We start from the raw sequence: 136,420 nt of genomic DNA on the forward strand, positions 1-136,420 counted from the left end.
CTAAACTGAGGTTGAACAAAGGTATGAACCAGGGGCCTGTAGCATAAAGCCGGTTTAGTTGGTTAGCCAGGTAAGTTTAGAATTAGTTTGTGCAAATCCTGGGTCTTTTGGGTACCTTGAAAATAGCTTATACCATCGAGGCATGTTCACATTGGCTTGGCTTTGTCAGCTCGAAACTCATTCTGTAACCCTGAGATTGAACAGTTTTCATGGTACAGGCCCAATCAGGGGCGTCAGTTTGTGTTGAAAAGTGGTGGGGACAAAAGATAAGATAAAAAAACATTATAGCAGGCAGGGGAAAAAATGTAATAACGGCGCATCAAAAATGGGCATAGCGTAGGCCGGTCAACAACACAAAAATACTCTGCATAAAACCCTCAACAATGTCGACTGCACATATGTAACAGTACCTGCAACACCAGCTCAACCGATCAGTGACAAAGCACCATACTGTAGAAAACAGCAGCACGTTGAGTCAATGATTAAAATGAAATTCGTTACATATGTAAAAGAAAACACACCATAAGCATACAACGCTACATGTGACCCTGGACCACACAACAAGTCGTACACGGCAAAAAATGATTTTCAAGAAAAAAATGTCTTAATTTTTTTTTTTTTTTTTGGTAAAAATATCTACAAATTCTTAAATTAAGTTGCTTTTTCTTGATGAGAAAAATGACCTAAGAAAATAAGTCTAGTTTTTAGACCAAATGTCAGTGATTTTGTGCATAAAACAAGCAAAAAAAATCTGCCAATGGGGTAAGCAAAACAATCTTGAAAATTTTTCTTAAACAAGAAATTCAAGAAAAATTCAAAAAAATTTACTTACCCCATTGGCATATTTTCTTGCTTGTTTTATGCACAAAATCACTTAAATTTGATATTTTTGGTCTAAAAACTAAATTTTTGCTAATCAAAAAAAAGCATCTTAATTTAAGAATTTTTAGATATTTTTACTGAAAACGAGACAAAAATACTAAGAATTTTTTCTTGAAAATCTGACTTTCTTACTTAGTATTTTTGTCTTGTTTTCAGTAGAAATATCAAGAAATTCTTAAATCAAGATGCTTTTTCTTGATGAGCAAAATCAAGTCTAGTTTTTAGACAAAACATATACAATTGAAGTGAATTTGTGCTTAAAACAAGCAAAAATATCTGCCAATGGGTCAGATTTTTTTGCTTGTTTTAATCACAAATTCACTAATTTTTTGACTAATAACTAGACTTATTTACTAAAGTCATTTGAAAATACATCTTGATTTAAGAATTTTTTGATATTTCTACTGAAAACAAGACAAAACTACTAAGTAAGAAAGTAATTTTTGCAGTGTAAGTCGCACAGGTATTGCTCGATTTTTCAGAACATTTTAACCAAATGCTTTCAAAAAGTGGTGGGGACAAAATCAGCCATTTCAAAAAGTGGTGGGGACATGTCCCCAGTGTCCCCAGTGTAAATGACACCTATGGGCCCAATGTCTATATATACTCCTTAAACAAATATACTAGTCAACATTTGAAGTGGATAAAAACATAAATCAAACTTGTCCTAAGAAAAGAACAGGTATTGGGCGTTGGTTTAAGAAAACCAATAAGGAAATGGTTTGATCCACTTTAAATGTTGACTAGTTTACAATATGCAATTCCATAAAAATATGGGCTATGCAAATTCTGAAAATCGTGTATTTAGCCTACAAATGCTGATAATTTGTAAAAAACAGTTTGCCTTTAGACTGTAAGGGTCCCGAAGAACAACATGAAAAAATAATTGGCTACACAGACTTTTTGCTTTGTCTTTTTCTCTTGAGATTTTCTTGAGAGGCCTTGGAATCTTCTGGGGATCCCAGTTTGAAAATCTCTGCCTTAAAGGGATAGTTCACCCAAAAATTAAAATTCTTTCATCATTAACCGACTCTCATGTTGTTACAAACCTGCATAAATTTCTTTGTTCTGATAAACACGAAGGAAGATATTTTGAATAATGTTTGTAACCAAACCGTTCATGGACTCCATTCACTTCCATAGTAGGAAAAAAGAATACTATGGAAGTGAATGGGATCCACGAATGGTTCGATTACAAACATTTCTCAAAATATCTTCTTTTGTGTTCATTAGAACAAAGAAAATTATAAGGGTTTGTAACCACACGAGACTGAGTAAACGATGACAACATTTTCATTTTTGGGTGAACTATGCCTTTAAGCATGTGCGTTAGGATTTGCCTTTCCATACCCAAGTCTTTTTATGGTTATTAGATGTTTTCTGGTCACATACACAACCATACAGAGTACGACATGCTTTGACTTCTCCAAAGTTTACGATAAGAAATTATAGGCTAGACTATGAAAAAACATAAATAGAAAGAAAAATAGAAAGAAATCTTACAATTTAAAATTAGCAAAAACATTCATATTAAAATAACTATACACTGTAAAAAATACTTTGCTGCCTTAAAATTTTTGTTGAATCAACTCAGATTTAAAAGTCATTTCAACTAACTATTATTTATCTTGACTAGAGGTGAGATGTTATAACTACAGGTAAGTTGTTATAACTTATAAAATTAAGTTTTTCTCAACTATATTTTGTAAGTTGTGACAACTCATCTCTGTTGACATGACTTGTAAATCTGAGTTGATTTAACAAAAATTTTTAAGGCAGCAAAGTATTTTTTACAGTGTAGGTTCTCAACCATTTACACCACAATAAATCCAATAAAGTTAGAAATATGCATCAGAAAATTAACAACTTAATACTTCTAAGTTTTTTCTCTGTTTATACTTGAATAAGTTTTTATCTTACGTTAGACCAGTGGTTCTCAAACTGGGGGCTGTGGCCCTTGGGGGGCCCTGAGATGGTGCCATTTAATTAATTAATTTATCATAAATTCTGTGCAATTAAATGTCAGAAAAATAAGGCTATAAACCAACAGCACTACATTGAATAATGGAATAAGTTTTGTTTAACTCAAATTTTAAGTTTTGGAATTATTTATGTCATACATTTTCTTTGGGGGGCCTCAAAGGGATTCAGTGTATACAAAAAAGTTTGAGAACCACTGCGTTAGACAATCTGTATGTTAACATTGCATATCTTTTAGAGATGTATACAACACAAGCAGCATTTAAACAGTGGCAGTGAGCAAATATTACCAATTGTGAATTTATTAATAATAATAATAATAAACATGGGACTATTCTTTCCTTTATAAAACTCACAACCTGCAACGCTATTGATGCCACAAGGTGGCAGTGTTTCTGCATTAGATGGAGAACGCCAAAACTATTACCAAAATATATTTTATTCTGGACTTCGATTTGACTCAAATCACAATAGTCAAATCAACATTGCAGTTAAGTAATTTCTGCTAGAGAGTGACCAAAAACAAGAGAACAAAAAGTGACCCAAGAGTAAGTTAAAGTTTACCCAAGTGAGACAATCACTGAACGAGTACTTACATGGTCCCAGATGGGTTTGATATGCCCATGTACGTGCTGTTGCTTAGAGCTCAAAAGTTAAAAAAAAAGTACAAAAAGGGTCGTGGAGGATGTGCTAGGCATTTGAACCAAAAGATGCAAATGCTTGCACACACTGCTAAATGTATATCTTTAAGTCATCCCGTTATAAAATACCATTTCACTGTCTGCTTTATTGTTACTTTGAGGAAAAGTTACATTTGAGAGGGGTTATCCGTGGGGAGAGATTTTCAGGAAAACTGGTGAACATTTAAAGTTATTTTAATGATTTATCAGTCCAAAAGATACAAGTGTTTTAAGTGCTCATTGTATTCGATGGAAATACGTCTTAAATGGTAACACGAGTGTGCTGGGTAAAATTTTATTTTTATATACTTTGACCGTCTAATGGTATTTTATAAAGACGCGTAAAAGCCGAACACCAGCGTGTCAACACACCCTAAAAAAACAGGCTTGAGATAAATCCAAAACATTAACTGATTTTACTTTAAAATCCATCCTTTTATAACAGTAGCATGTAAAATAAAAATAAAAACAAATCAGTTCAAATGTTTCTCCATGTCAGTCTCTTGGTACATCCATACCTTCACCTTTACTGAGCAATCATTTTCAAAAAGACAAAACGTAACACAAAAGAGAGAAAAAATACACAAGCAAAAGCAGCACCACCATGACCTGACATTGGACTATCAAACCGGTTGTCCGTTTCCATGCCATGATGAAAACTGAACGGGGTCCCACGATTCTCGGTCACTCTTATATGCTGCATTAGTTTCTTACCTCACATGAAGCCATAAAGACCAATGCTGTTACAGTCACACATATACCAATTCACTGCAGTACTTAATGATCATTTAGAGCTCAGACCTCTATGGAAAAGCAAAACATGACAGATGAAGCGTTAAAGAAAGAACATTAAACCAGTAGAAAGCTGTAGCGTGTTCTACGAGGCCTTGTTAAATTAAACGAGCCGAGTAAAAACGTTCCATGTCAAGCGTGAGGATGGTAGCAGGATACCCACCCTAACCCACCTAAAAGGAATTAAAAAACCCTACTATAACTAGTAATCGTTCTGTAACTGCGACAGTAAATGTGCCGTTACGTTTTTAGGGTGGGCCTATCACCGTTTCGAATGCACAGGCTTCACCTACGGAGCCCGTAGACACTTAAATACCCAATGAATGAGTTTCACCCATTCATGCACTGAAAGTTCAGTTTTGTCTTACCGTAAAGTTGCATAGGTTGTACAAATAACAGGGCATTCGTTTTTTTTTTTTTTTTTAGAAAATATATCTAAGTAATTTAATAGGCTTTCTGTACTTTGTTATTACTCTGTATTTAAAAAAAAGAGATAATCAAATTATCTATGAAAATTTGGCAAAAAACAAAATCCTTGAGCGTTTTTTTTTTCTTTTTTCTTTTAAAGAACAATTCCAAAAGTCTCAGAGCCACTAAACAAACATACAGTGCCAATACTCTGAATTGTCAATATCATTACTCGCCATATTGAACAGCTCTTCTCTCTAGCTCATGCAAATGACACCTAACGAAATATAAAAACCATCCATGGAGCGCTAAACGTGTACAATATGCACACGGCAGTAGCGTGGACCTCAGCCCTCGGGGTCTGGAATGATGCTGTGTGTGTGTGTGTATGGGGTGCGTGTGCAAAGGCGGTTTATTTTTCGTGTTAGGTGCGTCTGTATATAACAGTCCATTGATCACACTGATTTGGTGTGTGTTGTAAGCGTCATGGGTCCACTTTGAGAGGCTGTGTGTTTATGGTGGGGCTGAGAGACTGTTGGTCCAAGCTGTGGTCTGGGATCTCGCACGCGGACTACAGCAGTGGTTGATGGGCCAGGGACAGTCGGTAAATTTTGCTATGCACACATTCGTAGTCGGTCCATGGCTTCCCAAACCGGCAGCATCATCATTTCCTTAGGTCTAATACACAAACCTGAGATGGGTAGAGCAGAAATAAGGTGGTTAGAAATAGGATCATTAAAGCGAAGTCCTCTACTGTAATTTGTTTGAGGAAATATTGCTGTGTATACTCACCGAGCCATCTGATGCACTTGCACCCACTTTGTCCCCGGTGGAGTTCCAGCATACTTCAAAAATGCCCCCCGTCCCTCTGTAGCTGTTGACTAAAGCACCACTCTGCAGAGTAAAATTAAGGCTCATGTTAAAAACATCAACACTGATGGATTATCTCCCTGAACATTACTGCATACGGATTGCTATTTAATTCCTACATAGGATTAAACTTCATTACATTTGTTTTGTGCTTTAACATTTAATAATTTAGCAGATGCTTTTATCTTACAAATGAGGGAACATTAAACACTAAACATTCTTATGCATTTATTAAAATTGCATTTGGCTATTTTAGTATGATTGATTTACAGTGCATAATATTAAAATACAATTTGAGATTAGTGTCATTTGAAAATGACCATCATGAGGGATGTTGTTTGGATTAATTGGAGCATGTAGTACCTGCGTGTTCCAGATATGGACACACTTGTCAAAAGAACCGCTTGCCAGGTGACGTCCGTCCGGGCTGAAGGCCACGCTGTAGACGGGCTCCTGGTGTTTGGTTAGCGTGTGGATGCAGGCACCACGCTCTGCGTCCCACAGACGCACCGTCGAATCAAACGATGCACTTCAGGCAACAAATGGCATGTAAGTTAAACCATTTATTAATATAGGTATATGTAATGATGATTAACTGATAGTGAATTGTTCTGTACCTGGCCAGCATGAGGTTGGCATTGGGATTGTTGGTTCCAGGTCCAGTAGGGCTCCATTTAATGGTGTAGATCTCCTTATTGTGGGCTTGGAGGTCATGAACACAAGTGTCCTGTTTCATGCTCCAAAGCTAAACAATCAATAGAAAACAGCAGTGTTTCATTTATCATCTCCAAGTTGACAAATTAAAGGGGACAGAGAATGAAAAACCATTTTTACCTTGTCTTTGTTGAATAATGGTAGTCTACCCACATTCACGAACATACAAAAAGTGCTAGACATGCTAAACATCTCAGTCTCATAGAAATTCCTCTTTTAGAAATGTTAGACAGAAAACGGCCCAATCTGAAAAACTGATGCTTATGACATCACAGGCATCTCACTGCCCCTCCACTTTAAAATAATTGGCTACATTTTTTGAGTGGCAGCAAAGTCAGCCAATCAGTAATGAGATTGCAAGTTAAGCCAGTAGGGGGAGCCAAATAGGTGCAAAACCACTTGTTTAAAATCCCCCACCCTAATAGAGCTATCTGAGAGAGGTTTTTAGGAAGCTTCTAAGGCATTACAGACCCAAACAAAAAAAAAGTGTCTACATGTCACATCACAGAACAAGGATAAATACCCCGTTCAACCATTCTATGTCACCTTTAAACACATTAGAACTGAAATAAATAGAGTATGTAGTGTTTTTGTTTGTTTTAGCTCACCTTTAGCGTCATGTCATCAGAGCAAGACGCTAGAAGATTTCCCGTTGGATCCCATTTGATTGCATTGACTTCATTCTGAGGATAACATGTTCAAACCTTAAGTAATCATAGCCTACTTGAAATACATAACACTAGCAACTATGTTACTTAAAGGGATAGTTCACAAAAACTAAAAATTGTGTCATTTAGTCATTGATCTCTTTGCTCTGATGAACACGAAGGAAGATATTTTGAGGAATGTTTGTAACCAAACCAATCAGAAACACCATTGAATACAATAGTATTCTTTTTAGGGTTGCACCGATATATGCCGAATACACTAATAATACGTGTCCAATACTATTCTGAATCGCACAGCCGATATTATTCACAGCTATTTCATATACTACGGCTTTTGATCAGTAAGTCCTTATCGATCCCAAATCACTGTTAGTTTGAGTCGTTTATAACATGCATTTGAAAAGGCAACACTCGTCAAACATAATCATTATACATATTCTTTAATATCATGAAAATACCTGAAAAGATTTGAAGAACAGCAATATAAATATATCTTGGAGCTATATATATGGAGCTGTGTGTCATAGAGGCTGTTCACTTGGCATTAACATGCGTTTTCGTCGATCGGATCACAAGTGGACGACGTTAATGCCAGGTGTAAACGGTGTTAAAAACGTTTTGAGCTCGTCCACTTTTGACCACTTTCAATCACATCCAGAGGTAGTCGAAACCACTTTCGATCGGATCGCTTTGGAGTTGCGGAACGCACATGTGGTTGAATGTAATCGAACAGCCACACGCGACCGCCTTCTCTCCACCCATTTATCTAATCTGAGGTATTAAACACAAGTTTTACGTCTTTTTTTGACTTCTGGCGTGAACATACGGTGAACAGCGCTATTTTTAGCCTTTCATTGTTAAACTAAAGCGTCTGATCTCCGTAGTTTCGTTTTGAAAGCGTGTGAAAGTTGCGCGATCCTATTTCATCAATTGCGCCGAAAATTCAGAGAAAGCTCTTACATACACACGTACAAAACAAACAAGCTAAACAAGCAGTGGACTCCGACATAATATTAGTTTGCATCCATATAAACTCATAATTACTCCCGCTCGGGTTTGAATGACAGCAGAGAGACTCGCCAACCGTCTCACAGACCACCCCCTCACAGTATTCAGGACAGAAGCGGTCAAAAGTGGAGAAAAGAGATGGATTTAAATACCAGGTGTAAACGTAATGTGTCTCTCTCGTCCACTTGTGATCTGATCGATTAAAACACATCTTAATACCAAGTGTAAACAGCCCCATAGCTGCCTGTGTATGGTTCTTCATCTACAGCGCATATTCTGCACAAGAGCACCCTCTGGCTTTTGGATGTAGTGGCATTTCACCGTAATTCGTTGAGAAGCATAGCAAGCATCATCAGCCGATATATCGGTGAACCCCTAATTCTTTTATCCTACTATGAAAGTCAATGGGGCTTCTGATTGGTTTGGTTACAAACATTCCTCAAAATTTCTTCCTTCGTGTTCATGACAACAAAGCAGTTTATACAGGTTTGTAACAACGTAAGTGGAAGAAAATTATGACAGAATTTTCATTTTTGGATGAACTATCCCTTTAAGTGATTTCGAATGTGCCTTACTGTGTGGCCCTGGAATGTCTTGACTGGTCGGTCTTGGCCCAGTTTACACACGTGAATGCACATGTCTGTGCTGCAGGAGGCAAATGTGTTGTTGCTTTGCCAGTCCACATCCAAAGCTGGTGCTGCAGGTGTAAAATAGAAAGGCATTACTAATAATCATTCATTATTGATCTTCTGAAACATGTAAACATATTACAAAGCTTTCTTCTTTATTCTTCACGCCATTCCAGCATCTACGGTTTCATCGGGCGCACATGCAGTAACACGATAAGCGTCTGGTCCAAACTTCGGGTTTCTGTTTGTTTAATGGTCTGACTAGTTGCTGAAACTGAACTCTTAAATACCTCGTCAAAAATAACATTTGTTTTGGGTTCCTATGTAATCTACATGTTGTTTAATTTGCTTGTTATAAATAAACTACTTTAAAAGGACTTCTTCGCAGGGTTTACCGGAAGTTACGTGATGACCACGAAAGCTGCGTGTTTATGTTGTTACTGCTGAAACCGTCTATATTCATGGCAAAAACTGGTTGATCCACACAAGTTAATGCATACACAGGTTTGCAAGCAATTTGGTATCTCCAATTCAACTTGCATGTTTTTTGGCCTATGGGTGTACCCGGAGTAAACCCACGCTTACACAGAGAAAACATGCAAACTCCACACATAAAGTACTAACAAATAAGCCACCCAGAAAATATAGGCTGATAACCATGTATACATATTCTGAATACTAGAGCATGCAAACCTGTTTTTAATAATTTATATATGATCAACTGGAAAAGCAAGAACTATTTTGGGAAACCATGATCGAGTCATTCATGAATACAATGCTTAAGAGGATCTGTTACCTGAATGGAATGGAAATTGCTGTTTGGCTTCTCCTGTGTGTGCGTCCCAAATGATGGTGGTCTGAAAGATTCACATTTTCATTAGCACAAGCCTTAACTTTGACCCTATTATCTTACTAAAATAGAACGGGATAATGGCAAGCTGTTTAAACTTTTGAATCATGCAATCATTTTAAACTTTACCTTATCAACCCCAGCACTGAGAATAAAGTTTCCTTTCTTGTTCCACTTTAAAGCAAATATAGGACCCTTGTGCTGCCCCAGTGTACTGGCAAGATTACCTGTCAGTAACAGAGCATTGATTAGATGAACAGAGTATTTTGTAGTATTTGTACCGATGGTAAAGAATTAAAAAAGCTCACCATCTTTAGTCCATATTCGGGCAAAGCCATCATAGGACCCTGTGGCTAGAAGTGTACCTTCACTCTATCCAAAACAAAAGAGAGAGAGAGAACTCTGTCTGAATCAATTTCTGAAAATGTAAGCAAATGCATGCTTTAACATCACTGGGGTCCTGATCTGAGATATTACGTGATTTGACACCAATTAATATATCAAATCCTGCCCTGCATTTTTTTATTTTTTTTATTTTATGGATGCAAAATAAGTTGCAAAACACTTGCATTTTTTTTTTTATTTTATGGATGCAAAATAAGTTGCAAAACACTTGCATTTTTAAGGAATAGTATTGTTTTATAAAATAACGTATCATTACTTCAAAAGACATATTAACCCACCAGAGTCATATGGATCATGGATAGATGCTTCAAAAACGTGGTCACTATTCAATGCATTACAAACTAGAAAAACCCAGACACCCAGGATGGTATGAGGTGAGTAAATTATCTCCTAATTTTTATTTTTGAACTATTTCTTTCATTTTCAGTGATAACCACAGAACTCACATTCCAGTCCAGTGAGGTGACATCTTTGTTACTGGGCACATCCTGCCCCCCCTCCCTGATACAGTGACGCAGAACCAGTTGAGTGGATCCTCCAGCGCTGCTCTCGCTCAAGTTCCAGATCCGTGCAGTCGAATCTCCAGAACTAAGAGCAACAACATCACACACATATAGATAGATCCTTTCAAAGACTATAGGGCGGTTTTCCAGACAGGGCTTTTTAGTCCCAGATTAAAATGCATGTTTGAGATGCCTTTATTTAAAAACATCTTGTACTGGAATATCTTAACTCTTTCCCCACCAGCGTTTTTTTTTATAAAAGTTGCCAGCCAGCGCCAGCATTTTTCATGATTTTCACAAAAGTTTAATGCTTTCCAAAAAGTGTTCTTCTTCAAATATATAAACATACAATATATCAAATGAAAGAACAGACCCTCTGCTTTCAAACACACTAAAAAACCTATTTCATCCTACATTCATTAGTTCTCTTTTTTCTTTTTTATTATTTTTTGGGCCATTTTGCCTTTTATTGATAGACAGTAGATTTTAGAGATGACAGGAAAGTAGAGGGTGGAGAGAGGGGTATGGGATCGGCAAAGGACCTCGAGCCAGGATTCGAACTCGGGTCGCCGGAAGTGCGTTTGCACCATATGTCGGAGCGCTGCCCACTACACCATCGGCTCCGACCATTAGTTCTCTTTTATCACCTCTCAAATATGGTTAGGTTTCTTTAAAAAACACAAAATTTTAAGCAAAAAGCTGAAATAATTCAATTTTTGAGAGGGACTACTGTTAAAGATCAGATGCAGAGCGATCTTTAAAACATACACTGAGTTCTTTCTCTTTCATGTGAGGCATTACTTCCGGGTTGTATAAGTTGCGGAAGTGCACCACCTGGTGGATAATAGCAGTATTGTGGAAAGTCGGAAATTCTCGTTATTGGCAGGGAAGTGTTTTCTCTTAATTGACTAGATAACTTGTCAATTGCAGGGAAAGATTTAAAGGAAAACACCACCGTTTTCAATATTTTACAATTTTATTGCCTCAGCTTAGACAAATTAATACATCCCTATCTTTTTTCAATGCATGCACTTAATCTTTGTACAGTGCGTCGTGAATGTGTTAGCATTTAGCCTAGTTTCATTCATTCCTTAGGATCCAAACAGGGATGAATTTGCGCCAGAGGTCGAAGTGTTGCAAACTCAGTGTTCTTCCACCATACAATATAGTTCTCAGTTTTTATCCGCTTAAAAAAACGCCACGTTTTATTTTGTGCGACCATACTTACTCGTGTATCTACTCATGTCTTTAAATAGAGAAAACATTGAAGTGTTTGGTGGCTTCTAAATTCATCTCTGTTTGGATCCTAAGGAATGAATGGGGCTAGGCTATATGCTTACACATTCACAACATGCTGTACAAAGATTAAGTGCACGCATTGAAAAAAGATAGGGATGTATTAATTGCTCTAAGTTGAGGTAAGAACATAGTAAAATACTGAAAAACGGTGGTGTTTCCTTTAACATATGTGCACTTGTTTTGCCTTAAGTTGTAGTATTGTTTTTTTGTAACTGTTATAAGGTTTGTTTGTAAAACCTACTTAAATGTCATAATATAACAAAGGCCTAGTGCTGAATTAATCTAAACCTTGTCCGGGAAACCGCCCCCTAAATGCATAACTTTATTGCAAAATATTTAGAATATGTTCACAGATTCATTGAAAAAAGAAGAGGTATATGGAGAAGCTTTGGCTTGATACTAACCCAGAGGCCAGCAGGTCACTGACAGGGTTCCAAGCACAGATAAAGACCTCAGATTCATGGCCCCGTAGCACCATGGCTTTACTGGCTGGGATCTCCACCACCCTGTCCACCTCCATCATGTCTGAATGGTGGTCTGTAAAAGCAAGATACCAAACCTTACTCGTCATACTTCTACTTGACTGATCTCTACGTCACAGATTTAGCATTATACAGAATAAATAATCTGTTAGACTAAACTGGACTTTACAAGATCTCATCAGTTTCCACACAGTTAAATACAGAAAGTGAGCTCACTGGACAGCGTGTGTGCGCCGTTCTCCTCTCCATTAGCCGTGTTCTCTCCGTTCTTGGCAGCTGAAGCCAATGATGCACTGGAGGCGGCGGCAGCTTGCTGCTGAGCCAGCTTATCTTTATACACCTGCTGCCGCGTCTGCACCACATCTGGCATCACAGCATCAATCAAGGACAGAGACTCGATCGGCCGCCCGTCAAACAGGGTACCGTCCTATAGACCACAATTTATTAAAGGTTTAAGATGCGACATTACTGATCTTACACATACCTCTGAGACTTGTATTGCCCACTGACCTCATTGATGCTGACTTCTGCCTCCACATACTGCAGGCCCTTCTGGATGATGGAGATGAGGGCTGCAGGGGGCACCAGAGCTCCGTTGATGTTGGACTGGCTTATGTGGCTCTCTATGCCAAAGGTGAATGCTGAATGGGAAAATCCTGCAGAGGAAAGGAAGGCGTTTGTTTAACTTATGAAGAAAAATATTTTTTCCATTGCATTCTGGGATTGCCTGGTTGGAAACCTTAGAATTCTCAAGGCATTATCTACATAAAGACAGTTGATACATACCCGACTCCTGCAGGTATCTGTACACCAGGAAATTGACCTCATCACTGCTTATGCTCATTTTGGATCCTGGTTGAACCAAGGGGTCAGGGCGAGAGTGGAGCCTGAGAAACAAAGGCACAAATGTGGTTCTTGTTTGTCACAAAGGCCATTCACAGGGTTACAAGACATCCCTGGACAATTTGTAACCTTGGCCATAAATAACACCACGCCAGCAGGATCTAGTTAAAAAAGCGATTTAATGCAGTGCTATTCGTGTTACCATGGAGACAGATATTCAATAAACCCACTCTCAGTATCTATAAACTTTTTAACCACTTACGAGATTAAACATGACCTTGTCAGCTAAACTTTCTCATGGAAGCTCTTTTAAGCCCTGCAGTATTTTTCCACCCATTTGCCCACCACTGGAAAGAATTACAATTCTCTGGAAGACGCCACACAGTAGGCACTGGCATTTTGATAGGAAGAGTTACACGTGTGAAAACAAGATGAAATACTCCAGGCACACTTGCATGGCTGCTCATTTGAACTTTAAGACCGCTTCACAACCTAATAAGCCTTCACATTAAACAGTAACCCATCAAATGACAAGCATCCCTGTTGTTTACAACACGCCAACAGCTCTGAATGTGAATGAGGCAAACATCAAATAAACATCGGCTAGCACTTAATAAAAATAGCAGTTTTAAAGCATTAGTGGAGTGTTAGTATGCATAGCATTAGTGGGACTATATATATTTTAAATAATCTGAGTGAGAACCATGTTAAAGGGACAGTTCACCCAAAAATTTAAATTCTGTTATCATTTTCTCACTCTCATGCTGTTACAAACTTGTCTTTTTTGTTTGTTTGTTCTGATTAACACAAAGGAAGATATTTTGAGGAATAATCATGAGCCCCATTCACTTCTACATGAGCCCCATAAATTATGCAAGTTTGTAACAACATGAGATATAAAAATTCTGAATTGGATGGAATCTATAGCAAACTTGACCTCTTTTAGTTTTGTTTCATTTTGTAAACGTGTGAAAGTTGCGCAAGCTTATTTCATCAATTGCTTCAGAATATCTAAGAAAGCTCCGACATATGAACTAGGGGTTTAAAAGTTCTCGGTAAAGAATCGAATCGTCCTATTATCCTCCTACGGTTCGGCACGCCTGTGCACCATGTTATTTCGACCACACATTTCTAATATAGTTTGGTGACAAAACAATGCATAAAACTGCTAATGTATGGTTCTGAATAAGCTCTGCGTATGTTTACGTGACGTGAGAGTACCTGTCTAATCAACTCGTAGTATGCAAATCTTTTGCCAACCTCACAGTTTCTCCTCACGTGTTATTGCGTGTGTGTTTCGGACCGTTTAAATGGCAAGCGACAGAGAAAAGCTGCTAACAGAGGCACTGCCAGCTTCATATAAGTCTACAGCAGCACCGATGCTCAAGAAAACGTGGACAAAACTGTAAAATTCACGAGTGTCATGTGCTTAAGGCAATATATCTAATACGACGAGTCGCTTATTGCGCCGTTATCACCAGGATGTTGTTGATAGCACACAATCGCAGGTGAGACAGAAACAGGACACATTGCCTTCTGTGTTTAAATGTTAACAAACTGATCTTCTTGTGAAAAAACTTGAAGATAGTGGCATCAATTTAAACCTTTCATTTCTCCAGCTCATAAACCAACCCCTCCAAGTAATCAGGACAGAAGCGGTCGAAAGTGGACAAAAGAGACGGATTAACACACCAGATGTGAACTTGAATGCGTCTCTCTTATCCACTTGTAATCCGATTGACCAAAATGCATCTTAATACCAGATGTAAACAGAGCCCAAGTTGAAATTTCATGTCTTACTCAAGCCACAGGATTAAATACATTAATTGATTTTTTTATCAGAATACACAGATTTGCTTAGATGACAGTCAGTGGATAAAGTGGAACTGTTTCTCTGCATAGTTCTACTTAAAGGGGTCAACTGCTTATGCTAGGTCCTGACTACATGAATCTAAAGCCTTTTCACACAGGGATTATGGAAAATATATGGAAAATGCTAAATGCATTTGATTTTTGGTTTATTCACACTGCCAATGATTTTTCGGAATCTGTGTGTGCATTTACCTACATATCGAAAAGATCCCATAAAGACACGGAATGTATTTAAAGTCCTGCATTTGAAAGTTTTTTCCATAATGTCTAAAGTTTGCTAATTATCCTTGATTTCTCTCTCGGAGAAACCATGCACATGCATTTTTGTTTATGACAAGATCATAAGGAGCACGTGATGTGCTGTTCTGTCATGCTGGGGAATGACTTAGCTTTAACATGGAAAGTGATGAGCTCCCTCCCTGATCTTTGCTTCAGTCCAGTTTGCCGAAATTTCTCGACATAAATGTTGATCTGCGTTTAAATCCCTGTGTCAAAGAGCTGAACCATAAGTTTTGATTGAAATGAGACGCACGTCCTGACTACGGCACACCCGTTACGGCATTGTTTCTGCGTTTTGTTCACACTGAGTGCTTTCCGTAAATGTTACGCCATATCACTAGGTCATTTTTATGGGAGCAATCCCAGAACATTCACGGGACGTGTTTGTGTTCACACAAAAGCCCCTCTGCCAATTTTACGGAAATTTTCTGGGATCAAAGTGCTGTGTGTTTAAAATAAAGGAATAGATGTACGTGTTAAAGCCATAGAGTAGTAAATAGTAAGTCACTTACCATGAGATCAAGTGTTGACTAGATGCTCACACTCTTGCCATCCATGTGGAACACTGTTAAATCAGCCTATAAGCAAACACATTTTATGTATTAGTGGTAGTCATTTTATAGAGACATCACAAAGCGCTTTAACATTAGCATATGTGACATCATCAAAATCTCCTATAAAAACAATAAGCTTTAAACAAATGGCAAATCAACTTAAAACATTTTGGAGAAATGTGCAAGAGAAGATGTGCAAGAGCAAATCTGAATATTCACTATTGAAATTTCCACAACATTCCAGGTTTTTATTAATTTCCTTAACTTTTCGAAGCTTAAAATTCACAGTCTTAATTTATGGACTTTCCAGGAATTCAGTTTCCATGTGAAACCTGACATGCGGAGTATATCTAACCACACAAAATAGTGTTTGCTCCTGATGTGAGTTCTTATTTTCTCAAACATGGAACACATAATCAATCAGCAATCCCTTATAAAACCAAAAACTTTAAAAAAATAGCCTGCTTTGACAGTCACAAGTCATGAACACTTTAAGATGTGTATTTTATTTGCGCTCCAACAGGTGATTTGTGATATTTAGAGAAACAGAAGAGTCCACTTTGTATATCTGAACTAATGATTGTGGTTCACATCTCATTGACTAACCACCAATATGAGGTTTTTCAACATATCTGATTGGAGCAAAAAAATCAATTTTAAGTTACATTAATAGGTTTGAAATCCTATTGAAACCGCATTTCTGGAAATTCGTTTTTAGATCTGAACACTCTGAACGGATTTGTCATATCTTATTACTTATTTACTCACACCACAAAAAAAGCGTAAGCATGTCAGACGTTGTTGTGTTATTGTCGATATGCAAGTGGAAAGGGCAGAAATGGAAAACGCGTATGCCAGTACTCTATGTTCTCTCTGCTGCTTCATTTAGGCCAATTCACACTGGTCCAACAACTACCAACTCCAACAGACACCCACATTCTAAAGCCTCATTTACTTTGATCCAACAACTGCCAACAGGGGTTTCACACTGACCCAACAGACTCGTCTGTTGGATCAGTGTGAATTGGCTTTTGGACTCAGTAGTCCAGAACACCAAAACTGGTGTTTTCTTTCCCATACAGCTAGTGACAGCTACAGGAATTATGTTATATACACACAGTGTCAGTCCAAATCTGTCACTGTCCGTACTGTGCATCACAATGGTTCAAATGCATTTTGTGTTACTGGGTAGGCTATTCAACGTGTAACATGATCATGAACACAAATGTGTTTACATTTTACATGGTGCGAGAATGGAAAAAGATATACCAAATCCGATCAGTATGTTCTAAAACGGATTTCCAGAAATGCGATTTGAGTAGGAATGCACATATAAATGTAGCTTGAAATACATTAGTAAAAAGTAAATTTCATGTCATTTTTTGCCGTTCACACTTGCTAAATATATGATCAGATTCCAATTGGAAACGCAGTCGATTTGGACTAACAGTGTTAACACAGCCTTATAGGAAATGTAGGACAGTCAATATAGTACCACGTCATAGAGAGAAGTCATAGGGAGGGGAGGTTAATGTTTATGACCCCTAGTTATATTAGTCAATTTAATAATTTTCCTGTTATAGCGCAACCATGTGGCTTTATTTGTCTTCAGACTGGGACGAATTTAGTTAAAGTATTCATTCCCGTCGCAACATTGGATTTGTTGTGATGATGATGATTATTATTAATAATCAATGTAACAAATGTGGCGTTTTTGTTATAAAAAAATTGAAGTTTCTTACCAAAAATAACAGGATTTTAGCTTAATGCTTGAACCTCTAATAATAACAGATTGTAAGTTATAAATCCTTCAAAAAGAGTTTTAAAGTTGAACATTTCTAAACCCTTGTTATAGCGTAATACACATTAGTATCGAAACTGTGTGTTGACTGATCACAATTCACGAAAGCACGAAGTTTCTGATTATTTGCCTGCATACGACAAGCGTTCACGTGGGTACAGCTTTAAAATATAATTTAACGCAATATATTATTTTGTAGAAAAAAAATAAAACAACAACAACATCATTATGTATTTATTTAATAGTAACATGTATCGCGCTAACTCTCTACCGGAAACTCAATTACATTCCATTTGGCTATTACCACACGGCTAATAAACATCGCGCATTACATTCGCAAAAAAACTGACTCGATAAAAGACACAAAATAACGATTCTAGTTTCAGCGCGTGCCTGCTTACATAGCAACCCAGCTAACTAGCCCGTTTAATAAAAGCTAGCTGTTGTCAAGGTCCACCGCGCGTGCACAACTCGAGGAAGCGTAGCGCCCATCCCCCACCGCTATCGCGCGGCCACGCGTACTGCAGCTTTACTATGCAAAAAAGCGCTTAAGAAATTATTTAACTGTACAAAATTAATATAAAAACACACATGGATGTTATAATGGCCAGCTCGAGCATAGCCGTGTCACAGGATGCGCAGGGGGGTGAATGAGAGTCTCGTCTTACTCGGGCCGCCGTAGCACCGCTGCCTCCACTGATCAGCCAGCTAGCTTCTGGAGCTAATGCACTGAACAAATGTGCCACAGCGCCGATGTAAGTCCGACAGAGGTGCGTTGCTCGGTTTTTCCAATCCACAATTATCCCCCTATCTTTAAGCAATGTAAATTTTCCTGTTATCTGCACAAAATATGGAGAAATATAAGAAACATTTAGCAGCTTATGGACAGCCAAGCGCTTCAGAGGAAGCCGACGGCCCCAGACTAGCACTAGGGCGGAGACTTTCCATGCGAAAGTGAGGCATCACAGACTGGATTATCAAAGGACTTCCTACTTTTGAGAAACACATAATTTATTATATTTAAAACGTGGTATGAAATAAAGTTTGATTTTGAGGCGCTGATACGAGAAAGCAATTTTGAAACCGAAAGTGTCGCGTTTTTGTATTTATTGTGTTTTTATTGGTTTTGAATAGTAAATAGAAACATATAAGATACTTAAACGTTTTTTCTACTTTCCCAAGACAAATTATTTTCTAAATTAAATTAAACGATAACAACGTAAATCAAAACATAAGTTACAACTTACAACTGCCCAGAGGTAATTTTTGCGTGGCTGGGCACTGCCTGCAATTCCGCCACACCCACAATCTCCTCTGCTCAGTCATTCAATAACAGACTGACATCATTGGTCTGCGTATTACAATCTGCTATTTTCAAGCTACCGTAAGTGTTTTAAAAGCATCGCAGGTGTTTTGTTTACACGTTTAAGTGCTTAAACATTCAGTAGATGTAAAGCTGTTTCCTTGGTTAACATGTCATCGTTTAAATTTTGTAATCGGCCTCTATAAATGTTTAATGGGATGACTAAAAACTTTTCTCTCCAGAAGAAGATGATGACACAACCATGCAACATCATGAAGATATGAGTGTGCAGTAGAACCCCAGATCTTAAATATAAACCACGAAGCTCATGCTGAGCACATGCTGTCCAATGAATGATTGCCTGACAAATAAATATCATAACCAATCTATCATTGTATCTGCAGTTGTGGTTTATTTGTTATTTATTTCAGTTTCAGTGACTATTGCCAGTTTATTCGGCCTTAAATAAGGACTACATTTTGGACAAGAAAGAAACTGAAAACGTATACATCAAATAAAATTTGAATGCATAGCTAAATTGTAATCAATTGACATTCACGTGAACTGGTTAACAAGAGGCAGTCAATGATAAATAGCATATACAACATCTAACCTTTAGTTTGGAGTGTAAAAGTACTCAGCACCAGGTTGCAACTAGATTAGATTATATGTGACATTTGCCCTATTTGGGTATTATTGTGACATTGGAAAGAAAGAGAGACATCTTAAATGTTAAGCTGTAAGTGGATTAGTGGTTTTTATGGAGAGATAATAGTGTGTACTGTGTGGAGTATTTTTTTCTGAATGAACATTAGACCATGTGCTCTAATCTTATTTACAGTATATCTTTCTCTCTGTAACATGAGAACCGGTCAGTCTATAAGCAATAGCGCATGCTAATTGGCGACTGATACATTTTATGTTTACAATGTCAATGTACTGTATGTGCAATTATTATTAATGGTGACATTTTACAATTTTTTTTAGATGTCAAATAAATCTTTGGTGTCCCCAGAGTACATTGAAGTGTAGCTCAAAATACCCCATAGATAATTTATCATAGCATGTTAAAGTTGCCACTTTGTAGGTGTGAGCAAAAATGTGCCGTTTTTGGGTGTGTCCTTTAAAATGCAAATGAGCTGATCTCTGCACTACATGGCAGTGTTGTGGTTGGATAGTGAAGATTAAGGGGCAGTATTATCCCCTTCGAACATCACAAGGGGACCCACATTTCAATTACCTATTTTTTCATGTGCTTATAGAGAATGGTTTACCAAAACTAAGTTACTGGGTTGATCTTTTTCACATTTTCTAGGTTGATAGAAGCACTGGGGATCCAATTATAGCACTTAAACACGCAAAAGGTCAGATTTTTATGATACGTCCCCTTTAACTAAAAAATAGGTAATATTCCTGTATTTCTTTGTAGTCGGATGAGAATGTGCAAATAGTTCTGTTTTCTTGATGATTGTCTCTCAATACGTGCATGTATAATAAAACGCAAAATATACCATTAGCAATTGTGTCAGAGGTACTTACACAAGTTCATTTCCACGCTTCTATACCAGTCATTGCCTTGTCTTTCAGATTGGATACAAACAGACCAATAAAACTGCTTCCTGTATCCTTGGCAACAGCATGGCACTGGCTCTAAATGAGGCAATCAAATTAATGCTGGAACATAGAGCGGGCTAAGAGAGAGAGAGAGACAGAGAGAGAGAGAGAGAGAGAGAGAGAGAGTAAAAACTAGAACACTGTGAGCCAGTCAGGATTTTTCATACAACCCCACTTTTACCTTGTTATGAAATCCTACAGCAAAACATTACACATCATTAACTGTGTTACTTGGTTTTGGATCACAGTTCTAGTTAAATCTGTTATTAAAAAACAATGTATATTAGAGTTTCAACAGAGCTCACTCATTGGCCCTTATATCAAAAGTACATATTGTCTTTTTTATTATAAAGACTTGACCAGAATTGTGTACTGTTATTCATAATTAGTAAGGCCTTCACAGTTCTGTCGGAATTGTTATGGCCCATTAAGAGATTGCAGAAGAATTTAAAAAATATATATTTCTGGCAGACATGTAACTTTAAAATGATTTATTTTCACAACAAAATATAATGAAACAAAAACAATATTAAAATCCAAAACATATGACTCTATCGTCTGGCATATTAAAGTCCAAGCATGGCTTGGTCAGGCCCATTCTTTTCTTATGCTTCATCCCATTAACCCCAGATTCAATGCACCACCAAGCCGTGAAACCGCACGACTCATCTAAATGTGACTTCGGCTTTGACCATGAAAGGTCATCTGTCTTAGCAGTGAAGTCTGGCTTCACAATACCAGATGGATGGTTTCCAGAAAGGTGTGTTCCTAAGATTACACGGTTGTGAAACTTTGCATGCACGCACCATTAACCTGAAATATGATTTCAGTAATGAACAGAACAAGATGACAAACATACACCGCAGTACATTTATAACTCAGCATGCCAGAAATATACAGTAGGCCTCATTTGGATAACATACCCAGCATGTCTCTAGATGTAAAATGTAAATCTGTAACTAGGAGGCCATTAGTTGTATGACAAGAACAAAAACAAATGGCCTTAAACAATGTATGTAAATGACCCACCCTTACGAAAAGTAACCATGGTTTTACTTAAGTTAAAACCAAAAAAACATAGTAACTGTTGTGAAACCATGGTAACCACCAAATTACCATGGTTTTGTTAATCATTTTAAAAACTATAATTAAACCATGGTTAGTGTAGTAAAACCAGGGTTTTGCTGATAGTAATCAATAAACCACAAAACCATGGTTACTACACTTTTAACACAATAAAACTTTTTTAAATGTTTAATTTTGTAAGGGCAGCATGTGAAAAACCAGATTTTCCACATAAAATTATCCTATATGTAAAGAATTTTATATATTAAATATTATAAAGTAAAATGAGATTTTAAAGTATGAGATTTTAGCCTGAATTTTAGACAGGTTAAATCCTAAAAATAAATCTATTGCTGTCCCTGATGAGTTGAAAAATGAGTTACAATCACAGATATGAACTCCAACAGAGACACCCAGTGGTTACAACTGGCACGTAACCATTAAACCTTCATAAAATGGACTCTCATATCTTTAAATCATGTTGTTTCTGTGTCATTAGCCAATGAATACCATTGTTGCGTGAACCAATTCCTGTCCCATTCACAAAAGATATATAAAGTAAAAATAGGTGCATAATGTGTTGATACTGTATAAGTGCTCACCACTGGTTTGCATAAAACCAATTCACTTGTCCACATTATACAATGTATGGCATGTTAAGTTGAGACAGGTCTGTAAAGACCTTCCGAACCTTCTGAGCACTTAACCATGCTGCTATAATAACAAGGCAAAAATACCACCTCCAACATTCTTGGAAAAGGAATGCGGATTTCTCGGAGGGTTGAATGGACACGCAAGAAAGCTGAAACAATTGCCAGCAACAGGTGTAAATGTTCACCATTATGGATATGCTCAACACACAACACTAGTCTAAAATTTAAGATTAAAACGTTTGATGTAATAATGTAATCTAGAAAATAATGTGGATGTAGCACTTTTCCTTCTTTAAAGAAGAAGTCAGCCTCGGCACAGTATGGAGATGAAGTTGAAGATGGTATCATTTTGAGAAATTGTCTCTTTGTGGAAAAAAGAAAAAGATGTAAGTCTATTCTATCAGCGATGATGTGTGCGAAGTGTTAAATGGATTTCAAAGATTGTCAGAATTTAAAGCAGACTTTCAAACGTTCCAATTATCATTTCTGTGTGCTTTCAGATGGACAAACGGCAATGAGATAACAGACCGGCTTCTTGCACTTACAGCAGTTCTGACTTCTCTTCATCAGTTTGCCCTTGTAGAAGAATAATATATCTGTCATCTCTCAGATATGTGGGATTTTTAGTCAGCAAAGTCTCTCAGGCTTAAACCGAGCCAAATCCGACACAGATGATCCAATTGATTCTTTCATCTTTACCATCAATGTAATGCTTTTTTTTTGATGCATTATATTGCACATGTGAGAAACTGTAGCCACAACAAGCACAGTCAACATTCAATGACAGCGGTTTGAAGAAAAATGGAACATGGTTATTTCTGTTCCGCTTCACCTTTGTATCGGAAAGGGGCAAGGTCAGGGTTTCAGGCCGGCTAGGAGAGACTCATTCCGCACATCATTTGGCAGGAAATTGCTGCCCTCTGCAGTTTCACACGTTGGCATGTGGCCCACAAAGGCACATATCCGCCAGCAGCATTATTGGATATTTTAAAAACCCTTACAAGTCTCAGGAGAAGCAGGAGAAGGCTGCTGGTTATTGACCCAACATGCTTTCTTGAAATTTCATTGCTCTACTTTTGACTTTGTCAATACAGGTATGTAGAGACCTTAGTCTTGAAATGGATATTAGTGGAAGGTAAATATTATCGACCTGCATGCATGCTGCATGGGCACTATATCTTAAATTCATGTCTGAAAGGGTACTGAAAGAACAGAACAGCACATTTCGTAAAGGGGAAATGTTTTAGTAATACATATTTGCACATATGTGTCTTCTTTGATAAACAATCTGTAGCTCTACAAGAGCTACAGGTGAGACAGAAAATTTAATGAAAACCTCTAATCCATCAACCTAAATGAAAAACCGGTTTTATTTGAGAATAAAGGGCTTTGAATGTATTGATTTGGAAATCCATTTATCAAATAAATATGATGATTTGGACAGTTTCAATCAAGCAGAAACCTTTATCGATTGGATATGATAAAAATCCCTATTATTTCTCAACAGGAACTTAAAAATATTAGTACAATCTTCATAATTTTGTTTTCAATCTTCTCATTACTTAAGAATCACTTGACCTTATAGGAGTTTTAGCATTTTGCCCATGTCGACTCATTATCAAAATGTTTCTGTATAATCATCTGGGCTACTTTCCAAATTTAAGGTCATTGAATCGATAACATATTTACGCAAAATACTTTGTCTTTCCTGTTGTTCTTAATTTTAGCTGGTTATGCTATGTTTAGGGTGCATACGGCGCATGTCATTCTTTCTATGCCCCTGTGAATACTGTGTTGGCTTATAGTAATATAATTGGGAAGACTATAGAGCATTCTAATCTAATGTATTCTTCTGCACACATGGTTATGGTGCTGTTTACAAAATTGGTGAAGGTTTCTCAGCAGGAATGTTTTTATTAGTCTTTTATTAAATTGCCAACCACTTAAAATGTATTAATTTTGTGTTTGCTCTGTTGAAATGAGGGAAATGATATAGCGGATGCTCATTCTCTGAGTAATTAAATTTTACTCGAAGCAAAAATGGTGAAGGATCAGACAATATTTACATAAAAGATTTTCCAAGTAAGCCTGTTCAAACAACCCAAATACATCAAACTACGCATACACCGCACAGACTACCAATACATTTCTCAGTTACTGGATAGATCTCATGGTTGATTTATGAATTATCAGTCTAAGCGCAGTGAAAATATTAATTTAGTCTTTACATAGTAAAACCACTGTGTTATAAAATCAATGCCGGGCTTCTGCACCAGTAGTTTAAAACCAGTTAGACTATCATGTCAGTTAATGGAAGTTTTATGAGCTCGAATCTGTTGCAGGTTTTGTAAATTTGCACTCCATTAGGTAAATGCAGTGATAGCAGTGACAGGGCAATGCAATGTGATCATATTAAATCAGCCAACCTTTCTCTGTTTTTAGGTCTTGCTTATATATGTTGTTTCTGTAATACATAAAAATTGAAAATTAAAGAGTTGTCCTCTGTCTTCCAGATCTTTTTTGGCATCAGGAAAGATGTTCCTCATAAAAGGGACCAAAACAGTTCCACAAGAAAACAGGTGTATATTTTTAGCACATGACCTATCTGTCTCTGCAGTGCGATGTCTTTGTAAACATTTAGGTGATTCTTGTTGCTTTATTGTGTGCGGCTTATTGCCATTATCACACTGTTACAAATACACCATTAAAAATGAGATGCTTTCCTGCTCTTTTGTCTGCAATAAAATAAGAATCAATTCATTCAATCAAATAAAATTAATAATACTTAATATTATTAATATTAATAGCTAAATTTTAAATCATAATATTAAATCAAAATAGTATATTTGAGTCGTATTTATTGTTTAGTGCTAGTTCTTGTCCTGTATACCCGATATTTTTGTTTAAATTGAAATTAATTTCTATTTGCAAATTGCAGTTTGTCTTTTTGAGTTGGATTAACTCCATTAATTTCCATCCAATATGAATGTGTACCCCTAACTCATAAAAAACTGCTTTACACAATAAAAATATATTGAGTTGGTCCAACTCAATTTAAAGTAAATGGCAATACTCAATTAGTTGCCTCAACTCAATTTAGTGTAGTCTGAATAACTCAATTTAGCGTAGTTTGAATAACTCAATGTATGTAGTCTAAAGAACTCAATTCTGTTAATTTATTAGCATAAGCACATGTTAGCATGCGAGTAATAATAACATATGATACTTTGGACACTTGACCATTCGTCAATATGTGGCGCGGAGGGTATACCTTTCGCGGCATTTTTTGACGAACTGGGGACTTCAATACTATTACGTCCGTTGCATTCTCTTCTCCTATTTTCTTACCAATTTCGCGTCGGTTTAGGGTTAGATTTACATAATGACATCCCTACCCAAACCTAACAACTGTTTAATTTCGCGTACACTGTTTAATTTCGCGTACACTGTTTAATTTTGCGTAATCTAACCCTAAACCGACGCGAAATTGGTAAGAAAATAGGAGAAGAGATTGCAACGGACGTAATAGTATTGAAGTCCCCAGTTCGTCAAAAAATGACGCGAAAGGTATACCCTCCGCGTCACATATTGACGAATGGTCAAGTGTCGTCAAATGTTGACGAAATGGGGTGAGACTGTGTTACATTAACACACTCAGTGCTCATTGAGAGAAATATGTCACATCCACAACCTAACCACAAGCGCCACTCTTCTGCACAATGGTAACCAAACAATTTGAAAAAATATAACACAAACACTTCTAAATCAATAAGATAAACGGACATTAAACACTATATAGTCTTTCTCTTTACCTAAAAATGCATAAAATAACACTTAATTAAAAAAATTACTCTCCAAAAGCAGTTGCATGCAAAGCATGCTGGGAAATTCTTTTTCCAGAACCCAAACTCAAACTAATTGTGTTAACACAATTAATAAGAAATCAATAAATTATAGTACATATTTATTTTGTGTTATACTAATTAAATATATATACTTATTGCTCTTAATGAGGTATTTTACATTTATTGAACACAATTTTAATGTGTCATTTCTAAGAAGGGCTTGAATAATTTTTTTAAGTGTATTAAGAAGTTTATTGACAAATTCTAACTCAATTTTTAATGAATTGATGATATTGCTTGTAATCTGTTGCCACAATTATATTGAGTAGATAGGGCATAATATTTTTTATTGTATATTGCTAGTTCTTGTCTACTATACACAATATTTTTGTTTAAGTTTTAATATTTTTGTATTTGCAAATTGTAGCTTGTCTTGTTGAATGGGTTAGTATTAAGTAGTTTATTGAATAAATCTTAACTCAATTTTTATTTGTTGAATTTACTTATTGATATTTCTTGTAATCTATCACCACAATTTTATTGAGTAGATATGGCATCTTATTTTTTACAGTGCTGCAGTGTCTCACACCTGGATCTATTGAAATGTAAAATCATGAGGGTGAAGTTGTATAATGCGTGTTTTTTGACCACATATCCCAGGATCATTTCGAAGAGGTTCTGGGGATATGAGCTTAAGGACAAGAAACGGAGAGAAACGGCATTGAAAGCAGGGGAGGACAGGGCCATTCTTTTGGGACTGGGGATGGTGCTCAGCTCTGTCATGATGTATTTTGTGATCGGCATCACAATGGTGCATGCTTACACAGACAGGTAGCGTTATGTCTTTGTTATTAACCGGTTGTAACAATCTATTGGTGGGATATATCTTATAGACAGTTTAACCAGTTGAAATGATTTATGTATTTGATTTGCAGTAAACTCTCAGAAAGGTAAGGTACCAAAGTTTCCACTGCGGTGGTATCTTTTCAAAAAGTACACTTTTGTACCTAAAACGTGCATATTGGTAGCTCAAAGGTACATATCTGTACCAAAAAGGTCCCATCCCAGTAACAACTTTTGTACCTTTTTTCTAAGATTGTATATGCTATATTTAATTTTCTGTATTTCTGTTGTAATATTCAGTGCATGGACAGAGGAGACCACCTGCACTGTGCTGAACTCATCTTTAACAAAATATGTCAACTGTTCATATGGCTGTGGTTCAGACTGTTGGCGGATCTCCAAGTACCCCTGTCTACAGGTCTATGTCAGCCTGAACACAACCGGCCGCGTAGGACTGCTCTCTCTCAGTGAGGAGACGCTAGAGATTAGTTCTGAGGTGAAGCTCTTCTTGAGAAGCATTCAAGTCCATACATTTTGTGAAATACCTGGGCCTTTGGAGGAATGTGTTTTGGAGAGGGTTAAAGTTTCCACTGTTTAAAATACATTTAATTTGGTCTTCTTAAGTGTTTCTATGTGCCGAAATGCCAGAAGGACCACACCGCCCTGCGTGCCCTGATCACGAACATATCCGAGCATCTGAAGATGCACCAGCAGGTAACATGCTATTATGCCTCCGGCGAGCATCAGGCCAGCATCCTTCTGAACAGCATTTATAGAAGCAGTTCAGTTTTCCACGCTCTCTTCTGGCCGTCTTGCATGTTATCTGGAGGAACCCTCATCATCCTAATGGTTAAATTTACTCAATACCTTTCCATACTGTGTGAGCAGATTTGCAAAGTTGCAAGGTGAACAGTGAATGACAGATTAAATATTGAATTTAATATCTCTGAAGAGCCGCTTAATTCAAGATTGAATTAGTGCTGTTTAGGCAAATCCATAATGAAAGCTTTATGCTCCAGAAAAGTGGTTAAAGGACAAGTTCGGTATTTTAGACTTAAAGCCCTGTTTTCAGATTGTTTATGGTGAAATAGAATGGTTTTGACTGAAATTTCGACATTTGCGGCTGCCCTGAGATTTTTCGCGTGTTTGTGTTTCACCTCACACCTCTACAATGGGTTTAACGGTGCACTGGAACAATCCTTCCTAAAATGCATTAAACTTTCGTTTACAAAGACGTGAAACTCACCGAGTGGTCAGGGGTGTTCACTGTTTACTGATATGCTCACACAAAAATCGCTGCAAAAGATGCTTTCCAACAGCTGTTTTAGCATTCGTTGTTAACTTGTGGACCTATTTTCCCAAACGGCTCACACCCATACATTCTTCCGCTTAGAGCTTGAATAATAGACACTCCAGCCCAGGTGGTGGCGCTAATCCGCCGTTGCCAATTGCAAGAATAGAAACAAAGTTCCCGGCGCGGAGTAATACCGTACCTCACAGGACATCTAATACAAGTCAATGGAGTTGGTAAAAACTACGATAAAACCTGTTGGAATGCGTCTTTTGCAGCGATTTTTGTGTGAGCATACCAGTGAACACCCCTGACCACTCGGTGAGTTTCACGTCTTTGTAAACGAAAGTTTAATGCATTTTAGGAAGGATTGTTCCAGTGCACCATTAAACCCATTGTAGAGATGTGAGGTGAACGCTTAGGTTACTCACGTAACCCCGGTTCCCTGAAATAACGGGAACGAAGCATTGCGTCAGTTTGCTGACGCTATGGGGGGAAACTCCTGTTTACTCCGTGATTGAAGCCTATTGGTTAACGTCTGTAGAAAATACAGACCAATGACGTTTGAGCCCGCGCGGGGGCGTGGCACACGTCCCTATATAAGCCGGTGAAATACGTCAAGAGCTCATTATTATTCGACTGAAGCGCGCAGCCGAATAACACTCGCTGCGTAGACGTTTGTAGCACGGCCAGCGACGCAATGCTTCGTTCCCGTTATTTCAGGGAACCGGGGTTACGTGAGTAACCTAAGCGTTCCCTTTCAATACGGTTCACTTCGCATTGCGTCAGTTTGCTGACGCTATGGGGGAACGTAATCCCATCCCGCCGTGCATACACAACGGACTGAGGTGCCCTTACCGGAGAGACACTGCATGTGGCCCTAACCCAGTATATACATAGCTCTAGCGAGCGCAAGTGTAAGCACCATATATGAGACAGTAATACGCATACAGTGAAGTTTCTAAACGCACCATGATGCATATACAATAGAGCACGAGACGGCGGGTTCCCTGAGCGCGCCGCGGGCTGTGCATGATTTATTAATAGGTAGCCATGACGGTGAGCTAGCAACGCACCGTGAAGGCATACAGAAACGCAATCGCGTGAATCATTAAGCCGATAAGACCTGTGCTTGTAAGGCAGGGACATCCAGGCTATAAAATCTGACAAACGTAGACGGCGAGGACCAGCCGGCCGCGTTACAAATGTCAACGATAGAAATCCCCGTAGACCAAGCCCAAGATGAAGCCATACCCCTCGTGGAGTGAGCTTTTAAACCAACTGGACAATGTTCATTCAGGGAGGCGTAAGCCAAAGCAATGGCTTCGACGATCCATTTAGATAGCCTCTGTTTAGTGAGCGGCATACCTAAGGAATGTTGTGCGAAGCTTACGAACAGCTGATCTGACTTGCGGTATGAGGCAGAACGGTCCGTGTATATTCTTAACGCTCTGACGGGGCAGAGCGTGTTCGGGGTTTGTTCGCCGTCCGCCGTTGGAAGGGCGAGAAGTGAAACCACCTGAACTCTAAATGGCGTGGTCAGAACTTTAGGAATGTATCCCGCTCTCGGTCTAAGGACCACTTTGCTATCGTTAGGACCGAATTCCAGACACGACGGGTCAATTGAAAACGCGTGTAAATCGCCCACTCGTTTAACCGATGCCAACGCCAGGAGGAGAGCGGTTTTAAACGAGAGAGCGCGCAGGTCAGCCTGCTCGAGGGGCTCGAAAGGGGGACCGCGCAGCGCTTTCAGGACCGTGGACAGATCCCAAGACGGGACCGTGTTAGGTCGCGGTGGGTGTAGTCTGCGAGCGCCTCTGAGGAATTTAATGATTAGATCATGTTTTCCCACGGTGCGACCGGCGATAAGGGCGTGATTCGCCGTTATCGCCGCCACATACACTTTAAGCGTCGAGGGCGCGCGACCGCTGTCCAGCATTTCCTGCAGAAAGGAGAGAATATGCTCCACTTCACAGGTGTTTGGGTTTAAGTCTTTCGTCGTGCACCAATCAGAAAAAATAGACCACTTTTGAGCGTAAAGGCGCCTGGTAGATGGGGCCCTAGCTTCAGTTAGAGTATTTAACACTCGTCCTGAAAGGCGTGAAGGTTGCCGTTCAGAGACCAAACGTGTAGATTCCATAGCTCCGGCTGTGGATGCCATATCGTCCCTCTCGCCTGAGATAGGAGGTCTTTCCTCAGCGGTACTGGCCATGGTGCTGATGTTTTCAGCTGCCATAGGTCGGGGAGCCACGGTTGATTGTGCCAAAACGGAGCGACCAGAATTATCGCGCATTTCGTCTCTCTTATCCTCTGAAGGACCTGTGGTAACAGGGCCACCGGAGGAAAAGCATACAGAAGACACGCCGGCCATGCTTGCGACAGGGCATCGTGATGTCTCGAGAAGAAGATCGGGCAATGCGCGTTCTCGTCTGATGCAAACAGATCGATCTCCGCCCGGCCGAAGACGGTCCATATTCTCTCGACCGTCTGAGGATGCAGTCTCCATTCTCCCGGCGGCGGACCGTTGCGCGAGAGAATGTCTGCACCCGTATTGGCTACACCCGGTACGTGAGTCGCTTTTAACGAACGTACGTTCGCGTGAGCCCATAATAAAAGCCGTTTCGCCAGCCTGGATAGGGAGCGAGATCTCAGCCCTCCTTGGTGGTTTATGAACGAAACCACCGTCATACTGTCCGACCGCACTAGAACGTGTTGATGTTGGAGTTTCGGTCGAAAGTGTCGTAGCGCTAAGATAACCGCCCACATCTCGAGGTGGTTGATATGTAGCTGAGACAACTGGTTGTTCCACGCACCGAAGGCGAGCTCGCCGTCGCAGTGAGCGCCCCAACCCGTCGCAGACGCATCCGTAGTCACCACTTTCCTCCTGCTCACGGAGCCGAGCTCCGTGCCCGAGAGGAAAAGGTGAGGGGATGTCCATATCGAAAGCGCTTTCACGCAGCTGTACGTGATTTTGATTAATAAGCGGCCCGACAACCAAGCACGGGGCGGAACTTTCGCTTTCAACCAAAACTGGAGCGGCCTCATGAACAGCATTCCCAACGGTATTAGTGGGGATGCTGCTGCCATCAGACCCAGCATTTTCTGGAATCGTTTGAGAGGGAGATGTGAACCCGCTTTGAACGATGCCGCCTCGCGTCTGACCGTGAGCGCGCGTTCCTGTGTAAGCCATGCCCGCATCTTTAATGAGTCGAGCGTCGTGCCTAAGAACGTGATTCGCTGCGTGGGGGTGAGCAAACTCTTCTGGAGGTTGATTTTGAACCCCAAATTCTCCAAATGCTGGAGTACAACGGTCTTGTGCGCAGTAATTTCCCTCTCTGACTGTGCCAGAATAAGCCAATCGTCGAGGTAATTCAATATGCGGATGCCGCTCTGTCTGAGAGGGGCGAGAGCCGCATCCGCACATTTGGTAAATGTGCGTGGTGCCAGAGATAATCCGAAGGGCAGAACTTTGTACTGGTATGCTGTCCCGTCGAACGCGAATCTTAGGAACGGCCTGTGACGTGGCGCTATCGGAATGTGAAAGTAAGCGTCTTTCAGATCCACTGATATGAACCAATCGCCCGGTCGAATTAACGCCATGATTCGTCTGGCTGTGAGCATTTTGAACGGCCGTTTGGCAAGGGCGCGATTCAAAACGCGTAGATCCAATATCGGTCTGAGGCCGCCGTCTTTCTTTGGAACGAGAAAATAACGACTGTAAAAGCCTGATTCGCTTTGATCCGCCGGGACCGTCTCTATCGCGTCTTTTAGTAATAAAGAACGCACCTCTTCCCTGAGGATCTGTATACGATCGTCTGGGACAGTGGTGTAGAGAACGCCGCGAAACCGGGGTGGTCTCCGTGCGAATTGAAGTGAATAACCGTGTTGGATTACGTTTAGAATCCAGCCCGGCATACCGGGGGTGGATTGCCAAACGTGAAATTTGACGGCGAGCGTCGATATGCTTATGGACGTTAAGCCGTGTGTGTGTGTTTGTGTGTACAGAGGAGGAAATTTGCTCTTTTTGTGAAAAAGGTAAAAATTTGTGTTTCGCTGTTACAGCGAGGGTGTGTCCAGCGCCCGAGGGGACTGAAACACGCAGAACTTTCGAGGGCGGGCCGGCCGAAGCGGGACCAGAGCCTCTTTTCCTCCTCAGACTCTCTTCAGGGAGGCGGTGCCGGCGTCGGGTCCAGCGTAATCCTAGGACGGGGACCGCGGCGTCGAGGCGGGCCAGCCGGTCGTGCAGGACGCTGGCGCTTGACCTCCGGTTCAGCTCTCGGCTGGGGCTGAGCTGGTGCTGGCTTAGGGCGTTGAGTTGGCGGCGGTTTTGGGCGGCCGGTCTCAGACGCTGAGGCAGATCGTTTCGGTAGAAAATGCCGCATAGCCTGCGACGATTTCTGTGCCTCAGTGAAGCGCTGGGTGAACCCCTCCACAGCGGAGCCGAAGAGCCCCGACGGTGACACGGGCGAGTCAAGAAGGGCAACCCGGTCCGTGTCCTTGATTTCCGTCAAGTTCAGCCACAGATGTCTCTCCAGAACAACCAGGCTGGCCATGGCTCTTCCTACAGCCTGAGTGGCGACTTTAGTGGCGCGAAGGGCCAGATCAGTCGCGCTGCGCAGGTTTTGAAAGGTCGACGGGTCCGGACCTGACTCGTCCATGTCGCGGAGGAGTTTTGCCTGGTATACCTGCAGTACCGCCATCGTATGGAGAGCGGATGCAGCGTGTCCGTCGGCGGCGTAGGATTTCGACGCCAGGGTCGATGTAAGGCGACAGGGCTTCGACGGATGGTTCAACTTAGCCCTCCATCCGCCGGCTGAAGACGGGCAGAGATGGGCGGCGACAGTTTCCTCGAGCGGCGGCATCTTAGAGTAGCCGTGTTCGTCGGCGCCGTCCACTACGGAGAGGACGTGGGAGACGGCGCTCTGAGCTCGGGTGGAGTGGGGAGCACGCCAGGATTTGGTGAGCTCCTGGTGAACCTCCGGGAAAAACGGCGCCTGCCGTTGGCGGGATGATTGACGACGCCCGGGCTGCAGAAACCACTCGTCCAACCGGCTGAGTTGAGGCTCTGACGGCGGCGACCACTTGATATTGAGCTCCGCCGTAGCTTGCGTCAAGATGCGGATGAGCTCAGAGTCGTGAGGACGCGACTCGGTAGGTTCATCGGCGGCGGCTGCGTGGGCGTCGTCATCCGAAGCCGCCCAATCCTCCAACTCCTCAGAGGATGACATCATCTCCAAGTTGTCACCGGACCCAAAGGAAACCATGCCGCTAGCACTCGGCAGGGGGCGTAAGTCCTCACGGGCGAAGGTGACAGGATGACGGCGGGGAGACAGAGCACGCGGGGGGTGAGCCGGCGTGGACTCGGTCTCAGGGTGTCTTCCAGCTTCACGGCTCCGCTGCTGTTTAGGCGGGAGAGCACGGGAAGCCTTCCGTTTAAAGATCTCGAGGCGGGAGCGCAGCACCGCGATAGGAAGGAGCTCGCAGTGGGCGCAGCCCGCCTCAGTGAGTACGGCCTCGGCGTGGGCAGGACCCAGACAGATGACGCACTCTTTGTGGAAATCCTCCACGGGCAAAGGGGCTCGGCAGGAGCCGCAATGCCGAAGCGACATTATCTCAACGCGCTTCTGCTCTTTTAGATACTCTTGTAGGCTCACCGGAAAGCGGCAGGGGAACACGCTGGTGTGTTGTAGTCCGCTGCAGTGCTTGGATCGACGGCGAGTAAGGGCTTCTTCTTCGGAGCAGCGAGAAGGTTCGCGCTGAAGGAGAAAAGTAATGAGCTCTTGACGTATTTCACCGGCTTATATAGGGACGTGTGCCACGCCCCCGCGCGGGCTCAAACGTCATTGGTCTGTATTTTCTACAGACGTTAACCAATAGGCTTCAATCACGGAGTAAACAGGAGTTTCCCCCCATAGCGTCAGCAAACTGACGCAATGCGAAGTGAACCGTATTGAAAGGGAAACACAAACACGCGAAAAATCTCAGGGCAGCCGCAAATGTCGAAATTTCAGTCAAAACCATTCTATTTCACCATAAACAATCTGAAAACAGGGCTTTATGTCTAAAATACCGAGCTTGTCTTTTAAACATTGCCTGAACAGTGCAAAAGGTTATGGTTCAAACCCTGGGAACACACATACTGATAAAATGTATACCATGTAGGTCCTTTTGGATAAAAGCGGCTGACAAATGCACACAAATGTAATTTTTTAAAATAAATATTTAGATGTTTCTAGACAATTAAACTTAAAGTTATATAGCTTATATGGTTTCTAATGTTCTAAATTAATGTATGCCCAGTATTTCTATACTGTATTACATTATTATATCCAATTATGAGGATAATTTGAATATATGTACACACTATTTTATTAAACAAAATGTTATATACAGAATTTTCTGAAATTCAACATGACGTGGCTTTACTTTTAAAATGGTTTTACTTCAGTAATAATGCAAAGCTTTCAGGTGAAACAATCAATGACAAAAAAAAAACATGAAGCAGACCTGATTTTATCTTTTAGGAAAAGATTGGATGGTGGAAACAGGGGTTTTGTGAATAGAGTCAGACTTCAAGTTTGCAGTGTATTGTGTAAAACCTTTTCCTTCTTGAAACTTTTAAAGAGGTCAAGTTTAAACTTAAAGTTGTTTTCTATTTTGACAAAACTTTGTTACATTACCTGCATTAAATTACTGTGTTAAAAACTGGCGAGAGTTTTCAAAAAGCTGCATTGCCTAAAACAATTTTAAAGCAACCTAAATAGGCCAACTGGCTATTGTGGAAATAATGGAAACATTATTCACTGGCCTGCGTTTTCACATTCTGATGAAAGATTACAAATTCAAACTTATTTATTGGAACAAAATCCAACGATGAATCATGCAGAATAAAACCAGTAATGTGTTTTAAGAGAATAAATAGGGCATGTTTTGATTTTGACTTTAAAGCTTGCTGAACTTAACCCAGTATCTGCTTTAAATTGCCTATAGCCTTGTGAATAATAAACAATTGCACATGAACATATAAAAACAATGGCAGCAGTTACAACATAAGGCAACAATGTTAACTCTGGCACTGGATAAGGTTATTGCTATTAAGCAATATAAGCAAAGGCACATTATTATAGTGTGTTTAGGAAACTGTATCATTCTGCTCGCCGGTGCCTCCCGGCTTGCACCGTAAGAGTCTGTAGATTCCTCCGTCTGTGCGTTTGTTCTGTTTACCCAGTACCTCATCTCTAGCGATCTCAGTACAGAGGTAAGCCAGATGCTGGTTGACCTTCACCAGTCCCACCAAGAGAATACCACCAAAAAGAATGAGGCTGGGCCACAGCAGGTAATACAAGGCCATTTGCACTGAGTATTTGCTCCTCAAGAGGGCGACATCTGGGTATTTAGAATTGAGATAGCAGTTCATGTTTTCCCCCTGAGTACTCAACAAAGCACTTTTGATGTTACTGGCCTCATCCTTCACTTCTGTCTTGTTTCGTTGGCATTTTGGACTGTAGAAACACTGATGAAAGATAACAGCAAGCATGTTTATCTATATGTTTATCTGAATTGCATATGCATTATCCTTCTTTATCCAGATTTATAAAGTTAAAGTTCACAAATAAGAAAAGAAAGTCACACATGTTGGAAATAATATGTGGGAGAGTCGAGGGTAAATTATTTTTCAGGATGTTTACAAATGTACACTGTAGTGTATATAAGCAACAAACATATTTTAACTCAAAACAATGACTAGTAATGATAGTGGTACCTTTGGGTTGAATCTCACAGCCTCTTCATCATAGTGAAGTTGAACTGTTTTTTCAAGGGACGTGACGTTGACAAAAACACGCAGACATTTATAGCTAACAATGCCACGGCAGTCCATTGTTTCATCTAGAATATCAGCCTTGATCAATGTGCAGTTGGAGTCTGTCCAGTTACTGTTGAGAAAAGTAATAAGACAAAAAGCAGTAATATCCACCACTGAATATTTTTGAAAATCCATTTTAATCCCAAATTAAATATACTGTAGGGCATGACCAGTTCTATTCAAATTATAACTCTAATTATATGAAATGTAAATAGATTTAAAAATCTATAACTTCTGTAATAAAAAAAAAATGCTGTATTTATAATCTGTATTTAATTTGGCTAAAAAGCCTACAGACTACCTGTCTAGACATGGTTTCACCATTGCGATTCCCACCAGAAAGTACATGAGGATGGACAATGTCATCATGGTGAAGCCCAAGAGGATGGCTCGATCTTCTCCCACACTGGACTCAGGTACTTGAGCTCTGGCTTTCTCATTGCACTTCGAATCTCTTTCTTTCCTCCAGCTGGCGTCCAGCTGGGTTTGCTCATGGATGACATCTCTGTGAAACAGAGCTCTCTGTTACCTAAAGAAGATCTAACAAAATACGCCGAGCCTTCATGGTGAAATCAGGTTACGAAAGAAAGGTAACCAGTTCTGACATAACTGAATCAGAAAAATCTGTACAATATAAAACATCTCAGTCAATTATTAAGAGTGTAATAGAAATGTTTAGGTTTATTGTGAAATAAACAAAACATGCACATAAAAAAGTAATTATTGCAAGTGAAATTTGCTTTTATGTTACATATTACAAAAAATATATAAATAAAATGTACACGCTTACAACATGGTAAAAATATGTAATACAAAGGACTTTAATATATATAATAAAAAACTAATATTTGTTGCCAGTACCAATAGTCGATTATTTAGAATGACATATACCGATAGATACTGATAGTTTTGCTTTTTACTCCTTGTTTTTTTTTATTTTTTATTATGATGTCATGAAATCCTTGAAGTGCAGAACATACAAACTCAACTCTGTTGTAATTGTGACCCAATTCAAAATAATCGGACAGCATGAATTCTGATGTGTTTTTTACCCCTTATGATTGACAATCAGTCAATGTCCGATACTGGGGAAAACACCTTTAATATGCCGATACCGATTAGGCCAATATATCGGTACGTCCCAATAACAACCTATTTCAAGTTTATTGTGAAATAATCAAACTAAAACAGTTTTAGGCATAATAAAAAGTGCAGACTGACTGACTTGATTGTGTCATTTTTTTGTAGTTTAGCTTTTCTCAATGATAACAGCAAACTGTCATTGAAAGATGGCTTTTAGAGAGTAGTTATTTTTTTATAAATTGAGCAATTAAACCCTTTTTTGAAATTGAAGTTTACGTCACACTGATTTATGGCTTTTGCAGAAGTATATTATCACTCAGAGCTCATAGGTTTGCAGTCTTGAAAGGTTTAGAGGCTATTATTGCAAAAACTAATGGGATGCTTAATGATGTCCATGCTTTTGTGCTCCATTGTCTCAAAAAAGCGATAAAGAATGTCTTCCACTACTGAATTTGCTATTTTGTTACAAAATAAAACGAGATATGTACATGCTAACATCATGTAATGAACTTTACAACTGCAGCTGCATAAAAGAGTTATTTTTGTACTGTGGTTATATTTTGAATCTCTCAATGAAGAAAGTCTATAGCCTCGAGCACAAATCCTCCAGAAGAGAACATTTCTTTAATAAAAGAAAAACTGATCTACATACGTACCGCATGTGGCGTCGCCGAGCGCCCTGCAGGGTGATGTTAACAGGAACACTGAAAGACCCTCGAGGGGAGTGATTCAGCAGCATCTCTATCTCAATAACTAATTTTAATATGGTTACAACTCTAAATTAACACAACACAGATAGACCCCAGATTGACAGGGTGAAGTGCTTTATGTCCCTATCACCTAGATGCATAGCCAACAGATATGAAGTGCACTTAAAGATTGTTTTCCTTGCACCCAGATGAGACAGTGCACAATGTCACAGAGAGTTTCTATAGAAACAACTACAACCAGGTATGACCATAATTACATCCTATGGGACGTTTGACTCACCGGCTGTGTTTTCCTTATTACCTGGATAGGCAAAACTGGATAAGGTGACTTGAATGTAATTTCATGTGTAATACTTTTAGATTTAAAAAAATGTGGCTTTTATTAAAAATAACTATACTAAAGTTTTTTTTTATATTTTCAACAACAATTTGTTTTTTATTTAACAGCTATCATGTATATGTATATATTTGGATTGGTGGTGTCTGTTGTAAGATTAATTCAATACTTATACTCATATCTATTATATTTCTTACTGTAATAATGATTTACAAACCATTCCTGCTCTGTGCAAACCTGATACTTTACTGTACAGTCTACTTTTACAAAATATAATAATAATAATATATTTTAAATTATATCTTACCTCAAAATATGTGTTCTTCTGTATATTATGGCCATTATAGCTTGATTAAAGTGTAGGCTAGTTATAAAAGTGGATTCTGACAATCTGATTCACTGGATGGAAGGACAAAACGCAAAAGCTTTAGCTTTATACCACAGTATTTAAATAATTAATTTGTTTATATTCAAAATAACATTAACTATGAATGAGATATTGCTATAAAGCAAAACATTTTGTCAGAACAACGGTGCACACCTGGTCGCCTCTGAGGGTGACATGCTGAGAATGTAGATGCAATTGCTTTATTTGAAACAACATGATAAACTGACTATATAATTGTCAAAGTAATTTGTTTTACAAAGTAACTGGACATTTTGAAAGCAGAATAAAAATAAATTGTAGTAAGATTAAGACAGAAATGATGAGTAGCATTACAACAAATTGGCCTCCTGCCAAACCAAACAGCTGTACAGTGCCCTAATAACACCTAATAAGCAACGGAAACTGTGGAAAGAAGAAAAAAACAGATATGAAAACTGTAGCAGTAAGGAAGAAAGGAGAGAAATTGGGACTCAGCAGGTGGAGCCTATTCTCTTCTGGTTGACAGGTACCTGTAGTGAAAGTACTTTCATACAGTGTGTGCATATAATAGGACTATAGTAGTGATTCTAAAATAGTCATGATTATACTAAATTGACTTTGATTATTATCATAATGCTGGCCAACATAAAATCTGCCAGAAACCAACAGATTACAAAAGAACATTCAGTAACATTTATATTTAAGTTTATCAAAATAACAGTTTTACACTTGCAATATATTCATTAATCTTTGTTAATGTAAGTTAATACTAATATATTTTATGTTAAAGGAAAACACCATCGTTTTTCAATATTTTACTGTGCTCTTCCCTCAACTTAGACAAATTATTACATACCTATTTTTTTCAATGCGTGGATTTAATCTTTGTACAGCGCGTTGTGAATGTGTTAGCATTTAGCCTAGCCCCATTCATTCCTTAGGATCCAAACAGGGATGAATTTAGAAGCCACCAAACACTTCCATGTTTTCCCTATTTAATGACTGTTACATGAGTAGTTACACGAATAAGTGGCACAAAATAAAATGTGGTAATTTTTTAAGCGGTTAAAAATGAGAACTATATTGTATGGCGGAAGAGCAATTAGTTTGCAGCATTCAACCTCTGCGTGCAGGAACATCATCATACCTGACTACTCCCCCTCTGGCTCAAATTTCCGTCAAATATTACTGCGCCTGAGGCTGAAGTGCTGCAAACTAACTGCTCTTACAAATCGCCACGTTTATTTTCCTTTGACTGAACTCTTAATAAATAAAAAATATTAGTAAATGCTGAAATCAGCTAAGAATCATAAATTCTGTAAAAATAGCCTACACTCAGTACACTGTTAAAATTTTCTGTAGAAATTACAGTATAACTGACAGCAGTTTGACAGTAACTTACTGTAGATTTAAATTTATGTTATTTACCGGCAAAAGTTTGTTCAAAGTTAAACATTAAACATTATCAATACTTCACAGGAAAAAAGTACAGCATTATGCAAAGCATTTTTGGGAACCAAAATCAGAAAAATATGGAAAAGGTTGATGAGGATTTCTGGTTGCCAGAATGCTTTGCATGAGGCTGTTTTTTATAATTTTATTCTGTAAAGACAAAGACTTGTTAATGTATAATATTTACTTTTCTTTGAACAAACTGTTGCCAATCATTTAGATATAGTAAATACAAATGTACAGTAAGTTACTGCCAAACTGCTGCATAACTACAGCTATTTTTTACAGTTAGGGACTGCATGGTTAGAAAATACTAATACTAATGCCTTGTTTAAATATTAAAATGTATAGACTTTTAGACACATGCAACTATTTGAATGTTCTTCTTTTAAAAACAGTAGGCTACTCTTTGTAAAATACACTGCCATAGCCTATTGAAAAAAAAACAGTTGTAAATGTTATTTTATTGTAATTTACACTGTAGAGAATAGAATTACAGTCTTCTTCACCTAAACACGATAAATAATATATACAGTCCACAGGTAACACTAGATCTCTGCTTGTGTCTTATGCTCAGTGTGAGTAGCCTGTTTGTTTATCCTTTTTCTAAATGCTGCATTACTGAAAGGTATTAAATTATATTACAAACGGTCAGGGCACGAGGAAGAAAATTAGTAATCATATGCAAGGAAATGGTTCAATGGTTCAGGAAAAATCATCAGAATTTAATTTCCTAAACTATCCTAAACTTGAACGCTCGTAGACGTGCACATCGTTAATCGACGAAAGTGTTTTGCCGAAGAAGAAGATAATAGGTTAAGTAATGAGGAGTTCAGTAATTGAGAACATCATCTCTTTTATTACACTAATGAGAAACCTTTGACCGAGAGGAAATATGACCAAACGCTCGAGGAGATAACTTACAGAATTACTCATGGATTACCGAAGAAAAAGAAAACTATCTTTTTTCACTATTGGATTAATATTTCTGTTAAGTGGAGTTGAATATGGTAAGTTAAGTGTCTTGCTCTTCTCATTATTTTCTTCTCTCTGCTGGATAAATAAATAAATAAGGCGTGAACCCTTTTATTGGGTGTTGATCTTAAAGAATGAGCTGTATTGTGTAGATTTGAACTTTTTAAAACTATTTATAAATTGTGGTCTCTCTCTCCCTCTCTCTCTCTCTCTTTCACGCGCGCGCGCACGCACGCACGCAAAGCTGTTATTCTTCCCACTGTATGGCGATATCTGCAGTTGTTAGAGGCACCTCCTTATTTTCTTGGTTTGGGTCTGTCTGCGTTCAGTTTCAGCGGTCTGGTGACAGGTCCATTGTTTGGGCTCTGGTCAGATAGGATCAGAACTACAAAAACCATCATCCTCTTCTCCAATGTGTTTGAAATTGTGGGTCAGTAGAAGGCAAACGTGTTTGTCCTAAAATCCATCATTCATTTACAAATACATTTTACTTTGTATTATTCATATGCACTGATTCCCAATAATTTGACTCATAGGAAACTTCATGTATTTTATTGGATATTCAAAATGGCTTCTGTTGTCCAGTCGTCTTGTTGCAGGTGAGCATATTGTGAAAGCTGTTTGCTATTTTGCGCGTTTTCTCATTATTTCCATTGCTGATTACATTTTAATATTGTCCTTTTTTATATGTCATTTTAAATTATCATTTTCATACATATAAATGTTTTATTACAAAACAATCAACATACAACAAAGGCATTGCAACAAAAATGCATTGCAATTGAAACACATTTTTTTAATCACATTACAGATAATTGAACACATGAAACAATGTTGTTAATTATGAATACAATATAATTCATCTGTATATGTATACAGTATATACATATATAATGTTGTTGTATAATGTGACCTAGTCATGATGTTTTATTAGATACATCTCTTCAACCCCATAGTATGTCAACTAACCATACAGTATCTTCTTCAGGAATTGGTGCAGGTGCTGGTTCCTCCATCTTTGGGTTCCTCACACGGACCACCCTCCCTGATGAACGTGCCAGAGTCTTTGCTGCTGTTATGGCGTGTCGTCAGGCTGGACTTCTTATTGGTGAGTCAGTCACACTCCCAGGGGCGGATCTAGAAATTTTTTTATGGGGTGGCAAGGGGGTGGCATGAGAACTACAAGGGGTGGCAATGAAGTAAGCGTCCTTGCATGGTTGTCGTGGATTCAAGAAATTATATACTGTTTATACTATATTCGGTGAACACTGGACCTCAAATTTTTATAACATTAATAAACGCAACAACAAATGTTCCTATAAGTAAGTACCCAAGCAGCTACCTTTAGCATCTCTGTAGCACCCTTTGTCTTAATACTAAGTTAATACATAGGCTACAGCTTATCAATATCTAAAAACACTGACTGGTTGAACATAATGGTATAAAGACAGTTATATAAATAAAATAGGATTGCCTAGTTTATATTCATGTAAAACATATTTGAAAGGCAAACATCTCTTTCTCTCATAACCCTCTTCTTTAATCCTTTCACTCACTTGATGATGGATTTCTGTCTTTTCACTTCTTTTTAGCTCTTTGCCATCCATATGTTTATTTCCTTCATGACTTCATCTACTCCTCTCCCTTCCACAACATATTTTTCTGTTTTATTTGTACCTTCCACTTATAGTATTTGATTTTTCTATTATTTTTGGTAAAAAGAATGGATATCAGCCTTTCTTTTCATAATATCCTGGAAAATGCCGCATTAAGTTGTCTTTCAAGCTTTCTAAACATACACAACACTGAATAGTTTTGTCTCCTTAACGAAGACAAATAAAAACATCAGACTATATCATAACGAGTGATTTCATATGCACGTTTGGAATATTTTGATGGCTGCAGTAGCTAAGACATGACGGGCTAACTCTAGAAAGAACTGCTTAAAATATATTTACTGCTTACACAAACCTGCAGTTCAGTTGTTTTAACTACCAAGCAACTACCTCGTGCAATATTTAAAGTCGCAATGAAATTGAAATGAAAAACTATATATGTATTTTTAATAGTGTGGTATTATTAACAAATGACTTATCTGTGAGCTTCATTATTTTTTAAAAATTTGTGTGTGCTCATAATCTTTAATCAAAAATGCAAATCTCCTCCCCTCCTCAAAACGATCTCTCTTCACTTCCGGTCAAAAGTATGGCAGGTGGGCGGGGTCCGGGAGAAGATCGCAGTGATTAGCAATTAGCAACACGACCCAACTTCAAACGATCCAATCAGATCTCGATGGACAAATTCAAATCCAGCCCTGCCTTATTTCATCTCAAAAGCCGTTTCATTCGGATATACGTCACCACGGGGAAAATAAGGCAATCGCTACTTCCGTTTCATGGCGACTTTAACATCAGTTTAATTTTTGTATTTTTATCCTGATGCAACATTTATCTATAAATATGACCGTATTTAGTACTCTGATTTGCTGATGTGATGCTCAACTTAATCACTTTAAGACACTAAAGAGAAACCACTAATGTTTTGTCAGCATGTGATGATGTTAGGTGCTTTATTAGATCAGAATTCCTCGCTACAGACGTGAAGAGACTCTTTCTTCATGGGCATAAGTTGCACGTCCATAATCATTCTTGCCTTTCACCTCAACGATGGAAAAGTAACGTTTGTGCTTTTTATACTTTGTGCTTGCGTCCGCTACCTTTGTTTTGAGATCGTTGTATTCGCCATCGCTCTGTTGTTGCGGGTTTGTGTGACTCGGATCACGGATGGACTGCAGCGCGAGAGCCGGGCTGCATGTGAGTGCCTTGGATGGGGCGATGCATCCTTTCACGGCAGTTTCCAAAAGTCTCCAACCACGCCAGAAAAGATCGCTAGATTTGTCCTAGTCGCTTTTTTAATAAAGTCGCTAAAGGGGTCTAAAAAGTTTCTTAATCTAGCGACCAAGTCACCAAGTTGGCAAATCTGCGCGGACTTTTTTACACTGTAAAAGACTTTCTGCTCGGACTGACTGCATGCTGGTGTATGAACTCTGCTGCCTCTGGTTGGCTAACGATGGAAATTAAGCCAATCACCATCAGCTATGTGGTTGTCCCACCCCGTCTAAGACACACACACCAATCATCGTCAGATATGTGTCTCCCACCCCCAAACACACGCAGAGAAAAACTACATTGCCTTTCTGGTTAAAAGAGCCTTCTCGGGTATATATTATATATATTAGGATACCCGCGCTGGGGTGGCATATGGGGTGGCAATGCTTTTATTTAGGGTGGCAACTGCCACCCCGTGCCACCCCGGTAGATCCGCCCCTGCACACTCCACACAATAAGTGAGATTTATAAATGGTCAATTTATGAAATATTCATTTGTAATTGCAGGACCTGCTTTTAATATCTTTTTGAGATTGTGTGATTTCAAACTGGGTCCTTTTGTTGTAAATAAGTATACCTCACCTGGGGTAAGTTAATATTTATGTTGGCTTGACAAAGCCAACATACTGTTGTTGTATCTAAGCTTATTATTATTATTATGTTGGCTTGACAAAGCCAACATACTGTTGTTGTATCTAAGCTTATTATTATTATTATTATTATTATTATTATTATGTTGGCTTGACAAAGCCAACATACTGTTGTTGTATCTAAGCTTATTATTATTATTATTATTATTATGTTGGCTTGACAAAGCCAACATACTGATATTGCATTTAAACTTATTATGTTGGCTTGACAAAGCCAACATACTGATATTGTATTTAAACTTATTATTATTATTCTTCTTCTTCTTCTTCTTCTTCTTCTTCTGAGACTAAAATTTCTGCGGCTAACTCGTCCGACAGCTTTCAAGCTACATCCACGAAATTTTCCACGGACATTCTGACTGGTCTAAAGAAGTGTGCTATATCTTTTTGACGGGATCCGACTTACAGAATTCCTAAAACGGGACATAAAACTTCCGAAAAGTCCCATTTACTTAACATTGCGACAAACTTTGACAGGTCATAGCTGCAAGCGAGAAATTTGTAGAAACTTGTGGGTTACCACTTTTCAAGAGGCTGGCAGGCACTGTGAGAACATACCTCACATTGGGGTGTAAGTTTCACCCCTCGGGTGTAAGAGGCCCCCAAAATTCCCCATTGACTTATAACGGGGCAGGAAACATGCCCATATAAGGGAATAAAAACGTTCCAAATGGAATATCTTCGCGTTACAGTGTCATAGAGACATGGGGGTGGGCTCATTTTACTCAGGCATCCAATCAGTCTCTCAGGATCGTCCCATAGCTATTAAGCCACGCCCCTAGCAACCATTTTTGGGCACCCTAGCAACATCTCCCATAGACTGCCATTATAAAATGCCCGGATGGATATCTTTGCAGCACAGTGTCATAGAGACATGGGGGTGGGCTCATTTTACTCAAGCATCCAATCAGTCTCTAAGGATTCTTATTGAGGTATTAAGCCACGCCCCTAGCAACCAAATATGAGCACCCTAGCAACATAATGAACAAAGCCTTATATCTCTGGATCCGAACATCATAGAGACATGGGGGTTGGGTCTTTGGGTCCTGTTAGCTTCATGCTAACATCATGCTAAGTCATGCTAGCTTCATGCTAGTTTCATGCTAGCTTTATGCTAATTTCATAATAAATCTTGCTAGCTTTATGTTAATTCATGTTAGCATCATGCTAGCTTCATGCTAGCTTCATGCTAATTAATGTTAGCATCATGCTAGCTTCATGCTAATTCATGTTAGCATCATGCTAGCTTCATGCTAATTCATGTTAGCATCATGCTAGCTTCATGCTAATTCATGTTAGCATCATGCTAGCTTCATGCTAACTTCCTGCTAATCATGCTAACATCATGCTAGCTTTATGCTAATCATGCTAGCATTATGCTAGCTTCATGTTAATCATGCTAGCATCATGCTAGCTTCCTGCTAATCATGCTAGCATCATGCTAGCTTCATGCCAATCATGCTAACATCATGCTAGCTTCATGCTAATCATGCTAGCTTCATGCTAATCATGCTAGCATCATGCTAGCTTCATGCTAATCCTGCTAGCATCATGCTAGCTTCATGCTAATCCTGCTAGCATCATGCTAGCTTCATGTTAGCATCATGCTAACATCATGCTAGCTTCATGCTAGCAACATGCTAGCTTCATGCTAATCATGCTAGCAACATGCTAGCTTCATGCTAATCATGCTAGCAACATGCTAGCTTCATGCTAATCATGCTAGCATCATGCTAGCTTCATGCTAATCATGCTAACATCATGCTAGTCATGCTACCATCATGGTAGCTTCATGTTAATCATGCTAGCATCATGCTAGCTTAATGCTAATCATGCTAGCATCATGCTAGCTTCATGCTAATCATGCTAGCATCATGCTAGCTTCATGCTAATCATATTAGCATCATGCTAGCTTCATGCTAATCATATTAGCATCATGCTAGCTTCATGCTAATTCATGTTAGCATCATGCTAGCTTCATGCTAATTCATGTTAGCATCATGCTAGCTTCATGCTAGCTTCATGCTAGCTTCATGCTAACTTCCTGCTAATCATGCTAACATCATGCTAGCTTTATGCTAATCATGCTAGCATTATGCTAGCTTCATGTTAATCATGCTAGCATCATGCTAGCTTCCTGCTAATCATGCTAGCATCATGCTAGCTTCATGACAATCATGCTAACATCATGTTAGCTTCATGCTAATCATGCTAGCTTCATGCTAATCATGCTAGCATCATGCTAGCTTCATGCTAATCCTGCTAGCATCATGCTAGCTTCATGCTAATCCTGCTACCATCATGCTAGCTTCATGTTAGCATCATGCTAACATCATGCTAGCTTCATGCTAGCAACATGCTAGCTTCATGCTAATCATGCTAGCAACATGCTAGCTTCATGCTAATCATGCTAGCAACATGCTAGCTTCATGCTAATCATGCTAGCAACATGCTAGCTTCATGTTAATCATGCTAGCATCATGCTAGCTTAATGCTAATCATGCTAGCATCATGCTAGTTTCATGCTAATCATGCTAGCATCATGCTAGCTTCATGCTAATCATATTAGCATCATGCTAGCTTCATGCTAATCATATTAGCATCATGCTAGCTTCATGCTAATTCATGTTAGCATCATGCTAGCTTCATGCTAATTCATGTTAGCATCATGCTAGCTTCATGCTAATTCATGTTAGCTTCATTCTAATTCATGTTAGCTTCATGCTAGTTCATGTTAGCATCGTGCTAGCTTCCTGCTAATTCATTTTAGCTTCGTGTTGGCTTCATGCTAATTCATGTTAGCTTCGTGCTAGCTTCATGCTAATTCATGTTAGCTTCGTGCTAGCTTCATGCTAATTCATGTTAGCTTCGTGCTAGCTTCATGCTAATTCATGTTAGCTTCGTGCTAGCTTCATGTTAATTCATGTTAGCACCGTGCTAGCTTCATGCTAATTCATGTTAGCATCGTGCTAGCTTCATGCTAATTCATGTTAGCATCGTGCTAGCTTCATGCTAATTTATGTTAGCATCATGCTAGCTTCATGGTAATTCATGTTAACATCATGATAGCTTCATGCTAATTCATGTTAGCTTCGTGCTAACTTCATGCTAATTCATGTTAGCTTCGTGCTAGCTTCATGCTAATTCATGTTAACATCGTGCTAGCTTCATGCTAATTCATGTTAGCATCGTGCTAGCTTCATGCTAATTCATGTTAGCATCGTGCTAGCTTCATGCTAATTCATGTTAGCATCGTGCTAGCTTCATGCTAATTCATGTTAGCATCGTGCTAGCTACATGCTAATTCATGCTAGCATCATGTTAGCTTTATGCTAATTCATGTTAGCACCATGCTAGCTTCATGCTAAGTCATGTTAACATCATGTTAGCTTCATGCTAATTCATGTTAACATCATGATAGCTTCATGCTAATCATGCTAGCTTCATGCTAATCATGCTAGCATCATGTTAGCTTCATGCTAATCATGCTAACATCATGTTAGCATCATGCTAGCTTCATGCTAATTCATGTTAGCTTCATTCTAATTCATGTTAGCTTCATGCTAATTCATGTTAACATCATGCTAGCTTCATGCTAATTCATGTTAACATCATGGTAGCTTCATGCTAATCATGCTAGCATCATGTTAGCTTCATGATAATCATGCTAACATCATGTTAGCATCATGCTAGCTTCATGCTAATTCATGTTAGCTTCATGCTAATTCATGTTAGCTTCATGCTAATTCATGTTAGCACCGTGCTAGCTTCATGCTAATTCATGTTAGCACCGTGCTAGCTTCATGCTAATTCATGTTAGCATCGTGCTAGCTTCATGCTAATTCATGTTAACATCGTGCTAGCTTCATGCTAATTCATGTTAGCATCATGCTAGCTTCATGGTAATTCATGTTAGCTTCATGCTAATTCATGTTAACATCATGATAGCTTCATGCTAATTCATGTTAGCTTCGTGCTAGCTTCATGCTAATTCACGTTAGCTTCTTGCTAGCTTCATGCTAATTCATGTTAGCATCGTGCTAGCTTCATGCAAATTCATGTTAACATCGTGCTAGCTTCATGCTAATTCATGTTAGCATCGTGCTAGCTTCATGCTAATTCATGTTAGCATCGTGCTAGCTTCATGCTAATTCATGTTAGCATCGTGTTAGCTACATGCTAATTCATGCTAGCATCATGTTAGCTTTATGCTAATTCATGTTAACATCATGCTAGCTTCATGCTAATCATGCTAGCTTCATGCTAATCATGCTAGCATCATGTTAGCTTCATGCTAATCATGCTAACATCATGCTAATCATGTTAGCATCATGCTAGCTTCATGCTAATTCATGTTAGCATCGTGTTAGCTACATGCTAATTCATGCTAGCATCATGCTAGCTTTATGCTAATTCATGTTAACATCATGCTAGCTTCATGCTAATCATGCTAGCTTCATGCTAATCATGCTAGCATCATGCTAGCTTCATGCTAATCATGCTAGCTTCATGCTAATCATGCTAACATCATGTTAGCATCATGCTAATCATGCTAGCTTCATGCTAATCATGTTAGCATCATGCTAGCTTCATGCTAATTCATGTTAACATCATGTTAACATCATGTTAACTTCATGCTAATTATGCTAATCATGTTAGCTTCATGCTAATCATGTTAACATCATGCTAACGTCATGTTAATCATGTTAACTTCATGCTAATCATGCTTACATCATTCTAGCTTCATGGTAATCATGTTAGCATCATGCTAGCATCATGCTAATCATGTTAACATCATGCTAATCATGCTAACATCATGTTAACATCATGCTAGCTTCATGGTAATCATGTTAGCATCATGTTAGCTTCATGTTAATCATGCTAGCTTCATGCTAATCATGTTAGCATCATGTTAATCATGCTAACATCATGCTAATCATGTAAACATCATGTTAGCTTCATGCTAATTCATGTTAACATCATGCTAGCATCATGTTAACATCATGCTAGCTTCATGCTAATCATGCTAGCTTCATGCTAATCATGCTAACATCATGCTAGCTTCATGGTAATCATGTTAGCATCATGTTAGCTTCATGCTAATCATGCTAACATCATCCTAGCTTCATGCTAATAATGTTAACATCATGTTAGCTTCATGTTAATTCATGTTAACATCATATTAACTTCATGTTAATTCATGTTAACATGATTTTACCATCATGCTAATTCATGTTAGCATCATGTTAGCTTCATACTAATCATGCTAGCTTCATGCTAATCATGCTAACATCATGCTAGCTTCATGCTAATCATGTTAGCTTCATGCTAGCTTCATGCTGATCATGCTAACATCATGCTAATCATGCTAACATCATGCTAATCATGCTAAAACATGTAACCATCATGTAAACTTCATGCTAATAATGTTAGCATCATGCTAGCTTCATGCTAATCATGCTAGCTTCATGCTAATCATGCTAACATCATGCTAGCTTCATGGTAATCATGTTAGCATCATGTTAGCTTCATGCTAATCATGCTAACATCATCCTAGCTTCATGCTAATCATGTTAACATCATGTTAGCTTCATGTTAATTCATGTTAACATCATATTAACTTCATGTTAATTCATGTTAACATGATTTTAACATCATGCTAATTCATGTTAGCATCATGTTAGCTTCATACTAATCATGCTAGCTTCATGCTAATCATGCTAACATCATGCTAGCTTCATGCTAATCATGTTAGCTTCATGCTAGCTTCATACTGATCATGCTAACATCATGCTAATCATGCTAACATCATGCTAATCATGCTAAAACATGTAACCATCATGTAAACTTCATGCTAATAATGTTAGCATCATGCTAGCTTCATGCTAATCATGCTAACATCATGTTAATCATGCTAAAACATGTAAAAATCATGTAAACTTCATGCTAATTCATGTTATAATCATGCTAGCTACATGCTAATTCATGTTAGCATCATGCTAGCTTCATGCTAATCATACTAGCATCATACTAGCTTCATGCTAATCATGCTAACATCATGCTAGCTTCATGCTAATCATGCTAAAACATGTAAACATCATGTAAACTTCATGCTAATTCATGTAAGCATCATGTTAACTTCATGTTAAATCATATTAACATCATGTTAGCTTCATGCTAAATCATGTTAGCATCATGCTACCTTCATGTTAATTCATGTTAGCTTCATGTTAATTAATGTTAACATCATGCTAGCTTCATGCTAAGTCATGTTAGCATCATGCTAGCTTCATCTTCATGTTAAATCGTGTTAACATCATGCTAATTTATGTTAGCATCATGCTAATTTATGTTAGCATCATGCTAATTCATGTTAGCATCATGTTAATTCATGTTAGCATCATGTTAGCTTCATGCTAAATCATGTTAGCATCATGCTATATCATGTTAGCATCATGTTAGCTACAAGCTAATTCATGTTAGCCTCATGCTAGCTTTATGCTAAATCATGTTAGCTTCATGTTAAATCATGTTAGCTTTATGTTAAGTCATGTTATCATCATCTTAGCTTCATGCTAAATCATGTTAGCTTTATGTTAATTCATGTTATCATCATCTTAACTTCATGCTAAATCATGTTAGCATCATCTTAGCTTCATGCTAAATCATGTTAACATCATCGTTATTTCATGTTAAATCATGTTAGCATCATCTTAGCTTCATGCTAAATCATGTTAACATCATCGTTATTTCATGTTAAATCATGTTAGCATCATGCTAGGTTCATGCAAAATCCTGTAAGTTTTATGTTAAATCATGATAGCTTCATGTTAAATCATGATAGCTTCATGTTAAATCATGTTAACATAATGCTAAATCATGTTAGCTTCATGTTAAATCATGTTAGCTTCATGTTAAATCATGTTAGCTTCATGCTAAATCATAACAACATCATGATACAGTACCCTAGAAATGGAATAAACAAAGCCTTATATCTCTGCATCAGAACATCATAAAGACATGGGGGTTAGACCATTTTACTTATGGATTGAAGTATAATCACTAGTGCATGCCAATTTTCTCCCTAGCAACCAAATACAGTACCCTAGCAATGGAAAAAACAAAGCCTTATAACAACTAGTTGTTATTCAATTTAAGTGATGCATGTACAAGTGGATCGCATTTAGTCTGGAACCTCACCTATCAGCAAGCCAATCTGAAGTTAAAATCAGCTTCCAACCAACTTGCTTTTAGGATCATTGGAACACACAAGCCTTTCCACCACGTCAAGGTAGCGATCCTTGGAAAGGACCCCCCCCCACACACACACATTTTGTTCTATAGTGTTCTTCACTATACTTTTAATATAGTTTTGTTTATTTTGATATTAAGTTTATTCGTTTTTTTCTGAGATATTTCTCAAGTGGCTATAATTAATTGATGTTGCCCAGAGTGTGATTATTTAATTGTTCTGGAATCAAAAAATTGCCTGTCAGGATGATGCGGTCAATAGGATTCTGGTCGAGTGGATTTTACATTAAGGCAGCTTATAATTTCTTATAGCCCCTCATTTGATGCTTTTGGCCCAGAAAGCATCACATCCACTTCACACATCACATCCATTTTACACCCCCCTGCTTGGGCAGGTGCCCAGGGCGGTGATGTCCTGCCTTAGGTTGCCCCCCGCTGGCCAAAAGGGAGTCTTACCCGTCATTGGATCATCACCTCATGCCACTGGTTACCGCTTTATCCCATTAGGCACAATTATTATATGGTCTTGCTGTAGTTCTGAAGTATGATTTAGGTGCTTTCTTGGGGTTTGTAGAAGGGCACTTGAGATCCACCACAAGTAAATATGTTATAGAAAACAGAAGTATTGATTTATAGATAATATTTAATGATTGTTTTGTGTGTGTTTACCCTGCTGAAAAAACAATGTACTGGTTGTTGTGCTTTTAAATGTTTAAATGGTGAATAGCACATGAGTGCAGGTGTGCCATTTTAAGGTTAAATACTTAAATACTAAATACTATATTAAATATTAAAATTTTGCCAAAAAAATGTATCGGTGGTCCACAAGCTAGACTATCATTAAAATAGCAATAATTAGCATCATTTTGGTTAAGGTGTGCTGCTTTAGCAGGGTGTGTGTGTGTGGGGGGGGGGTTGTGGGGAGGGGAGCGTTGTGGGGGAGGGGGATTTGTGGGGGAGGGTCCCCCACAAAAAGGGGGGAGGTTTGTGGGGGAGGGTCCCCCACAAAAAGGGGGGAGGTTTGTGGGGGAGGAAGGATGGGGTAGAGGCCAAAAACAGACGTATTAATATAAACACAAACCATTATATTCATGTATAAACAGCTACATAACATTATACAAAGGAAGGAAACATGAATTTGCATCATATGACTTTTAGGTGTATTATTCTCTTACGTTTTATCATTTCTTACAGTAACTAGCCAAAAACACAGTAAACAGGATCATTGTAATTGTAATATGTCTGGAGTACTCCTGTTCTGGCTAATGAACACGTTTTCTGTGGTCCCAGTATGAATCAGTTGTGTGTATCCTTTGTCGTTAAACAGCTTCAGAATAGGTTTGTTTCCATATGACAATTGGTCTCCATTGATGTCTCCTTAGACTTTAACAGGGTTGATGTCTATGATTTCCAGGTATGTCAAAAGTGCATTTAGACTTGTCAAAAATTATTTCAGGTTGTAACAATTAGAGATCGACCGATATATCTGTTTTCCGATATTTTCCTCGATATTTGAGCATTTTCCGATGATCGGATATCGGTTTTGTAATATCGGATTGACCGATAAACGAGAGAATTGAGAATTGCGCGCCGGACGCATCCTGAGGAGAGGAGCTCACAGCAGCAGAAGCAGCGTGCACAGCACATATGACGGCGGAGTGATGCGACTTCATTAAAAGGACTTTGAGTATACTTACTTTGCATATGAGGCATTTATAACACATCTTATTTGTGCATTAATGTGTGTTATGTTAAATAAGTTGATATATTAAAAGCAATGTATGCAGCTTGTCCAAGAATAGAGACGAACTCACAGAGTCACGCTCGCTGATCCATAAAATCCGGTCCCAATAACGACGTAGCTTTGCATGAATAAAACAGCCATGAATTAATTCTTTGTGGAATTAAAACCGCTAAATTAAATTCGTTTTTCTGTTATTTATGCTTATCATTAGAATCGTAAAATCACGTTCATATTGCTGTTCACTTACCGGGGTTGAAGGCTAAAGCACAGCCACATTTTTTAACAAGATTTACCCTAAGTTATATTAACATTTCCCAGATAGACATTATTTTGCTAAAATATCTAAATAAATGTCTGTGGATATTAATTAATTATTTATTACCTCCGCAAGCGGTCACAGTTTGATACAGTTAATGCGTGAGTAAATGCATAGATAAACAGCGCTGTCAACAGCCATTTCATAACAACAAAATATTCATTATTCTGACATCAAATAACGTCACCAGTTAAGAAATTCAGTGATATATAAGCCGTTTTGATTGTTACTTTCCTGAATGTAGTATTGCAGTCAGTGATATTATTTGTAAAATCTCTTTGCTAACTACTTGTTGGACTGCTGAAGGCTACAGGTTGCTGGTCAAAACAAAGATATTATATCCCAAAAAAAGAGACTTAATCCACCATGTATAACAAGCAGCCAACTCTGCTATACTTTTCTCTCTCTCCCGCTCCGTAACCTGGCAACCGGAGCGCGAACTTTGGATCAGTCCATTTCTGACGAAATGATAGGGGTGTTTGGAATGGTCCATGTATTGGGAATATAGTTTCTACATGATTCATTAAATTAATATTATTCTTCACTCTTTCAGACATCTCTATTTATGACTTTGTATGCAAAGAGGAAGTGATTGTGATGATGATGATTATTATTATTATTATTATAAGGGTTTGTTCAGTTCAGTAGTTTTGTAGTAATTATGTCAAAAACAGAAGTATAACAGTAAATAAAAATCGGTTCAGCATATCGGTTATCGGGCACATAAGCATCCAAATATTTGTTATCGGCATCGGTTTAAAAAAAATGAGTATCGGTCGATCTCTAGTAACAATGTGGTCTGTAGATTACTGTAACAAGTGCTTGTTTGGGGTCTTCTACCTTTAAAACCAAATATTCCATGTCTGTCACATTCTGTATTTACATGTGCCACGAAAAATGCACTGAACACAAGGGGGGCCGCACGCTGAAAAAGTTTGGTAAACACTGTGCTAACCAACTGTACACTGCTTGTGTAGGATGCACGTCTGTTGCGTTTGTGGGGAAGGAGGGATAGGGTAGGGGCCGAAAACAGATGTAACTACATAAACACAAAACCATTATATACATGTATAAACCGCTACATAATATACTACAAAGGAAGGAAACATGAATTTGTGTCATATGATCCCTTTTTGGTTTATTAATGTCTCTCGGTTTATCATTCCTTACAGGAACTAGTCCAAAACACAGTAAACAGGATCATGGTAACTGTAATATGTCTGGAGTACTCCTGCTCTGGCATGTGAGTGTGAGCTGCTAATGAACACAGGATCCAGAAGGGTGTTGTTTTCTGTGGTCCCAGTATGAATCAGTTGTGTATATCCTTTGTCGTTAAACAGCTTCAGAATAGGTTTGTTTTCATGTGACAATTGGTCTTCATTGAAGTCTCCACAGACTATAACAGGGTTGATGTTTATGATCTCCAGAGATGTCAAAAGTGCATTTAGACTTGTCAAAAATTCTTTAAGGTTGTAACAAGGTGGTCTGTAGATTACTGTAACAAGTGCTTGTTTGGGGTTTTCTACCTTTAAAACCAAATATTCCATGTCTGTCACATTCTGTATGTACATCAGAGGATGTGCTTGTAAGCAGTTTTTTACATACATGGCCACACCGCCACCGTTTCTGCTAGCCAACTGTACACTGTTTGTGTATGATGCATGTCTGTTGCGCCTGTAGATTCTGTATCCATCCAGCTGAAGAGATTCAGGAACAGCTGAACCAGAAAGGTGTGTTTCAGTGAGACACAAAATGTCAGCCAACAGAAGCTCATGGTGACTTTTTAAATCATCTAGATGACACTGCAGTCCTTCTGTGTTATGATGAATGATTTTAAGAGCTGAATCCCAGTTTGAATCCTGAACAATGTGTAGAAGGGGTTGGACTCTATGAAAGTCAGCTTTTGGCATGCTACCCAATGAGGAACTTATTTCTGGATCACAAAAAATTTTCTTTTCTTCAAAGTCAATGATGTGCAAACCAGTAAGTGATGTGGTTCTGCTAAGTGCAACATATGCCATGCCTGGTTCAAAAATATGCTTCAGAGATACAACAGCAGAATCGGTTGTCATTCCTTGCACTTTATGGATGGTGCATGCAAATGCAAGTTTCATAGGATATTGCCTTCGAACTGTTCCTTTTCTTTTTAATGGTTCCTCTGACCTCTCAATATACACAATGTTGTCATCTCCACCAGGTGCTTTGTTACGATGTTTCTGTCCAGCATTTACATTATCCAAATAAAGACCAATTAACAGCACAGATAAAACACCATCTCGTTCCTGAGTTGTTATTTTTGCCACTTTACCAAAAGTGCCATTAACCAGTCCATCTTCCACATCAATATTTCTGGTAAGCATTACTCGTGCACCAATAGCAATCTGTAGTCTGTCACTAAGATCACATTTGTCTCCTTTAAATGGTGAAGCCTGCCTTTTCATTTCACCTGTTCGAGAATCTTTTTTATAATCATGTGCATCAATGGTAATAATATTTGAAAAGCCAGAAGATATGGCTGCAGTGTTATGATTGTCTACCTCTTTGTTGGTTGCATAAATGTGTAATACATCAGTGGGACACTCTTCAGGAGATGATTTTATAACAGCTTGTAACATACACCTGTCTGCCTCAGTGAGTTTCTCATGCTTCTGTTTCACTCTCAGTCGGTTGAGCAGCTCAGCATAAGCAAGATCATCTCTCTGTCTCATAATCTGTGTCAGTGTTATGATCTGAAATTGATCTTTCCAGAAGTCCAGCACATGGTCCTCATATACACAGAGTGGTTTTGCTCTTCCGAGAGGAGGTAACTGTTGAAAGTCTCCTACAGCAAGAACTGACAATCCACCAAAAGGTTTCTGGTTTCCTTTAATCTGCTGGAGTCTCCAGTTCACATAGGCAAACAACTGTTTTGACACCATAGATATTTCATCAATAATTAAGATGTGTACATTTGAAAAGTCTGCCCTAATTTCATCCAAGCTGTTTCCCAGGCCTTGGTATGGAGGTTTTAAGCTTCTGGGGAGTTTCAAAAGACAGTGCAGTGTTTTACCAGAGATGTTAAAGGCAGCAGTACCTGTGAACGCTGATAAAAGTACAGATGGTTTGGAAATATCAGTGTACTCTCTTACACATGGAAGTTTGCGCAATATTTTAGTTGCTTCTGCATGTATAGATTTAATAACATGTGATTTACCAACTCCAGCTCCTCCATTCAAGAAATACAAAAACTGTTGTGGTTTTTCACCAGAAACACATTTTTTGCACCAGTCTCGCACAGCATAAAATACAGAAGCTTGTGTTTGATTCAAGCTTTGATACATTTTGCGAATCTGTAGAGGATTTTGCTGGGCAGCTTCCATGACTGGCATTGCTGTGTTATTAACAGAAGAATTTGTTGTATATTCAGGAATATCATCTTGTTCATCATTAGCATCAGTTGGTTCCCGTTCCATTATGCTCTCCAATCGGATAAGTTCATTTGCTGGTGCCAGTGTTGTCCATGCATCTTCTGTTGGACCATTTTTTTCAAAATCCTCTATTGCCTGCTCTACAGCTTCATTATGCTTCTCATATTTCTCACGATTTATATTAACAATCCGGTACACATGCTGCAGTTCATCAGTGCCTGGTAATATTACTGAAGCAAATGTATAAAATGATTCATATGTTAGAAACCTTGAAGACTTAAGCTGTTCATCTGTGCGATGTGGTAGGTAAAGTTTTAATAGTGTTCCAAAGTATTTTTCTGGGTTTTTTTGTTGTGAGAAGCGGGCAAATCTGATAACAGCAGGTTTTCCCCTTGTTCTTTTCTGTATGTGTCCCATTCCTTTTTGAAGTGGCAAAACATTTCTACTATTTTTTTGTCCTCCGTAAACAATGCGATATTCACTTGCAAATTCAGCCATGCACATGTTTTCAAATTCAGGTCTGTTTGGTCTAGCCTTGTATTTTTCTGGCAATCCAGTCATCCACACATTTTCCAAGTCAGCATCCATGGTCTGTAAATACTTCATTGGTAAACTCATCTTTACTGCATTATCATCAGTAGGTATGAATATGACAGCTCGTGATGATGATTTCAGTTTCAGACTGCATGTGCGAGCAACTGCCTCCTGCGCGGAAACTTCCCTATTCTTTGCATACGAATTCATGACCTGTTTCATGGTCTCACGGTCAGACAGGTTATCATGACTTGAGTCTTTTATTACTTTTTTTAGATAGTCACTCATCTCATGTTCAGCTTTTGAAATGTATGAGAGAATGTACATGATACAGCTGTAGGGGTTCAAAATATACTGTATGTCCATGTTTGCATTCCAAGCTCTTAACAGCATTGGATTATAGCCATTAACCCAGCAGTCCTGTGGCCGCCTCTCCATGACAATTACATTTGATGTAGACAGAGATTCAACATAATTCTCATACTCATCATAAGTCATGTTTAATTTATCAAGCAACTGTGTGGTTGTTTCAAAACTCTGAGTTGAGTCATTCAGTAGATCCCACACTTTCTGAAGCTGTGCTTTCGCTTGTGATGTACTAGCCATTTCTCTCTCATCTGTTGCTTCATTTTCTTCATCAGACTCATCTGTAGGAGGAGGCCTGGGATGAGTTATCATGGTCTTGTTGATGGGTGGTTTAGGAAATCCAAATCTGCAGTGCTTGTTGTTTTTTCTACAGGATTTGGAGTGGTTACGACTGTGCATCTGTACTTCACTTACAATTCTATGGAGTTCTTGGTCTTTGCTTGGGTCTGGTAGTTTGCATGTGATATATTTGTTAATAAAATTACACACATCTTGGTCTTGATCATTTTCAAACTCTGGAGCATCTTTTACCCAAAATAAGCAGTGAATATGTGGAGAGCCTCGCTGCTGGAACTCTACTCTGTAAAAAAAATCTATAACCTCACCGATAGGTTGAGCAGGTGACATGATTAGATCTCTCATCAAGCTTTCAACTCGTTTTTCAAACATTCGCATAGCTGTGACAGGGTTGCTTTTAAGAATTTCACATTTTTGTGACCAGTCTAATTCTGAGAAGTTTATAGTTTCACCTTGTTGTGCTTTAATAGCTGTTATGACTTCTGGCCATCTCATTTCAGCAGCACTGAATGTACAGAAAAATGTGGGTGTTCCCAACTGCCTTAGCATGGCAAACAAATCACGTAGAGTTTTCTCCCAGTATGCTGGTGTTCCTCGTAGAGGTTGCATGAAACGTGTTGCCTCTTTGTGATGCACAAGTTTTTCTAACTCGTGTTTATCCTGTAGCAGTGAACAGTTTATTCTGCGACCATCACGTGTCATGGGTTTCGCTTTTCTCAGCTGGATGGACATACTAGATGTTGCCATGTGCATTTCTGTGACAAACTGTGCAAAAAATATGTAGTTTGTGTCCATTGCACAACGATTATCTACAGAGAATAGTCTTGTGTTGAAGTATCTGCTAGGGGAAAGACCTTTCAATCTGTCAGGCTCATCAAAGGTGTTTTTACCGTCAGGAAACTGCACTGGAAATGCCATAGACTCAAGCTTAGGGATTTTAAAAATGGAAACAGGACTGTTTCTCTCTGCTGGGGCAATGCAAAATATCCCATCATCATAAGACAACAATTGCTGGCCAAGATCTGGGGGTTGAAGGCATGTGTCCAAGACAAGACCTGAGTGTTGTTCTGCAGTAGATTCAGAGTCATCATTACATTCATTCTCATTGTTCTGTTGTTCAGTGTTCTCACTTTGGCTGTTGTTGTCAATGTCCATTGGCTCATCATGTGCACTGCTGTTATTTGTAGACTGTTCAAACTCATTCAGCATTTCACCTGCTGAGAGTGATGTGTTTATTTCTATGTCTTTATATTCTGTATGCATTTCTCTTAATTTTCCTAAAGCAGATAAAACCTTGTGCATATTCACAGTCTGATACTGATAATGACCTTGGTAACATAAACGTCTTTTTAGTTTCACTGTAAGAAGTTGTGATTCACTTCTTGGCCTGGGTAAACAATTTACTGTTGTTTCCACTTCAGATGCAACAGAAATTACACCTCCTTTTATAGCTTTCTGTTGGCCTTTAGGAAGTGTTAAAATTTTAGCAAAGGGAATATACTTTGCAATAACATGTCTTTCTAGAATATTCAAATTGCACAGTTCTGTAGGAATAGGAGTAAACTGCAGCTTATTTCCTACAGCAATATCTGGCATTACACCTTTCAAAAGTTTTGTATGGCAGCTGTGACAGATCCATTCTGTTTTCCTCACACATGGATCAGGGCAATCAGAGCAGATGTGAACATAGTTACCTGTTAAACATTGTGAAACAAGTTTTTGATTCTTTTGATAGCTATCATGATCACAACTGCGGACTTGATTTGAGAAGAGAGCTCTAGCACAGCACGTGCAGATATATGTAGGTCCCTGTTTTATTACATCTCGAAAAGTATGCAGGGCCTTCAAAACCACTGGATTCTGCATTTCAACAAACTGACTGTTTCTGAATAATTCTGTCACCTGTCGCACACTATCAATTATTTTGTATTTGTTCTTTATGAGTTGTGCACAGTGTGTCTTATGAAGTATTTTGAGTGCAAATAATCTGTCTTTAGTTTTGAATAAATGGTATTCTTTCTGACGGGTCCTGAACAGGGGATCATGTTGATAAAGTAGTTTAAACTTTTCCTTTCTTTGCTCATAAAAGTTTAAATCTGTTTTGCACCGGTTTGTATAATGGTCTTTTTGCCTTTGCCTGAAAAATGGGTCTCTTGAATATCTTTCAGTTACATACTTTTTATGTTTCTCTTTATATTTGTCACTGTTCTTGTAATTTTGTATAACATAACCTTTTTGTTTCTCCCTATAATGTTCATTTGTTCTGTAATTTCTTAATACATAGTCCTTCTGTTTCTCTCTGAAATGTGCATTTATACCATACTTGCTGATTATTTTTCTTTTCTTTTTTTCTTTGTATTCCTCATTATTTCTGTAATTCATAATTTCATATCCCTTTTTCTTATTTCTATATTGCTCATTATGCATATAATTCATGATTCCATATCCCTTTTTCTTATTTCTATATTCCTCATTATGCATATAATTCATGATTCCATATCCCTTTTTCTTATTTCTATATTCCTCATTATGCATATAATTCATGATTCCATATCCCTTTTTCTTATTTCTATATTCCTCATTATGCATATAATTCATGATTCCATAACCCTTTTTCTTGTGTCTATATTCCTCATTATGCATATAATTCATGATTCCATATCCCTTTTTTTTGTTTCTATATTCCTCACTATGCATATAATTTATGATTGCATAACCCTTTTTCTTATTTCTATATTCCTCATTGTTCCTGTAATTCATCATAGCATAAACCTTTTTCTTATTTCTATATTCTTCACATTTTTTATAGTTGTTTTTCAAGGCCTGTTTGTGTTCTTCCCTGTAAACTGCATTATTCCAATAGTTGTTCTTCATTGCTTGCCTATGTCTTTCCTTGTACTCTTTGCTTGTTTTGTAATTATATATATTTTTTGTCTGTTCCTTTTCACAAACATCTTTTTTTAAATATATTTGTTTCTCCCATTTCATAAAAGCCTTACGCCTTCTGGTCTTGTTAAGCTTTGCCGATTGTTGATTTAAGTCAGATGTTTGTAAACATTGGTCATTTGGTGGTGACAATGTGATCTGAACTGAGGAATCTTTTGAAATGTCATAATATGAGTTATTCAATTTAACATTTTTGTCTCTGTCCATGTGCTCAGTTACAGTAGTTTGAATCTCCATTTTATCTTCATCTGTCATGTTGACTGGCCACTGAACTGGATATCTGACCTGGATTTGCTGTTGTGAAGATGATGCAGTTGCACACTGATCATTGCTGGACAGAAATGTATTTTCAGATATTTGAGATGCAACACATAGCTCAGTGTTATTAAGACACTCAATGGAGGCATCAGTACATTCTGTTGTGCTTATAAATGATACTGGAAGCAGATCAAATTGCTGCTGATCTCCTAACTGGAAACACCCTTGAAACAACAGCAATAGTTTTTCTATCATGTCTTCTAAACGTGAAAATGTCAACATTACAGCAGTTCCTGTGCCCTCCTCAGTAGGCATACCATCTGGTGTTCTGCAGTGTGAATCAAAATATCCAAACCTCCCCGAACGATCTCTGAACACAGCCACGCAATAGAGTCCGCACAAAAACAGGGCGTGACTTATTTCACTTCTGAGACATTGCAGAGTTTTCTCTAAGTTTTCATACCCACACAGTGCAGGTGCATCTCTTAGCAATCCAAATCTCAGGCGATGTTTACGGACGTTGTAGCACCGTGAGTTTGTTTCAATTGTGTCTGGGATCTCGTCAAACTCTAATAAACTATTAACAAACCGCCCATTGCTCTGTAGTGATTGTTTCACGCTAGTGTACACAGCATCACCTTTTTGCAATATGCAGTCTAAATCTAAACTTTGTAACTCATTAAGCTCACTATGCATTGCAAGAAACATTAATGAATTGCAAGTACACTGGCTGCCTCTAGAATAAATGTTGTACCTCGGATCACTCTGACAGTGGGACGCCACAACAGACAGCACGTATGGGCTCATGTTATCTGTACCTGTTGCAGAGCTGGTGATGGTGTCGAATGAAGCTTCCAACTTTCTACGCTGCTTCTGGGCATCACTTCTCTTTCCTTTTCGTGGCATGTTGTTGACACTGTTTAAAACTAAATTTTATAAACAAGCAATGTCTGTTTTTGTTTGTTTATGCAAACAATTTAACCAATAACAACTTCTAGTATCTCAAAAGTATCTTTTTTACTAATATAAAGTGCCAATATAATCAATTACACAGTAAGGTTGTGTGATATACAAGGCAACTTGAGTTGAGCAGATGTAATGTTTAAACACAGATCAATTTTGAAATATCTGACTGATTATGAACTTCCAGCCACAGGTTATGCCTATTATGCAATCAATTACTCAAAATTACTCAAAGTTAATATATGACAGACAAGTATATGAAAAGGTTACTTGTATAACTGTAAACACGAATGCTTTAAATCACAATACTGATGTCACACAAATGTAATGTATGAATATATGTTATCACTCCCAACACAGATTAAATAAGATTTAAAAAAAATTTTACTGTTTACTTATCCACTGAAGTTATATGTGTGATAAACAGGAATGTATGAACAGAACTAATGTAACATAGATGTGTAATACTTCACACAGGTGTAACAACCCAGACTAATGTAAAACAGGTGTTTAATAACTCAGACTAATGTAATACCCAACACAGATGTAACAAGCCAGACTAATGTAAAATAGATTTTTGAACTCAGACTAATGTAAGACTTAACACAGATTTAATAAATCAAACTAATGAAATACTTTAAACAGATTAAATAACTCAGACTAATGTAATACTTAACACAGGTGTAACAACCCAGACTAATGTAAAACAGATGGTAAAACTCAGACTAATGTAATACTGGCAGAGGTTTAATAACTCAGACTAATGTAATACCCAACACAGGTGCAACAACCCAGACTAATGTAAAACAGATTTTTGAACTCTGACTAATGTAAGACTTAACACAGATTTAATAACTTAAACCAATGTAGTACTTAAAACAGATTAAATAACTCAGACTAATGTAAAACAGATGGTAAAACTCAGACTAATGTAATACTGGCAAAGGTTTAATAACTCACACTAATAAGTAACACAGATGTAATGTTTATAATAAATAAAATGTTACCCAAATGTACTTTAACTTCTACTTTACAGTAAACTTATTTGTATCAAAATGTGGTTAACAAGACTACAGAAAGACTATTTAATTGTATATACCTTATAAAATCTATTTACATAAAATATACCTGTATGATAAACAACACCACAAAAATTTAACTAATGTAACGTTAAACAGTAGGCTTCAAAAGCTGAGCTTGAATCAGTGGTCCTTCTTGAAGACAACAGGTAGCAAGGTGTACTGGAAGAGATGTTTTGGAGCTTCTTTTCTCTTGCAGTAGGTGTAGTTCACTAACTGGTGTCAATGTTCACTTGGTTTTTGTAGTAAGGCTCACAGGAAGAAGATTTTCAGGTTCACAGAAAGAGGGTTTTCAGGCTCACAGGAAGGGGGTTTTCAGAATCACAAGAAGCGTTTTTTCAGAATCACAAGAAGCGTTTTGTACGTTTTCAGCGTTTTTGTACGTTTTCAGCGTTTTTGTACGTTTTCAGCGTTTTTGTACGTCTGGCCATTTTTTTTAAGATGCGTAGGCAAGCAGCAAGATGCATTTGTCAGGTTTGCATTGGTAGATTGCATTGGGGTGCGTTGGGGTTGCAGGCAAGCAAGCAGCAAGCAGAGCAGCAGCATTTTGGGGGGGGCATGGCCAGTTATTTTATTAGTTGATGAAGTGAAAGTACAGAATGGAACAGCAGTGAAGATTTAAGCAAAGTAAAGGTTTGAAATTTAATTTAAAGGTATTGAAAGGACAAGACAAGAACAAACAACAAACAGAGAAAAAAAAACAAGTTAATAAGATAAACCAGCATACATAATATTACATAACATTACAACATACACAGTAAATATAAACGAGAACATTCATTATTGTAAATGGAGCAGGACATTACTATATTTATCTGTTTTTCTATTTCTATTTTTTCTAAATGTGTTATGAATAATAAAAATCACTACTTGTATATTATAATGTAAAATATAAACTTTTTTGTGACAGCTCCAGTTACAGTATCTCACAAAATTGAGTACACCCCTCACATTTCTGCAACTGTTTTAGTATATCTTCTCAAGGGACAAAACTAGGGGTGGGACAAAAAAAATCAATTCTTCAATGCATCGCAATGCGGACATGGCAGATTCTAAATCGATTCACAAATGTCAAGAATCGATTCTTAAATGTTCGCTTACAAAATAATAACATGACGTTATCAGAACCAAAAGGTGGGACTCAATGGGGGGAGCGGTGCTGCACACGGACAGCTTAAAAGAGCGCGCACTGCACGATCACCTACATTGGAACTTACACAAGCAGTAGAGAAAGAAATAAACAAATGCATCTAGGACAGCTCTGTTTCTAAACTCCAAGAAAACAAGATACACTTTGTGATGGTCTTCCTCTGCCTTTTCTCTGTTCAGTGAGTTGCAGGGAGAAACAGCACATTTAATTTACTGACTCATCTGACTTTGCTAATAGCGTTTCATTAAACCATCCGCTGACTGTTTAGATATAAGAACATGAATATATTTCTGTAAGAATATCCACATAGCTTGTTATTTAGACGCTAGGTGCGCTGCATTAGATAAATACATTAATACTGCCAAAATCTGTGTATGTGATGATGATTAGACGCTTAACGTTAGTCAGTTTGTGGGAGTTAATGCCAGTTAACATATAGAATTAATATGTCATGTTTAATTACTATTTTTTACTGGCTTTAATGTCTTAAAACAGAAACAGAACATATATGTATATAAGAATGACATTATTGATCACTTAGTTGTATTAAAGTACAGTATATGACAGTTCAGAGACTAGTAGCAAAAGCACAACACTAGTCTGGCTTTGAGATGACATCACAAATATGCTAATTAGTACATCAAGAATAAATTCTGAATCAAACCGGGACCTAAGAATTAATTCTGAATCAATTCATGGGGGTCCAAACGATTCCCACCCCTAGACAATACTACAAAAATAAAATTTGGATACATTTTAGAATCAATGTGCTACTTGTATAGCAGAATAGATTTACTACCCTCTGAAAATAACTGAACATACAGGCATTAGTGTCAAAATAGCTGACAACAAAAGTGACTACACGCTATGTGATAATAAATGTTGTAGTCCTCATGCTGTACATCAGGTGCAGAAGCTGGCTTAAAAACAACAACCCATAAGTGCTGCCAACATTGCATTACAAGTTGCAGAAGGTCAGATTGTCAGTGCTTAGAACAAATGCCACACACTGCAACAATTCGGTTTGCATGGCCCAACATCACACATGCTAGACACCACATTTATGTTTAAGATTGTTTAAGACCACAGGATATGGTTCCTGTAATTCATGCTCTTGGTTAGGTTATCTTCAGCAAAAATATTTGTGGGGTTTCTTCAAAAGAGGCTTCCTTGTGGAATGACGGCCATGCACTGACTTACTGTAGTGTGTGACATATAATTTGAACACTGATAATCTGACCTTCCACTTCCTTCTGTAAAGCAATGTTACCAGCACTCATGTGTTTTTTTTTTTAAACTGCTCTAATACAAGCTAACCTAGCAAAAAAAACATGAACATAATGAATAGGCTTTGTATTGTTAAATGATATACATTTATAATTACTTAGAGTGTACTCGCTTTTGGTGCAGCTATATTGACAAATATTTGCTGTATGTTCATAGAACAGTAAATCTATACTACTATACAAGTTGCACTTGACTACTCAAAAATATATCCAAATTTCTATAGTACTGTTCATTGAGAAGATATACTAAAATGGTTTACTGAAATGTGAGGGGTGTTTAAGATACTTTTGTAAGATACTGTAAATCTGTAATATCTGACAGTGTTACTTACAATAATGAATAGACGTCCAATAGAAAAAGTCCTAAAAGAAGAACAAAGAGACACATTTTGGTTTAAAGTTCAGACAAGGTATGATTAAAGTTATACAAAAAAATACAGCGTCATCAAACTATTGCGTTTCTGCTATCCAATAAGTCATACACAGCATTCCCAAATTAGTCATATCCATAAAGGCTATGTATCGCCATTTCTGAACTCTCTTCACCTAAACACACACTTTACACCTGCAGCTCTTTGTCGTCTTTCTTCCTAAATGCATTACTGTCAGGCTTGTTGCACAATTCAGAATTTCAGGATTGGCCTCCATTCAATTCATGAATTTGAATTGACTCTGCCCTACAGGAAGTTGAATTTGAATTACAGGAAGCAGAATTAAATTCATGGCAATTCACAGAAATTCCACAGTCACACAACAGAAACAATCTCAAATAGATTCAGTGTTAGAAAAGTTACTTTAGAAAATTGTTTGGCAACCATTTTAAATACTTTGTTAAAGTAAAGAATTCTGGGAAATGAAGTAATGTTCCATCATGTTTCACAAAATTACAATTACAAAAAATCTAACTTAATTATATGTTATGTGACTAGAGTTTTTAACATTAATTGCTAGGGAAAACCATTACTGTTAATGTAATCTGTAGTTCAAACTAATATAATTTATAGAATATGTAATGCAATCATTTCTGACATCTACTGTAAAGCTTCATTTTTAAATATATATAAATTTCTATTGAATTGCAATTCTGCTTCCTTTAATTCAAATTCGAATTGTAATTCTAGATCCTGTTTTTGACATCAATTCAAATTCAAGAATTTAATTGGAATTCAGGAGTCATTCTCAATTCAATTCTAAATTATGCACAAGCGTGATTACTGCATTATAACTGTACGTACACACCGCCGCAGACTTGAGCTTCCAAAGTTACTGGAAGTCATTCATTTACAATGGAACCTGGCTTCTCTCAGCTGCAAGGAGCATAAATCCATCTGCGTCACGTTTTGGGCATCTTGAGGGACTATAGCGTCATTCAGAAAAATGAAAGAAGCTCAACTTTGTGGTAATGAGCTATGACGCAGTTCAGCGGCAAGCAGCGGCAAAACGCCAGCAACCAACCTAGACGTTCTTCGCTGGCTGATTCTAGAGAAACATACAATGTTAACTTTCGTTTTGTGTAGAAATTGATAATCGCGGTTGCTGGGTTTCCTATCATTTATGATATGAAATTATTTTCATATAGGGACCAGTTACAAAAGAACGAGGCATGGGATAAAATAGCTGGTGTAGTTGGTGTCCCCGGTGAGTTTGTGAAGTGCGTGCTGATGATTTACAATATTTTACTGATAGATACTCAAATGTGTCTTGCCAGTAGGACTGCACAGTGTATCGTTTAAGCATCGATATCACGATGTATTAATCCATATAGTAACATTGCAGGTAATCCTTGATTCATGTTTCACAGTAACACAGATTTAACCAATTGCACAGATGCAATAAAATAATAATAGTAATAACAATAATAGCTAATTATTATTTTTTCCAGACCAAATGTGACTAAAACGATTATAAAAATGCTGTCATTATAAAAGGTTTATAATGTCAATGTATTGGTTTTTTTTCGTTAACATTTCATGGTGACACAGACTTCAGAGCGGCCAAAGCGTCAAAAAGCTTCCCCGTACTTTTTGACAAGCATCCTTGACCGGGCGGTCTGAGCTTCTTTGGAAGCTTAGGTCTGCGGCGGTGTGTACGTACAGTAAAAGAGAGTGAATAAAATGCCACGCAATAGGTTTATTATAAATTGCTTAACTCTTTCACCGCCAGCGTTTTTAAAAAAAGTTGCCAGCCAGCGCCAGCGTTTTTCATGATTTTCACCAAAGTTTAATGCCTTCCAGAAAATGTTCTTCTTTAAATATATAAATATACAATATACCAAATGAAAGAACAGACCCTCTGCTTTCAAACAAAAAAAACCGTTTCATCCTACCTTTAGTGGTTCTTTTGCAATTAGCTTTTGAATATGGGTAGGTTTTTGCAAAAACACCATATTTTGAGCAAAAAGCAGAGATAATTCCATTTTTATGACGGACTTTTCATAGCGATCCCATTTAGAGCGATCTTTAAAACAGACACGGACATGCAGCAGCTTGCCATAGGGCAATACTTCCGGTTTTAAAAAGTTGCGGAAGGGCGCCACCTGGTGGATAATAGCGGTATTGCGGAAAGACGGAAAATCTCGTCATTGGCGGGGAAGCGTTTTTTCTTAATTGACGAGATATCTCGTCAATGGCGGGGAAAGAGTTAAGACACGACATGCAGTCTTTATATGCAACTCTACTTAAACTGCTGAATGGGTGAGTGATGATGTTAAAGTTAAGATATCTGCTTATAAAGAAAGAGAGCACACACTTAGGAAAGGATGTGCAGTGCAGATGAGTGTGCGTGCAAGATAGCGTTACAATAGCAGGGAAAAAACCCAGCTCATCGTTCTCCACTCCCCACTTAAAGGTGTAGGCCACTTTAAAGATGGGGTCCATTGACTTTTTATAGTAGGAAAAAAATACTATGTTAAGTCAATGGGCCCCATCTATAAAGTGGACTACTCCTTTAACGTTCCCCACGGGTCACATGCGTGTGTCCCTTCTGTATGACCTCAGACTAAATATACCGTAATTCCTCAAATAAAAGACGTTATTCAAATAAACGCTGGGCCTCTGATAGTGGCCGGGGCGTGATCATCGCAGACAAATAAAGGCCGGGCAAAGATGAGTGCCGGGGGAAATGAGTGAGAGCTTACTTATGCCCCGTGTGAATGCTCTGTAAACGCCCCGTCCGTTTGGTGATGCGCATGCGCGATCCGCGGAGGCTTGCGTTGCAGACTAAAGCGCGAGTATAAACATAGCTTCAGTTTATACTTCAAAGCTTTTTAGGCGCAGTGTGAGCGCAATCGTGACATAGCGAGTTTCAAAAGGAGAGACGTCAACTGCGCGAGCATTCACCTTCATCTGCCTTCGTTAAAACCTTTTAATGCGCGCAGCAGGGCTAAGTGAATATCTACGTGCACACGCGACATATTAACTAAGCGATATCATAGGCATGTGAGAGGGCTTCATACGACTCTGAATAAAAAACACAGACTTAACATTACGATGGGTTCCAGTGTTAAGACAGTGCTTTACCTCCTGCTTTGCTCAAAACAAATGCACTCTAATGACGAAAGCTTCCCGGGCTCAGATTGATAAAAGTACAGTGTGAGTGCGTGCATGAAGTAGGGAGGGGGGACAATCGCGCTGGGGCATGGTTTGGATCATGTGAGCGCGGTGTTATCTCCTAAATGCATTCAAGTTCATCATAATGCACAGCTACCAATAGATGGCAGTAGCTACATTGGATGGGTCTCATTCAATGCTAGTGACGGACTTTTCAACAACCTTGAAAAAAAAGTACGGTTAAAAATTAATGATCTCTATCCACTAGAACGCTATCACTTTTAATTTAACGGCTAATTTAAAACAATTATTTATCAAACAGATGGAATTTAAAATAAAGGACTGTCTCTAATAAAAGCCTGCTTCAAATAAAAGCCTGTTACCTTCGGCAGTTTTTTACCTTTATTTGAGGAATTTACGGTATGATCTGTAACACTACCTTCAAAAGTGTTACAGAATCGATATGGAAGGTACTGTATGAATGCGCGCATCACCAGGAGCTCATGAGCTCAGCACTAATATGCATTACAATAAACAATACAATCCTTGGGTAAAACGACCCTGTTATTGGAATAGAATTGTATAGCAGTCAGTTATTTACTAAATAATTGTAAATGAACAGGTGTTAGAAAAATTACTAAGTAATTACTTGATCCAAAATGACATAAAATTGACTTACCTGTGCAATGTGGATGGCTCTTAAAAGAGCCTTTGGGTTCGCTTGAATATATCCACTAAAAAAGTGGGGTTTGTTGTGCAGCACCACAAACTGGATGTTGGCTGATATTTAAGGGGAAAAAAATGTAAAACAAGAAATAATCACTTAATATCTATATCAAATATTACAGTCTATATACAGATAATTTTTCATTAAAAAAATACTCACACAGCTGAAGCAATGACCTGTCTGTAGAACAGCAAAAAAGAAAGACACATTAGTAACTAAAAATTAAATGCAAGTAAAAAAATGACTTGTCACACATGTGTCTAGACAGCACAAACTATGTGAAGGCAAAGTAGTGACAAGGAAAAGCAAGGAAACACAACTTAGCACATTATTAGAATTGCTATAGCAGCATGTAACTTTAAGTTAATGGTATCCAATATCAGAAGTACATTGTAAACACACGTATATTTTGTTTATAAGACCCAGGGTTTCCCAACACGCTTAAGCAACACTTTAAGTGTCTCACAAACAGACACAGCTGATCCATGTTGGAACCAGTGGATGCTGGCTGGAGCCCTCAACACGACCGTGTAAACAAATGCTAACCCTCATGCTAATAAACGCTAAACTTTATAATGAACGTTAAAACAAGTAAATATATACTCTAACTCGTGGTACATCTCTAATTGTGACAAAAAACAGCTTACATTTAAACCACGCGTGCCAAGGTACCTGTATTTCGTGTGGAATTAACGTTACTTGCACTATAGTTTATCGTTTAAACTATAGCAAAAAAATACAAATATCTAAATAAACAATCGAATTTTGTCTAAAATAATCATGTGAACTAAATTCAACGTTGTTTTTACAACTTTTATGAATTTATGTCGAAAAATACCTCAAAAAATAACGGAGAGAAAGTCCTGAGGCACTTACCTGTCTCAACAGAAGACCGGATGAAACCAGTTCGGAGGGAGTGGCGCATTACGGATGCGGCCAAATCTCGCGAGATGTTGAGTTTAAGCGTTAGATTTAGTTAGGATTAAGTTGAAAAACAGCGATTCTGCTAGACAGCATACAGTCACGACCTAAATCCCGTAAAATGTTGTAAGGTTTGGGTATATGAAAAAAACATAAATATTCGACCGTTTCTCAATCCGAAGGCTGCAGCCTCCAGAGGGCGCATATGCAGGCTGCATATATGATATACTTCATCAATCTTGGTTTATTTCAGTTAACTGAGCATTACATTCGCAAGTCATAAGCATATTACAACAATACACGATTTACTAAAAATAATAGTCAATTTTATAATTGTTAATATTATGAAATAAGACAGGCTTGATGACGTAGGCAGCCTGCAAATCCGACCTTTGGAGGCTGTAGCCGTCGGAAACGACCTCCGCCTTTATTATGAATATAGAAAACAGCGCTCAACCGGCGAGACTTCAAAAGATTTTGGCCGTAGCTGTATCCATAGCCACAACCATTGAATCTAGAGCTCATTAGCAAAAGGTTAAGGGATTTTTGTCTTATTGGTTTTAAAGAATCATTTTTCATCCATTATATGAGGCATACTGAAAATATATTAATCAAAATAATGATCACTAGGCAATAGTACTACAAATGAAAATAATAATAATAATAATTAATAAACGTTTTATTAGCATAAATATTTACAAAGAAAGGCACAGTGACATATATATGTTTATATAATACAGTTTAATATAAGTGTGTGTGTGTGTGTGTGTGTGTGCGTGCGTGCGTGCGTGCGTGCGTGCGTGCGCGCGCGTGCGTGCGTGTGCGTGTGTGTGCGTCAAGTTTAATTGATTTTCATTTAAAATAATTATTTATTTTAATAGAAGTGTCACTTTCACTACCTATCCATGCCCTAGCAACCATTGTTGAGCACCCTAGCAGCCAGAATCCAAACAGTTATATTTTCAAATACGAATGTCATAGAGACATGGGGGCTGATTTATGTCACTCAAACTGGCAAGCAGCCTATGGAGTATCATTATTGGGCACTGCTAAGCCACTTCCTAGCAACCAAAGACAGTACCCTAGCAACAATCCCATAGACTGCCATTTTAAAATGGCTAGAGGGATATCTTTACAGCACAGTGTCATAAGCTGTGTCCCATTGCAAGGGCTGCGACATTATAAGCATGCAACCTTAAAAGGTAAGTACTCAGTCTTTCTAGGTGGAATGAGACAGTCTAACCTTCGGAGGACCCATAATTGGCGTCACCTGCTGCACGCGCCCACCGCGCCTGTCAGCAGGACACAGCGGAGACGTTTCTGACTTATTAAATTAAATATGCAATAAGAAAAGACACTGGGGTTGGACCGTTTTACTTGTGGCTTGGAGTATAATCACACTACCAAATACAGTACCCTAGCAACATAATAAATAAAGCCTTGTATCTCTGCATCAGAACATCGTAGAGACATGGGGGTTGGGTCTTTTAATCATGTTAGCTTCACGCTAGCATCATGCTAACTTCATGCTAAATCATGCTAGCATCATGCTTGCTTCGTGTTAAATCATGCTAGCTTCAAGTAAATCATGCTAGCTTCATGCTAAATCAGGATAATGTCATGCAAAATCATGCTAGCGTCGTGTTTAATCATGTTAACTTTGTTAAATCATGCTTCAGACTAAAACATGTTAACAGCCAGGTCGACTACTAAACTAAACTTCTTTCAATTTTCTGTCAATCTGTTTTATACGTTCAGGCCATGCTTTGTCAAGCCAACATAAAGTTTGTCTCCAAACTTTTCTATCTAGTTATTATTATTATTCTTCTGAGACTATTTTTCTGCAGCTAACTCGTCCTACAGCTTTCAAGCTACATCCACCAAATTTTCCACGGACATTCAAACTGGTCTGACGAAGCGGGCTATATCTTTTCAAAGGGATCCGACTTATAGAATTCCTAAAACGGGACATCAAAATTCCGAAAGTCCCATTGACTTAACATTGGACAAACTTTGACGGGTCATAGCTGCGATTGAGAAACTTGTAGAAACTTGTGGCTTACCACATTTAAGGAGGCTGACAGGCTGAGTAAGAACATACCTCACAATGGGGTGTAAGCTGTACCCCTGGGGTGTAAGAGGCCCCCAAAATTTCCCATTGACTTATAATGGGGCAGGAAACATGCCCATAAAAGGGAATAAAAGCGTTCCAGATGGAATATCTTCACTTTAGAGTGTCTTAGAGACATGGGGGTGGGCTCATTTTACTCAAGCATCCAATCAGTCTCTTAGGATCACTCCAGAGCTATTAAGCCACGCCCCTAGCAACAATTTTGGGTACCCTAGCAACATCTCCCATAGACTACCATTATAAAAAGCCCAGATGGATATCTTTGCAGCACAGTGTCATAGAGACATGGGGGTGGGCTTATTTTACTAAGGCATCCAATCAGTCTCTTAGGATTCTTATTGAGCTATTAAGCCACGCCCCTAGCAAACAAATATAAGCACCCTAGCAACATAATAAACAAAGCCTTATATCTCTGGATCCGAACATCATAGAGACACAGGGGTTGGGTCTTTTGCTCATGTTAGCTTCATGCTAGCTTCATGCTAAGTCATACTAGCTTCATGCTAGCTTTATGCTAATTTCATAATAAATCTTGCTAACTTCATGGTAAATCATGTTAGCATCATGCTAGCTTCATGCTAATTAATGTTAGCATCATGCTAGCTTTGTGCTAATTAATGTTAGCATCATGCTAGCTTCATGCTAATTAATGTTAGCATCATGCTACATTCATGCTAATTAATGTTAGCATCATGCTAGTTTCATGCTAATTAATGTTAGCATCATGCTAGCTTCATGCTAATTCATGTTAACTTCATGCTAACTTCATGTTAAGTCATGTTAGCATCATGCTAGCTTCATGCTAATTCATGTTAGCATCATGTTAGCTTCATGCTAATTCATGTTAGCTTCATGCTAGCTTCATGCTAATTCATGTTAGCATCATGTTAGCTTCATGCTAATTCATGTTAACATCATGCTAGCTTAATGCTAACTTCATGCTAATTCATGTTAGCTTCATGCTAATTCATGTTAGCATCATGCTAGCTTCATGCTAATCATGTTAGCATCATGTTAGCTTCATGCTAATCATGTTAACATCATGTTAGCTTCATGCTAACATCATGCTAGCTTCATGCTAATCATGCTAATCATGTTAACATCATGCTAGCTTCATGCTAATTCATGCTAGCATCATGCTAGCTTCATGCTAATCATGATAACATCATGGTAGCTTCATGCTAACATCATGCTAGCTTCATGCTAATCATGCTAACATCATGCTAGCTTCATGTTAATCATGTTAGCTTCATGCTAATCATGCTAACATCATGTTAGCTTCATGCTAATCATGCTTACATCATGTTAGCTTCATGCTAATCATGCTAGCTTCATGCTTAATCATGCTAGCTTCATACTTAAACATACTAACAGCCAGATAGCCTTTTAAACTAAACTTCTGTCAAACCGTTTTAAAAGTTCAGGCTACGCTTTGTCAAGCCAACATAAAGTTTGTCAACAAACTTTTCTATCTAGTTATTATGTTGGCTTGACAAAGCCAACATACTGTTCTTCGATCTAAGCTTATTATTATTATTATTATTATGTTGGCTTGACAAAGCCAACATACTGTTCTTCGATCTAAGCTTATTATTATTATTAGTGGTGCTTGCATTTATGCAAAGCATCACTATTACTATCTTGCATACTTATTAGTGGTGCTTGCATTTATGCAAGGCATCACTATTATTATTGCTCATACTTATTAGTGGTGCTTGCATTTATGCAAGGCATCACTATTACTATCTTGCATACTTATTATTATAATTATTATTCTTATGTCTGCACGTTTTTTCGGCACCTAACTCGTCCCACACGGTTTGTCGTAGACCCATGAAAGAGGGCTCAAATCGACCGGCTTATTGAGGAGAGGTGTGCTATGACTTTTATAAGCGATCGGGTGCAGGATTTCCGAAAGGGGGGCGAAAAACCACCTAAAAAATCCCATTGACTTAACATTGCGCCCAACTTTGACGAGTCATAGCTCCGCTTGAGGATTTTGTAGAAACATGTGGGTTACAACATTTGAAGAGGGTGGTAGGCTCTGTAAGAACATGGATCACAATGGGGTGTAAGTTGTACCCCTGGGGTGTAAGAGGTGCCCAAAAGTGCCCCAATGAAAAGTCAATGGGGGAAAATCCCATAGACTTACCATTGCAAAAATTTTGACGGGTCATAGGTCCGAGCCAGGATTTCATAGAAACATGTGGGTTACTAAATTTGAAGAGGGTGCTAGACTCTGTCAGGACGTCCCCCACAATGGGGTGTAAGGTTACCATAGCAACCATTTTGGGCACCCTAGCAACCTATACCATAGACTGCCATTATAAAATGCCCGGATGGATATCTTTGCACCACAGTGTCATAGAGACATGGGGGTGGGCTCATTTTACTCAGGCATCCAATCAGTCTCTCAGGATCCTTACAGACTTACTAAGCCACGCCCCTAGCAACCACTTTTGAGCACCCTAGCAACATAAAATACAAACAGTTATATCTCGGCATCAGAACATCGTAGAGACACGGGGGTTGGACCGTTTTACTTGTGACTAGGGGTGTAACAATTGGGCACATCATTGGCCACTCCCAAGCCACGCCCCTAGCAACCAAATTTGAGCACCCTAGCAACCGAATAAACAAAGCCTTATATCTCCGCATCAGAACATCGTAGAGACACGGGGTTTGGACCGTTTTACTTGTGACTCGGAGTGTAATCACTGGGCACATCATTGGCCACTCCCAAGCCACGCCCCTAGCAACCAAATACAGTACCCTAGCAACAGAGTAAACAAAGCCTTATATCTCCGCATCAGAACATCGTAGAGACACGGGGGTTGGACCGTTTTACTTGTGACTCGGAGTGTAATCACTGGGCACATAATTGGCCACTCCCAAGCCACGCCCCTAGCAACCAAATACAGTACCCTAGCAACAGAGTAAACAAAGCCTTATATCTCCGCATCAGAACATCGTAGAGACACGGGGGTTGGACCGTTTTACTTGTGACTCGGAGTGTAATCACTGGGCACATCATTGGCCACTCCCAAGCCACGCCCCTAGCAACCAAATACAGTACCCTAGCAACAGAGTAAACAAAGCCTTATATCTCCACATCAGAACATCGTAGAGACATGGGGTTTGGACCGTTTGACTCGTGACTCGGAGGGTAATCACTAGTGGATGCCATTTTTTCCCTAGCAACCAAATACAGTACCCTAGCAACAGAGTAAACAAAGCCTTATATCTCCGCATCAGAACATCGTAGAGACATGGGGTTTGGACCGTTTGACTCGTGACTCGGAGGGTAATCACTAGTGGATGCCATTTTTTCCCTAGCAACCAAATACAGTACCCTAGCAACAGAGTAAACAAAGCCTTATATCTCCGCATCAGAACATCGTAGAGACATGGGGTTTGGACCGTTTGACTCGTGACTCGGAGGGTAATCACTAGTGGATGCCATTTTTTTCCCTAGCAACCAAATACAGTACCCTAGCAACAGAGTAAACAAAGCCTTATATCTCCGCATCAGAACATCGTAGAGACACGGGGGTTGGACCGTTTGACTCATGACTCGGAGGGTAATCACTAGTGGATGCAATTTTTTTCCCTAGCAACCAAATACAGTACCCTAGCAACAGAGTAAACAAAGCCTTATATCTCCGCATCAGAACATCGTAGAGACACGGGGGTTGGACCGTTTGACTCGTGACTCGGAGGGTAATCACTAGTGGATGCCATTTTTTTCCCTAGCAACCAAATACAGTACCCTAGCAACAGAGTAAACAAAGCCTTTTATCTCCACATCAGAACATCGTAGAGACATGGGGTTTGGACCGTTTGACTCGTGACTCGGAGTGTAATCACTAGTGGATGCCAATTTTCTCCCTAGCAACCAAATACATTACCCTAGCAACAGAGTAAACAAAGCCTTTTATCTCCACATCAGAACATCGCAGAGACACGGGGGTTGGACCGTTTGACTCGTATCTCGGAGTGTAATCACTAGTGGATGCCAATTTTTTCCCTAGCAACCAAATACAGTACCCTAGCAACAGAGTAAACAAAGCCTTATATCTCTGCATCAGAACATCGTAGAGACACGGGGGTTGGACCGTTTTACTTTTGGCTTGGAGTATAATCATAAATTGTCCCCTGAAATTTGCCACGGCAAGCACCACTCACATTTTCTTCAGGAAATGTACCTATCTAGTTATTATTATTATTATTATATCTTATTATTCTTATGTCTGCACACTTTTTCGGCGCGTAACTCGTCCCACACGGTTTGTCGTAGACCCATAAATTAGGGCTCAAATCGACCGGCTTATTGAGGAGAGGTGTGCTATGACTTTTATAAGCGATCGGGTGCAGGATTTCCGAAAGGGGGGCGAAAAACCACCCAAAAAATCCCATTGACTTAACATTGCGCCCAACTTTGACGAGTCATAGCTCCGCTCGAGGATTTTGTAGAAACATGTGGGTTACAACATTTGAAGAGGGTGGTAGGCTCTGTAAGAACATGGATCACAATGGGGTGTAAGTTGTACCCCTGGGGTGTAAGAGGTGCCCAAAAGTGCCCCAATGAAAAGTCAATGGGGCAACATCCCATAGACTTACCATTGCAAAAATTTTGACGGGTCATAGGTCCGAGCCAGGATTTCATAGAAACATGTGGGTTACTAAATTTGAAGAGGGTGCTAGACTCTGTCAGGACGTCCCCCACAATGGGGTGTAAGGTTACCATAGCAACCATTTTGGGCACCCTAGCAACCTATACCATAGACTGCCATTATAAAATGCCCGGATGGATATCTTTGCACCACAGTGTCATAGAGACATGGGGGTGGGCTCATTTTACTCAGGCATCCAATCAGTCTCTCAGGATTCTTACAGACTTACTAAGCCACGCCCCTAGCAACCACTTTTGAGCACCCTAGCAACATAAAATACAAACAGTTATATCTCGGCATCAGAACATCGTAGAGACACGGGGGTTGGACCGTTTTACTTGTGACTAGGGGTGTAACAATTGGGCACATCATTGGCCACTCCCAAGCCACGCCCCTAGCAACCAAATTTGAGCACCCTAGCAACCGAATAAACAAAGCCTTATATCTCCGCATCAGAACATCGTAGAGACACGGGGTTGGACCGTTTTACTTGTGACTCGGAGTGTAATCACTGGGCACATCATTGGCCACTCCCAAGCCACGCCCCTAGCAACCAAATACAGTACCCTAGCAACAGAGTAAACAAAGCCTTATATCTCCGCATCAGAACATCGTAGAGACACGGGGGTTGGACCGTTTTACTTGTGACTCGGAGTGTAATCACTGGGCACATAATTGGCCACTCCCAAGCCACGCCCCTAGCAACCAAATACAGTACCCTAGCAACAGAGTAAACAAAGCCTTATATCTCCGCATCAGAACATCGTAGAGACACGGGGGTTGGACCGTTTTACTTGTGACTCTGAGTGTAATCACTGGGCACATCATTGGCCACTCCCAAGCCACGCCCCTAGCAACCAAATACAGTACCCTAGCAACAGAGTAAACAAAGCCTTATATCTCCACATCAGAACATCGTAGAGACATGGGGGTTGGACCGTTTGACTCATGACTCGGAGGGTAATCACTAGTGGATGCCATTTTTTTCCCTAGCAACCAAATACAGTACCCTAGCAACAGAGTAAACAAAGCCTTATATCTCCGCATTAGAACATCGTAGAGACATGGGGTTTGGACCGTTTGACTCGTGACTCGGAGGGTAATCACTAGTGGATGCCATTTTTTTCCCTAGCAACCAAATACAGTACCCTAGCAACAGAGTAAACAAAGCCTTATATCTCCGCATTAGAACATCGTAGAGACATGGGGTTTGGACCGTTTGACTCGTGACTCGGAGGGTAATCACTAGTGGATGCAATTTTTTTCCCTAGCAACCAAATACAGTACCCTAGCAACAGAGTAAACAAAGCCTTATATCTCCGCATCAGAACATCGTAGAGACACGGGGGTTGGACCGTTTGACTCATGACTCGGAGGGTAATCACTAGTGGATGCCATTTTTTTCCTTAGCAACCAAATACAGTACCCTAGCAACAGAGTAAACAAAGCCTTATATCTCCGCATCAGAACATCGTAGAGACACGGGGGTTGGACCGTTTGACTCATGACTCAGAGGGTAATCACTAGTGGATGCCATTTTTTCCCTAGCAACCAAATACAGTACCCTAGCAACAGAGTAAACAAACCCTTATATCTCCGCATCAGAACATCGTAGAGACACGGGGTTTGGACCGTTTGACTCGTGACTCGGAGTGTAATCACTAGTGGATGCCAATTTTCTCCCTAGCAACCAAATACATTACCCTAGCAACAGAGTAAACAAAGCCTTTTATCTCCACATCAGAACATCGCAGAGACACGGGGGTTGGACCGTTTGACTCGTATCTCGGAGTGTAATCACTAGTGGATGCCAATTTTTTCCCTAGCAACCAAATACAGTACCCTAGCAACAGAGTAAACAAAGCCTTATATCTCCGCATCAGAACATCGTAGAGACACCTGGGTTTGACCGTTTGACTCGTGACTCGGAGTGTAATCACTAGTGGATGCCAATTTTCTCCCTAGCAACCAAATACAGTACCCTAGCAACCGAATAAACAAAGCCTTATATCTTCGCATCAGAATATCGTAGAGACATGTGGGTTGAATTGTTTTACTTTTGGCTTGGAGTATAATCATATATTGTCCCCCGAAATTTGCCACGGCGAGCACCACTTCACATTTTCTTCAGGAAATGTACCTATCTAGTTATTATTATTATTCTTCTTTTTCTGGACACTTTTTTGGCGCGTAACTCGTCCCGCACGCTTTGTCGTAGACCCATAAATTAGGGCTCAAATCGACCGGGTTATTGAGGAGAAGACTGCTATGACTTTTATAAGCGATCGGGTGCAGGATTTCCGAAAGGGGGGCGAAAAACCACCCAAAAAATCCCATTGACTTAACATTGCGCCCAACTTTGACGAGTCATAGCTCCGCTCGAGGATTTTGTAGAAACATGTGGGTTATAACATTTGAAGAGGGTGGTAGGCTCTTTAAGAACATGGATCACAATGGGGTGTAAGTTGTACCCCTGGGGTGTAAGAGGTGCCCAAAAGTGCCCCAATGAAAAGTCAATGGGGCAAAATCCCATAGACTTACCATTGCAAAAATTTTGACGGGTCATAGGTCCGAGCCAGGATTTCATAGAAACATGTGGGTTACTAAATTTGAAGAGGGTGCAAGACTCTGTCAGGACGTCCCCCACAATGGGGTGTAAGGTTACCATAGCAACCATTTTGGGCACCCTAGCAACCTATACCATAGACTGCCATTATAAAATGCCTGGATGGATATCTTTGCACCACAGTGTCATAGAGACATGGGGGTGGGCTCATTTTACTCAGGCATCCAATCAGTCTCTCAGGATCCTTACAGACTTACTAAGCCACGCCCCTAGCAACCACTTTTGAGCACCCTAGCAACATAAAATACAAACAGTTATATCTCGGCATCAGAACATCGTAGAGACACGGGGGTTGGACCGTTTTACTTGTGACTAGGGGTGTAACAATTGGGCACATCATTGGCCACTCCCAAGCCACGCCCCTAGCAACCAAATTTGAGCACCCTAGCAACCGAATAAACAAAGCCTTATATCTCCGCATCAGAACATCGTAGAGACACGGGGTTTGGACCGTTTTACTTGTGACTCGGAGTGTAATCACTGGGCACATCATTGGCCACTCCCAAGCCACGCCCCTAGCAACCAAATACAGTACCCTAGCAACAGAGTAAACAAAGCCTTATATCTCCGCATCAGAACATCGTAGAGACACCGGGGTTGGACCGTTTTACTTGTGACTCGGAGTGTAATCACTGGGCACATAATTGGCCACTCCCAAGCCACGCCCCTAGCAACCAAATACAGTACCCTAGCAACAGAGTAAACAAAGCCTTATATCTCCACATCAGAACATCGTAGAGACATGGGGGTTGGACCGTTTGACTCATGACTCGGAGGGTAATCACTAGTGGATGCCATTTTTTTCCCTAGCAACCAAATACAGTACCCTAGCAACAGAGTAAACAAAGCCTTATATCTCCGCATCAGAACATCGTAGAGACATGGGGTTTGGACCGTCTGACTCATGACTCGGAGGGTAATCACTAGTGGATGCCATTTTTTTCCCTAGCAACCAAATACAGTACCCTAGCAACAGAGTAAACAAAGCCTTATATCTCCGCATCAGAACATCGTAGAGACACGGGGGTTGGACCGTTTGACTCATGACTGAGAGTGTAATCACTAGTGGATGCCATTTTTTTCCTTAGCAACCAAATACAGTACCCTAGCAACAGAGTAAACAAAGCCTTATATCTCCGCATCAGAACATCGTAGAAACACGGGGGTTGGACCGTTTGACTCATGACTCGGAGGGTAATCACTAGTGGATGCCATTTTTTCCCTAGCAACCAAATACAGTACCCTAGCAACAGAGTAAACAAACCCTTATATCTCCGCATCAGAACATCGTAGAGACACGGGGTTTGGACCGTTTGACTCGTGACTCGGAGTGTAATCACTAGTGGATGCCAATTTTCTCCCTAGCAACCAAATACAGTACCCTAGCAACAGAGTAAACAAAGCCTTTTATCTCCACATCAGAACATCGCAGAGACACGGGGGTTGGACCGCTTGACTCGTATCTCGGAGTGTAATCACTAGTGGATGCCAATTTTTTCCCTAGCAACCAAATACAGTACCCTAGCAACAGAGTAAACAAAGCCTTATATCTCCGCATCAGAACATCGTAGAGACACGGGGGTTTGACCGTTTGACTCGTGACTCGGAGTGTAATTACTAGTGGATGCCAATTTTCTCCCTAGCAACCAAATACAGTACCCTAGCAACCGAATAAACAAAGCCTTATATCTTCGCATCAGAATATCGTAGAGACATGTGGGTTGAATTGTTTTACTTTTGGCTTGGAGTATAATCATATATTGTCCCCCGAAATTTGCCACGGCAAGCACCACTCACATTTTCTTCAGGAAATGTACCTATCTAGTTATTATTATTCTTCTGGTCCACACTTTTTCTCACAGTAACTCCTCCTAGAGCTTTCAAGCTACACCCACAAAACTTTACAAAACTTTTAAGACTGGTACGTAGATTGGTGCTATGACTTTTCTAACTGATGGGACCTACCGAATTCCTAAACGGGGCGCTCAAACACCCCAAATTTTCCATTGACTTAACATTGCGACAAACTTTGACGGGTCATAGCTGCAAGCGAGAAATTTTTAGAAACTTGTGGGTTACCACATTTGAAGAGGCTGGCAGGCTCTGTAAGAACATACATCACATTGGGGTGTAAGTTTCACCCTTGGGGTGTAAGGGGCACCCAAATTTCCCCATTGACTTATAATGGGGCAGGGAACATGCCCATATAAGGGAATAAAAGCGTCCCAGATGGAATATCTTCACTTTAGAGTGTCGTAGAGACATGGGGGTGGGCTCAATTTAGTCAGGCATCCAATCAGTCTCTCAGGATCGCCCCATAACTATTAAGCCACGCCCCTAGCAACCATTTTTGGGCACCCTAGCAACATATCCCATAGACTGCCATTATAAAATGCCCAGATGGATATCTTTGCAGCACAGTGTCACAGAGACATGGGGGTGGGCTCATTTTGCTCAGGCATCCAATCAGTCTCGGAGGATTCTTATTGAGGTATTAAGCCACGCCCCTAGCAACCAAATATGAGCACCCTAGCAACATAATAAACAAAGCCTTATATCTCTGGATCCGAACATCATAGAGACATGGGGGTTGGGTCTTTTGGTCATGTTAGCCTTATGCTAGCTCCATGCTAAGTCATACTAGCTTCATGCTAGTTTCGTGCTAGCTTTATGCTAATTTCATAATAAATCTTGCTAACTTCATGCTAATCATGTTAGCATCATGCTAACTTCATACTAATTCATGTTAGCATCATGCTAACTTCATGCTAATTCATGTTAGCATCGTGCTAGCTTCATGCTAATTCATGTTAGCATCGTGCTAGCTTCATGCTAATTCATGTTAGCATCGTGCTAACTTCATGCTAATTCATGTTAGCATCATGTTAGCTTCATGCTAATTCATGTTAGCATCATGCTAGCTTCATGCTAATTCATGTTAGCATCATGCTAGCTTCATGCTAATTCATGTTAGCATCATGCTAGCTTCATGCTAATTCATGTTAGCATCATGCTAGCTTCATGCTAATTCATGTTAGCATCATGCTAGCTTCATGCTAATTCATGTTAGCATCATGCTAGCTTCATGCTAATTCATGTTAACATCATGCTAGCTTCATGCTAATTCATGTTAGCATCATGCTAGCTTCATGCTAATTCATGTTAGCATCATGCTAGCTTCATGCTAATTCATGTTAGCTTCATGCTAATTCATGTTAGCATCATGCTAGTTTCATGCTAATTCATGTTAGCATCATGCTAACTTAGTGCTAAACATGCTAACATGGTAACTTTTGGTATCATGTTTACGGAAAGTTATAATACTAAACTAAACTTGTTTTAAATTTCTCTCAATCTGTTTTAAACGTTCAGGCTAGGCTTTGTCAAGCCAACATAAAGTTTGTCTTCAAACTTTTCTATCTAGTTATTATTATTATTATTATTCTTCTGGTACAAACTTTTTCTCACAGTAACTCCTCCTAGAGCTTTCAAGCTACACCCACAAAACTTTACAAAACTTTTAAGACTGGTACGTAGATTGTTGCTATGACTTTTCTAACTGATGGGACCTACCGAATTCCTAAACGGGGCGCTCAAACACCCCAAATTTTCCATTGACTTAACATTGCGACAAACTTTGACGGGTCATAGCTGCAAGCGAGAAATTTGTAGAAACTTGTGGGTTACCACATTTGAAGAGGCTGGCAGGCTCTGTAAGAACATACATCACATTGGGGTGTAAGTTTCACCCCTGGGGTGTAAGGGGCACCCAAATTTACCCATTGACTTATAATGGGGCAGGGAACATGCCCATATAAGGGAATAAAAGCGTCCCAGATGGAATATCTTCACTTTAGAGTGTCGTAGAGACATGGGGGTGGGCTCAATTTAGTCAGGCATCCAATCAGTCTCTCAGGATCGCCCCATAGCTATTAAGCCACGCCCCTAGCAACCATTTTTGGGCACCCTAGCAACATATCCCATAGACTGCCATTATAAAATGCCCAGATGGATATCTTTGCAGCACAGTGTCACAGAGACATGGGGGTGGGCTCATTTTACTCAGGCATCCAATCAGTCTCGGAGGATTCTTATTGAGGTATTAAGCCACGCCCCTAGCAACCAAATATGAGCACCCTAGCAACATAATAAACAAAGCCTTATATCTCTGGATCCGAACATCATAGAGACATGGGGGTTGGGTCTTTTGGTCATGTTAGCCTTATGCTAGCTCCATGCTAAGTCATACTAGCTTCATGCTAGTTTCGTGCTAGCTTTATGCTAATTTCATAATAAATCTTGCTAACTTCATGCTAATCAAGTTAGCATCATGCTAGCTTCATGCTAATTCATGTTAGCATCGTGCTAGCTTCATGCTAATTCATGTTAGCTTCGTGCTAGCTTCATGCTAATTCATGTTAGCATCGTGCTAGCTTCATGCTAATTCATGTTAGTTTGTGCTAGCTTCATGCTAATTCATGTTAGCATCGTGCTAGCTTCATGCTAATTCATGTTAGCATCATGCTAGCTTCATGCTAATTCATGTTAGCATCGTGCTAGCTTCATGCTAATTCATGTTAGCATCGTGCTAGCTTCATGCTAATTCATGTTAGCATCGTGCTAGCTTCATGCTAATTCATGTTAGCATCGTGCTAGCTTAATGCTAATTCATGTTAGCATCGTGCTAGCTTCATGCTAATTCATGTTAGCATCGTGCTAGCTTCATGCTAATTCATGTTACCGTCGTGCTAGCTTCATGCTAATTCATGTTACCGTCGTGCTAGCTTCATGCTAATTCATGTTAGCGTCGTGCTAGCTTCATGCTAATTCATGTTAGCGTCGTGCTAGCTTCATGCTAATTCATGTTAGCTTCGTGCTAATCATGCTAGCATCATGCTAGCTTCCTGCTAATCATGCTAGCATCATGCTAGCTTCATGCTAATTCATGTTAGCATCATGCTAGCTTCATGCTAATTCATGTTAGCATCATGCTAGCTTCATGCTAATTCATGTTAGCATCATGCTAGCTTCATGCTAATTCATGTTAGCATCATGCTAGCTTCATGCTAATTCATGTTAGCATCATGCTAGCTTCATGCTAATTCATGTTAGCATCATGCTAGCTTCATGCTAATTCATGTTAGCATCATGTTAGCTTCATGCTAATTCATGTTAGCATCATGCTAGCTTCATGCTAATTCATGTTAGCATCATGCTAGCTTCATGCTAATTCATGTTAGCATCATGTTAGCTTCATGCTAATTCATGTTAGCTTCATGCTAATTCATGTTAGCATCATGCTAGTTTCATGTTAATTCATGTTAGCATCATGCTAGCTTCATGCTAATTCATGTTAGCATCATGTTAGCTTCATGCTAATTCATGTTAGCTTCATGCTAATTCATGTTAGCATCATGCTAGTTTCATGCTAATTCATGTTAGCATCATGCTAGCTTCATGCTAATTCATGTTAGCATCATGCTAACTTAGTGCTAAACATGCTAACATGGTAACTTTTGGTATCATGTTAACGGAAAGTTATAATACTAAACTAAACTTGTTTTAAATTTCTCTCAATCTGTTTTAAACGTTCAGGCTAGGCTTTGTCAAGCCAACATAAAGTTTGTCTTCAAACTTTTCTATCTAGTTATTATTATGTTGGCTTGACAAAGCCAACATACTGTTGTTGTATCTAAGCTTATTATTATTATTATTATTATTATGTTGGCTTGACAAAGCCAACATACTGTTCTTCGATCTAAGCTTATTATTATTATTATTATTATTCTTCTGGTACAAACTTTTTCTCACAGTAACTCCTCCTAGAGCTTTCAAGCTACACCCACAAAACTTTACAAAACTTTTAAGACTGGTACGTAGATTGTTGCTATGACTTTTCTAACTGATGGGACCTACCGAATTCCTAAACGGGGCGCTCAAACACCCCAAATTTTCCATTGACTTAACATTGCGACAAACTTTGACGGGTCATAGCTGCAAGCGAGAAATTTGTAGAAACTTGTGGGTTACCACATTTGAAGAGGCTGGCAGGCTCTGTAAGAACATACATCACATTGGGGTGTAAGCTGTACCCCTGGGGTGTAAGAGGCCCCTAAAATTTCCCATTGACTTATAATGGGGCAGGAAACATGCCCATATAAAGGAATAAAAGCGTCCCAGATGAAATATCTTCACTTTAGAGTGTCTTAGAGACATGGGGGTTGGACCGTTTTACTTGTGGCTTGAAGGTTGATCATTATGGGATGCCAATTTTCTCCCTAGCAACCAAACTTAGTACCCTAGCAACGGAATAAACAAAGCCTTATATCTCCGCTTCAGAACATCATAGAGACATGGGGGTTGGACCGTTTTACTTGTGGCTTGAAGGTTGATCATTATGGGATGCCAATTTTCTCCCTAGCAACCAAACTTAGTACCCTAGCAACGGAATAAACAAAGCCTTATATCTCCGCTTCAGAACATCATAGAGACACGGGGGTTGGACCGTTTTACTTGTGGCTTGAAGGTTGATCATTATGGGATGCCAATTTTCTCCCTAGCAACCAAACTTAGTACCCTAGCAACGGAATAAACAAAGCCTTATATCTCCGCTTCAGAACATCATAGAGACATGGGGGTTGGACCATTTTACTTGTGGCTTGAAGGTTGATCATTATGGGATGCCAATTTTCTCCCTAGCAACCAAACTTAGTACCCTAGCAACGGAATAAACAAAGCCTTATATCTCCGCTTCAGAACATCATAGAGACACGGGGGTTGGACCGTTTTACTTGTGGCTTGAAGGTTGATCATTATGGGATGCCAATTTTCTCCCTAGCAACCAAACTTAGTACCCTAGCAACGGAATAAACAAAGCCTTATATCTCCGCTTCAGAACATCATAGAGACACGGGGGTTGGACCGTTTTACTTGTGGCTTGAAGGTTGATCATTATGGGATGCCATTTTTCTCCCTAGCAACCAAACTTAGTACCCTAGCAACGGAATAAACAAAGCCTTATATCTCCGCTTCAGAACATCATAGAGACATGGGGGTTGGACCGTTTGACTTGTGGCTTGAAGTGTAATCATTATGGGATGCCAATTTTCTCCCTAGCAACCAAACTTAGTACCCTAGCAACGGAATAAACAAAGCCTTATTTCTCCGCTTCAGAACATCTTAGAGACACGGGGGTTGGACCGTTTTACTTGTGGCTTGAAGGTTGATTATTATGGCATGCCAATTTCCTCCCTAGCAACCAAACTTAGTACCCTAGCAACGGAATAAACAAAGCCTTATTTCTCCGCTTCAAAACATCTTAGAGACACGGGGGTTGGACCGTTTTACTTGTGGCTTGAAGGTTGATCATTATGGGATGCCAATTTTCTCCCTAGCAACCAAAGTTAGTACCCTAGCAACGGAATAAACAAAGCCTTATATCTCCGCTTCAGAACATCATAGAGACACGGGGGTTGGACCGTTTTACTTGTGGCTTGAAGGTTGATCATTATGGGATGCCAATTTTCTCCCTAGCAACCAAACTTAGTACCCTAGCAACGGAATAAACAAAGCCTTATTTCTCCGCTTTAGAACATCTTAGAGACACAGGGGTTGGACCGTTTTACTTGTGGCTTGAAGGTTGATTATTATGGGATGCCAATTTCCTCCCTAGCAACCAAACTTAGTACCCTAGCAACGGAATAAACAAAGCCTTATATCTCTGCTTCAGAACATTTAGAGACACGGGGGTTGGACCGTTTTACTTGCGGCTTGAAGTGTGATCATTATGGGATGCCAATTTTCTCCCTAGCAACCAAACTAAGTACCCTAGCAACGGAATAAACAAAGCCTTATTTCTCCGCTTCAAAACATCTTAGAGACACGGGGGTTGGACCGTTTTACTTGTGGCTTGAAGGTTGATCATTATGGGATGCCAATTTTCTCCCTAGCAACCAAACTTAGTACCCTAGCAACGGAATAAACAAAGCCTTATATCTCCGCTTCAGAACATCATAGAGACACGGGGGTTGGACCGTTTTACTTGTGGCTTGAAGTGTAATCATTATGGGATGCCGATTTTCTCCCTAGCAACCAAACTTAGTACCCTAGCAACAGAACAAACAAAGCCTTACATCTCCGCATCAGAACATCATAGAGACATGGGGGTTGGACCGTTTTACTTGTGGCTTGAAGTGTAATCATTATGGGATGCCAATTTTCTGCCTAGCAACCAAACTTAGTACCCTAGCAACGGAACAAACAAAGCCTTATATCTCCGCATCAGAACATCATAGAGACATGGGGGTTGGGTCTTTAAACATATTAGCTTTATGCTGACTTTATGCTAAATCATGTTAGCTTCATGCTAAATCAGGCTAGCTTTATGCTAAATTATGTTAGCTTTATTTTAAAAAGCTTCATACTTAAGCATACTAACAACAAGATAGCCTACTAAACCAAACTTCTGTCAAACTTCTGTCAAACTGTCTTAAACGTTCAGACCAGGCTTTGTCAAGCCAACATAAAGTTTGTCCTCAAACTTTAATATCTAGTTATTATTATTATTATTATTCTTCTGGTACAAACTTTTTCTCACAGTAACTCCTCCTAGAGCTTTCAAGCTACACCCACAAAACTTTACAAAACTTTTAAGACTGGTACGTAGATTGTTGCTATGACTTTTCTAACTGATGGGACCTACCGAATTCCTAAACGGGGCGCTCAAACACCCCAAATTTTCCATTGACTTAACATTGCGACAAACTTTGACGGGTCATAGCTGCAAGCGAGAAATTTGTAGAAACTTGTGGGTTACCACATTTGAAGAGGCTGGCAGGCTCTGTAAGAACATACATCACATTGGGGTGTAAGTTTCACCCCTGGGGTGTAAGGGGCACCCAAATTTCCCCATTGACTTATAATGGGGCAGGGAACATGCCCATATAAGGGAATAAAAGCGTCCCAGATGGAATATCTTCACTTTAGAGTGTCGTAGAGACATGGGGGTGGGCTCAATTTAGTCAGGCATCCAATCAGTCTCTCAGGATCGCCCCATAGCTATTAAGCCACGCCCCTAGCAACCATTTTTGGGCACCCTAGCAACATATCCCATAGACTGCCATTATAAAATGCCCAGATGGATATCTTTGCAGCACAGTGTCACAGAGACATGGGGGTGGGCTCATTTTACTCAGGCATCCAATCAGTCTCGGAGGATTCTTATTGAGGTATTAACCCCATTGCAATCCTGCTATATTTTGCAAAAACGCCTAAAAAAAACATACCCAAAGTAAATTGCATACTGTTCTTGAAGTATTTGGAGTATATGCATGATTTTGATGTCTTTTGAAAGGTAAGACTCTGAAGTTTGTTCCTATACAGTCAGATTCACTTTAAGTCTTACTGTTATAAAGTAATAGAATTTTAAACACACTGAAAGAGGGGAAAAAAATATTCCGCCTACTTTTTTTTTGTAAACAGTTGCCTGCAGATGACTAATAATGGGGAGCTTTTAGCTGGAAAACACATTCAGATCATAGCATGAAGCCTTACAAAGCTTTACCAAGCAAATTTGATTACAATATCTTAGAAAATGTGTCTTTTTCACATGTTTATTCAAGTTTATGTCTAGGCGGCCTTTTATAAAGGGCACTTGGAGACACCAAATGGCCCTTTGTAACCATTGACATAAAATGCTGTTTTTCTTGAATGCTTCAATGTACAATCATATTTTTGGGCTCTAATGAAAGGTTACACTTAGAGCTACTCTATTTCATGTCCAAATTTACTGTCAATAATTGCTGACACATAGTAAATGAAGCATAAACACTTTATAGTGTTGAAAAAACTAAATTCTTGAAACTATACTTGTAAAAATAAAGATACAAAACAAGTTCTATAGTAATAAAATACTTTTAATATTAGAAAAAACACAATCTAAATATATCAATGTATATAAAAAACTATTTAGAAATTTTACAATAATATTACAGGTTATTGGCAACATGCCACTCGTTATTACACTCACGGCTTTTCAAAAAGCACAAAGGCACATCACATGAAGAACATTTTACAGTTGTCTTTGCATGGCAGTGCCTGCACCTTAGACGACCTGTGGTGCTGTCTCCACTAATATGCCAAGGCTTGTGATGTGCTCTGTGTGAAGTGGGCGATGGAGCGGGCATGTCAGCAGCCGCTACCAGCAACTCACTAGTGTCTCACTAAATGCCTTCTGGTGCATTGGCACCTCCCCTTTACCTTTAGGTATATGCTTGTAAATCAGGAAGGCATTCACAATGGCAATGTCTAAGAAATGATAAAAAAGGCCTTTACCACTTCTGGGTTTTGTGGATCACTTTATAATAGCTGATTAGGGCATTGGAAAGGTCCACACCACCCATGCACCTGTATGGACAGATAAGACAACATTGAGGCACATATTTTTTTCATTTATAATCTATATTCTACTATTTTACTTGCATATGCTACTATTTTACTTGCATAAAGTAACGCAGAATCACACACAGACACACACGCAAATACGGGCACAAATACCTGTGCATGGGCGCATACAAACACACTCGTGCATGAGATCACAAAACACGCACCCAAACAAAGCTCTATTTTACTTGCATAAAGTAACGCAAAAGCACACACAGACACACACGCAAATACGGGCACAAATACCTGTGCATGGGCGCATACAAACACACTCGTGCATGAGATCACAAAACACGCACCCAAACAAAGCTCTATTTTACTTGCATAAAGTAACGCAAAAGCACACACAGACACACACGCAAATACGGGCACAAATACCTGTGCATGGGCGCATACAAACACACTCGTGCATGAGATCACAAAACACGCACCCAAACAAAGCTCTATTTTACTTGCATAAAGTAACGCAAAAGCACACACAGACACACACGCAAATACGGGCACAAATACCTGTGCATGAGCGCAAACAAACACACTCGTGCATGAGATCCCCAAACACGCACCCAAACACAAACCTCAGTACCAACAGTAAAATATGTTTTATAATACAATAAAACACTTACTTGTCGAGAGTGAAGTCTCCCCCATCCAAAATATCTCTTCCTGCTACCGAGTCGACGGCGGAAACGCTCTCTTCGTCTGAAACGTCTTCCTCCAACAAATCACTTTCACGCCTGGTACACTGCTCGACAACTTCTTCAAGTGAAAAGTTTCTTTTACTTGCTCTTTTCGACATTGTAAAACTTTTTAGACGCTCAATGCTTTCCTAGCACAGCATTAGCAGCATTAGCAGCATTAGCGCACGGCCCCGAGTCACCACTGGGATTTACGCACAGCGCGCAACCCAACGAATGATTGTTTGTGCACGGCCAATCGGGTTACAGGTTGAATCTTTCTAGTCAAGCGGCATGTCATTCTTTTCAGAATCTTATTGGCTATCAGATACGCCTGTCATTTGCAAACTCTGACGCGACAGGATCGATCTATTGTCAATCAAATAGAGGACGGTCCCATCCTCGCTCAAGGGCGTTCCTTGTGTATTTCTCCCTGTTGTCACCTATGAGAAGCACCTATTCGCTCAAGTGAGGTGTCAATCAAAAGGGCAGAGTTCAGCGGCCATTTTGACATCAACACATCTGCAATGTTTACAAGGGAAGAGACGCTACACGACGGAATGCGTCGGAGATTTGGTGGCTTTGTTGGCTATTTATAAATGATACTACTATGTTCCTTGGATGTTTATTGACTTATACATGTGCTGTGGACTAAATATTTCACTGAATTGGATTTACTGGACCCTTCAGAGTGTAACTACACCGTTTTTGTTGGAATTTTATGGATCTTTGGACTACAAGAAGGCGTCATAGGTCAGTTTTTTCATTTTCATACACATTTTGTAGCTGGTTTTTTGGTTGTTGGTTGTTTGACAAACACTCTGATTGCACTGACTGTGTTGACTGGATCTTAATATGGTTTACATCGTTCGAATCACAAGAATCTCAGCTTTTTAATGATATATGATATGTTTAGGTTTGTCTTTTTTAAGTTGTTGTATTTCCCAATGTTATCAACCAAAACACATGCAGTGTGCCGCCGGCGGTACAGCGGATTCGGATCAGGTTAAGCCACGCCCCTAGCAACCAAATATGAGCACCCTAGCAACATAATAAACAAAGCCTTATATCTCTGGATCCGAACATCATAGAGACATGGGGGTTGGGTCTTTTGGTCATGTTAGCCTTATGCTAGCTCCATGCTAAGTCATACTAGCTTCATGCTAGTTTCGTGCTAGCGTTATGCTAATTTCATAATAAATCTTGCTAACTTCATGCTAATCATGTTAGCATCATGCTAGCTTCATACTAATTCATGTTAGCATCGTGCTAACTTCATGCTAATTCATGTTAGCATCGTGCTAGCTTCATGGTAATTCATGTTAGCTTCGTGCTAGCTTCATGCTAATTCATGTTAGCATCGTGCTAGCTTCATGCTAATTCATGTTAGCATCGTGTTAGCTTCATGCTAATTCATGTTAGCATCGTGCTAGCTTCATGCTAATTCATGTTAGCATCGTGCTAGCTTCATGCTAATTCATGTTAGCTTTGTGCTAGCTTCATGCTAATTCATGTTAGCTTCGTGCTAGCTTCATGCTAATTCATGTTAGCTTCGTGCTAGCTTCATGCTAATTCATGTTAGCATCGTGCTAGCTTCATGCTAATTCATGTTAGCATCGTGCTAGCTTCATGCTAATTCATGTTAGCATCGTGCTAGCTTCATGCTAATTCATGTTAGCATTGTGCTAGCTTCATGCTAATTCATGTTATCGTCGTGCTAGCTTCATGCTAATTCATGTTATCGTCGTGCTAGCTTCATGCTAATTCATGTTATCGTCGTGCTAGCTTCATGCTAATTCATGTTAGCGTCGTGCTAGCTTCATGCTAATTCATGTTAGCGTCGTGCTAGCTTCATGCTAATTCATGTTAGCGTCGTGCTAGCTTCATGCTAATTCATGTTAGCGTCGTGCTAGCTTCATGCTAATTCATGTTAGCATCATGCTAGCTTCATGCTAATTCATGTTAGCATCATGTTAGCTTCATGCTAATTCATGTTAGCATCATGCTAGCTTCATGCTAATTCATGTTAGCATCATGCTAGCTTCATGCTAATTCATGTTAGCATCATGCTAGCTTCATGCTAATTCATGTTAGCATCATGCTAGCTTCATGCTAATTCAGGTTAACATCATGCTAGCTTCATGCTAATTCAGGTTAACATCATGCTAGCTTCATGCTAATTCATGTTAGCATCATGCTAGCTTCATGCTAATTCATGTTAGCATCATGCTAGCTTCATGCTAATTCATGTTAGCATCATGCTAGCTTCATGCTTATTCATGTTAGCATCATGCTAGCTTCATGCTAATTCATGTTAGCATCATGCTAGCTTCATGCTTATTCATGTTAGCATCATGCTAGCTTCATGCTAATTCATGTTAGCATCATGCTAGCTTCATGCTAATTCATGTTAACATCATGCTAGCTTCATGCTAATTCATGTTAGCATCATGTTAGCTTCATGCTAATTCATGTTAGCATCATGCTAGCTTCATGCTAATTCATGTTAGCATCATGCTAGCTTCATGCTAATTCATGTTAGCATCATGCTAGCTTCATGCTAATTCATGTTAGCATCATGCTAGCTTCATGCTAATTCATGTTAGCATCATGCTAGCTTCATGCTAATTCATGTTAGCATCATGCTAGCTTCATGCTAATTCATGTTAGCATCATGCTAGCTTCATGCTAATTCATGTTAGCTTCATGCTAATTCATGTTAGCATCATGCTAGTTTCATGCTAATTCATGTTAGCATCATGCTAACTTAGTGCTAAACATGCTAACATGGTAACTTTTGGTATCATGTTTACGGAAAGTTATAATACTAAACTAAACTTGTTTTAAATTTCTCTCAATCTGTTTTAAACGTTCAGGCTAGGCTTTGTCAAGCCAACATAAAGTTTGTCTTCAAACTTTTCTATCTAGTTATTATTATTCTTCTGGTACAAACTTTTTCTCACAGTAACTCCTCCTAGAGCTTTCAAGCTACACCCACAAAACTTTACAAAACTTTTAAGACTGGTACGTAGATTGTTGCTATGACTTTTCTAACTGATGGGACCTACCGAATTCCTAAACGGGGCGCTCAAACACCCCAAATTTTCCATTGACTTAACATTGCGACAAACTTTGACGGGTCATAGCTGCAAGCGAGAAATTTGTAGAAACTTGTGGGTTACCACATTTGAAGAGGCTGGCAGGCTCTGTAAGAACATACATCACAATGGGGTGTAAGCTGTACCCCTGGGGTGTAAGGGGCACCAAAATTTCCCCATTGACTTATAATGGGGCAGGGAACATGCCCATATAAGGGAATAAAAGCGTCCCAGATGGAATATCTTCACTTTAGAGTGTCGTAGAGACATGGGGGTGGGCTCAATTTAGTCAGGCATCCAATCAGTCTCTCAGGATCGCCCCATAGCTATTAAGCCACGCCCCTAGCAACCATTTTTGGGCACCCTAGCAACATATCCCATAGACTGCCATTATAAAATGCCCAGATGGATATCTTTGCAGCACAGTGTCACAGAGACATGGGGGTGGGCTCATTTTACTCAGGCATCCAATCAGTCTCGGAGGATTCTTATTGAGGTATTAAGCCACGCCCCTAGCAACCAAATATGAGCACCCTAGCAACATAATAAACAAAGCCTTATATCTCTGGATCCGAACATCATAGAGACATGGGGGTTGGGTCTTTTGGTCATGTTAGCCTTATGCTAGCTCCATGCTAAGTCATACTAGCTTCATGCTAGTTTCGTGCTAGCGTTATGCTAATTTCATAATAAATCTTGCTAACTTCATGCTAATCATGTTAGCATCATGCTAGCTTCATACTAATTCATGTTAGCATCGTGCTAACTTCATGCTAATTCATGTTAGCATCGTGCTAGCTTCATGCTAATTCATGTTAGCTTCGTGCTAGCTTCATGCTAATTCATGTTAGCATCGTGCTAGCTTCATGCTAATTCATGTTAGCATCGTGTTAGCTTCATGCTAATTCATGTTAGCATCGTGCTAGCTTCATGCTAATTCATGTTAGCATCGTGCTAGCTTCATGCTAATTCATGTTAGCTTTGTGCTAGCTTCATGCTAATTCATGTTAGCTTCGTGCTAGCTTCATGCTAATTCATGTTAGCTTCGTGCTAGCTTCATGCTAATTCATGTTAGCATCGTGCTAGCTTCATGCTAATTCATGTTAGCATCGTGCTAGCTTCATGCTAATTCATGTTAGCATCGTGCTAGCTTCATGCTAATTCATGTTAGCATCGTGCTAGCTTCATGCTAATTCATGTTAGCATTGTGCTAGCTTCATGCTAATTCATGTTAGCATTGTGCTAGCTTCATGCTAATTCATGTTATCGTCGTGCTAGCTTCATGCTAATTCATGTTAGCATTGTGCTAGCTTCATGCTAATTCATGTTATCGTCGTGCTAGCTTCATGCTAATTCATGTTATCGTCGTGCTAGCTTCATGCTAATTCATGTTAGCGTCGTGCTAGCTTCATGCTAATTCATGTTAGCGTCGTGCTAGCTTCATGCTAATTCATGTTAGCTTCGTGCTAATCATGCTAGCTTCCTGCTAATCATGCTAGCATCATGCTAGCTTCATGCTAATTCATGTTAGCATCATGCTAGCTTCATGCTAATTCATGTTAGCATCATGCTAGCTTCATGCTAATTCATGTTAGCATCATGCTAGCTTCATGCTAATTCATGTTAGCATCATGCTAGCTTCATGCTAATTCATGTTAGCATCATGCTAGCTTCATGCTAATTCATGTTAGCATCATGCTAGCTTCATGCTAATTCATGTTAGCATCATGCTAGCTTCATGCTAATTCATGTTAGCATCATGCTAGCTTCATGCTAATTCAGGTTAACATCATGCTAGCTTCATGCTAATTCAGGTTAACATCATGCTAGCTTCATGCTAATTCATGTTAGCATCATGCTAGCTTCATGCTAATTCATGTTAGCATCATGTTAGCTTCATGCTAATTCATGTTAGCATCATGCTAGCTTCATGCTTATTCATGTTAGCATCATGCTAGCTTCATGCTTATTCATGTTAGCATCATGCTAGCTTCATGCTAATTCATGTTAGCATCATGCTAGCTTCATGCTAATTCATGTTAACATCATGCTAGCTTCATGCTAATTCATGTTAGCATCATGCTAGCTTCATGCTAATTCATGTTAGCATCATGCTAGCTTCATGCTAATTCATGTTAGCTTCATGCTAATTCATGTTAGCATCATGCTAGTTTCATGCTAATTCATGTTAGCATCATGCTAACTTAGTGCTAAACATGCTAACATGGTAACTTTTGGTATCATGTTTACGGAAAGTTATAATACTAAACTAAACTTGTTTTAAATTTCTCTCAATCTGTTTTAAACGTTCAGGCTAGGCTTTGTCAAGCCAACATAAAGTTTGTCTTCAAACTTTTCTATCTAGTTATTATTATTATTATTCTTCTGGTACAAACTTTTTCTCACAGTAACTCCTCCTAGAGCTTTCAAGCTACACCCACAAAACTTTACAAAACTTTTAAGACTGGTACGTAGATTGTTGCTATGACTTTTCTAACTGATGGGACCTACCGAATTCCTAAACGGGGCGCTCAAACACCCCAAATTTTCCATTGACTTAACATTGCGACAAACTTTGACGGGTCATAGCTGCAAGCGAGAAATTTGTAGAAACTTGTGGGTTACCACATTTGAAGAGGCTGGCAGGCTCTGTAAGAACATACATCACATTGGGGTGTAAGTTTCACCCCTGGGGTGTAAGGGGCACCCAAATTTCCCCATTGACTTATAATGGGGCAGGGAACATGCCCATATAAGGGAATAAAAGCGTCCCAGATGGAATATCTTCACTTTAGAGTGTCGTAGAGACATGGGGGTGGGCTCAATTTAGTCAGGCATCCAATCAGTCTCTCAGGATCGCCCCATAGCTATTAAGCCACGCCCCTAGCAACCATTTTTGGGCACCCTAGCAACATATCCCATAGACTGCCATTATAAAATGCCCAGATGGATATCTTTGCAGCACAGTGTCACAGAGACATGGGGGTGGGCTCATTTTACTCAGGCATCCAATCAGTCTCGGAGGATTCTTATTGAGGTATTAAGCCACGCCCCTAGCAACCAAATATGAGCACCCTAGCAACATAATAAACAAAGCCTTATATCTCTGGATCCGAACATCATAGAGACATGGGGGTTGGGTCTTTTGGTCATGTTAGCCTTATGCTAGCTCCATGCTAAGTCATACTAGCTTCATGCTAGTTTCGTGCTAGCGTTATGCTAATTTCATAATAAATCTTGCTAACTTCATGCTAATCATGTTAGCATCATGCTAGCTTCATACTAATTCATGTTAGCATCGTGCTAACTTCATGCTAATTCATGTTAGCATCGTGCTAGCTTCATGGTAATTCATGTTAGCTTCGTGCTAGCTTCATGCTAATTCATGTTAGCATCGTGCTAGCTTCATGCTAATTCATGTTAGCATCGTGTTAGCTTCATGCTAATTCATGTTAGCATCGTGCTAGCTTCATGCTAATTCATGTTAGCATCGTGCTAGCTTCATGCTAATTCATGTTAGCTTTGTGCTAGCTTCATGCTAATTCATGTTAGCATCGTGCTAGCTTCATGCTAATTCATGTTAGCATCGTGCTAGCTTCATGCTAATTCATGTTAGCATCGTGCTAGCTTCATGCTAATTCATGTTAGCATTGTGCTAGCTTCATGCTAATTCATGTTATCGTCGTGCTAGCTTCATGCTAATTCATGTTATCGTCGTGCTAGCTTCATGCTAATTCATGTTATCGTCGTGCTAGCTTCATGCTAATTCATGTTATCGTCGTGCTAGCTTCATGCTAATTCATGTTAGCGTCGTGCTAGCTTCATGCTAATTCATGTTAGCGTCGTGCTAGCTTCATGCTAATTCATGTTAGCGTCGTGCTAGCTTCATGCTAATTCATGTTAGCATCATGCTAGCTTCATGCTAATTCATGTTAGCATCATGCTAGCTTCATGCTAATTCATGTTAGCATCATGCTAGCTTCATGCTAATTCATGTTAGCATCATGCTAGCTTCATGCTAATTCATGTTAGCATCATGCTAGCTTCATGCTAATTCATGTTAACATCATGCTAGCTTCATGCTAATTCAGGTTAACATCATGCTAGCTTCATGCTAATTCAGGTTAACATCATGCTAGCTTCATGCTAATTCATGTTAGCATCATGCTAGCTTCATGCTAATTCATGTTAGCATCATGCTAGCTTCATGCTAATTCATGTTAGCATCATGCTAGCTTCATGCTTATTCATGTTAGCATCATGCTAGCTTCATGCTTATTCATGTTAGCATCATGCTAGCTTCATGCTTATTCATGTTAGCATCATGCTAGCTTCATGCTAATTCATGTTAGCATCATGCTAGCTTCATGCTAATTCATGTTAACATCATGCTAGCTTCATGCTAATTCATGTTAGCATCATGTTAGCTTCATGCTAATTCATGTTAGCATCATGCTAGCTTCATGCTAATTCATGTTAGCATCATGCTAGCTTCATGCTAATTCATGTTAGCATCATGCTAGCTTCATGCTAATTCATGTTAGCATCATGCTAGCTTCATGCTAATTCATGTTAGCATCATGCTAGCTTCATGCTAATTCATGTTAGCATCATGCTAGCTTCATGCTAATTCATGTTAACATCATGCTAGCTTCATGCTAATTCATGTTAGCATCATGCTAGCTTCATGCTAATTCATGTTAGCATCATGCTAGCTTCATGCTAATTCATGTTAGCTTCATGCTAATTCATGTTAGCATCATGCTAGTTTCATGCTAATTCATGTTAGCATCATGCTAACTTAGTGCTAAACATGCTAACATGGTAACTTTTGGTATCATGTTTACGGAAAGTTATAATACTAAACTAAACTTGTTTTAAATTTCTCTCAATCTGTTTTAAACGTTCAGGCTAGGCTTTGTCAAGCCAACATAAAGTTTGTCTTCAAACTTTTCTATCTAGTTATTATTATTCTTCTGGTACAAACTTTTTCTCACAGTAACTCCTCCTAGAGCTTTCAAGCTACACCCACAAAACTTTACAAAACTTTTAAGACTGGTACGTAGATTGTTGCTATGACTTTTCTAACTGATGGGACCTACCGAATTCCTAAACGGGGCGCTCAAACACCCCAAATTTTCCATTGACTTAACATTGCGACAAACTTTGACGGGTCATAGCTGCAAGCGAGAAATTTGTAGAAACTTGTGGGTTACCACATTTGAAGAGGCTGGCAGGCTCTGTAAGAACATACATCACATTGGGGTGTAAGTTTCACCCCTGGGGTGTAAGGGGCACCCAAATTTCCCCATTGACTTATAATGGGGCAGGGAACATGCCCATATAAGGGAATAAAAGCGTCCCAGATGGAATATCTTCACTTTAGAGTGTCGTAGAGACATGGGGGTGGGCTCAATTTAGTCAGGCATCCAATCAGTCTCTCAGGATCGCCCCATAGCTATTAAGCCACGCCCCTAGCAACCATTTTTGGGCACCCTAGCAACATATCCCATAGACTGCCATTATAAAATGCCCAGATGGATATCTTTGCAGCACAGTGTCACAGAGACATGGGGGTGGGCTCATTTTACTCAGGCATCCAATCAGTCTCGGAGGATTCTTATTGAGGTATTAAGCCACGCCCCTAGCAACCAAATATGAGCACCCTAGCAACATAATAAACAAAGCCTTATATCTCTGGATCCGAACATCATAGAGACATGGGGGTTGGGTCTTTTGGTCATGTTAGCCTTATGCTAGCTCCATGCTAAGTCATACTAGCTTCATGCTAGTTTCGTGCTAGCGTTATGCTAATTTCATAATAAATCTTGCTAACTTCATGCTAATCATGTTAGCATCATGCTAGCTTCATACTAATTCATGTTAGCATCGTGCTAACTTCATGCTAATTCATGTTAGCATCGTGCTAGCTTCATGGTAATTCATGTTAGCTTCGTGCTAGCTTCATGCTAATTCATGTTAGCATCGTGCTAGCTTCATGCTAATTCATGTTAGCATCGTGTTAGCTTCATGCTAATTCATGTTAGCATCGTGCTAGCTTCATGCTAATTCATGTTAGCATCGTGCTAGCTTCATGCTAATTCATGTTAGCTTTGTGCTAGCTTCATGCTAATTCATGTTAGCTTCGTGCTAGCTTCATGCTAATTCATGTTAGCTTCGTGCTAGCTTCATGCTAATTCATGTTAGCATCGTGCTAGCTTCATGCTAATTCATGTTAGCATCGTGCTAGCTTCATGCTAATTCATGTTAGCATCGTGCTAGCTTCATGCTAATTCATGTTAGCATTGTGCTAGCTTCATGCTAATTCATGTTATCGTCGTGCTAGCTTCATGCTAATTCATGTTATCGTCGTGCTAGCTTCATGCTAATTCATGTTATCGTCGTGCTAGCTTCATGCTAATTCATGTTAGCGTCGTGCTAGCTTCATGCTAATTCATGTTAGCGTCGTGCTAGCTTCATGCTAATTCATGTTAGCGTCGTGCTAGCTTCATGCTAATTCATGTTAGCGTCGTGCTAGCTTCATGCTAATTCATGTTAGCATCATGCTAGCTTCATGCTAATTCATGTTAGCATCATGCTAGCTTCATGCTAATTCATGTTAGCATCATGCTAGCTTCATGCTAATTCATGTTAGCATCATGCTAGCTTCATGCTAATTCATGTTAGCATCATGCTAGCTTCATGCTAATTCATGTTAACATCATGCTAGCTTCATGCTAATTCAGGTTAACATCATGCTAGCTTCATGCTAATTCATGTTAGCATCATGCTAGCTTCATGCTAATTCATGTTAACATCATGCTAGCTTCATGCTAATTCATGTTAGCATCATGTTAGCTTCATGCTAATTCATGTTAGCATCATGCTAGCTTCATGCTAATTCATGTTAGCATCATGCTAGCTTCATGCTAATTCATGTTAGCATCATGCTAGCTTCATGCTAATTCATGTTAGCATCATGCTAGCTTCATGCTAATTCATGTTAGCATCATGCTAGCTTCATGCTAATTCATGTTAGCATCATGCTAGCTTCATGCTAATTCATGTTAACATCATGCTAGCTTCATGCTAATTCATGTTAGCATCATGCTAGCTTCATGCTAATTCATGTTAGCATCATGCTAGCTTCATGCTAATTCATGTTAGCTTCATGCTAATTCATGTTAGCATCATGCTAGTTTCATGCTAATTCATGTTAGCATCATGCTAACTTAGTGCTAAACATGCTAACATGGTAACTTTTGGTATCATGTTTACGGAAAGTTATAATACTAAACTAAACTTGTTTTAAATTTCTCTCAATCTGTTTTAAACGTTCAGGCTAGGCTTTGTCAAGCCAACATAAAGTTTGTCTTCAAACTTTTCTATCTAGTTATTATTATTCTTCTGGTACAAACTTTTTCTCACAGTAACTCCTCCTAGAGCTTTCAAGCTACACCCACAAAACTTTACAAAACTTTTAAGACTGGTACGTAGATTGTTGCTATGACTTTTCTAACTGATGGGACCTACCGAATTCCTAAACGGGGCGCTCAAACACCCCAAATTTTCCATTGACTTAACATTGCGACAAACTTTGACGGGTCATAGCTGCAAGCGAGAAATTTGTAGAAACTTGTGGGTTACCACATTTGAAGAGGCTGGCAGGCTCTGTAAGAACATACATCACATTGGGGTGTAAGTTTCACCCCTGGGGTGTAAGGGGCACCCAAATTTCCCCATTGACTTATAATGGGGCAGGGAACATGCCCATATAAGGGAATAAAAGCGTCCCAGATGGAATATCTTCACTTTAGAGTGTCGTAGAGACATGGGGGTGGGCTCAATTTAGTCAGGCATCCAATCAGTCTCTCAGGATCGCCCCATAGCTATTAAGCCACGCCCCTAGCAACCATTTTTGGGCACCCTAGCAACATATCCCATAGACTGCCATTATAAAATGCCCAGATGGATATCTTTGCAGCACAGTGTCACAGAGACATGGGGGTGGGCTCATTTTACTCAGGCATCCAATCAGTCTCGGAGGATTCTTATTGAGGTATTAAGCCACGCCCCTAGCAACCAAATATGAGCACCCTAGCAACATAATAAACAAAGCCTTATATCTCTGGATCCGAACATCATAGAGACATGGGGGTTGGGTCTTTTGGTCATGTTAGCCTTATGCTAGCTCCATGCTAAGTCATACTAGCTTCATGCTAGTTTCGTGCTAGCGTTATGCTAATTTCATAATAAATCTTGCTAACTTCATGCTAATCATGTTAGCATCATGCTAGCTTCATACTAATTCATGTTAGCATCGTGCTAACTTCATGCTAATTCATGTTAGCATCGTGCTAGCTTCATGGTAATTCATGTTAGCTTCGTGCTAGCTTCATGCTAATTCATGTTAGCATCGTGCTAGCTTCATGCTAATTCATGTTAGCATCGTGTTAGCTTCATGCTAATTCATGTTAGCATCGTGCTAGCTTCATGCTAATTCATGTTAGCATCGTGCTAGCTTCATGCTAATTCATGTTAGCTTTGTGCTAGCTTCATGCTAATTCATGTTAGCTTCGTGCTAGCTTCATGCTAATTCATGTTAGCTTCGTGCTAGCTTCATGCTAATTCATGTTAGCATCGTGCTAGCTTCATGCTAATTCATGTTAGCATCGTGCTAGCTTCATGCTAATTCATGTTAGCATCGTGCTAGCTTCATGCTAATTCATGTTAGCATCGTGCTAGCTTCATGCTAATTCATGTTATCGTCGTGCTAGCTTCATGCTAATTCATGTTATCGTCGTGCTAGCTTCATGCTAATTCATGTTATCGTCGTGCTAGCTTCATGCTAATTCATGTTATCGTCGTGCTAGCTTCATGCTAATTCATGTTAGCGTCGTGCTAGCTTCATGCTAATTCATGTTAGCGTCGTGCTAGCTTCATGCTAATTCATGTTAGCGTCGTGCTAGCTTCATGCTAATTCATGTTAGCGTCGTGCTAGCTTCATGCTAATTCATGTTAGCATCATGCTAGCTTCATGCTAATTCATGTTAGCATCATGCTAGCTTCATGCTAATTCATGTTAGCATCATGCTAGCTTCATGCTAATTCATGTTAGCATCATGCTAGCTTCATGCTAATTCATGTTAGCATCATGCTAGCTTCATGCTAATTCATGTTAACATCATGCTAGCTTCATGCTAATTCAGGTTAACATCATGCTAGCTTCATGCTAATTCAGGTTAACATCATGCTAGCTTCATGCTAATTCATGTTAGCATCATGCTAGCTTCATGCTAATTCATGTTAGCATCATGCTAGCTTCATGCTAATTCATGTTAGCATCATGCTAGCTTCATGCTTATTCATGTTAGCATCATGCTAGCTTCATGCTTATTCATGTTAGCATCATGCTAGCTTCATGCTTATTCATGTTAGCATCATGCTAGCTTCATGCTAATTCATGTTAGCATCATGCTAGCTTCATGCTAATTCATGTTAACATCATGCTAGCTTCATGCTAATTCATGTTAGCATCATGTTAGCTTCATGCTAATTCATGTTAGCATCATGCTAGCTTCATGCTAATTCATGTTAGCATCATGCTAGCTTCATGCTAATTCATGTTAGCATCATGCTAGCTTCATGCTAATTCATGTTAGCATCATGCTAGCTTCATGCTAATTCATGTTAGCATCATGCTAGCTTCATGCTAATTCATGTTAGCATCATGCTAGCTTCATGCTAATTCATGTTAACATCATGCTAGCTTCATGCTAATTCATGTTAGCATCATGCTAGCTTCATGCTAATTCATGTTAGCATCATGCTAGCTTCATGCTAATTCATGTTAGCATCATGCTAGCTTCATGCTAATTCATGTTAGCTTCATGCTAATTCATGTTAGCATCATGCTAGTTTCATGCTAATTCATGTTAGCATCATGCTAACTTAGTGCTAAACATGCTAACATGGTAACTTTTGGTATGATGTTTACGGAAAGTTATAATACTAAACTAAACTTGTTTTAAATTTCTCTCAATCTGTTTTAAACGTTCAGGCTAGGCTTTGTCAAGCCAACATAAAGTTTGTCTTCAAACTTTTCTATCTAGTTATTATTATTATTATTATTATTATTATTCTTCTGGTACAAACTTTTTCTCACAGTAACTCCTCCTAGAGCTTTCAAGCTACACCCACAAAACTTTACAAAACTTTTAAGACTGGTACGTAGATTGTTGCTATGACTTTTCTAACTGATGGGACCTACCGAATTCCTAAACGGGGCGCTCAAACACCCCAAATTTTCCATTGACTTAACATTGCGACAAACTTTGACGGGTCATAGCTGCAAGCGAGAAATTTGTAGAAACTTGTGGGTTACCACATTTGAAGAGGCTGGCAGGCTCTGTAAGAACATACATCACATTGGGGTGTAAGTTTCACCCCTGGGGTGTAAGGGGCACCCAAATTTCCCCATTGACTTATAATGGGGCAGGGAACATGCCCATATAAGGGAATAAAAGCGTCCCAGATGGAATATCTTCACTTTAGAGTGTCGTAGAGACATGGGGGTGGGCTCAATTTAGTCAGGCATCCAATCAGTCTCTCAGGATCGCCCCATAGCTATTAAGCCACGCCCCTAGCAACCATTTTTGGGCACCCTAGCAACATATCCCATAGACTGCCATTATAAAATGCCCAGATGGATATCTTTGCAGCACAGTGTCACAGAGACATGGGGGTGGGCTCATTTTACTCAGGCATCCAATCAGTCTCGGAGGATTCTTATTGAGGTATTAAGCCACGCCCCTAGCAACCAAATATGAGCACCCTAGCAACATAATAAACAAAGCCTTATATCTCTGGATCCGAACATCATAGAGACATGGGGGTTGGGTCTTTTGGTCATGTTAGCCTTATGCTAGCTCCATGCTAAGTCATACTAGCTTCATGCTAGTTTCGTGCTAGCGTTATGCTAATTTCATAATAAATCTTGCTAACTTCATGCTAATCATGTTAGCATCATGCTAGCTTCATACTAATTCATGTTAGCATCGTGCTAACTTCATGCTAATTCATGTTAGCATCGTGCTAGCTTCATGGTAATTCATGTTAGCTTCGTGCTAGCTTCATGCTAATTCATGTTAGCATCGTGCTAGCTTCATGCTAATTCATGTTAGCATCGTGTTAGCTTCATGCTAATTCATGTTAGCATCGTGCTAGCTTCATGCTAATTCATGTTAGCATCGTGCTAGCTTCATGCTAATTCATGTTAGCTTTGTGCTAGCTTCATGCTAATTCATGTTAGCTTCGTGCTAGCTTCATGCTAATTCATGTTAGCTTCGTGCTAGCTTCATGCTAATTCATGTTAGCATCGTGCTAGCTTCATGCTAATTCATGTTAGCATCGTGCTAGCTTCATGCTAATTCATGTTAGCATCGTGCTAGCTTCATGCTAATTCATGTTAGCATCGTGCTAGCTTCATGCTAATTCATGTTATCGTCGTGCTAGCTTCATGCTAATTCATGTTATCGTCGTGCTAGCTTCATGCTAATTCATGTTATCGTCGTGCTAGCTTCATGCTAATTCATGTTAGCGTCGTGCTAGCTTCATGCTAATTCATGTTAGCGTCGTGCTAGCTTCATGCTAATTCATGTTAGCGTCGTGCTAGCTTCATGCTAATTCATGTTAGCGTCGTGCTAGCTTCATGCTAATTCATGTTAGCATCATGCTAGCTTCATGCTAATTCATGTTAGCATCATGCTAGCTTCATGCTAATTCATGTTAGCATCATGCTAGCTTCATGCTAATTCATGTTAGCATCATGCTAGCTTCATGCTAATTCATGTTAGCATCATGCTAGCTTCATGCTAATTCATGTTAACATCATGCTAGCTTCATGCTAATTCAGGTTAACATCATGCTAGCTTCATGCTAATTCAGGTTAACATCATGCTAGCTTCATGCTAATTCATGTTAGCATCATGCTAGCTTCATGCTAATTCATGTTAGCATCATGCTAGCTTCATGCTAATTCATGTTAGCATCATGCTAGCTTCATGCTTATTCATGTTAGCATCATGCTAGCTTCATGCTTATTCATGTTAGCATCATGCTAGCTTCATGCTTATTCATGTTAGCATCATGCTAGCTTCATGCTAATTCATGTTAGCATCATGCTAGCTTCATGCTAATTCATGTTAACATCATGCTAGCTTCATGCTAATTCATGTTAGCATCATGTTAGCTTCATGCTAATTCATGTTAGCATCATGCTAGCTTCATGCTAATTCATGTTAGCATCATGCTAGCTTCATGCTAATTCATGTTAGCATCATGCTAGCTTCATGCTAATTCATGTTAGCATCATGCTAGCCTCATGCTAATTCATGTTAGCATCATGCTAGCTTCATGCTAATTCATGTTAGCATCATGCTAGCTTCATGCTAATTCATGTTAACATCATGCTAGCTTCATGCTAATTCATGTTAGCATCATGCTAGCTTCATGCTAATTCATGTTAGCATCATGCTAGCTTCATGCTAATTCATGTTAGCTTCATGCTAATTCATGTTAGCATCATGCTAGTTTCATGCTAATTCATGTTAGCATCATGCTAACTTAGTGCTAAACATGCTAACATGGTAACTTTTGGTATCATGTTTACGGAAAGTTATAATACTAAACTAAACTTGTTTTAAATTTCTCTCAATCTGTTTTAAACGTTCAGGCTAGGCTTTGTCAAGCCAACATAAAGTTTGTCTTCAAACTTTTCTATCTAGTTACAGTTGATTTGCTGTCACAAGTACTTCTTTTTCTGATTTTGTTCCTGAAACTTAATTCATGCTTATATTATGTAAGTTCGCTCATTTATTTGAATTGTGTTGTGTATTGTTTTTGTCAAGCTCTTCATGTGCGCTATGTGGCTGCTCATGCAGTTTGCAGTGATGGGGCTTTACTGGGACGTCCCACCACTGGGCTCCATCCCTGAGCATCACACTCCACTCACAGAGGTCAAGCTTGAGGAGGAGGAGCCTCTAATGGAGGATGAAGACAGAGGCGCAGGTATGGACTCGTACAGCTCACTCAACCCAGAGCAGACAGAGACCCAACTGTCATCGGAAAGCCCATCTCCTCCTCCAACTACACCTAACCCGTTTGATAACTTCAGTGCAAGCCATGGTGAGGGTCATATTTGATTCTCAAAATACAAAAGTGCAGTGTGAGTGTTTTTTTTTTGGCAAATCAGTTTGAATGCGTGTGAGATTGATTCTTTCTTTGTTGAATCTGAGGGTGACCATCTGAGATTGGTACTGTGAAATGTATTATCGATTGACTTATTTTGTCTTTGCTGTACATTTGCAGTGTCTGTGTATCTGATCTCTCTCTTTCTCTCTCTCTCTCTGTAGAGTTTCTTCGGGAGGAGGTGGTGGTCCTCCTCACTGCTCAGTTCATCACTCTCTTCAATCAGACAGCACTTGAGGTAAAAGCCATCAAATGCACTTCGACTTTTCGTCCTAGCTGTCACCCGAATCCCCAGCATGCTTTTTCATTCTCACACTGTCAGCACTTTATCCAAGTCAGTTTATGTTTGAACAGTATCAGACTCTTTATGTACTAACTAATTCAATTTCTACCATTGTTAATGTTATAAACATTCCTGTTTAGCACAGTTAAAGTGGACATTTTACAAGACGTTTTTAAGATGTTAAATAAATCTTTGGTGTCCCCAGAGTACATATATGAAGTTTTAGCTCAAAATACCATATAGATAATTAATTACAACATGCTAAAATTGTCAATTTGTAGATGTGAGCTAAAATTTGCCATTTTGGGCGTGTCCTTTAACATGCAAATGAGCTGATCTCTGCAATAAATGGCAGTGCTGTGGTTGGATAGCACAGATTAAGTGGTGGTATTATTTCCTTCTGACATCACCAGGGGAGCCAAATTTCAATGACCTATTTTTTCACATGCTTGTGGAGAATGGTTTACCAAAACTAAGTTACTGGGTTGATCTTATTCACATTTTCTAGGTTGATAAAAGCACCCAGTTATAGAACTTAAACATGGAAAAAGTCAAATTTTTATGGTATGTCCCTTTTAACAAAGCACTACATACTTACCTACCTACCTACCTACCTAACTAAATTATCACATTGTTAATGTTATAAGCATCCTTGTTTAGCACAGTAACAAAGCACTAACTTACTAACTCACTAAACTAATTAAAGGCGGGGTGCGTGATTTTTGGAAAACGGAGTCGGGGCGACTACCAAAACACACTTGTAGCCAATCAGCAGTAAGGGGCGTGTCAACTAACCAACATCGTTGCCTGGGTTGCGCATGTGTGGGGCGGGTCTATCAAAAGAAGGTCCAGAGTCTATTGGGGAAGGGGCGTGTTTGTTTAGGTGATTTCAAATGTCAACATCGGCTTTCAGAGATCATGGACCCCGCCTTTAACTAACTAAATTGATAAAAAATTTGTATGTTATAAACATCCCTATTCAGCACAGTTAACAGCTAAAAATAATTTTTGTTTATAAGCTTATGAACGATCTTAATCAAAACTTTAAACACAGTTTCTTTGCTTGCATGCCCTATATACTGTACATGCCATACTGATTATATGCTGAATTCAAATTGTTTTTATTAGCTTCTTTCAGATATCATTGCCAGGTGTACTATTTTTATGCAGAATTTGTTAAAAAAAGAACCTTGTGATACATTGTAGTCTTTAAAGTAGATGCTAATTTTGTCTAGTAAAACACACCACCACTATCCTAGGGTGTTCTGGGTCCTTGCCAGTTGTTGCTATGTGGTTGCTGAGGTTTTGCTAGATAGTTGCTAGGTTGTTATTTACTGTATGCAACTTCAGTCACTTAGAAATGTAATACAGAACGGTAACACTGTTTACAATAAGGTTTATTAGTTAACATTAATAAATGTATTAACTAACATGAACAAACCATGAGCAATACATTTGTTACAGTATTTATTAATCTTATTAATGTTAGTTAATAGAAATAAAGCTTTTAATTGTTTGTTCATGTTAGTTCACAGTGCATTAACTAATGTTAACAAGATTTTAACAAAGTATTGGTAATTGTTGAAATTAACCTTAACAAAGATGAATAAAAGCCTGTGGTTTTCTTCTCTTGTCTCCAGACCATGGTGACCCCTCTGACGCAGAAGAATTTTGGCTTTGGTGAACTGGGGAACAGTGTGATGTACAGCCTGTGTGGTGTGGAGGTAATTGCGGGCTTCTTCCTGGTGCGCTGGCTGAGCCGTGTTCTGGAGGACCGGGTGGTGCTGGCGGTGGGGCTGCTCATCTGCAGTGGCGCTTGTGTTTGGTGCCTCATCTTCCTTGCCAATCCACAGGGTGGGTGTGCGTGTATGTGTGTGTGGCAGGCATCCAGAGAAAATGGCACACACCTGGCCATGGACAGACACAATATGCCTGCTCAGTTTGGTGCCAGCTCGATGATATGCGTTATTAGTTTGGAACTGCTTTGAACTGCTATCTATCTATCTATCTATCTATCTATCTATCTATCTATCTATCTATCTATCTATCTATCTATCTATCTATCTATCTATCTATCTATCTATCTATCTATCAGGTGGTTTTGCATTTGTGTTGATGGAGTTCATCATCGGCGTGTTCCTGCAGTTACTGGGACTGCCTTTCGTCGCTGTCTCTCAGGTTTCCCTTTTTTCTAAGGTGACAGCTGAAAAGACACAAGGTGAGACCCTGCAAATCCATGAAAATCTAGAGTAAACTTGTCACACTCCAGTCTGTATAGGTGTCACATAGTTACTGTTTAAATATTTAAAGCTAGATGCTGATTGTACAGACTCTGTGTTTGTATGTGCAGGCTTTAGTCAGGGTGTGAGGCGTTCAGTCGGGGGCCTCGCCACCATCCTCGGCCCTCTGTGGGCGGGTGGATTAATAGGAAATCTATATGTGATGTTGGGTATGATGATGCTTCTGCTGACCCTCATCATGGTGCGTCATTACAACTCTCAAAGATTTATTGAATCATAAAACACAGCATTTACCAGCTCTTTTGAAAGTTTAAAGCGAGAGTGTCCCTTACACATACAATCAATGGATACTTTGTTAGATAAATGTACTTTAAATATACATTATTTGTGCATATGCTAAAGAGGGACACATTTGTTGAATGACTTTTTAAAACTAAAAGTAATGGAACCTTGTCCTGGACAGATCATGATGGTGTTGTCCTATGAGAAGCTGGTGGAGCCGCCCAAGGTTGAGCACGCAGAGGACTCAGAAAATTGAGGATAGACACCACCGTTCATGTCATAGGATACAGGTCAGATAGTAGACATGCACAATGTTTCAAAATATTTCAAAACATTTCCATATCGGACATGAGATGCCACAAACTCATACCATAGTTCAGTCAATTTGGCTACAGTAGGCTATATGGATTGAGGTACTCATACATACAGAAGAATAGTTTAAAAACACTGCAAATGGTTAATGGTTTACTTTGTGAAATGACTTCAAGTGATCAGTTACAAGCTTACAATGCCCATAATGTGCAAAATCAAGCAAAGTCTGCAAAATCCAGGTACTGGATACTTTCGAAACTACATGTGCCAGTCAAGTAACTGCATTGAAATGAATGGGCAAGTTATTGGATAGCTCTGTGTAGGTAGACTATTATATTTCCTTAAGCTTGAGTGTTTCAAGAAAATCCACCTATAAATGGCTTACTTATAGACTGCACATTACGATGGGAGAGGTGCAAGTATTATTTCATCAAAAAACTACGCACCTCACCTTAAAAGAACGAAATTCATCATGTTCAAACCTTTTGCATAATGGAAAATTCAATCATGTGTAGTTGCACCGTCTACAGTCTGGGTTAGGTTACACATTTTCATTTAAGCGAGAACACAGACTGAAATTCCACTCACTAACTTTTTTTCTTTCCTGCACTAACCGAGTTAAACTAATACAGACTCCAGACACGGGGGCTTCAGAGCTTAATATAGAAACGGCTGAAAATTGAAAAACGAGCTAAATGCGGAACTTAATGCAAAAAACTGGGCCGTTGCGAAACAAATGTTATAACCCACTAGCGACTGTCAACATTACAACCCAAAATCTGCATTACAACAGAGGCTGTCACTGGTGAATGAGTCTATCTGTGTGATTTTCTTATTTCTGCACAGAGCAAAAGCCCTTTTCTCTCTGCGGTACGTCTGACTGCGTGGCTGTATGGAGCAGATGCTGCAGCAGTGGGAGATAAGAGACCCTGCCAGGATCAGCAGACCGCGAACAGGCGTGCACACACATTACATTTGGTAACATCCCCTTAATTCTGACATCACATTCTGTTTCATGCTGCAAAGTAATGCCCCCGTATCTAGGCAAATTAAATGAACAGTTTTTTGTGTATTTTAATGTACCGTGTCCTTTTAAAGTGTAATATCCTGATATGTTTGTGATCTTGGTTTTCAAATGATAATACAGAAACAGTTATTATAATATAATGGTAATTAAAAGTATTAAATTCATATAAATCTTGTCAACCAATAATAATGATTTTACTTTAATATCAGTCTTTGACATGGTCTAACTTTGTGTTCACACCAGACCATTGGCGTTTCGTGACTGCTCCTCCGAGGGGCGCAAATTCAAAATATGTGTTCAGAGTGTCTTGTGTGTTTCTCGTGTGTTTTCAAAATATGTGTTTGTTGCGTCATGTGAACCATGTGCATCACGTGTTTTGTCAAAATAAGTGCCTGCTGCACACGTGTCAAACCGTTTATGATAAAAGAGACGCTCACAGTCACAAAATACACGCAAGACAGTCCCTTAACAGTTAACTCTGATTACGCATGAGATTATGCGAGTATCCAGCAAATGCGAAGGTTTCTTTTATCATAAACCCTTTACACGCGTCTGTAGCAGGCACTTATTTTGACAAGACACGTGATGCACATAGCACAAATTTTGAAATAAGGAACCACACACATGACGGGCTACATACATGTTGTGACGAACTTCGCATCGAGCGCCCTCGAAAAAAGAAGTCACCGGCCGCCACTGCACCCGACGTGAATAAATTGCGCTATTCACGCGTATCGTTGGATGCTTTAACATTTTGAGTTAACTCGCTTTACGTGAAATTCAGAAGCAAATACGCTCAATTTCCAGGTTTTATTTTTTTGATTATTATTTATGAAAAGTACGAAGATGTGTTTTACAGTACAGGGTGTCCACATACAGCGCCGATTATTTTGTCCTTTATTGTTGTTTTGTATTACCTCCGCTCGCTACATCGTAATCACGTCACTACTAGAGCAATATCCTGATAGGTTAACGCAGCACGAATAACCACCAACATAAATATTTTATCCAGTGCGAATCATGCGTCAAATGCCGAAACGCTCAAAAACGATGTCATTCGCGCCGCTTCATCCAAGATGCACAAGATGTCTATCACATCTTTGCATTGACTTAACATGTAAATCACTCGCACTTAATGTTCATTCGCGTCTGGTGTGAACGCACCATTACTCAGTCAATGTTAAAGATCTCAAGGTTATATTTGCACAGATTTTCACATATGTTTCATGGTTTTACATTATGTGGGATGATATTATGTAGAAATCAGTAAATCACAAAAAAAGACTTAAAATATTAAATATTCAAATATAATTTTTTCTTGCATAGTTTGGATTATGAGCATTAATGTAAAGCAACCTGCTCATGATCTTTTACCAAGTAACAGACAGTTTTCACCTCCCATTTAAAAACCTGCTAATATTGTTTTCATAAACATTAGTAATTATAAGAATAATTGCATTTCATTGTTCAAGTTTGCATCATTATTCCTTGCCGCTGGCGACCTAACATAACAAACCTTGAAGTTGTTTTCCAAATTTGGGTTGCATCCCCCAGCCGAGAACCTCACTGAGATGTTGTTTGCAGTCAATAAACACATGATGGTGCTATTGTCCCTTAAAGAGATCTCCATCCTTAAACATAATTGCAGGAGTCTGAGTCTTTGTGCATGGCTATGTGTGTGAAAGAGAGATGTCTCTAGAGAGAGAGAAAGATGCAGGATTAAATGAAGAAAACTGAGTTTCACTGAATCACGTTTCCTGCACAGTATATTGTCGGTTAGTTCCTCTGTTATTTACCCTTAAAGCTACTGTGTGATCCTTCTTACCGGCACAGCCAAATGAAAATGGATAACGACTGCCCTGGTTTCCACTAAACAAGCACTTTAGCCCTAAACTCATTGGTTAAGACAGTACTGGTGGGTCGGGATGTGTAACAAAACAATATTGTGATACCACCACTGACTTTTAGAAATTTAGACCACAAATGATGTACTTATAGATTTTGCAAGGAATGATAAAACGACATGTCAGGATTAAAAGGGAAATGTAGGATAAATGTGTCTGGTGCACAGCATCTGTTTCATGTAGGTTGCTATGAAATATAATTACTGTAAACACATTAAAGTCTGTGTCCTTCAAAAATAGTACCTTTAAATGAATGAGTCAACCTTTACTGAAATATATAATATGTGCTGTAGTTTTAACATATTAAGTTTGAATAAAAATTTTATATGTGACCCTGCCTGTGAAATCAAAGTCACATAATGTAATTATGAGATTAGGATCATTAAATTTTTATATCAATCGTTGATTTCTTTACATTATGTATAGGATGAGTTTTATTCAACTCAGGTTTTATGCCAACTGTGGCTGTAATTCTGATCAATATATTGCAGAACATCTGTGAATTAGCATTTAACCATTCACCCCTCAATCCAGATTATTTTTTAATCCCTTACTGGCTCTGTTTGGAAGCACACTATAATCCCAATCCCTCATACATGTTCGCATCCAGAAGTGATGAGCATGAAGACTGCACACACACGCAGTGAGACAGCGACACGGTAATCCCTGTAATTCAAAGCAATTGTGACATTTAAAATCATGACACCTTCATAAATCTGTCAGGTCTGATTCTGAGAGGCGGCTTGGCTTCGTCCTTCTCTTTGGAAGATATTAAAATGAAAAATTTATGTTTCCTGACAGCTTTACTGTTTATAAATTGTTTACGACTCTTTATGACTGACTCTCCTTTCACAACACAGGTCCGGACACCATCGTATTTTACATTAATGAGAAGGATTCTTTAGACATCAAAGCATAATGATATAAACGCGACGGCGGAAAAACAAGCGCTTTTTGTAAATGAATGCCACCCTTTATCCTGCAAGATGTTAGGCATCAAAATAATGGTTTGCCAGTGGGTTGGCATTTTCGTTTGAGGCGTATGAGCATCTCGGTACAGCTCCACGCTCTTCATTTGAAAATGTCATTTGGAACCAGCAGGTTGTGGCCATGGCAAAATCACAGAAAAACATTTCTCAAATCCTATTAGACAAATATGTGTCAGACGTCATAAGCGGCTCTGGATTAAACATGTCGTCCAAGTGTGTTAGTGCCAAAAATGCAGAGGGTAACCCGAATGATTTCAGGCCAGCACCATGGGAGAATGTGGGGCATGAAGAGAAGATTTGTGTTTGTTGTCACAGCCATTAAGTTAAAAAGAACACATTATGTAAAACTGCATAGAAAATCGTATTGCGAGCTTAAACCGGAGACCCTATTAGCGGAAACTGGCTTGATCTGAAAGTTCATAATGCATAAATGTTGATCTGTTTTGTTGGGGGGCATTTACTAAAATTAAAACAAACTAACAGGTTTACGGTATGTTCAGATGTGTAATTGGCTGGTGATTAACTGTAACTGTAATGCATCAGCCACATCTGGAGAAATGATCAGAAATGAAATCACATTCACTTGGCGGGTGGTGAAGCAATTATCCATGGAAGTGCTGTTCTGTGTACAGTATGAATGAAAGCAACCTTATAACGCTCATCCAGACCAAGACTGTCCGCCCCGTCGTCTAAACCACCAGAAGACTCTGAAAATGAAATGTTTGTTCTGTCACACAGCCGTTGTTCTGTTTCCCAAAGGTACAGAGCAGACAAATGTTAATAATGCTAGTTGAACATGATGGAAGCAGCGTGTCTGCAACCCCTTCAGCTGTGAATACATCTACAATGTGGCACGGTCTCAAGTGTTCTGTGTCTTTTATTAAACGTTAACCACATAATATTATAAAGGTTAAGAATGGTTTAGTGGTTGTTTCATTGTTCATTTAAGCTTTTAGTAAATACATTTTTACAATCAAAGTTTTAACTGTTTACATCAGTTAATGCACAATGAACTAACACACATCTGTTTTTGCATTAATTGTGAGATGATATTTCATCATGTACGTTAAGTCAACAATGATTAAAGGGGGGGGGGTATTTTTTTATTTATTTAAAGGGAACATATCATGATACATATCCTCCAACCCATACGATTGCTTTGGTCGTTTGTACATTTCACCAAATACGACCAATAGATGCATTTACTAAGAGGCTGTTTACACTTGGCATTAACATGCGTTTTCGTCGATCGGATCACAAGTGGACGACGTTAATGCCAGGTGTAAACGGGGTTGAAAACGTTTTGAACGCGTCCACTTTCGACCACTTTCAACCACATCCAGAGGTAGTCGAAACCACTTTCGATCGGATCGCTTTGGAGTTGCGGAACGCAGATTGGTTGAATGTGTTCGAACAGCCACACGCGACCGCATTCTCTCCGCCCATTTATCTAATCTGAGGTATTAAACACAAATTTTACGTCTTTTTTTGACTTCTGGCGTGAACATACGGTGAACAGCGCTATTTTTAGCCTTTCATTGATAAAACTACTGCGGGTGTTCTCCGTAGTTTCGTTTTGAAAGCGTGAAAGTTGCGCGATCCTATTTCATCAATTGCGCTGAAAATTCAGAGAAAGCTCTAACATACACACGTACAAAACACTGTGCAGCATGTTTACTTGCTAAACAAGCAGCGGACTTCGACATAATATTAGTTTTCGTCCATATAAACTCATAATTACTCCCGCTCGCGTTTGAATGACAGCAGAGAGACTCGCCCACCGTCTCACAGACCACCCCCTCACAGTATTCAGGACAGAAGCGTTCGAAAGTGGACAAAAGAGACGGATTTAAATACCAGGTGTAAACGTAATGTGTCTCTCTCGTCCACTTGTGATCCGACGATGAAAACACATCTTAATACCAAGTGTAAACAGCCCCTAAATTAGCGCCTCTACCGGCAGCAGGTGAGTCTTAATATATTAAGGTATAACACTGGAGTATAATTTTGCTATGATGATATGTACAGGCATAACATTTTGAATTTAAACTACCAGGATTAATTGTATTTTATTACACATTACACTATTCAGGCATTTAGGGCAAATAACGTACCCATTTATTTATTATATGATATAAACACAGCATACAAAACAGTCACAACTTTCTGGACCGGTCGGCGATTCAAAATCATTCCGTGAAATGTGTTTTTGACTGACCATAACATCGGCGATGACCTACATCCAATGAGAGAGCAAAATACAGGACAGCTGGAAGTTCAGGGAAGAGTCTCTCCAAACATTTCCTCCTTCATAATTTTTATTTCTTCTTCTTTCTGCTGCAAATGAGCGCACATGCAATTTGTATGGTAAACTTCTTGTGGGTTACCATTTTTAATAATAATCCCAGTCTCACGTGAGAACTCCGCTCTTGCACGCGTGACCTCGTGTTGTTTCCTTCATGTCACTTCTCGCGTGCGTTTGGTTGTGAGACGTAGTTTGCGGACCGGGAAAAAGTTATCGGCAATTCTTCTTATGGTAAAGTCATGCAATATGAAAACACCTGTCGCCAAAACATTATGCAGTCTGAAACAGCAGCGACTGAACGCAACCCCAGATAATCACGCAGTGTGAAACCACAGGTGACCCGACTACTTTGAAAATCATACAGTCTGAACTCGGCATAAGGATGTGAAGCGCTATTTGCTCTTGTGACCAACTATGTCGTGCTGGTTTATGTTTGAATGAGATCTGAGTGTGCGTTCTTCATATAAAGTAATCATATGGCTTCAGTTCGCAAGGTTTGCAAAGCGAATGGTTTGTAATACTTTTATACTGTTTTATGCAATGAATACCTGTGATTGTACTTTTACTTGTGTGTTGTGTTTTATATGCTTGAGAAGTGGTTGGGTTTAGGGTAAGGGTGAGGGTGGAGTTAGATGGTTCAAAATATCTTTAAAACCATAAATGTTTATGAAACCGTTTCTACATTTACAAATTCATTAAATTAAATGTCTAATCTGATGTATAAGACAAAAAACTTAAAACGTAACAGCAGGTTGTCTTTATAAGCTACTGCGCTAGAGGACACTAATGCCTTAATACGTCACTTTACAGCGTAATAAGGTGCTTGCACAAACGACTTATGAGGTCGTTATTTTTTGGAGGACAGTCTATGATAATCTGACATTTTCCATGTTTAAGTGCTATAATTGGGTCCCCAGTGCTTCTATCAACCTAGAAAATGTGAAAAAGATCAACCCAGTAACTTAGTTTTGGTAAACCATTCTCTGCAAGCATGTGAAAAATAGGTAGTTGTATTTTGGCTCCCCTTGTGATGTCAGAAGGGGATTATAATCAAATCAAATATTTATTTGACATCCTAAAAAAGTCTTGTGAAATGTCCCCTTCAATATTATAATATTTCATTTATTTTTGGGCTTTGGTTAGACATATATTACATTTTTCATAAAATTTTTTGGCCTTTTTTTAGCGTGGATGTCTAGACTGTGTTTGGACAGCTATAAGATGTCTTGTAAAGGTGCAGTGTGTAATTTTTAGAAGGATCTCTTGACAGAAATGCAATATAATATACAAAACTACATTGTCAAGGGTGTAATAAGACCTTTTTATAATGAATCATTATGCTTTTATTACCTTAGAATGAGATGTTTTTATCTACATGCACGTGGGTCCCCTTACGTGGAAGTCACCATTTTGTGCCACCACGTTTCTACAGAAGCCCTTAACGGACAAAAATGTTTGTCTCCGACAATGACATGTTTTCCGGTGGCGGCTACTGTAGCTTCTCTATGCATTTCAAAAGCGAAAGGTGAGCAGTGGGCTGAGCCGTTGGTTGCAATTTGCAACCTCACCACTAGATGCCGCTAAAATGTACACACTGCACCTTTAAATGCAAAATTGCTTGCTGGGTTACTACTTTATCATTAAATAATTATTTTATTAAAGGTGGGGTGTGATTTAAAAAAAAACACTTTGGAAAAGAGACTACCAAAACACACTTGTAACCAATCAGCAGTAAGGGGCGTGTCTACTAACCGACATCATGCTTGGGTTGCGTATGTGTGCGGTGGGTCTTCAAAAGAAGGTCTAGATTCCATTGGGGTTCGGGCGTGTATGTTTAGGTGATTTCAAATATCAACATTGGCTTTCGGAGATCATGCACCCCGCCTTTAAGCAAACCATTTAATATTCAGTCAGTACTCAGTCTACTTTAGTGTTATAGTCCCTGACACAAAAACCAAAACAGAACATTGCAATGCAACAAACAACTATCAGCTATGAGCGCTACATAATGATACTATTATATTGTTAATATAGTATATATTGTAAATATGTATCGCTATATTAGCCAAGACTGGAGCTATCCATTTAATAACTGCTTTTAGCTTAAGGACAAGCCAGTTTTTACAGGTCATTAAAGAAGGTCATCAGCTGAACTAGCTGCTGGGAGTTTAAATCCTCCATTTTTATGCCCAATTCTGCCATGTCTATGTTCCCCGTGAGGCACGAGCAGTCATCTGGAGTTAAAACTGAGGTTTATGCGTCATAATGATCATCAGTGTTGTTTTTCTTGCTGTTTAGCGTTGATTGGTTTCTGCGAGAACTCAGACGTACCTTCTGGATTGCATTAGTAGTGCGCCGGGAAGTTATTACAAATTGATAAGGAATTCATGGGAGGTCAACGAGGGATCGATGGCTAATCGAATTATGGCGTCATCCTGAAGGGCACAGAACACACCTAAACGCCCTCGCTGATGCCCACAGAGCCTAAACCAAATTATACCTGTGCTCACATGTGAGAAAAAAAAACCTTTCATTAGTTCACCGATAACAGCTGGGGATATGCTATTGAGCATTGGGTGTAAAACGGGAAAAAAATCAACCTTGAAGTGATGCAGCAGCCTCCATTTGTCTTCATTCTGTTTGGCAGGTAATCTATTAGTTTTAATAATCCTCGCTGCCATATTGTGAAGCCAAGCAGCCATGTTGCCGGGGCTTTAGCCCAGAACTTCATCCACTCTAGATAAGTCATTATGACAATATGAGGCAGTCAACCAGTAAGATGGTTTTCTTCAATGAATGTTATCATCAAAATATATCCAGTGGGACAATATCTGACTGACCAACGAAAAAAAACACTGCATTGTTGCATTTCACACATTTGAATACTCACACATATAATGATCACAAACCAGGGAACATTTTTAATTAATTTTTTTAAGCCTGTTGCTGGAAAATGCTTTCCTAAAGCGATTCAGTTTTGTAACAATTCTGCATAATTCTTCCCCTATTGCACCTTATTTAAAACTTTACATTACAAATCCACTTCCTATTTTTAGTTAATGGATGTACTGACACCTTCACTAATCAGCCTGGCACCACACAGATAGCTGCACAGCATTAAATATTTCTCCACTGTGTATCAATGTATTATTAAAACCTCATTCATATTTAATGCCGCAGGTCATGGTGAGACGTGCAAGCAATAGCTCCACAAATTCACACCTACTTCCAGGAGATTCGGTCAAATCAGACACTGGGGTTGGGTTTGCGCTGGCCGCAGACACCAAATGGATTATGCAACGGTACAATCTGCAGATCTGTTGTCCTGTGTTGGGGGGATTTAAATGCAGTTGATATGTATATCACCCTCAAGGGATTAATGGATTAGCGCCATCCCGACAACACAAATCAACAAGTCTCACAAAACGTTCGTACGGTTGTGGGATTGGATTGGCATGTAGTTGCTGATCAATGAATTTCTGTGCAGTTTAAGTTTGAACTTTTTGCTTTATGCGTTTCCAGGCTGCTTTTATCTTTTGTTGGATGCATGTGCACAAGGGGACTTTGGAGACGCCCACTAACGGTTGGTTAGAGGGGTCCAGGTTCCCAACCCAGACTCTAGTGTGTAATCCTGTCTAACATGCATGCAAATCCTATCTTTTGCCTTACACAATGGCCAGTCTGTGTGCTAGTCGGCAACAACAATGATAGAAGTTTGCTACAGACTGCAGCTCAGCCCGAAGGGGGTAAACTTCAAACAAATGTAGGCTACTTAATTCTTTTTTGTCGCTTATCCAGATGTTTAAAACAAAGATTTTATTTGTTCACTTTTGAAGCCTAAAACGTCATTCCAACAAGGACGAATTTCATGTATAGAGTCTAGATGATATTCATTAATAAGCTGTTGGAGTGGCATGTTTTAAACAGATTTAGGTTATATGGCGCTGGGATGGGGCGAGGTAAATTCTGCATGTCTAAGTCGTCGGGTTTTGTGTTCGACTTATTATACGCTCACCTCCCTGATCCTATTTCTGCACGAGTGTGTGTGAGCGTTTGTATGTGCGAGCCATTTTCTCAGCAATCTATCGTATTCGGAGCTCAGCGGGATACACAATGGCTCAGCTGGGGGTCTTCAGTCCAATTTGCTATTGTGTATCACCATTTCTCCCTTAACACAAACATGGCGGCCCTCCAGCTGTCCTTTCGGCACTAAAGCTGAACCTGAAGTGGAGGCTGCTTTGTCATCCCAGCCACACTGTGTGCATCAACAATATAGACATCTATTTGCAGCCCACAAAGCCCCACTTTCCTGCTCTTTCTTTATTTAAGCCGTGCTTTTAAATATGCAAATATAGAAAATACATTTCACATGCATGGGTTGGCATCACGGAGACGTTTGTGTACCTTTAAAATCAAATTCAATTAAACTCTTTAATAAGTGGGTCTGTGTTTTTGTGAGATAATTCTTTGCCTGGATTTCATTTATGTGTTTTCTTTTGCGATATACGTTAAATGTGCCAAGACCTCACCATTAAAAAAAAAACATGTCATGTTGGTATCAATACCTGGAAAAACAATCAAAACTGGTCCAGAATGAACTCATGTAAATGCATCTCATGCGTCCAGCACTGCTTATTTTGGCATGGCTACTGTAGAAAGCTCCTGCACTGGGCTATAGATCTGATATTATTTACAGTATGTGTAATGATATTTCCCTATGAAATCAGCCAGACCTAAATACAGTGTAGAAGAAACGGGCCAATGGAAGGTCAATGCTGTCCAGGGCTTTTGTGCCTAATTGAATCTGCTGTCCCCATAATGGTAACTTCATTTCCAAAGCCTTGTGTAAGTTTCCCTGTGAATGGCCAGCTTGTGTGCGCCCTGCCATTGCATATAAAACCGTGACAGGGACGGCGTCCGGAAAATTAGCAGTGAATTCAGAGATTCTGAATTGGATTAAAGTCCCTATGCCGCTGAGCACTACAGTCTCCAGCTGATCAGGAATAGTACGGAAAATAAGCTGTTTATGCTGGAAACCAGCACATGGAATGTTGAATCCCGTACACACAGGTGAACGCGTAGTTAATGTACCTCTTAATAAATAACCCTTTTATGTAGGGTTGCGGTGGATTAAGTACAAAATGTAGTACAAATGTATTTTGTACTAATGCTAATTTGCTTAGCCATACAAACTGGAGTGGTAATTATGCAAAATGAATTATTTTATTTAGACACTCACTTTTGTAGCACTTTAGCTAAAGACCTACCACTGAACGTTTTATGAATTTTATTGCACTGCTTTGATTTCACAATAGCAAAATTTAAGGGCTAAAACGTTGCCCGTTATAATAGGACCACAGTGAGGCATGAATAAAAGACATACAGTGGGCTTCAAAAGTCAGAGACTACTAAATGTTTCAGTTTATTACAAATTTGTCGACTTTCACATATACAATCAGCGTAACAAAGAAAAGCTATAAACTTTCTTTATATTTTAAATATTGGTCAAAATATGTACCCTATAGCTGTCATTGGGGCAGTAATCCCAAATATTGTATAAATAAATGTCCTAATATTGTATCATTAGGTACAGAAATGAATGTATTAGGTACCAATATGTACACTGTCAGAAAAAAGTAAAAAAAACTGTACCTTTTCTGTCGCCTTTCTGTTAATTTTTTACCTTTGTGGGTACACAACACATTTAAATGTTGTACCTTTCTGGGTAAAATATTTAAGCAATATCGCTCTCGGAATCGTGTGATATTGAAAAAAGAAAACTAGAAAACAACAATGGAGTTATTTTAAAAGCCTCTTTGTTTGGGAACTACTTTCTTCCGCTACGGATTTGAGGGCGGCCAGAATGACAGGTAAAACTTTCGGCTGCTTTGAATCTCATAATAACTCAATGGACGGAAAAGCCGTTTCTTTATATTACCGTTTCTTGGTCACAAAGTGTAGTTTTAAGATTAGTTCACTCTTTCCAAGTGTTAATCGTCCACACGATGTGACAAGACATTACTCCCATTAAGTTTAACGTAACATCCAAGAGCGCTGATCTTTGACGGAATAGTCGCTTCCGATTGGGATTCACAGACTGATACGAGCTAGTGAAATGAGACACACGAAGTGTTTAAAAACAGCGCGTCTGTGTTTGTCCGTGTGTGCGTGCAGTTTTTACATTCAGAGATGAGCCTGTTTAAAGGACCTCCATTCACTAGGTGGCGGAATGATACGAAAGGTGAAGCGGTTACGGTGCCGTTATCAGTAGAATATCGCATAGCTCTTAGCCAATCAGATTCGAGAACCAGAAAGAACTGTTATATAATATACTCTAAGGACCTATTGTGTACCTTTGTGCAGTGGCGGCCAGTGACTTCTTTTTTGAGGACACATGATTCAAAGCTTATCCCAACATTTATTTAGCCCGGTGTGTGGGGCTCATTGTGTCAAAATATGTTTTCGGCGTGTCATGTAAACTTATGTGCATCACAGGTCATTTCAAAACACGTGTCTGCTTCAGACGCTTCGAAGAGGTTTATAATAAAAGAGACTCTCACGTTTGCCAGATACTCATATAATCCAGCCTGATCTCACGAGAATTCGTACGATTCTCATGAAAAAAACAACAACAACAACGAAACCGAATCCCTAACACCCCCCAACCCTGCACCTAACCCCAACGTCACAGGGGTAAAGGCATATCGTACCAAAACTTATGAATGTGGTCATATGACTTAATACAAATTAGCCAACTTGTAAAATATGTACGAATTCTCGTGAAATAGCATTGTTTAATCTCATTTGTAATCTGAGTTTAAGTGAGTGTCTTGCGAGTATTTTGCGAAAACATGAGTGTCTCTTTTATCATAAACCGTTTCAACGCGTGCCCAGCAAGCACATATTTTGACAAAACGCATGATGCACATAGGTTCACATGATGCAACATATTTTGACATGACAAGCAACACATATGACACTCCGAACACATATTTTGAATTTGCGCCCCTCGGAAGAGAAGTCACCGGCCGCCACTGCCTTTGTGTATTGTGTACCTATTGTGTATTTTGTACCAGTTCAATTTTAGGGGTACAAAACAATTAACTGTACCTTTAAAAGTACACAATAGATCCTTATGGTAACCCCTGGCGAAAGAAAATGTACAGTTTCATACCTTTTATAGGACAGTATCTTTATATTACTTAAATGTATATCTGATATATAATATGAACTTTTAAGGTGGTGCAAAGTTTTACTTTTTTAAAGGGTACCACCCCAGCGACAGGTAGGATATTTGACTCATGTTTTTTCTGATAGTGTACAGATGGGACATTAATGTGCTTAAATTTGATTAGTGTCCTAAAAACAGTATATGTAATCTTAAATATTACTTTATAAATTACTACTGTATATCATGCCATCTTTAAAAATTGTTCGTTTTTAGATTTAAAAAACATACCAGGTTTTTCATGTAGTCTTTTTTACACCAGTTCAGTCAAATAATTATATTCAAAAAAAAAAAAAAAATCAGCATTTATAAAAATAATGCTTGACCTTCAGAGGTGACTTGTTGCAGCTCCTTCGAGCTACGTGACTTCTGCATCATGTTTTTAGGCAGTTTATAGATACTGACATTTGTGTTCCTCGGGGGTCCTTAGGGAGATCTGTCTAGGCTCACACAAATGTTAACTTTACAATAAGATGCAACCGTAGATACCCCCATCTAAGTCCCCTTTTCCTGCCCTCCATCCCCCTCTCCCTTGTCGAAGTTTTTCCTTTGTTGACACCCACCGTGTATCAATGGTGCCTTTGTGTGCAGGAGAGTTTTCACTCCAGCAAATCTGATTAAAGGGGTCCCGGTCTTGTCTGCGTGCCAGAACTTGATAACAGCGTCACTGCAGGAGCAAAGTAAAAAATTTCAGCTAACCTCCACGTCACCATTAATCACATAATCAATCCAATTTAACCGTGCCGCAGTGTCACTTTCACAATCTGTTTTCGCTAACTGTAAGTAAGAGGGTCTCACTTCCCTTTGGAAACACGGTTTCAAGGACAAGGATTGGGGCATTTAAGGGGTTACAACTTCCCAGTTGGTCCACAGTACGTTGCTTTAAATGCTGTGTAATTGAATGCAGTTAAAGGATAGATGGATGTGTGAAGGGTGTCAAAGTCACTCCGGAGGTCCTTGGCTAATTGACTACATCGTCCCCTGTGATTTGTTTAAGTGATCTCAATGGAAGATTGAAGCACATCTAGCATCTATATCTTAAAGTGTAATAACTCTTTCAGCACTTTCCTGGTGTATTAGGGTTATTGCAATAACTATATCCGCTATGGATGCCACTAAAGCCAGCCTTTCGAACATTACATCATAACATTTCCTCTTATATTCACTGTCTGTTTTGTCATTTTTCTTAGGCTGTGTTCAGAATAACATTCATACTTTGTGTATACTGAGCACATAGTGCTATGTAATGTATCCCACAATGCAACGTGCTCAACTTGACCTTCCATTTCCTGTGTGGGCACTAAACCACGAGCAGTCATGATTTTTCAACATCTGCCAAGAGTTAGCATGTTTTTACACAAAATTGCATTTAAACGTGCCAATCATCAACAATCATATGACAATGCGGCATGATAGAATTACATTTTACATTTTGTTAAAAATGTTAAAGAGCACCCATTTCAATGTTGTTTTGTGTATTTGGTATAATACAATGCGTTTGCGTGGTTTATGGTTAAAAACACATTATTTTCCACATTTTTGTAGCTCCAGATTTCCCTGTCTTCCTGAAACGCACAGATTTTGTACAAACCTGTCCCTGATTGGCCAGCTAACCAGTACGTTTTGATTGGCCTGAATTTATCTGACGTCAGCTGGAAATGTGACTCTCCTAAAAGATTTGCGCACAATGCAATGCTAACAGGACTTAATTTACAGGCTGTATGTCCGAAGCGGGAGGAATTATGATAATGTCGGTATTGTCTACATCACCAATCCCAAGAAGTAAACTGTTGCCTACAATCCGTGTGTTTGTTAGTCCAAGAAAAGAGATTTATGTTGGAGACGATAACTCACGTCATCGTTTACTTTGGGGTTTGTACCTTGTGCATATCGTTAACATGTACTAATACACACCAAAGGAAATGTAAAATCGTGAATCGGACCATTTGTGCTCTTTAAACAAATGGTTTTTCCATAAAAGAACCATTTTTGGTTCCATGCAGTCAAAAATGGTTCTTCTTCTTATGGCATCATGTAGCACCTTTATGTTTAAGATTGTACTTTTCTGCTCCAGACATGCCTTCTGTCTCTCCCACTCGTACATTCTCACTTTTCCTTCATTCACTCGGACACAAACAGTTCATGTAATTGGCTGTTATACCCATGTGCAGACACAGCTTGTGGACAACAGAAATTCATTTGCAGTCAGTTTATTTGTTGCAATCATGCACCTGGTCCTCCAGCGCAAGAGTTCATATCTGAATACGTGTGATCAACCGTCCAAACAGACGCACCTCGTCTGCCAAAATCTAATCTCAGGGCACATCTGTCCCGCTACTTTGAAGACGGCGCTGGCTGTCTCATGGTAGTAGAAAGCACAGATGCTGTTCGGGTGGCCTTCCCTGATGGGATTGAAGTATGCTTCCTCCTCACGCCTTAAAAGCAGGCAAACAAACAAGTAAACAAACAGACAGTCGTTCTGTATTTGCTCATCCAATTAATTTGTCTCAGACCCAATGAGTCTGGAAAACTATCTTTGCCACAATGTTTCTGCACCACTAGCAACACTTAAAGGCACACTCCACTTTATTTTGAAAATACGCTCATTTTCCAGCTCCACTAGAGTTAAACATTTGATTTTTACAGTTTTTGAATCCATTCAGCCGATAAATAGGTCGGGCGGTACCACTTTAAGCATAACTTAGCATAATAATCCATTGAACCTGATTAGATCATTAGTATCGTGCTCAAAATAAATGTTTCGATATTTTTCCCTTTTTAAAACTTGACTCTTCTGTAGTTACATTGTGTATATGATATTACGCAGTGCCTGAAAATAGTCCCCCTGTTATTGAAAGTTACCAGGGGACTATTTTCGAGGGCTGCATAATATCACTGCTCCTGCTGCAGCCATGTTACGGCAGCAATTTCCTTGATTATTACGCCAGAATGAGAGTACAGTTCCTAGCCATATCTGCCTAGAAAATAGCAACTTTTAATATCTGTCTTAGTACACAATGTTACTACAGAAGAGTCAAGTTTTAAATAGGAAAAATATTGAAACTCTTTGGTATTTTTTAGCGTGATGCTAATGGTCTAATCAGATTCAATGGATTATGCTAAGCTATGCTAAAAGTGGTAAGGCCAGACCCAGAGATCAACTGAATGTTGAAAATCAATTTTTAAGAGAGCTGGAAAATTTGCCTATTTAAGGGAAGGGACCATTGGTCAATGGTCAGTCAAAAATGGTCTCTAGCTGTTACTGGGTTGGTACCTTTTCACTTTTGTACCTAAATGGTTCATATTAGTACTTCAGAGGTACATACTGGTACCATGTAGTCTACCTCAAAAAGTACTATATTGGTACCAATTGTGCATCTGTACCTAAATGGTCGATATTAGGACCTAAGGCCCCAGGGATAGCTAGAGACCATTTTTGAATTTTTTTATACTTTTTGGTAACATCAGCCCACACAAGGCTTTCTTACACTAGGAATCTTCTAAATAAATAACTGTTTTAACCCAGAATGACATACTTTAGCTTGAAATGCCACTCTGTGTATATACAATTAGAGTAAACAACCAATCTGAGGAAAAAAGATTATGTAATCTGTACCCTGACTACCCATCGCTGACATCTCTGGAGATTTGAGGTCCCTATTTTCCTGTCATTTTCAAAGGTTAACTGCATCTGAATTTGTTTTAAATATACACAGTACCGCCTGCTTTCACGTCACTCTGTTAGACATATAAATTGACTTTAATACACTTAGAAGCTTGTCAGAGCCGTCGTCTTTGCTTCGACTCAAACATGTTAATTTGTGACTTCAGGTGCGTAGTTATTTTCAGACCGTCTGAATGCACGTCACCTCCCTGAGAGGTCGAACAGCATTAAACGGACTAATTTATGCGAAAGCACCGTGTAAATCCATCCGTCCGCATTCGGCGCTAAAGCACACATAATTTACCACTCAGACATGAAAGTTAATTTTGCTTTATGAAACTTGTGACTCAGCATTTATGTTATACTGAGGCTGTTCGGTGAATCTCATTTCAAATCGTTGGATTAAAACGCGAAGGCCTCAGATGTGAGACGAGCTGAAAGGAACAGAGGGTCAATACTCTCCAAAACTGATCTGTCATCCTCTCCCGCTCCTGAAGTCCACCTCCTTCTTCCTGTTGCTATGGCAACCATTCGGGCAAGGACAGGGGCATTGTAAAACACGGCCCTCGGAGAACAATCAATCATTGCATTCCTCTCGCATGCTTCCTAATTGCTTTTTGGATCATCCTCAAAAACATTTAACCTCGGGTTGGGGTCGACTCTACTAATTTGTGTCACCGATTCATTTTAATGCTGTTTTTCCTGTATAGCAGAGCACTTTAAAATAGCCGGCATCCTTGATTACGTTTTAGTGGAATTTCACCGGTATTTTAAAATGACCCGATCTACAGGACGCCATGAATCTAAAGAGTGTGAGTGCATAATGCTGCCATTAAAGGTGTAAAGGGCCAGATCCACATCCAAATGTGAAGAAACAAGAGTACATATTTTGCAAGGCAGATTTGCTCTGTCCAAACCCTAGTGAGCTGATGTGAAGGCTGAACTGATAAGTAATTCAAAGTAAGAAATTGACATTCTGTTAAATAAAGGTTCAATAAAAGGTTCTCCATAGAAGAACCATTTTTGGACTCCCAAATAACCTTTAAGTTAAACTTACCCTAACCTTACTTTTTATGAAACAGAAAGGTTCTGTAGATGTTCTTTATGGAACCCAGTGGCGGCTCGTGACTGCTCTTCCAAGTTCCCCCGAATTCAAAATATGTATTCGGAGTGTAATGTGTGTTGCTCGTGTTTTCAAAATATGTGTTTGTTGCGTCATGTGAACCATGTGGATCACGTGTTTTGTCAAAATAAGTGCCTGCTGCAAACACGTCAAAACCGTTGGATGTATGATAAAAAAGACGCTTACATTCACAAAAAACTCGCAAGACACTCCCTTAACAGTAAACTCTGATTACGCATGAGATTATGCGAGTATCTGACAAATGCATGCGTCTCTTTTATCATAACCCTTTAGATGCGTCTGCAGCAGGCACTTATTTTGACAAGACACGTGATGCACATATGTTCACTTGATGCGCCGAACACATATTTTGAAATGACAAACCACACACATGACGAACTACATACATGTTGTGACGAGCTTCAATTTGTGCGCCCTCGAAAAAAAAGTCACAGATCCACTGATTGAACCGCACTTCCAAAGAATGGTTGATAGTGGTTAAAGGTACAGTATGGGTTTGTTAACAACATCTAGTGGTGAGATTGCGAATTGCAACCAGCTCCAATTTCGAAACGCAATGTGATGCTATGGTAGCTGCAAAGGGTGTGCATCATACATCCTGAAAAGTGAAGCTGCTGTCTCTTTGATCGCCCCCTGGTGGCTGGATGCAGTACAAGTCTTAACTCCGCCCTCTCCATGCAAACAAGCCGGACTCGGGTCAAAATAAAAAATAAATTACACTTCCAATAAAATTTTCCAAAATATATTTTGGTCCTTTAAGGTAATTTTTGTGATAAGTTTCATTTTAGCTAGTAATTTGATGCTATAGGTACGGTGTGTGTCGTTATGATTGACATTTGTGATTGACAGCTTATCTGTGCGGACTCTCTGAGCTTCAAGGGAAGATTGAAAATATAACTATTCATTTTTTATTTCTGCGTTATTTCGCCCAGACAATGAGTTGTAATTAACTTACCTTATTTTAGCAAGCCAGTCAAATAAGCCGTTCAAGGGCCTTGGTTGAATTGGGTTTCAATTGAAGTTTTATAAAGTGGCTCCAACTCCCAGGCTCCACTTACGATTCCTGGCTCCAAACTGACTTTAAAAAATAAACAGGAAGTGGCGTCACATCGTCCATCATTTTTTTACGTTTATGAGACAAAGTTGTTGTCTGAGACAATATAGTGACGAATTCTATGTAGTGCTAATGTAAAAACATGACGGTAACTTGCATGTAAGGAGACCCACGGTGTTTGTAGATAAAACGGCTCATTCTAAGTTAATAAAAACAATACCTTTCATTATATAAGGTCTTTATACACCACTGATAATATAGTTATGTATATTATATTAAATTTCTGTCAAGAGTTCCTTATGAAAGTTCCACATTGCAACTTTAAAAGGCAGTAGTGCCCCCTAAGGGTCCGATCACACAGAACGCGTTTATGACAGTGGCAGGTACCTTTTTTGAATGGTTTTCTATAGGCAGTGAGTGCTCTTTGCACTGTTTATACTCACTTTCGGCTGCCTTTTTTTTTACACGTTTTTATAGGAGCCCTCTGAGCGGAAAAGTGCCCGATGTCATAGGCATTTTTTTCCATTGTCCAATCGAATAAGGGGAGAGGCGGGCTTTCTGTTGTGATGCTTGGAACAACCGGACTGCATACATTAGCCTCTTCCACACAGTAATTCTGGTAAATTACCATGAATTTATCAGAATGAATTTACCAGTAAATACAAAAATGTGCTGTTCACACATGCAGTGACATTCCGTCTTTTTACCAGTAAGACATCATTCAGTATCAAAATACCGGTAAATTTGTTGAGAAAGCGGAAGTTACCTGTGGCGCGTGGCGAGCTCAGTGTTGTATTTGTAAAAAATCCATGCCGTTTATATCCACGACCCGTATTTTGTTTTTCACGTCTGTGGTAAACGCTGACGGTCGCGAAGTTGCTCGTGACCAAACAACATTGCATGAGGCGACGTCAAACCGAAAATGCATTTTACACAACAGTACTGTTTGCACATAAGGCTTCACAAAAGGTGTGCTAAGGACGTCGGCAATTCGGCAAGTAGATGGTATGCTGTTTTAAACAACTTTGGTGAAGAAATGTGGAAGTAAACTTCAGGTGTGCATCGCATGTGTGGAAACGTCCCTAAACAGTGCGGGGGTAAACACGTCATCTGTATTAAAACATTATGATTTGCTCTAAGCTGTCAGCGTGGTCTGACGTTGTTCGTTCTAAATGCCGGTAATCTATATTTTTGTGTTCACACATAGCGCTTACCAATAAATTACTGGTAATCTTCCAACCTCTCCTTCTGGTAAACTGGCAGCACTGATTTACCGGAAAGGTTCTGTTCACTCATGACCTGTTAACTGCAATTTACCAGTAAATACCAGTAAAGACTGTATGTGTGAAAGGGACTAAAGTCTCCTGCGTGTTTGTGCACATCTCACCCTCGATCAAGGTGAGAGCAAGCGCATTTTCTTATGTGATTTGAATACAGATTTATTGAAATTAATTGCAAATTGAGTCTCCTATTAAGACGTTCCCATCTTTCACGAGGTTCAATATCAGTAAGAAGGCATGTGCCTATAGGCAGTCAAGGAAATCATTAGTCTGCATGTGGGTCCATATATTACTGTGTACTGTATTCTACACCATTCTTGATGCTGGAAAACAAACTGAGGCAGGAGTGGATACTATTTTTATCTCCGCTGAAGGCGAAGATAAGAGCACAAATGGAAGGTGGTGGTGGTGGGGAGGGGGTCATTGGTATGACTTCATCATCATGAAAGAGTATATGGTCCATCTTTGTGTCGAAATGACTCAGGTGGCAAATATCAGTTTACAGCTTAAATAAACAGAATAAAGTAGAAGCGAAACCAAGAGGAAAACAGTATGGAGCGAGCAGAAGGAGGGTTGAGAACCTTAAAAGGACCTGGTGGAGGGCCGCTGCTGAGGGCCACTTTACTTTCTTAAAGTCGATACGCATTGAGCAGGGTGGTCTTCTCAATGGGGCCCTGAGCACTGGTGTGCATATTAGGCTCCTGAAAAGAACCCCCTGTGCTCTCAACAGGCCTATATCCTTACTGTATTTTGACGTCAAATATAATGCATGAGTTTCCAGCTGGTTCTTTATTCCTGCCTCTCTCCTCTGATTACCAATCTGGCTTTGCTGGCGGGTATGGCAATGGGGGGTCCCGAACCAGCAAAATCCCATCAGCAAACAGAAGGACCCTAATCTGTCCTTTGTATTTACCACGTTTTGCCAGAGCCTATGCGGTAAAGAAATGTTTATCTGGCCTGTGGAAGCCATTCACCTGCTCACGAGCACTTAGCAAAGTCCATACCGGGGCTGGTCGCCCTTCTGAGGTGAAAGTCACTCAGTCATTCAGGCGGGTAGTGAAAGGCGGCCGAGCTTCACTGGGTGTTTAAGTCAAAGTGCCCTATAAATATAAATGACAGACATTAAATGTGGCTTTAAAGGCTGGTCTCAGGTCAGCTCACCCTGTGCCCTGCTGATGGAGAAAAGAAGCTGAGACTTCACATGAGGCTTTGACTTTGACTAAAGAAAAGCGTATGTGATGTTTGAATATCATTCTGTCATGGGAGGGTGTTATCATACGTTGTCAAAAAATAGAGCCTAGTTACTTTCTTAACTCACATTCCCGGTCTTCTTGTGAATGATTTATCAGAGTTTAAATACACCTGGTGAAAGCTATTTGTTAGCAATCCCATTTATCTCAATTTCAGCCGCTCATCTGGCACATTCAGCCCCAAATGTACACAATCTGGATGCTGCCATTTTTGCTTCATGGGCACTCGGTTCCAGAAACATTTTCGGAGCCAATCACCTGAGCCGTAAATTTCTAGAAATCCTTGGCAGACGGGGGAAAATTATCATTGCATGCTGTCCATTGTTCAAAAACAACACACACTATAAAAGAATGGCAGAAACACTGTTGTATTAATATAAGTTATTGTTAAAGATGATCACAGTGATACATTTGCAATAACAGTAAGCAATTGCAGTAATAATATATTAATTATTATAATGAATCATTAATTTGAAAAGCACCCGTTAACATGTTTAAAATAGGTTGCAAATGCTGTTTCGTGTTGACAATGCTTTTCAGATCTTACAAGATGCTTGTCGGGCAGCTATAAAACATGTCACACACTTGAACAAGCTAAAAACCATCACTGTCAATGCTGGGCTGTCATAACAGTTTTCCTATGAGAGCGCTGTGATACTATTGTGTTGGTTAGTCTTTTGTTTATCCAAGGCACATTAAGGATCTCTTCTGTGTTGTGTCTCTGAATGTAGTCACCTTTACATGGGCGGCAGGTGACAACTTGCAGTCCGTCCTTACAAGTACAAAGCAACACGCATTCATATCTACACCTCCGCCTCTGTTTCTGCACTCTCTCGCCACGTAGATGCCGGATAAACACTTGCGAAGGAGCATGAATGTCAGGAGATACAGTGTAAAGCTGTCACCGTCTTTCTCTTGCGCGTATGTGGGAGGAAATCAATGGGGCAGAGCGGTCTGTAAGCGAGATCATCTAATCCATACAGAGAGGTGTGATGGTACAGAAAATTATGCGGTGCCATGAGCCTGTGTAGAATTGTAATTAATAGCGCTTGCTAGGGCAAACATTGCTATTATTAGTGTTCGTGTTTGGGGTTATTAGGTTTTCGAAACCTCTGTCCCTAAGGTGGGAATTTACTTTGAATGAATAGCACCCACTGATGGCACCCAATTTGCTATCAGTGGGCACTCAGCGTAGCACAGAGTTTATGAATAAAAGGCAATCTTTTATATGCCTAATTTACATAGAAAGAGGGTTTGCTTGCACTCAGTGTCATTGACTTAATTTGAACACGTACGGCATATTTCAGCACATAAAGGCTGTAGCTTTTACCTTTATATCGCCATCTCTGTTTGAATGTTGTTTTTGTTTGAAAAAAAAGAATGCAGGTTACTGAACATAAAAGCTGCCGCCTGTAATTTTTGTCTTAAAGAGCACCTATTGTCCGATTCACATTTTTAAATTTCCTTTGGTGTGTAAGTGTGTATTACAGTCCCTCCAGAAAAACGCCATTATGCAATCGCATGATTTAATGCATAATCAACCAAAGTTTGCATATTTATGTGGGGCGCGCATTTTGTAAATACGCCGCACCTTCGCTGCATAAATTGCAGATTTCTGCTCGCAAAATATGCGGGAATGCATGATTTCATAATCACTGCATTTTCGTAGCAAAATGTAACATATCTTAGCAGAAAGTTGAAAAATGTTGCATTTACTTCACACATGCGCAGCCATGTCTCCTGTTGTCATGGGAATGTAAGGAAGTGACGAAATTACGCGACGTGAACATCAATGGAAAGCTGCAAACGGTTTTTGCAAGTTCATGCAGTTTTTGCAAGTTCCCATAATTTTGGCAAGTTCACGCAATTTCATCCCATAAAATTGCATAAATATCCTGCATATTCCATTGCATTTTTTAAGAAAACGTGCTGCAAGATCAAGGATTTTTGCCCGCAATAATCACAAAAAACTTGCTTATCGTTTCCAATGTAAATCTCTTTCTTGGACTGTAACAAATACACGGATTGTAGGCAACAGTTTACTTCCTGGGATTGGTAATGTAGACGAGACCGACATTATCATAATTCCTCCCGCTTCAGACGAACAGCCTGTAAGTTAAAGGTGCAAAAGAGGATGTTTGTTTTATACATTTTTGCAATATTACTTGAAACTGTCTTTACTAAATGATAAAAGACTATTTATTAGCTGCACTGAAAGTAATAATATTAATATACGTCATATGTGCACAAGATAGGGCCTTAAAAACATCAGCCAATTGCTCATGCAGTCATCGCATAAGCGATTGGCCCTCTGGCTTGTCAATCACTGCCATTACGATCCTTGTGAGAGACGTGCGCGCTCCAGTAACTAAACACAGGCGACGCATGCGCATAGCGCATGAAACTCTGTCTTAAGTTTCGTTTTGTTTTCATTGTCGATCCTGCTTTCCTCCTCGAATTTGCACCACGGTAGAGAAGAAACTCGAAGGAGGACGCAAAAGAAAGACTTTTTTAAGCCGCTGGGAATAGGAGATAATTGTCAGAAGAACGTAATGTAAACAGAGTCGTTATTGGAGAAACATTTCTACGCTGGAGAGCAATGAAGGAACAGAGAGGTGTCAAGACAGACGCGCAGTTCGCAAAATTCTTCCCAACAGGTAACAGTGATTATTCTTTCTTTGGGGAATAATTATTGTTGTACTGTTATTCAAGTATATTGACGTTGTTCTTGTACTGTAGTTGTAAGGCAGTGACCAGTCTGCTACATGCTAGTTAAAATGGGAGTAGCGTAGACTGATCTAACGTTTTAACGTCTTATTTGTTTATTATCATCATTTCACATAATGAATCCACTGACGCGAGTCACGCGACACAGCATATGTCGGTGGTAAACAAACACTCGTGTTCAAATATTCGTGCACCAGTTTTGGAAGGCGTTCCCTAGAAATGTGAAGCCTAGCTGTGAAGGAGGGAGGCTGTTTTTACACATGCACTCATTTAAAAAACTCAGTAACCGTTTTTGGATTCTCAGTCGGCGAATCAGGGACACAGCGCTTTTCAAATCCATGCGTTTCAGGAAGAGAGTGAAATCTGGTGCTACAAAAATTGACATTACTTCTTAACCATAAACCACGCGAACACATTGTATTAAACCAAATACACAGAATAACGTTGTTCTTTAGCATTGAAATAGGTGCTCTTTAATATTGCCATCTCTGTTTGAAACATGAAATTGCAGGTTACTTTAAATACTTTTGATGTGGGTTGAAGTCAAATGTCAAACTGATATTTCCCACCAAATTATTAACCCTATCTC

At 39.2% G+C, this 136,420-nt stretch overlaps 4 protein-coding genes and 1 long non-coding RNA gene across 6 annotated transcripts; 2 read left to right on the forward strand and 3 right to left on the reverse strand.

The window, feature by feature from the left end:
• Positions 1 to 3,283: 3,283 nt before the first annotated feature.
• On the reverse strand, positions 3,284 to 18,446 carry tbl1xr1b (TBL1X/Y related 1b). Of its 2 annotated transcripts, none has more exons than XM_065269330.1 (16): positions 18,188 to 18,446; positions 15,677 to 15,742; positions 12,957 to 13,057; positions 12,681 to 12,826; positions 12,387 to 12,597; positions 12,093 to 12,225; positions 10,333 to 10,474; positions 9,790 to 9,853; positions 9,611 to 9,708; positions 9,428 to 9,488; positions 8,578 to 8,699; positions 6,935 to 7,009; positions 6,230 to 6,357; positions 5,976 to 6,141; positions 5,535 to 5,636; positions 3,284 to 5,433 (listed from the first exon to the last, which is right to left on the reverse strand). In XM_065269330.1, the coding sequence occupies exons 3-16, from the start codon at positions 13,012 to 13,014 to the stop codon at positions 5,407 to 5,409; spliced, it is 1,533 nt and encodes a 510-aa protein (XP_065125402.1). In that variant the 5' UTR covers positions 13,015 to 13,057; positions 15,677 to 15,742; positions 18,188 to 18,446; the 3' UTR covers positions 3,284 to 5,406. The 2 variants fall into 2 exon arrangements, with proteins under 2 accessions (XP_065125402.1, XP_065125410.1); XM_065269338.1 differs by having other exon boundaries at positions 18,111 to 18,446.
• A 7,332-nt stretch (positions 18,447 to 25,778) lies between these two features.
• On the forward strand, positions 25,779 to 27,751 carry kcnmb2a (potassium large conductance calcium-activated channel, subfamily M, beta member 2a). Its single transcript, XM_065266059.1, has 4 exons — positions 25,779 to 25,783; positions 26,660 to 26,830; positions 27,143 to 27,338; positions 27,467 to 27,751. Exons 1-4 carry the CDS (start codon positions 25,779 to 25,781, stop codon positions 27,749 to 27,751), a joined length of 657 nt encoding a protein of 218 aa, XP_065122131.1.
• A 7,514-nt stretch (positions 27,752 to 35,265) lies between these two features.
• On the reverse strand, positions 35,266 to 37,819 carry kcnmb3 (potassium calcium-activated channel subfamily M regulatory beta subunit 3). Its single transcript, XM_065265974.1, has 4 exons — positions 37,737 to 37,819; positions 36,299 to 36,502; positions 35,896 to 36,067; positions 35,266 to 35,676 (listed from the first exon to the last, which is right to left on the reverse strand). Exons 1-4 carry the CDS (start codon positions 37,817 to 37,819, stop codon positions 35,266 to 35,268), a joined length of 870 nt encoding a protein of 289 aa, XP_065122046.1.
• A 2,950-nt stretch (positions 37,820 to 40,769) lies between these two features.
• mfsd8l2 (major facilitator superfamily domain containing 8-like 2) lies at positions 40,770 to 114,442 on the forward strand. Its single transcript, XM_073815108.1, has 12 exons — positions 40,770 to 40,781; positions 41,201 to 41,351; positions 41,458 to 41,520; positions 41,910 to 42,029; positions 44,317 to 44,396; positions 107,803 to 108,079; positions 108,307 to 108,380; positions 110,066 to 110,279; positions 110,521 to 110,643; positions 110,776 to 110,906; positions 111,129 to 111,237; positions 112,106 to 114,442. The coding sequence occupies exons 1-11, from the start codon at positions 40,770 to 40,772 to the stop codon at positions 111,201 to 111,203; spliced, it is 1,320 nt and encodes a 439-aa protein (XP_073671209.1). The 3' UTR covers positions 111,204 to 111,237; positions 112,106 to 114,442.
• On the reverse strand, positions 62,597 to 70,970 carry LOC135750492 (uncharacterized). The gene is made up of 4 exons (XR_010532738.2): positions 70,491 to 70,970; positions 70,284 to 70,384; positions 66,389 to 66,419; positions 62,597 to 64,043 (listed from the first exon to the last, which is right to left on the reverse strand). It is a non-coding gene; the product is annotated as an uncharacterized lncRNA (long non-coding RNA).
• Positions 114,443 to 136,420: the final 21,978 nt, after the last annotated feature.

Source organism: Paramisgurnus dabryanus, chromosome 6, assembly GCF_030506205.2.
Source record: "Paramisgurnus dabryanus chromosome 6, PD_genome_1.1, whole genome shotgun sequence".
NCBI lineage: Eukaryota > Metazoa > Chordata > Actinopteri > Cypriniformes > Cobitidae > Paramisgurnus > Paramisgurnus dabryanus.

Excerpts from the sequence above, each read along its gene's own strand:
- tbl1xr1b (XM_065269330.1), bottom strand. The coding sequence starts at position 13,014 with ATGAGCATAAGCAGTGATGAGGTCAATTTCCTGGTGTACAGATACCTG. Across the intron at positions 9,854-10,332 it reads TCACCTCACTGGACTGGAAT|AGTGAAGGTACACTTCTAGC; the intron begins GTGAGTTCTGTG and ends TGTTTTGGATAG. Across the intron at positions 8,700-9,427 it reads GCAATTTCCATTCCATTCAG|CACCAGCTTTGGATGTGGAC; the intron begins GTAACAGATCCT and ends TTACACCTGCAG.
- kcnmb2a (XM_065266059.1), top strand. Across the intron at positions 26,831-27,142 it reads GTGCATGCTTACACAGACAG|TGCATGGACAGAGGAGACCA; the intron begins GTAGCGTTATGT and ends TGTAATATTCAG. Across the intron at positions 27,339-27,466 it reads CGCTAGAGATTAGTTCTGAG|TGTTTCTATGTGCCGAAATG; the intron begins GTGAAGCTCTTC and ends GGTCTTCTTAAG.
- kcnmb3 (XM_065265974.1), bottom strand. The coding sequence starts at position 37,819 with ATGCTGCTGAATCACTCCCCTCGAGGGTCTTTCAGTGTTCCTGTTAAC. Across the intron at positions 36,503-37,736 it reads GCTCGGCGACGCCACATGCG|AGATGTCATCCATGAGCAAA; the intron begins GTACGTATGTAG and ends TCTGTTTCACAG. Across the intron at positions 35,677-35,895 it reads CTGTGAGATTCAACCCAAAG|ATAAACATGCTTGCTGTTAT; the intron begins GTACCACTATCA and ends ATAAACATATAG.
- mfsd8l2 (XM_073815108.1), top strand. Across the intron at positions 108,381-110,065 it reads TCAATCAGACAGCACTTGAG|ACCATGGTGACCCCTCTGAC; the intron begins GTAAAAGCCATC and ends TCTTGTCTCCAG. Across the intron at positions 110,280-110,520 it reads CTTCCTTGCCAATCCACAGG|GTGGTTTTGCATTTGTGTTG; the intron begins GTGGGTGTGCGT and ends TCTATCTATCAG.